We start from the raw sequence: 128,771 nt of genomic DNA, 5'->3' as shown, positions 1-128,771 counted from the left end.
GTCTTCAAACACGCATTCACGAGCAAATCAAGAATGCGTGCGGCGTGTCCTAAAACTTCGACTCGGAAGGGTCTCCTTTCCATTTTCCACTTTCTTCTGCTGCGAGCTTTATAAGGGGCTTTCGACATGCCAAACCCTCCGACATCGGTCGATTGTGATGTTGGCCCGTGCCCGCCGTCCATGTACGGTCGGCTGAACGACACCGAGCCTCCCCAGCAGGATAGCGTCAATCCTTGAAAGAGTTGTCATCGACCCCATTCGATTCAACCCTTATCAGTGGCAATAATCGAACGGATGAAAAGACACACACTCTGTGACCGCCGAGCCTTTCGCCATGCCATGGGTTGAACGGGGCTAAAAACGGGTCAGGACACGGCCAGGACATCTGGGTGGGAGTTTGTGGGGAGGGTGGGATGCAGAGAGGCTACAGAAAATGCTATCCCCGGAAAGGACGACTGTTGAGCGTCGGCCGGATGTGAACGCAAAATTCCCTTTCATTTGAATAATGGATGCTGGAATAAGGTCCGGACTGTGCATTCTATATTACATACCTTCCCCCAAAACGTTCCCATCAGAACTATAAAAGGGGAGCAGGGAACGTCGCTTCATGCAGGGCATCATGTGGCACGCATTATCGAACGATGTAGGCGTCATTACATTCATTTTATGTTTAACAATGCGATGGGACAAGGGCTGATTTGCGTTTGATCTCCCACCCAATATCTAATGTCGGGTCGTGACATTGGATGGATATTACCGCTGTGTATTAATTGCGCTCACTGACTTTTGTTTTATCAATTATCCTGTATTATTAAGAAAAGAAAAATGTGAACACGTTTTTTCCTGAGCATCAATTTGAAAAAAATTGTATAAATTCAAACTAACTTCAGTTGAATATATGGATCTACTAGAAAAACCCACAACAGCTTTGCTTCAAATGACCATCTTTACCAAAAATTGAAAGTTATAAGTAAAACATACACGGCTTATAACACTTGATACTGCCATACCTGCTGATTTCAATTTATACTACGTAATCCTTGAAATGAATGAAACGATTACAGCTTTCAGTTACCAGCAATTGTCAACTGCTCATTTCATTCATGTGAAACCCAACTAAGCATGTCTAAACACATAATTAAACAGAATCACATTCCAATGTCCTTTCAATATGTATTTTTACGATAACGTTACTTTTCCTTCAGCATAAGGTACGCCTTCGGCCCCACTTAGGGTTTAATAGTCTTTTTTCTATTGTGTACGTGAATATTTATAGTAGGCTCGTACCGGGCAAGGTTTAATGATTAATTAAACCTTATTTTAATAAAATGTAGAAACTATGAAATAATTCTACATTGTGAATAATAGTACTCTATCGGGGAAGATCAAATAAAACGCTTGTCTGAAACGGATGTGGGAAAAAGGATATGAGGTGGGGTATCAAACGACAACTTAATAATCACCCAGGAACTCAAAAACAAAACAATATTATATAGCTATGTAGTAAGCAGTTAATACTCAAACAATACAAAAAAGAGGTTTAAAATTTGATTTCATTTCAATTCACAGAAAAATTGACGATTCAAACCAAGTCTCAAACGAATCAAATCTTTATAATCCGTTAAATGGAATCAAAATCTTTAGAATCTGTCTAGGAATAGATTCTTCGAATCTTCGGAATCGAACGCGATACTAGCTAGTTACCCCAGAAATGTAACGTTAACGTAGCTAGTAGCTAGTTACTTTTTCAGATATCCACTAGTGATGGGGAAACTGAATCCCTACTGGGATTCGAATCTTTCGATTCACATCCATTCTGAGATCCGGATCTTCCAACCCGAATCCCAATCCGTCATATCATACATGCTCATCTAATGCTGATTTTTCATATGATGTGTTTAATTCAATGAATGATTTACAAAAGAATATCAATATAGTTGACATTATTCTTCTAATTGTATTCAAACAACACGAACAATCTAGTCCTTTTCGGGAATATGCAGACTAAGGCTGGTGTCAGTGCTTTACCGCGTCAGGTTTTGACAGGCGAAAATGTATGGGATTTGACAGCTGCAAGGTTCGCACGATGGACGCATCCGATTTTATCTGTCAACAAAGTTGGACTTTATAAACTCGGAGTTGTGGCTTTCATCTAAGAAAAATAATAAAATTCATTTAATCGTCGTAGAATTTAAAAAATTACAGAAAAATTGGCGGACCTGACCTTTTTGTCAATCGTGAAAATCAGTTGAAAGAATCAATAGTTATTAACAAATTGGCAATTTTTTGCGTTTCAGTAATCGAGGTTTATCAACCTTGTTCCCGGTAGAGTGCTGTCTCTTTTCCACACAATTAGTTTTCTCAAAAACTAGCAAATATGAACGGATCTATTGTAAGACAAAGTTGTGTGTCTTGAACAGACCTTTCATTTAAGGGGTCACTTGTACGAATCGGTTCAGCAATTGTAAAGTTATTAACAAATTAGTTATTTCAGCAGAAAATACCACCCAAGGTTCGCGAGTCGCGACGTGACTCGTTTTTCAGACACGAGACGTCAGTTCAGTCAGTAGCCGAGACTATCCACCAGTCAGCCCAAGATCGCCGACGTGTTTGGACGGATTTCGCGGGACGCGCTTGCGAAAAACGTTGCAGTTCGTTGTTCCGTGGTTAGAGGTGATTTGGTTATTTTTTTTTTCGTGTTTTCACCAGTGTTCCGTGGTGGCGCGTTCAAGAACCTGGGAAAAACTCCCTTACTACACATTTGACCGACAGGTCGTTTCGAGTACGTGGTACCCATCGGGTTGTTGTGTGCGACGCGGGCCCCTAGACGACCTAGGCGTGGTTCTATAATTGGGCGATATCTCGGATTTAAAAATAATCATTTTTAAAAGCCAACCGGCCAATTTCGACTCGATGTCCTCCCGGCTGGCATCTTAACAAATCGGGCTTCGTCGCAGAATGGCGTTCTCGGGGGGGTTTTCGGAAGCAGACAGAAGTGAAGTTGATATAAATACCCAAGTACGGACCTGTTCGCGGTCATGTTCAAATATGATTGACCGGCCACATACGTTCAACTGTTTGGTGAACTTTATTACTCTTTGCGAAAGGACAAAATCCTCTTCTCAACGCCCTTTAATTACATTTTTCTACTGAAGACAACACAGCGAACGCCTTGATCATCTTTTTCTTCACAAACGCGACGCGATCTGTCTCGCACGATCGTTCTCACCTCTTCACTCATTCTCATGTTCTCTTTCGCTGCTTACCTGATCTTCGCGTACCTGTTTGTGCCGAGTGGACCGGAACGATCGGTCCCCGGGATACTTCTTGTTTCCCTCCTGTTGTTGTCCCTCACATTAAACCGCCATCAAAATTGAATAAGTTGGCGTCGTCGCGAATAACAACTGTGTCTGCAGTCGCGTCGTCCCTTCGAACATTCAGGACCCTGACCGCACGGGGACGATCGAGGACACGCAAGTAGGGAATATGAGTAGGATGTAAATTTAAATTTTCACTCCGCAACTCAGCTCACACTCCTGTGCACCGTGTTGCTGAAGGTTCGGAATTAATCTAGGGACAACAAAGGGGTCGTGTCTCCCTAGGTGCGTGTGAGAAACGATAGAGAAAATGAAAAATATAATTTTGGATACGGAGGAGCGAGGGCGATCTTATTGGGTTGGTGAATAAAGTACGTTAGAAAAACAGCTGCGACTGGTGCGAGTGGATTAATGTTTCTACCGTTTTTTTGTTCTCTACAATAACGGCCTTCATCCTTGTCGAAGACGCACGAGATCCTAGTGAAGACGTTCGTTTGTGAATTTAGAAATAAAACACGTAGGACCGGTTTTTCAAGACCCTTATTCTCGGAGTGTAAAGTGACCTATCGTGTTATCCCCGTTCTAACGATAAATAAACATCACAAGCTCACGCAACGAGAAAACCCCTAACCACGGAACACGTTACTCGAATAAACTCCTGCCTGAAATATCCTTTATCCTCAAATTGGATAAAAATCAACAATATTCCCTGTTTTCTTTTACGTCCTCCCCAAAACATAGAAGTTCCCTTCTCCTAGCTGTTGGTCGAAGCTACCGTGTGTTGTGTGTCGTGTCGTGTGAATAGCGTGTGTGTCCCACCGATAATGTCCAAGCCCCGATCACCGGCCGGCCGTGGCGCGGGAGAGCCCGAGCACGAGGTCTTCGTACGCGAACGTCCGCCACCGATTCCGTTCAACCGCTTCCTGTACAACTCGGACGAGGGCACGGTCCTCGGACGGACCGCTTTGTCCTGGGGTAAGTTCCAGCTGAGGTGTGCGGTGCCCACCGAGTCTTGCAATATAAACGGGAGGGATTGGCCGTTTTAAAACCTTTTGCTTCCCCAGAGATGGCAACAATAAAAAAAACAAAAAATCTCCAAAGGATTAGGGGCATCGAAAAGTTTGGTCAACTTCTGCAATATATTTTACTAACGAAGAATGTTATTTAATAAAAAATTGCCCTTTTTAATTTTATTGTTATGGGAACATTTTTTTTTAAGTCAAAAGTATAATTTTTTATATCAGTTTTGAACTTTGTATTTCATTTCGAAAAAGCGTTCAATTGAATAAATGCCGCACGACCTTTAAAGGTCTATTCCCATTGGAATCACAACGTGAGAACTTTTTGACAGCATCGGTAAAATCAGCTAAATTGGATATCTTATTTCCCGATCGGACAAGAGACCCTTGTCCTTTTTTAAGCTGTCCTTACCGTCATGCTACAGCCTCGCCCGGGCTGGGAGTTAAATTTCCTAAAAGGTTCCCCAAACACTCGTACTAACAACCATCACCACAGCCAATTACCTCTCCCGAATTACCATTCCCACCGTCAAGGACGGAAAACCCATTTGTTGCGTGTGGTGGAGAAATTTCGCAACGGTTTTATAACAACCAGCGTCAATATAACGCACTACCGGTGGCAAGTGTCATCCAAAAACGCTTGTTGAGCGTCAATTTGCACTCCTGCGTCGCCTTGCTGGTGGTACTGGATTCGGAATCGGTAACCCGAGATCGATATTACCCTTTACAATCAGCACCTCTATAGGACGGGCTTCGCTTGGGGATTTGTTCGATTTCTTGGCCGCGACTGAAAGGCGCTGGTGTTTGCATATCCACTTCGATTGGGGCTGCTAGCTTCAATGGCACACTACAATGCGATTGTTCAGCCATTTCGCAATCGAACCGATGTTTGCCCTGAAGCGTTTTTACGCGTACGTGGTGTTTTGAATAATAAATCTACCGGTGGAGGGCGTCCACACGCGTTGGCAGTATTTATTCAATTGATCGAACCATTGAGACCAACCAAACGATGGTCAACATTAATTTGATCAAGCAAATGTAAGATCAAGATCCGGGATAAACTTTTCCTGCAACCCAAGTGCGGTACACTGTTCCAATCCAGCATTGCCTCTCCGGTCGATGGATCAAAGGCGTGTTATAAGGGAGAAAGTTTGATGCGTGCAAAAAACGATAACCTTTCCGCCAAGCATAAACCGGTTTGTCAACATTAAAAAACTGCGAATCATAAATTTGAAATTTCCATGGGCAAAACTCAAATCACCGGTAAGAAATAGAAGAACGTCTCTCTAAGAAGCAGGGACTGCCTTGCATAAGTGTTTTGGTTGGCCTAAGCTCCTGATTTCTAAATGTGCCGTCCGATTCGTCTCGTTGTTTCGGCGCCGCAGGAGGGACACTTCGATCCTCGACAAAAAAAAACCTGTTCTGCGAACGAAAACAACTTCAGCCGGGACAAACCAACCGACTCGTTGCGCCGCCACGCAATGGTCGATCCTTTGCAAACGATCCATTCGTCTTCAAGGGCACGGAAGAGTTCAGGACCCTTCGGATGGCGCGTGACGTCAAGGGTGAAACGAGTTCCACCGGTGATGGTGGTAGTGAAGCTGACGCGTAGAAAAGAAAGAACGTTTTTGAAAAATGTGGGGGGAATTTTTCTCCTCTCCCGAAATCACCACGCTCGATTTGTTTACATCAAACGTGGAGTTCCCGGCGCCGGGCCAAACTTATTCCATCCCACGTCCGGTGTACTTCATTTTAAAACGCATCAACAAATGGTTGATGGAGTTACATCAAGTTGAGTGAAAACATTCGCTCACCCGCCGGCAGCACACCATCCTTCAATCCTAAGCCGTTCGCGCCGATCGAACATCATCCACTCGAAGGTGTCTTTCGCCAGCTTTATCATCATCATCATGAACGTAATTACTGGCGTGGTCATACCATAGGGTATGGGTTGCCAAAAACATTCTAATCATCTTGTGGTAAAAAAAAAACACAGGTTGATGTGAACTGAGGCGCTCCATCTTCAACCGGGAGAAGTTCAATCATTGCGCTACCAATTTGGCGTAATAAATTATGTGCTAACAGCTCAACCCACTCGGTGAGATCGATGTTCGTCAGGCAAAACGTCTATTACTGCTCAGAGTAAACAGTCGTAAACGGTTCCAAGGTTTCAGCGATTTTATGTGCAAATGATTTCGAATGAAGAAAGTGGCTTACGGTAACAGTTAGAATAAATGCTTCAAGTGTTGGTGTTCCAGATTTTTTCTTGGCCGAGTTTTTAATTTCCTAGAAAGTTTGTTTTATTCTACGTTAACAGAAACTAACTGAAACTAATCCTCGCTATCATGAAATTATCTTTTACTATAGATTTAATTGTTATCGTCTAATTTCAAGAAAAGTTTAAGTTACGCAATCACAACTTAGGAGGACCTCACAAATGTGGGAAGTTTTCTTATCAAACAAACTGATTCCCGTTGTGTATTTGAATGTACACTAAAACAAAAGATAATAAGGTTGTTATATTAATTATATGCCATACGTTAGCAAATTTGTTTTAACTTATTACTTTTTTTTTTGATTGCGTAAATTTTTCTCTTCCTATATGCTCTCATACTCCTCTGTGAGTTGTCCTATGTGCAAACCGTAGAATGCAACGATTTAAATAGGCATTGCAGATAAAGAATTATACATATAAAAGCTCGCTTTGTGTAGGATTGTTTATAAATGCCTTTTAGTAATGCTTCAAGCATTGTTTGTTTTAAACCTTTTAAGAATGTACTTACTCGATGATGCCAGTATTATTTAGTGCCAGGGAAACTGTGTATTTTCCCATCAAACAGATTACAGACCATACGTAACATGTAACAAAGATTTTTTTAAATATCCAACCCTGCCATTAAAAATAAACAACTGTTGCCCATCACCGACAGGTTTGCTTTCCTGCTTTTTTAACATTAAAAATATACACACCGTACATTCCTCCTACCCCCGGCATTCGCTAGCAGAAGGAAACGAGCGCATTCCCCGTGGCTTTGGGGCAATTTACGATCGTAAGCGCCAGACGTAAACAATCTTCAGTCAGTATCCACAAACTGTGCAAGCTTATCAGAAACGCGAGTACCACCAGTTGCACGTCGCTGCAATTGGCAGGTCACGTGTACTTCTTCCGCAATGTCTGGTGGAGTTTTTTTTTTTTTGTTGCTGCCCTCCTCCCAACCTCCTGCTCGTCCTTCAGCGCTCCTTCAGTCCTGCGTTCGACCTGTGCCGAAACTGAAACCAACCATCCACCGCGGATTGTGTTGTGAAGTGAACCGTGACAGCCTTGAGCCTAAAGTGCTGGGTTTCAGTTTACAGCAATACGATCGCGTGAAGTCGGCAAACGATGCCCGGGTTGCGTTCGCGAAAACTGAAGGCTATCGAGTCGGGGGGCTTGAGGTGGCTTTTTGGAAGCCACCGTTCGGACACCACACTGCCGAAAGACGAAGGCTTGTCGACTTGAAGCCAGCATTTAAAATTCAAGGTAGAGCACAAAAAGCAGAAAAAAGTCACATTAAAAAATGACACACATTTTCAATGGCAAGGATGTGATATGAAGAAAATTGACACAGTGCTAAAAATCTTAAGATGTCACACATGGAATTTCCGAAAGTTGAATTAAGTAGCCGATTTTCCCAATAATCCTATGTTAATTGAGGCAGTAACTCCCAACTACATTACCATTGAGATAATCCTTGCAATAAATACCATTCCGCGGAAGCTCCATCCGCAAAAGTACAACAACAAAATATGGCCCACCATTTATCAGCAGAATATTGGTCCCCCCTATGACTCATCAGTATAATGGTGGCAATAAAAATGTCCCCGAAAGGCTGAAAAGCCCTATTAGCTCGGCTCGTGTTTCATTCGCCATGTCGCCACTGTTTTCCAGCCATCAGATGAATCTTGGCCAGTTTTCGCGGAAAGAATACTCCGTCGTAAATCATGCGAGACGATCCGGTGCCGTTGGCTCGTTCCGATTGCTTCCAATTTGACGAGGTCCAACCTTTGACCTAGACAACCAGCGGACTTACCATCGGAGGTCGTGAACTTGGCGACACACTCTCGCTTGACCCGGCCGCCGCCCTCCAGGAAGAAGTTAGTCACGATGCAATTATTATGAAATCCAATCTTGATTAATTAATTCGATTCATGGCCCATCTTTTTCTCGGTGTTTGCTGCATCGGGTTCTTCTCGGGTGCCTATCTGGAACTCGTCAAACAAGAGGCGGCATTCAAGGAGGGGTCCAAAGACGCAAACGTGAACCCTTGTGGAACAAAGGCTTTTCGTTGGCGACGTACACAACATAACCTCACAAATGGGGCGTTGTAATAGACGCGTTTCGCGACTTTCGGCCAGTTGGGTGCGGTACCGAAAACATCATTACACCCAACACTAACACATTGCGTTCAGGTGTACCACCACATGCAGGCCCCGCACCAGGGAAACCGCCACGCCGGAATGTGTCATTCACGACCGAACAATTCCGCCCCGTTCCCGCGATCCGTCGAATTCAAGTTTGGAACCACGCGTTCGCATGGAAACGATCGATGCTTCCACCACGCGCCCATGTGCGCGAGTGTGTGTGCGTGTGTTTATGTTGTGCTGGCTTGGTTACCGAGCGCTGGGGTTCGAAAATGTTTTTGTTTTCGGATCGTCCCCACCCACGAAACCGACGCACGGACGGAAGAAAAATGCAACGCCAGTCGGTGGTTTTGGGAAATGTGTGTCACGTTCGCTGGTGTAGTTGTTAAAAGCGCGATGCAGTTGCATTCGCTGCATGCACACCGCGACCATCGCGAGCATTCTGTCTGTAGTGGTGCGATGACTCACAAAAACCAAGAAATGCGCCGCGAGACGATCGTGTGTACGATCAAATACGATGCAACAGGTGGAAGTTCCAGGCAACGGCAAGAAAGGGGTGTCGGTCAATACACTGGAACAACGATGGGGTGCATCGAAAAGCTACCATTGCTCTTGACCTAGGTCGGATTTTGACTAAATGATTTGTTTATAATTTTTTAATGCAAGTAAAATCTTTTCTTGAAAGTTAAATACATGTGTAACTATTTAGATTTTTTTAAAATAAAAACATGGCAACGAAGCATTTTTAATTAAGATAATTGGTTTGCACTTAAACGATCAGTATACAAGAGGTTAAAATAACTAAGCCTTATGCGTAAATAATACCAAGCTTTTGGGTGATGTACTAAATCTAGTCAGAGAAAACTCTTAGCGAAAGTTTCTGATGTTATTTGTATTGAAAATTATTTTACAAAATTGAAATTTTTTGCTTAACTGAACAATTTCACCAGACTATTTTTTTATTTGCTTTAGTATGGTAAATTTGTTAAAGCCAATAATAATAAAAACTGAAGAAAGTTTTAAGGTTTAAGAAACCATGATTGGTTAAAACCATGAAATACAAAATATCTCGTTTGAAAAAAGTTATAGAGACTCAACATAATAACTTGAGAAACACCGTCGCTCGTATGTGGGTGACACGGCACTGAACGTGTTGATGAATTTATAAAATATGTACCTCATAAACCACAGGTCTGACTTGAAAGAAAACTTAAAAAAAGTCTTAAGATAGGAACGATTGAAAACATGCGTTGTGCCAGAAAAGAGAATACAAATAAACAGAAGTATCACAAAATATTTCTAATTGCTTAGACAAGAGATGTTCGCGAAAAACCATCGTATATCCGTATACTTTTCGTCACTTTCGACGGACAATTGACACCGGTCTGTCATCGGGGATTGGATGGATACGGTTGACTACAGGCCCACGTCGGTGTACCGTCCACTTTTAACGCATCACTGACATTTTCGGGTTTTTCCAATCGTCTCACCGTCGCCAACGAGGAAATATTTTCCACTTTTGGCTGCCAACCGGTTTCGGTTGGACAAGAAAAAACACCCAACCATACCGCAATTGACCAATCCGACGACGCTCTAAGTGCACTATTTTTAAATCGTTCGCGCATCAATGCACCTGTTGTGTCCAGGGGGGGAGGGGGGAGGGGGTGTGCATGTAGGGCATTTTGGGATATTTGCACTTCAGCATGCACATCTCGGCATTCTCTCCCGCGTGACACTCACGAGGCACATTTTTAGCTTCATCTTCAACACTCCGAATCCCCGCTGTGTGTGTGTGTTTCGAAGTAACGAGTCACGTTACTGAGGTGTTTTGGACCATTTTGGCTGCTGGCCGCTTTCCCGGTACGGTACGATCCGAGTCGGGCCACCATTTCGACGGCCTCGACGACGATGGCGTATCGAAACCGGCGATGGTTGAACAAATTGCATACCAGCATTTAAAAAAAAAAACACTCCACTCCGTGTGCATCACCTTGTACGTGAATGTGCTTCTTTCCCCTACTCCGCTAATTGCCGGCCTGCCCTCTGCCCGCAAGCTCCGCTCAAGGCACATCCTTGCGGCGAACGTCGAAGTGAACGTCTCGAGTCGGATCCGCCAAGGACCGACCTGTCAAAGGTGATCCAGTCGCTTAATGCAATGCATGCGCTTATAACCTCACGGGCGCAACAAATAAGGACTTTGCTACAACCAATTGTTTGTGAGCAGAATGTTTATGTTGTTATGAACGAACATTTGATTCAAAAGCGTATTGAAAATATTTTTTGTCAGTACTGTTCAACGCTAAAGAAACCGACTTAAATACGAGAGGGCATATGAATTTCTTGGTTGAGTAATTTTAGAATGGGCTACAGCTTTTTTAACAACTGTTGCCTCATGCTTTGCTTTTGCAATTATTATTTTTTCTATTAATGCGAAAGAAAATGGAAAACAACTAGCAAAGTGAAACAAAATTTAGAGGAAAATATTTTTTAAACACAACTTAACCTACTTTCGACTCGACTCGATAATGACATTGTAAAATGAATGTAATGAGCTAATTTAAATTATGTACTCCGAAACATGATTCAACCAAAATTTTAGAATGCATAATTGTGTTTAAAACCACGATCTTATTTGATTGAAAATGTAAAATTCAAGTTTTCTACGTTTTATAATAACTCAAAATAAAGAGCTTAAAACTAAATGAACCATTATTGAAAGATTTAATGCTTCATTTGTTTTCATTTTTACAAACATTTTTATTTACTGTCATTTGGTTTGGGTGAAATGTTTCGTACAATAACCATTGGAAATAAAAAATACTGAAAATTATAGTAGAAGTAAAATATAATGCAACTTACAAACATTTTCAGTGTCTAAAACCCGTGCATTTAAAGAGAAAGTCTTCTATAAAACACTTCTAATTAGGTAATGTTTTGTTGTTGTCATATCTTTTATTTACTACTTAAACTCAACAACGTTTCCACTTTTACCATTACTGTGCATCGGTTAGAAACAGCATTGGATCAGCATCCCACAATGTTCCTATCGAATAATATGAACATGAACATCAAAGCGTTCATTATCCGGCATCTGTTGAAAATAGTTTTTTCCCTATCTGAACCTCACGCCGGTTTCGCAAACATCTAATCATTACGACGCTTTCCCCTTATCGTTCTCCCCCACAGCGAAGATCGGCACGTTCTACATCATCTTCTACAGTGTCCTCGCGGCGCTGGTCGCCCTGTGCATGTGGGTCTTCTTCCAGACGCTCGACCCGCGCATCCCCAAATGGCAGATGGATCAGTCGCTGATCGGCACCAATCCAGGTGAGTAAACCTAGAACCGGATCATCGCGACCCGGTGCATATTATCGCGGGCGACACAACCAACACACGCGCGCGGGCCGGCATCTTCAAACTCTAACGCCCGACCCCCGCCTTGTGACTCAGTGCTCGAAACGGGGTGAGGATCGCGGTGGGCTATAATTAGATAAGCGTGTGGTATAATTTTAGCAACCATTTTCATCAACGACAAGCCGCGGGTCACCGATAGGCTGAAGGGCCCGCGTGCAATATCAACCGTCGGCGACGGCATGGTTTTGGACCACCATCGTATGCCCACCGTCTAGTCCCCAACCAGTGGCAGCATTCAGCAGCCTCCCCCCCTTCCCCGTATTGGCGATTGGTCACGGTCGAACGGTTTTCCATAGCAGCGCGACAACGAGAAAAGTGGAGGGAAAAAATAAAATACACCTCGCCGGGCGCATCGAGGTCACCGTTTGACATTGTGCTGACACACCGTCGGTTTCATTCTATTGCGTGGGGTGGTGGCGAAGGCGAGCGGGCGGAACCAGCAGCCGGGCCACAATGGGTCGGAAGAAAAACCCCTGAGCGAGTCCCGAGTGCGTTGTTCTTTTCTGATGCAAATCAATCATTGTGTGCCGCGTTTGGTGGATTGATTATTCAACCTGTCGAAAGCAGTCAAACGGTGCAGAATTGTGTTTGCCACCATCTTAAAAATGAAAAATGAAATATTTCAGCAAATCATACCCATCAGGATAAATAGCATAAGGACGTTGGAATATTGACAAATTGTTATTAACTTTGTCTCCACACTTTTAAGCACATAATTTGACATAGTGTTTGACACATTTTAAACGTGAGTCGTTGTTAGTTTAAGCACAAAAAAGCGCAGTAAAATAGACAGAAAACCTTACATGGTAGCTCTAGGGGAAACGATAATGTTTAATGACGTGCATACTTATGTTTTTCCTCCGTCAAAAGCACCCAAAAACATAGCTTATTTTTGTCTGCCAAGCTAACAAAAAGCGTTTTTCAATTAACTCGGGCTTTGCCCGGATGAAACCGAAAGGGTCCCATTGAATAGAATAAATGCCGCAAAATCATTCATTTGACCTTTATTTAGTGTTTTTATGTAAGGATGGCGTTGTCTACAAGCCTTGGCATATGCACAGTGGCATCATATGCTTCACGTTCCGACCGATCGTTTCATCTCGGCTCCGATCATGCTCTCAATGGTTTCAAAATAGACCTTTTACTCCGAAGCGTTCCAATTGAAATCCAATTCGAGTGCGGCCTAACGATGTGCTAAGAAAACCTGCGCATAGCGATAGAGATCAAGTATGACCACCAGCGGTATGTTAATCCAACATGTAGTAAAGCATCGGGGGAAAAAAGCGCATGATTTTTCTCATTTCCTATGTATCCTCCCGCCCGATCATTCGGGCCTTGAGCGCCCGGTTATCACATTCAATTGCCACGGCGCGTTGCGTAACGACAGGAAGCTGGCTATCAAATTATTTCACATCGTAATCATCATCTCGCGCGCGCCGGTTTGCGCGGTTTTGGCGCGACCGTGGCGCGATGTGATACCGATTGGAATTTGTGCGCGCCCCGTGGGGAGGAAATGGTTCACCCCGTGGTGTATTCGGTTTCCCAGAGGCGATAGCGAATGAAAAATTGATATGATTGGGCGGTGGGAGGACGTATCATCGCCAGTTTACACATTCGATCGGATGCATCGGAAATGCATATGAGCGTGGGAAGGAAAACACAATTGCAAATACACATTCAATTTTAAAGAACAATTGTTAACGGACCAAAGTAATATATCCGGTTAAAGTAATAATTAAATTTAAAATACAAAAAAACTGGCTTAACTTTACAGATGAACGCTGTTTGAAGTAAAACAAAAACAAGCGACACAAACCAGGTTCCAATTTTCCACCCCCATGGTGGCAATTTGGGCCAAGCGTTCCGCGGGGCTTATTATTCGCGTAATTTGTGAACCAACAAACGGTTAGCAGATAATTTATCACTGTTACAAACCCGCCGGGTGGAATGGTGGGATGAATATTGATGATGCCGGTTTTTGCACCGCGCGCTCTCAAGACTTTTCCAGTGTTGTGCTGGGTTGCGAAAAAACGAAGGCAGTTGAGAAAAACGGTATGTAAATATGATTGGCTTAATGTCCCCGAAAACTTTACGAAATATTTCACTGCAATTTAATTGAATTTGTTGATAATTCGATGGAGTTTTGAAGCAGTTAAGAATGATTTGCTTACGATTAGTTCAAACAGAAGTTTTTAAATGTAAAATTTGCCGTGCGAGAATAAATATTTCTTTTTTTATATATTTGGCATTTCCTTTAAGTTCGTTTTTTATCTTGTGTTTCATGTTGAGTCGATATCGCTTAAAATCATTATAAAAGTTTTCAATGATTCGCAAATATTGCCAGACGTAAATCAACATTTTTTGTTGTAAATTTTTAAATTTGTGACAGCTTCTTTTTTGGTTTCATTTCTATGTTTTTCTCGTTTCATTAAAACAAAATTCTGAGACGTTCATTCTCGATTGGTTGATGTTTTCTTATCATTCCCAACGCCAGGCACTTAAAGGGCATTAACCATTCAGGCTTAGTCATCCGCAAAGGCTCGAGGGAAGAAAATTGTTTTAATTTCACTTCTCCGTCTACTTCTGGCCTCCACAGCCGCAGTTATCGTTGACATCGGGAAGCTTTTTGGCTAACGAGAGTGGTAAGAAACGTACGGATAAAGCCCACCATCAAGCAAATTGATATTGAAACGCACGATTGAACTCGTTACAAGGCTACAATCTCGGGTTGGCATCAAAGCCAGAGATAGCTGCTAAAGGCGCAGCTCCTCATATGCATCCTTTCCGGATGCCGGAGCTTTTCCGGTGGTTGATGTTTCCTTCGGGCCTAGTTCTCCAACTCCGAAGTGAGACGGTGTGTTAGGGTGCTTTGTGCCGAGCCTCTAAATTCGGTGAAGAATCTGTGCCTTACCGCGTGACTTACTTCTTACCATCAATTGTATCTTCGTGGTCGATGGAATGTCGTGTGTGTTTGTGTGTGTCGCCTTCCTTCCAAAATCTACACTCCCGCGTACGCATCGCCGGGGTGTTGAACATCCTTCGGCCGGCCGGGTTTCGCTTTGTTATTTCTTTGCTTTTTTCCACCCTCGACGCCACTTCGTGGTACGTTCGGGCAAAATTGCGGCAAAAAAGTAGCAGCATCTTCACCAACGGCAAAGGAAAAATTAACCTACTTTTGCGAGCGTTGTTGTATCCCGCCCGATCACGTACACCGCCTCTGCTCGTGCGCAGAAACATCCTCTTCGCCGCAGAAATCCCCAAACAAAGCAGAACCACACGCACCAAATGCACAAACACACACACAGATTCAAGTGCGTAAAGTGATGGAACCAAATATTCTGCCCCGGGAACGCATTCGGGTCTATATCCTCGGAAGCCACGCGAAACAATGCGGAAGGGCACGATTCTTTGATGTAAAACTCTGCTTCGGAGCTCGGAGGCTGGAAGATTGGGGCTCGTTGTAACGGTTGGGAAAACGAAATACACCTAGCGGGAAAAGGATACGCAAGACAAGACATGGCTCTCCAACGGGGTGAGGGGAGGGCTACGCAACGATGGGTTTCTCCTAGCACCAGCTTCGCTTCAGTCAATTTCTTTATGCTGAATAAAACGTGGAACAGGGTAATTCCTTGACATGACTCGGGAGGCACGGCCTGAAGGACATTCCGTATGTTTATGATGGTCGGAATAGGATCATTCCACGTATTCTGGGTGGGAAAAAAGATGAAACGAAACGGAAACGTTACGATTTGATGTGGCATTCAGCTTCGTCTACTCAGGCTTGACGTGTCTTTAATGGTTTACTTGTTTTTATTTCCTTTTCGCTCCCCACCGACAGGATTGGGCTTCCGACCGCTACCGTCGGAGGATAACGTCGAGAGCACGCTGATCTACTACAAGGGCACGGAGCGGAAGAACTACGAGGAATGGACGGACGCGCTCGACAACTTCCTGGAGGGTAAGTGTGATGGACAGGAACACACAGATTCCTTGCGGTTCGCCAACCGCCGACCACCGAAAACATAACAAAAAACTTTACAAACCCTGTCCGGGGAAAGGTTTGGGAGCAACTCGCGGCCATGGTATTTCACTTCAACAACCGGCGCACTAATTAATAAAATAATGGCCGAATGGAGCCGTGCCAGAGTGTGTGCCGTCCGTCCCGGGGAGTGTACCACCACCGCAAGCGGCCACAGTCGGGACGCAGTGTTCTATTTTCGTATTGTTTATGACATTTACACCCGATCAAGTAGAGGGAAAAAAAACCAACGAACTAAACCACGAGTCTACCCGGCACACGGGGGAGAGCTGGCTCGCTCGGTGCCCCGGTAGGACGATTTTTTAAAGGAAAAATTGCAAAAGAAAATCCACCCGACAAACCGCGTCCCCGACTCACATGATCGCAATAGAGCGTTAGATATTATATGATCATCTTTGTTGTGCCGGTGGTACTTTTCTTCGACCACGTCAACACATTGTCCTCGTGATTGTGGTCGATGTGATGTGAAGGTTTTGATGTTATTCAACGTTCCGTTTTTTGTTGGAAAATGCGACAAAGAAACAGATATTCTGTTTTGTCTAACGTTTTTACTATAAATACACATTTGAAATCTAGATGCTTGATTATGAAAGTAGGATACCGAAGGATAGATTTAATTGGAGGAGGGTTAATGATCGATTGAGCTTAAAAAAATACAGTGGATGCAATTAAAATCAACTAAAACAGAATTTAAACCAAACAAAATAGGTAGAAGATATAAACCCGTTAAACTTGCATCTCTTACTAAATGCATCCTTAAGGAAAATCAGATTGTACGAAAACAAACATTCATCACACGACCCAGTGCATTACATTGTACTTTGCAAGGACAATTACAGCGTTTGACAAAAATAAAACCTTTCTCATACATCTCACGTGGACGCTCACACACATATGGATGTGAGTTGGAGGATCTATGGAATTTTAAAGCGATGTACAACATGTCCTCCTTTTGTTTAGTTTTGTTCTACAGATTCATGCACCTCGAGAGAGGCGCAAATTAATTTGAATTACTCTTGGATTAATGCATCTCGTTGACACATCTGTAGTAGTTTTCTGCACTTTGTTAGAATACAGGAATATCTTACTTCTTGAGAGACAATTTATTGACCCAAAAACATGCTTAAATATTAAAATAAAGTAGTCCACGTAACTCTAATCCAGGATAGAGCTGCATACCTGTTTAAATCACATAAATCACCTAGCAAAAATCAGTTCTAGTACCGTTTACCTTTTCCCGTCACCGACAGACTACCGAACTCCCGGTCAGGTTTCGGGTCGCGGTCAGAACATCTACAACTGCAACTACAAGCAGTTGCCACCGCACGGCATGGTGTGCGACGTGGACATCAAGCTGTACGGGCCGTGCACGAAGGAGAACAACTACAACTACCACAAGAGCGCCCCGTGCATATTTCTCAAGCTGAACAAGATCTATGGCTGGGTAGCGGAGTACTACAACACCACGGACAATCTGCCCTCAAACATGCCCAAAGAGCTGAAGCAGTACATTAATGACACGGCAAACTCCAAACCGGATGAGGTACGTTACTGCCACCGACGGTGAATGGTCATGCATTAATCCAGTCTTTCCTGGTTTCGGTTAGCTGAACACGGTGTGGGTGTCGTGCGAGGGTGAAACTGCGGCGGACATCGAGCACATTGGACCGATCAAGTACTATCCGCGGCCCGGATTCCCCGGTTACTACTACCCGTACCAGAACTCGGAGGGATACCTGAGCCCGCTAGTGGCCGTGAACTTCGAGCGACCAATCCGTAAGTAACGCGAACCCATCGTGGTTTTTGGAACGCCCATTAAATAAACGAAGCACATTAACTAGGATTCGTTAAAATTTAATAAAATACGATTTTTCTCTCTTTTAGATGGTGTGCTGATCAACATTGAGTGCAAGGCGTGGGCGCACAACATCAAGCACGACAGACACGAGCGGCTTGGCTCGGTCCACTTCGAGCTGATGCTGGACTAAGCGGGTTCAACACCGAGTTCAAACCAAAACAGAACAGTATCGCGCACAGCGGCTAGTAGTAGCGGCTCATCCCCGGTGTTCGGTAAACCCAAGGAGGTCCGCCAGCTCTGTCCGCCCGCAGGAGAGCAGTTAAAAATCAGTCACCCAATCAGCCCAACCACAACCTGGCAGCACACACTAACTAGCGGCAAGAGGGAAGTAAAAACCACCATATTCGAATCTCTATCGCATCCACCTCACCCTGGGATGCTTATGGAACGCGTTGGCCACAACAGCAATGCCACAAAACGCCCGGTTGCAACGTGGTGCAACCATCAGCTAATGCTAGCTAGACCTAAGGAAGAGGGTAGATCCGCGTGTCACGTGGCGTGCAACGCACTCCTAACGCCAACCCATGCGAAGCCGCGTACCTTTGCATATGCCAAACAAGCCATTACCGTGAAAATTTTATCCACTTTCTAAACGCAAGTTTTTATCATTCGTAAGTTCGTTTTTCCCCTTTTACACACATTAAATAAGCGGAAAGGTGTTTTACGTGTTTATCAAACCATACATATTCCTCGTCTTAAACCCTTTTCTCATTCGTGTCGAAAGTTCTCATATCAACTTGAATCTCTTCGATTAAACGCTTAGCGAACACACGCTTGTACGAAAAGTACACATTTTCCCGCCGTTACTCTGTGGACCTTTCCCACCCGTACTCTCTATACATTATCAACTATGTCGCTTCAGTAAACCGCTTGAGCATTGTTATCCACAATCCACACCAACCAGTTGATGATCTCAGCGATCCTAATGAAGTATAACAAACAAACGGTTACACAAAAAATTGTCAACCGATAGGTTTGATATAGGGGGGACTAAGCAGGGGGGGAATTTTGGAAGAACAACTCTTGTACAACTGTAAATATGTATTCTTCCGGCAAAATGTGTTGCCTATAAACGGGGGCTTAATCTTACACCATAGCGTGCGTGCGTTTTCTTTTCCGTTTGACCATGCAGAAAATCATTCATTCAATTCAGCTTCAGTGCACATTCTAATTTATTCGAAAGGTTTTACCACCGGCCAAAGCAATGTCCACCGTCACCGGGTTCTATTTTTCCTACGGTTTTGAATTTTCATCTTCATGCTAGACCGTTGCTCGCATATTTTTTTGGCACAGTTATCCTTTATTTTAGGTTTTGTGCAACTGCCAATTGAGTAATGGTTTGCCTAAAAATATCTTACCTGCAGAATTCTTCGCACCGTTCACGTTATGGCCGTGAAGCCGATGTTACCGCTGGCTTTTGACAGGTTCTTCCCACAGTAATCGTACCCGATTGGAAAACATCGATATCGCGATAAATAGTAGATTTTTAGATGTAAATTTCTATTTTTCGTTTGCAAAAAATCACACCGCGTGTACGTGGATCCGATCCAGTTTGTCTATTCTACTGTATGAACCCCACCAAACTATAGATAGTCAAAATAATTCATCAGTTGTTCAATTCTGTTAATTCATTTCTTATGTCTACAGCTGTCGGTGTGTGGCTCTTATTGCACACACCGATATGATGTCTGTGGACCAACACAAATGGGAACAACAAAATTTATTAAAGAAGCATAATAATGAGTAGCAAAAACTTACCTATAAAAATACTGGAGAAAGTGAAAGCGTACCGTGAAATGTGAAAGTATTCTAACGCACAACACAACGCACAGGACCACTAAGAAACATATGACACCGACAGTAGCATTGTTTTAGAACAGAGAAATCTTTTTCTAAATGCCTTTTGCTGGACAACTATTTATTGTAAAACAAGTGCCAATAGTTTTTTGTAGTGCCGTGTAGAAGAAAAATAATAAAACCGTGTTCGATCCGTCGCGTAGGAGACTTTCAAACTCGACCGTTACTAGCGTAACGTTAGATGCGAACGCTGCCAATCTGTGTTTAGCCAATACAAGCACCGTACACCTAATGTGACGTACGCAGCCAGTTGCTAGTAACGGTCTTCGTCACCAACGTTACGTATTTTTCTATCAGCGTTACTCGATTAAACGTTCTCGCAAAAGATACGAAACTAAATGTGGTGAGCATTTTTAAAGAAACAATTTAGAATCTTATACGCGTTTCACAACGTTTTCTCTATTAGATTACTTTTAATATTAGTTTCCTCGTTTGTCTCTTCTGCCCCGTTGCCGTGTCTATCACCTGTTTTGTGTGTAATCTTCGCACTCAAATATATCGATCGTTAAACGCATCATCTTTAAGAATCTTCATAGAAAACACTCTTTCGTCTAAATTCGTCCAAGGAATCTAAATTCCGCACTATTTTTATGTTATTTGTTTGTTGAAGAAAGGGTAAAAAAACTATTTCAAAGAAAAGAAAATCTATCATTGAATCGTAAGAAAATCTAAAGGGAAAAAACAAAGGGTTTTAAAAAGAGTTTTCGCTCTATAGCAAACAAAAAAGACAGTAGCTTGATAAAGTGTGCAAAAGGGAAGCAAAGTGAAGAAAATCTGTTTTTTGTTTTTCAATAGAGAAGATTAGCGTTACTGCAAGGAAGAGAAATAGATGATAATCAAACATTTGTGTGTTTTTATTTTGATGTCGTAAAATTGGTCATTCACGAGAGAAGCGTCAGCAATGCCGTCGCGCCGGATGGCGACTAGGAAAGTAGTTAACGGCCACGGCGTTGCGTCACGGTCACGGAAAAGGTTGCCGGTACATACTGCCTGCCGAAGGGTAGATCGCCCACGGCCAGTGGACGGCCCTTTCGGGCCGACGGCCATAATTTTACCCTTTACGCGATAGATAGTGCTATTAATTGCAAATTGTAAGAAGAACCTATGTATCTATACCACAAATCGATCCGAATAAAGATTACAAAAAGCTAAGTAAACGAACCGCGAGATTATGTGTGGACGGAGGGCTTTGCAAAAGAAAACCTTGATACGCTACAACACGCGAAGCCACGGGTTGGTGTCTCTAGATGGCGTCAATGATGAGATGTTGTCACACCGTACACGCCGCCGTGGCTCATTTACAGCAGGGCTTCTATAAAATAATTCTCGTTCAAACACTTGTGATAAATGGGTCTATCGCTCGGCAATTGGGCTTTATCACGATGACGATTATCATTGACCTGTCTGCTGGCTGTCAGCGAAATGGTGGATTTGAACGTGAATTGGTCCAATGCGTGCTAGGGACGTGAACATCCAACGTGCAGGCAGATAAGGTATTTGAAAAATTGCTTGTTAAGTTTAAAAAAGTCGCTTGAGGCATATGCTTTTTTCTAGTTAATTCCTACATTCAGTTAAATGCTTTATCCCACAGGTATTAAGTAGCAAAAAAAATTCAACAAACAAAAATGTTAAAGGTATGTTTAAAATTGTTTGTCTTTTTCATGTTTTCTTTGTTTCCAAATTAGAGATGTTTCAATTGCATCAAACGACTTCCAATCACCAGACACTTAAAACATATTAACCATTTCTTAATTTCTTCCACCACTCCAGATATCATTGCTTCAAGAACTCGGTGTGGAGCAATAGCCAACCGATGCCTACAGTAACTCGAACAGTAATTAACGACGGCACAGCTTGAAGTGTCACTTTACGATGGCTGATTGATCTTTCGCAACAGGGTAGGGAAAAGGGAAACATTTTTATCCTGCTACTAAGCGACTCAGCTGGAAGACGTTTTCCGGCGGACAGAACAAAAGGAATAAAGATAAAGGATATGTTTTCGATTTCGTTTTCAACCCTCGAGTGAGACGAGTCCTTGGTTCCTTATGATGCGCCATTGAATGAGCCAACAATAATAAATAAGCAATAAACATTAGCACTTGCAGTTCGCTGGCCCCAAATGACCTCTTTTCCTCGACAGTCGGGATGCAGTTGTTTTGCAGCTTTCTGCAACGCGACTTCCAACGAATGAAATTACCAAGCGCTTCCGTTTTGCAATGAAAAATAAAACAAATTATACGAAACCGTTCAAATGGAATGCATTTCCGAACCCGATAAAGCCATTGCGGGTGGCGCCTGCAAGGCCCGCGGGTTCTACGGCGGGTTGTAAATTATGATATCATCCTTACGCAATAGTCAAGTACGCGCCCCAAAGTCGTCCTTCACGAACGATGTAGAGGCGCTCCTCCCAACCACGGGCCAGTCGTAGTTACACCATTACGTTTATCGTGCTAATATGATGCGGCAGCTAAGCTCCATCGCTTCCCTTATCAAACGATGTACCTTTGGTCTGGCGTGCTTGGTGTCAAACCGTGGTGAGCTATCTCTATCCGGCCTTTTCGATATGGCTGACGTCAAAAAGCCATTTGTTTCGCTTGGTGTTAAGGTACAAGAAGATCCATTTCTTTAATGGTTTTCCATTGGAAGAAGGAACCCGCTGCAGTTTGACGTACCTCTTCTACGAGTGTACAAAGGAATTTGACAAAAGTTTGACATCTGAATGACGCTCCTTAGCAGGTAAATGTTATCAGTAAACTCTGCTCTCCCTCGGATTTAGCTTGTTTCATCGATCGATAAGCGTCCTAAAGAATCGCTGCCAAGGCAGTCCTGTTCACGGTCGCCACCGGGATTCACCCCGTAGAAAGAGATTCGGCGAATTCTCCTCAGCACCGCATTCGAATGGTATTGCTGATGACGCCTTCTTCGGCCACCCAAGTGATCCGTAATCATCGGCTATGATTGACACTGCGCCAAAAACACAGGGCAACCTTGCGGAACTGGGAATAGATTAGATAAATTGTTATCTACCTGTACACCGTCGGTTGGTTTGTTCGATTTCCAAAATCGTGCCTGCGACGGAAGCGTTCTGCACAGTTTTCGGATGAGTGACACAACCTGAGCAAGGTTTTAGCTGGTCTAGATCAAAGCTGGATTATGCTGCGCCATTGAGTCATGCCATTAGTGGTAAACAAAATAGTTAACAGGTTGTTTCGAAGAAAATTAACCTTGCTTAACCGGGCGCCATGCGGGTTTAATCAAAAATGGGCCATTCCGAAAAGAACATCGTGCATGTCGGATTCGGTGCCGGATTTTTCATTAGTAGCTTTCATTTGAATGTTGTTTGTTGTTAACATTACTCACCAATGGCCAAATCGGTATACAGTTTTCTGGAGGAAAAGGATATCTCTTTTCATTCAATACAACCTCTTGATAGCATCATATTTTGTAGCTGGAGCCGTGAATATCCAAACACCTTAATCATTATAACAATCATCGTAGTTATAAACTAAATTTTTACAATTTTAAATGTATATTCTTTAGCTTAAAATCTAATCTGATTGTGTTTGCTGTTGATAAGGTCCTTGATAAACAATATCGAAAATACTATAGCAGCTGTTCCATACGAGACATCTGGGCTTAATACAATACAACGATAACTTTCTGCCATGAAGCATGCATTAAACTCGTTATCAATTAGCATACTGTAGCCAGCTGGACAAGCATAAGAAGATGGAAGACAGCAGTTTTGTTTTCCGCGAAATTTCGCATCCTGCGCATCACTTGTCACGAGGTCTTCGAGGGTATGTATTAATTAGCTTATGATTGTTCGAGAAAAAGTCCCGCATCGTGTTCAATCATACTTCCAGAGCGTGGATTTCGGCGTTCATTCAAACTTTGGTGAGCTCATCTTCAGGTGAAACAGCGAGATAAATGCAGAGCTTTCTTTTGTTTTAATTTGGGGAAACTAGCATTGTGAAAGCGTGATCAGATTTGGGGAATATCGTTACCCTCCAGAAAATCAATAGTGGATTCCTTTTTCGAAGAATAATAGCGAGGCAACGAAAGCGAAACAACAGCATAAGGAAACGGCGCGTGGATATGCAAAGGTGTCAATGTTACTTCACATTCTCGACAGCAGGTCACTTCGAACCTGGCACAATCCGGTTATATCTCCATCGTGCTTGTTGTCCGCATGCGTGCTTCATTTACCGAATCGCGCTGGTTGCGTGCCAATGCGTGGCAGAAGGTAAGAAAAACAAATGAAACTCCTGCGAAAACTGCGACATCAGTGACCGGGGAAACTGATGCTAATTAACAAATGCGCTGTTCACTATAGCGAAGACAGATATGCCCACCTTAGCAACATGGTTCCGATATGAAATTTGAAAGCTGGTGCTAACGAAAATAAACAAAAGTTTCGTTCATTGATATTGCGTATCATGGCGTGTTGTGAAATGCTCATCCATGATCAATAGAACGAAATAAGAAACACTTTTACAATTGTTCATTGAAGAGTTGGAACGTAGCATGTGAGCAGCTGCAGAAGTATCTACTGTTCCACCGTTTAAACTGACAGCGAAGTGGATTGTGAATGAAGTAGTTTCTTCAAACTTTTACAGACCTGGATTGGCTAGATAGAATTTCATATTTGAACAAAGGCTATGAAGAAACAGAACTTTAAACATTTCTTTTCTTCCTGTACGCAAAATCAAATAGATTAACCAGTTGTATCGCTCTATAAAATCGAAGTTAGGACAAGGAAATTTATTCAACAGGAAGATTTACAAACATTTGTTCTTATAATAAATAACATGCAATATCACTATATGCACTACAATGTTTACGTCAGAAAATATGACACATGATTTTAGTATATTTAGTACTAAAATTTTCCTTGCATTCCAAAATAGGGAGTATATAAGAAACTAGCAAATGGTTATGGTATAGATGATTGTGTGAAATTAAAAATTACAGTTTCATGTCAATACGAATTATTATTTGAAAAAACACGGATTTTTTATTTCTTAGAAACTCTGTCGCAAGTTTGCAACACATTTTTCGCGATTTTCAGTTTGAATAACAGTATGAAACAAAATTTTTATATTTTATGTTCTTTCATTCATGCCGTTTTCCCACTGATTACCAAGCAAGAACAAAAACAATTATTCTTCGAAAAACAGACTTTCAAACTGAAAGAAATGATCCGAGCCAGTCGGATACTGCCGTAATGTAAAACATTTACGGAAGATGTTTTACGTTGCATGCAGAACAATTATGTTCTTCTTGCCGGTTGTCTTTCCCTTTTATCCAATAATAAAAGGCGCCATTAGCGTCAGGTTTCACGCCCACGAGGTCAAATTTGTCTCAAGGGCGGCCGCACGACGGAGTAAACGTTTGGTTCAAATAAAGACCAGTGAGGCATATCATGCCGAGGTTTCTTCGGTTTGAAAGGAATGGATGATCCCTGATTATCATCAGGAATAAGTAAACTTTAACTCTCAGGTTGAATATCGATTGCATACAAGAATGTGTTGTAGGTCCTTAAGGATGGATGTTTCGATCCAAAACAAATCATTGTTCACCTCAGAAATTCATCGACTTATCTCACAAGTGGCTAAATATAGATTCACAGGACGGTCAATTAGATACGTTACACTATCGCTCCAACCAATGAAGGCTTGCCCGTCGGGGCTTCTCGGACGATAGCGTGATCTGGCCGTGGGGCTGTTTGGAACCAGCCGGAATTGATCCAGAGCCAGCCAGTTCCCACCGATATTGGGTACAATACGTTCCCGGTGGCCCGCCGTAGCAGAGCATGACATCAGCGTTTAGCGGCGTTACATGCAGGTGAGGATCACTTCGCGCAAAAATTGTCGATAATTTCCTATCGCATCGGATCGACCGCATGCTCCTCCCCCGCCAGCCTCTAGCCTGTTGGTGCGTCCCATGTGCAAACCCGCGCGCTGTAACAAGCCTTCGATTGTGTTGATCGGTGCAGCTCAGGAGTTACCACCGGAACCGCTTGGATGCAACTGGCTGTAACTGACCCGAACTAGTTCCTTGCACCGTGCGTGGTCAACTCGGCGCATCACCTGAGCCGGGGCAGTGTTTGGTCCCTAAAGCGAACCCGCTCGACAAGCCTGAGCCGGGTGGGCGGCGGTCCAAGATATGCAGGTATATGACGCTGATGCACTCGCACAGCTGAGGCGAGCCGGGAGTTTGTCTTTCGCGTCATACGTGTGTGGATTCGAAAAAGGTGTTCGATTGGACTTTCATGATGCAACCCGAATCAAAACAACGGCGTACCTTCGGATCCGATGTACCCTTTAGAAAACTGGTTTTTGGGTCGAAATGTAGCGATCGTGACTTCTGTTTCCGAGAAACAATTTGGCCCTCGACAGCTTGGGGCGACGCAATATGTTATTATGTATCATTGGTTTTTTTTTCTTTTTTTGTCCCTTTTCACTGGACAGTTTCGGCTTTGGCGGTCACTCTGCAGGGCCGCTGCGTTGGATTCGTTTGTTTCAAGCCACGTGGAGGGGATCATGGCCCTGAAGCCCTTCAACGATGGATCATGTTTTGATTCGATGGATTCATAATTAAGGTAAGCAAAGTACAGTGCGTTACATAGAAAAACACACACTGCATGCCGTGGGGGTGTGTTTTATTTTAATTACTTTCAATGTTCAACGAGCATAGTTTCATTTCTTTTTATTTTTGGATTTTAAATTGAAAATGTTTGTTATTAGGAGGAAAATGAAGTAAATTAAATTACAGTCTATAAAAAGTCTGTAGATTTTATTTTAAAAATTTTTTAACGTAGTATTCAGTTGTTTGATCTACCTTGTTTTGTATTGGGTGATGTTCTTAAGTCTCGAGACTTGAATTTTCACTATCCACCGGTGTAGCTAAAGTTGTAAGAATGGATTTCAAATTCAAAAGAAAATGCACCATATGTTCTGTCTATTTCTTTCCATCAACCTACACAAATCATTTTCGCATCACTTGGCGATCGAATAATACCATAATCGTAAAACAAGGTATGCATGAGAAAGGGGTCTGGCAATGTCCTTTGAGCAACTATGTGTAAATAATTTTTAATATTTTTCACAAACGGATCAACTCGCACGCTATTTTTGGCAAATATACACTGCACTCCGTTATCATGTATGTTAAATGGAAATGATAATTTTTTTTCGTTTTGCCGCAACGTCCCTTGATAGGTGTACGGCCCTTTCTGTATTAAATTCCCTGCGTGTCAAACTTCATCAACCAACACCACTGCACCGCCCGCTGTTATCAACGGTGCACGAGGCCACACTATCAATATCGCTATCGAATAAGATCCCGGCCAATTCTGTAGCAACCCGTTCCCATCTTGCTGCGCTAAAAACCATTTCGAACACCTCTTTTCATGACGTCACCGTTCGGGAACCATTGGAAAGCCCGAGGGGAGCCCACGGACGATGGGGCACGTTTCGCTAACCTTCCCGGAGAACACGCGGCGGACCCGAGATCAGACCTCCATTCCGTACCGCACTGTAGAGCGAGAGTGTGGGTTTGTGTTATCGCGCGATTAAACCGCGGCCACAAATATTGACATCCGCGAGTCGTCCCGCGGTGTGTGCGATCGGGTCGCCCTAGAAGAGGAGCCAGGGGAGTACGGGGGATGCGCGCGTGCACACTCTCGAGTGTCGTCGCGTCGTCGTCGTCGTCGTCGTCGTCGATCTGGTCTGCATGTGGTGGGACGATTAATGCCTGCTGCTACAGTGACGTGCAAGATAGTAGCTTCGGTAGGAAAGGCTTCGGCGGCAACAGTTGTGTTACAGCAAAAACAAAAACAAGCAAAGTAGCCTTTGGCTTAGCATACATCTACTATCATTGCATATGTGTCTTTTATCTCGCTCGTTCAGCACCGTAACACCGGCCACGCGGTATTTGTGTGTGTTTCCTACGGAGCAGCACGGTCTCGCGGTCGGAACCGTCGTCGGAACCGGCGCGTTCGATGCGACCGTCAGTTGCCATTCGGTTGTCCACGTGTGCGTACGCTAGGAAAGCGCGGTCTTGCGAACGCTGCGTGTTCTCCACCACTTGTTCTCTGCTGGAGCCGTGTGCTTCACCGTCCAAGAGTCAGCTGTGTGTGCCCCGAAGATCGCAAGGTCGGTTCGGAAAGAAGAATAACACATTTCCCTTAAGGTTACCCATCATCGGTCCTAGTTGGCGGTGCGTTTTTCGGACGGAACACGCTTTTCTCATAGATTGACGTTTTCCGAGCGCTCCATCATCCGGTCGTTGTGTGTGGTGCATTTCTCCATTTCGATGTGTTTTTACCTTCTCCGTGCGGATTAAGAAAACGGATAATCCGTTCTTTTTTACCACCACCAGCACCACCGTCGGTGAAAGATTCTGTCAACAAGCGTTTGACGGTGAAAAGTAGAAAACAAACGAGCGTATCATTAGCAAAAAGTTAGCCGCGATCATCTTTCCGCTCCGTGCGCCAGTGTGAACTCATCGTAAATCAGCCATTCAGTTTGCCAGATGCCAGTGGAGATAAATTAAGACAGTACGAGAAAGCGGATAGAACATAAACGGGAGCAAAAAAAAGAAAGAAAGAAGGGGAAAAAACAACCCCGTACGAAAGTATTTATTTAATTTACACTCGCCTTTAACCTTCCCCAAACCGCAGCAGCCAGCCGGCGATCGTGTCTTTGGTTCTTTGATCATATGGTGCTAACAGTGCAGTGAAGCCGATCTCCGTGTAGTTACTTCTGTCCAGTGGCCACTGGAAGTGAAAAAGGAAGCAGCACAGTTCAAGCGAAATACCGAGCGAATACCGGAACACCAAACACCATGCCAGAAAAACGTGTCAGCCAGGCGCGGATCGTGCGGACGTACGAGTTCCCGACCAAGCCGGAAAAGCAAACCCTCGGACAGTATCTGTACAACTCGCAGGATGGCAAAATTTTGGGCAGGACAGCGAAAAACTGGGGTAAGTTATGGCAAAAACTGGTGAAACATAATGTTCCGTGTCGGACAATAATCAAGCAAAAGTGGAAATGAAATGGCATACGAAAAGGACGATTCATCTTCGTCTGGCCCCACGGTGGACATTGTCTTTGACAGGGCGGGAAGGGTGCCCAGCACTGCAGTAGCTCCCTTCCGTACCGAACACCTCTCGTTCGCGTCCGTTATCATCGCAGCCTTGGAGTGGCCAGTGTTGCTTAGCTTGTTTGCCTGCGGCCTCTTAACGCTGATAACGTTATCATGCAGAGTGGACGGGTGTGCAGGGTTTTAGGAACAGCCAGTGAGCCTCGTATACACACTGAACGAGCGACAGTTCGACGATAAGCGGAGAAAGAATTATTCCACACCTCACACAGCTTCCTCCCGGAGCGGTGTTGGCATCACGCAAAACCGAATTGGAATTGCTAGGAAGGGTTTCATGTGCACCTGAACCTCTCTCAAAGAGCTCGAGTACTTCCTTCAAGTACGCTCCTAAGCGGAACGAGTACAGGATTACACCAGAATTGCTATCCCGAAGAACCTGCTGGCATAAGACTTGCATATATAGTCGATGTACTTCATAGGAACTACAGTATCACGTAAGGTACTACTGATTCTTAAAATGAAATCCGATCTGAATGCAAATTGATTTACCCGTGTGCAATGGTAAATAGTTTGATACTTGTTAAACTTAGTTAACGGCCTTGTCTACATACGAAAGTGTTCTTTCTAGTATCAACACAAAATGCGAAATGGAAGGAAAAGACACTCTTTCTTCGTATGCGGCACAACATCCCAAAGTGGAACAAGGACTGTGACCGAGTATATAATAATAGATCGGTGGTCAGCCGTTCGTAATACTGGAGGATGCTACACTTGAGATTCGATCCGACACCTATGGTGTGGTGTTTCCTTGCGCTACCGCTGCGCCATGGGTACACTCTTTAGACTCATTTTAAAAACCGTCACCAGCACCGAAAAGCTCCTTTATGTAACCGACTTTTCGTCAACTAATCAGGAATCTATTACCTTATGTGTTTCCCTACCATCCGCGTACGCTTTATATAGAGGTACACCTTTAAACTAATAGACGAACCCCTCGATAGACATATCTATCAGAAGTCTATTTTCCCATATGCCCTCATTTCTACCAGCACGAGAATGCTTCCAGTCTATTGGTCATTTTGAAAGACAAAAACTAGCAACTTTACCACGTGCTTACCATTCCATACACGCTATCGCAATCTTTATGAGGCCAGGCTTACACGATAGAGCCGTCATCAAGTAAACCGCGATCATTATCAACTTCGATTCAAAAGAAATTACGCGAATGGATGATCACATTGGAAAATTGCCCGAGCAACACACACTTTCCCGATGGGGAATGTATTTGTCAACAATGCATTGCGATGTGATGTTGATGTTGATTTTGAAATAGGATGGGATTTTCTATTGAATTCATCCCCCATCAAGTAAATCAAATCTTAGAGGAAAGATTATCGGTATTATACTTTATGTTCCGAGAAGATCGTTGGATCGCTTTAAAATAACTTAGTCGGGTTCATTTCCGCTTCCTTTCATTAAACTCTACTCCATTGAGCCGCTTAGTCATCCTCCGCTCCAGGTGTCCTTTGACTACTGTAGGCCTCCATAAAAGTCCTCCATTTCGCCACCAGGGGGCAAATCTCGCTTGGCATGTGTCATTAGTACCACGGCGCTAATTAGGTGAATCTCGCAAATTAATTATCATCTCGCCTATAATTTCATCTGGACTGCAAAGGTCCACCGGGGCACGGTACGAACGGAACCGCGTATTATGTATGCAAACGCAGCTCGGTTCTGTTTCATAATAAAGGTTCGATCAATCTATTTACCACTTTTTAGCGCAGGTGTGGAGAGCACCGCGAAAGAGGGTTAAAAACAAGAAAAAGGAATACGGATGACGATGGGGAGCAACACGGGAACCACATTGGATAGCGAATATCACAAACAACTCTCTGAATGGGTTGACATTGGGCTTACGCACCGGTTTAAAATGGCGCGAACCGGATCTAGCTGGATCGTAGTCGGTTCGGGGGATAATTTTTCGCTCGCGTGTGATAATAGCCATGGCTGAAATCCGGTAGGGTGTGCCATACTTGGGTCGGGGTGGTTTGAACTGGGTCAGAACGTTTCCGATTTGCACCAGCGACCGTTGTGAGATTGCTGTAAAAATCCCACCATTGCTGAGGTTGTTGCCTCCTGTGCGGATTTCTTTTAAAATATACGGGTGATCTGACCTCAAGCCTTGAACCCACACGACCTGGCTCGGTCCGGGGTGGATAATTTCCTATTCGCCAGACAGATTTCATTATCGCTCGCGAGCAATCAGACGTGTGTACCGAGTCACTTCTTACGGATGTCTCAATTATTCCTGCAAAGATGTACACCCGTTTCTGTAGATATTACTACAGGTGCTAAAAATGCCTCTAAAATCCTGCGCAGAATGATTTATCGTATTTATTTACGTCTTACCACCTACAAAGTGGCAGATCACGTATTGGCATGCGTACCGTTTCGCTAGGGGGTGTCTTCTGATGTTGGCCCTCCGCCGTCTCAGACCTAGATGGCGGAGATGGCTGAAATTTTGGAACACTAAAAATAGAATCCCACAAAATAGAATGAGGGGGTGAGTGTTGGGACACGAACACTCCTACACTTATCGCTCCATTTCTCCGTGCGCTGATGCCATAATTTACCGCATCCAACAGGTGTGTTCGATTCGAGATTGTAACTCCTTTAAAATGGTCGAATGGGATGGCGCTCAGATGTAACGCTAGAGTTTTGGATTGCACCCTTTGGCTTTTCGGTACCAGCGTATGGTCGGCATCCTATTGACACAGCGGGAGAAAACCCCATGTAGCGGAAGGTCAGTAAACAGTGTTTAAATGGGTCGTTGAACGAACTCGGCGGAGGTGCATGACGCCTGTTGAATGTGTTCTTATGGAGATTAATTGTAGGTGGGACCTGAAGGAAGGTTTCATAAACTATGAAACTATGAAAAAGTAATCACGGGACATTTTCAAATTTTTATTAACATTATTTATCATTCCTTCCTCATCATAATCTCTCTCCCGAAGAGTTTTGTCTTCCAATGCCATCATCCCAACACCATTCGTATTTCCTTATCATCTGCTGGGATGAATCATCGTGCAATCTTAATCTCAACCTCGGCCGTTCTTTCTTTCTACCTAAACGGGAAGCCGGACGTTGCACATGGACAATCATTGGCGGCGTCTAACGTCTAACGAAACAAACAAAAAACAAAAAAGACCAAGCAACTCGCCGGAATTCGCACCGACGGGAAGACAATTGTGAATCTGCATGGCGGCGGAGCCTGGTGTTATCTCGATGCCACACTTAATTCGGCTCCACTGTTTGCCTACCGTTCGCCATTCGGTCCTCCGTCTCCGGAGGGCCATTTAATTAGCGGATGCGCCAGGTTCGAGCATAAGCCTGCTGTTTGCGTTGTGGCAATAAAGCGAGCGAGAAAAAATACCCACCATGTCCACCGGGGTCCATTCCGTGGACCGCTATCAAACATCTTCCAATCGCTAAAGTGGGACATTTTCAGGAGCAGCAGCAAAAGCGTCTGCTTCGACGCTCCATCTAGCGCTCCACTCGGGAAAAGCAAATCGACTGCACTATGGAAGCGTGCCCCAACCTTCAAACCGAATGGGGTGGTACAGGGGTGGGGGTTAGCAATAAAATGATGAGTTTTCCACCCGCTCGAATCGATCCTGCTAAGGAGGGGGGGCGGGGGGGTTTGTTTGCCCCACCCCACCGGTGCCAACGTCGGACGCAGATGCCGGGCCAGCGTCGATCGGTGAAAAGTAAATTCAACCATCGACAATAACCGTCGTGTCTATATGAAGAACAAATTAGTGGCCGAATGGTAGATTCGCTGGTGTGTATCGTGTGCTGCCTTGCTTGGCGGCCAATGCCAATGTTTATCGGAGATGCAGCGCGCTGGTGAATCGAAAGGGATGATGGACTCATGGAGGGATGGATTGGGCGACGAAAGGGTGCTTTGGCGGAGGTGTTAAAATCGGATAATTTATATTTGCCATTGTGGCCTTTGTATTATTTATCGCCACATAGCTGCTAAATAGTACTGAAGTTGGCATACTAAAACACCCTTGTTGGAGATGACCTTGTCCTCGATAAGGTTGCCAATAGATTGTAGAAAAGGGTTTAGTAGTGAAACGCTGAGGTTTATATTGTTTACAACAATAAAATACAATTATATTTACAGCAAAAGCTTTGTTAGTTATACCATTTTGTAACATCTGTTTTGGAAACAACACAATTACACTACAAAACCACTCAAAATAAAGCACTACTTGTTTTTGAACTTAATAATAATATTAAATAAAAAGAAAAGGTCTCGGCAATACAATAATCAAAGCTTCTAAGGAAACTTGAAAAAAAGAATAGCTAAATAAAGCTAATCTTACTTTCCTGGCGTAGCGATCGTCTTCGTTCATGCCTGCCCCATTTCTTATTGCCTCTTACTTTACTATACTTATTCCCTTTGCGTATGTGGATAGTCAGTCCTCTCCGTACACGAGAGGGTGGGTCAGGCGATACCGCTCGACTCGTGGACCTCCATAAAAGCTAGTAAAAGATGTAAATCATATGTAAACGATAACAAGCAATTAAAACCAATTCACGTTCTACGTTTAAAAATTCGAAGATCTAATCTCGATCGATCGAATTGTTTGAATTTAATATATTCATCAATAAATCTAGTTCACGTCAGCAATAATTTAGCATATTCAATCAGTTTTAAACGGCAATTTAGTCCGGTAAGTAGTTCAACCGAACCCACGCTTTTATGGACGTATAATTTCGAGGTGCTATAAATGCAGAGATTCTAATTGGTGTGCACGCTGATCGATGTATCTCCTCCGAGCCCGGAGGTGCACTATGGTGCACCCAGAACCTCCCCTTGCACCATATCTGCATTAAATCCAACGCATTTCGTCTACTGTGTCGCTGGTCGCAGAGGGCACAGAAAAGGCGATCTTCGATCAGCGCTCGGTATGAAGTATCGGGTCTGGCAGTTCACGCCAAGTGTAATTGTTGAGACGACCTCTAATGGTTACTTACTTGCGTCGGAATGTCGTTCATTAAGGTGAACAGTAGGTGTTGCGAAAGCGGAGGTAGTTTAATAGATACGAAACAACGGCAACAACCGTGACGGTGGTTGTGATACGAACGATCATCTCGTGTTCTTGGTCAACCTGTAGCGAGCAAGCTAGCCAAGTTGCAATATCTTAATAGAGCTGCTTACATTTCACCATTTCTTGATGCACAATTTAAATAAAATCTTACCACCGACGGTAGTCTCAGGGACGAACGAACAGCAATGTGAGAGAAAGTCAATTTCCTTCTTCCCGCGACGGATGCGAACCCGCACACAAACAAAAAAATTCAATGAAAACAACCTTCCTGCACGATGCACAAACATGTCACGCGGGGGGGCTAAATTTAATCGCCCGATTTGCCGACTGTCTTCAGCCTCGTCGTCAACCCGTAGGTCGGTGAATCGTCAGTGTGATACTTTTTGGCGGTTCCGTTCAACCTGCCGCACGAAGACGAAGCGTTTGCATCGAACCGGATAGGGCTGGTTTTCGGTTTCTAAATATACAAACGCCGGTTAATCGACGAAGTGTTTCGGTGGGTTGCTCCACAAGTTTCTCACCTACGAACGAAGGGATTGATTGACCCCACACGGGAGGAGAAGGGGTGGAAGCTGAACAACAACAGCAGAAAAAAGGAATGAATTCTCCATCGATTCATCGTGTTTACCTGTTTATCAAAAATTTGGAACCCAAATTAAATTGGTACCAACTGAATGTAGCACGATTCCATTCCACGGTTAAGGTGGTTCTTGAAAGGGTTTTATTATTTTATGCTTCATTTTGTGTTGCTTCTTCCGTTAACTCGGAAAAAAGAAAAAAAAATTAAAAACCAAAGGGAAAACTGAACAGGATCATTGATAAGTTTATATTATTTTGAGATTTAACATTTTCATTAGCTTGTTTGTTTGATTACGAATTCATATTTATTCTAGTTTGGTAAAACGAAAAAGGAATAGTTAGTAATATGCGTTCGGATTAAATTTCTATAACAAGAACAGATTCATTAATACTTCTGTTAAATCACGAATTATTTATAAAAAGTTTTGAATATAAGGTAATTAGAGAATTAAAAAAAAAAAGTTTATTATTTGTAACTCTACATTTTATAGTATAGATACCCTTTGGAAAGAGTTTAAAACAATATTGAATATTGAAAACAACTTTACATATTTACACAAGCTTTATTTATCGGATTTCCATAAAGGATGTTGAGCTTCACTTTTAAAAAATATGATGGCATCATAATTAGTGTAATATACTCTGATTAGAGACCTACAGCAAATGTTAAATGGAAAGAAGGTAAATATGAGCACTGTTCCCTATTTACTTCCGTTGGGGAATGGTCACGGAAAACAGCTTACCGTAGGACACAACAGGTCGGTCGAGTGGGAGTGAACGTGATCGGAGTAAACAGACCGCAGGGCCAAGCGAAAAAACAGGGTGTCACCTGAGGAGAAAACTATTACAACCGTACAACCACGGCGTTTCTCATGATGCACTTGCAAATTCCTATCTATTAGTAGGATATTAAAACACAATTATGCGCAAAGTGGCCGTGCGCGTTGATGTTGGTAATTTACGGCGACCCGTTATGAGTGCAATTTACCCTACCCTGGTGGAACCACCTCCGAGGTGTGATGAACATGACATGTTTGGATTAATTGTCCCCTCAGCCGACTTCAACGTGTGCCGTGAAAGTTGTTGTGGTGCTGTTGCTATGTGCACTTTGATTAGGACTGGGTTGCAACTTACTTATCGCTTTATTAGAGCGTTCCTATCGTGGAGCGTTCCTCCGGCGTACCGGAAGTTTTAAGTAGGGAGGTCTATCGAAACGGTGTCTAATTGGTAGGAAAGAAAAATGGTTCCACTAACGAAAGTTTGTTTTTTTCCCCCCATCTATTGACTGTTTGCAGCACAACTTATGATCTTCTATGCCGCCTTCTACACCGTGCTGGCGGCACTGTTCGCAATCTGCATGCAGGGTCTGCTGGTGACGCTGAACCATCAGTATCCCAAGTGGCAGCTGGACGAGTCCCGCATCGGTTCCAATCCCGGTCTCAGCTATCGTCCCCGGCTGGAAGATTCGGAGATCTCCTCCATCGAGTACACGGCGGCCAACAAAACATCCGTCGGCGAGTGGGTCGGTCAGATTAACGCGTTTCTGGAACGTAAGTGTCATCCGGTGTGAGGAGATGTTTGGATGGTTTGAGTTATGGTTGTTGTCCCTTCTTTTAGCCTACGTCGATAACACGAAGCTACCCGGAGGTGGTAAGAACCAGGCGATATGCGACTTCAACACACCACCAAAGCCTGGCCAAGTGTGCGCGTTCGATGTGAAAAATCTGGGTGAATGCTCGGCAGCCGAAGGCTATGGTTACAACAAGTCAGCACCGTGCATCTTCATCAAGCTAAATCGGGTATGCATTGAACATCCGCTTGAATCAGTCGTTCGTTCCGTCTAGGTTTTATGGTGTTGCTTACAAACTGTTTTAACTCCCACACCGCTGGCTTAGATCTACGGTTGGGTGCCGCAGTTCTACGAGGACGTGGACGATCTGCCCGCCGACATGCCCGAAGACCTTACCTCCCACATCCGATCGCTGAATCCGGCCGATCGTAAACAGGTGTGGATTTCGTGCAAGGAGCTTACCAACGCCGAGGATGATCTGCTAGGACCGGTCCAGTACTATCCGACCCGAGGTTTCCCCAGCTATTACTACCCGTACATGAACGTCGAAGGCTACCTGAGCCCCCTGGTGGCGGTACATCTGGCGAGACCTATACGTAAGTATACCGCATACCGTTACGAAACCCCTGGCCGGCTGATAACATCGAACCACGCGATCATAATGCGGCATCAACCAATCCATAATCCCTTTATCTTTCCATTCGGTCTCGCTCACGGTGTTCCGTTTCTACTTCTTTCTTGCAGCACGTCGGCCCATCAGCATCGAGTGCCGCGCCTGGGCAAAGAACATTATCTACCGCGGTGGCATGCGTGATCGGCTGGGGTCGCTTCACTTAACTCTGCACATCGAATAGATAGCATTGCGCCTCAGAAGCCATCCCCCCAAGTATGGGTGCACGGGAGTACCCGGGTATCGTCTCGTTCGCGATTTCCGTGGACGCCCACCGGTGGTCAGTGTACGGCCGGTACTTGCTGGACGAGAGAGGATTAATACGAGCGCATTGGACGCAAGGGGCTAGAGCGCGAGGACACCAACAAAGACAATTTTAAACAGCGGAAACAACGAAACAACAAAAAACCACCCCTTACGTCACGAGCTGCTATGAAGCTATGAAGAGTTTACTTAAAGAAGAATTGAGATTTACACAAACGTTTTTTTTAGGGAGAATTAATTGAAGAAAATAAACTATTTACGTTTAACTTATACGAACACGCCCGGTGTGTCGGTATTTTTCCGTTGCGAAAGTATTTCGTTTCCTCCCTTACGCCAATAATTGGAGACGATCCTTAATAATCTGTTGCGAGCCTCAGCCAGGTCGGTCTCTGTTTTAACTGCGATTTTTAATTTTGTAGACGATTAAGAACAATATCGCGAACAACGTACAGAGATGATTTTTAACGCACTTAGAGTTTAAACATTTAAAGTGTTGGAGAATTTTACATGAATAGCTTTAAAAAACGTACTTCCCGCAAGCGAACCGATCGTTTCCTCCAGAAACACAACTTGTAGATGCTACCCGAAGATGAATAGAAATCAAGTACGAGGACAAGCGAACGCGTAGAGCAAAGAACTATTTAATCGTCCCTAATGACTAAGGGTTCCCACCAGTCTCAGTTCACCGAAGTCAGTGGCGTTAAAGTATGCTAAAGTTTAGTGAAAGTATAATTACGTCGTTAGTTCAATTGTTTCAATTGGTTTGAGGGTTGTTTTATTCGGTTTAGTTTTTGATAGGCGAATTCTAGGAGATTGGAAATAGATATTGTGTCGACACCGTACATACACAATGCAGGTTTCTGTGTGTTTTGTCTTTTTGGTTTGTTTTGCTTTCCGCTTTTCGACAAATTCAAACATATCTCGACTGCACTTTGAAAACGTTTTATAAACTAGTTAACGGATTTGCTTGTTGTTTTTTGTTCTCTATCACCATGCATAAGGTCTTGCTATCTTTATCCACTGCATTATCCTCCGGCCGGTAGTTTTCTCGATTCTCGTTAGTTTTCTCTCTGTTTCCTTAAATCCTTTTATTGCTTAGCCGTAGTACGACAGTGTTTAACGATATCTTCTTTACTATAGCTTAGGTTCGTTCCATTCCGGTATCTTACGAATGTTGAGCTGTGTGCTACCACCCATTTTTTTTAATTAATTCTATTTAAAGCATTGCTCACATCGATTAGTTTAATGATCTTTCGATCCGTTGATCACGTCTTGGTTCACTTATTGTTGGAATGATATAGCGCACGGACGCCTGACCGCATCCGTTGGCTGCACTTTCGATGCACCAGCGTGTGTTTGACGGGCGCTTTACGTCATCTTTCCGTATGCTTTATTGTCGAATCGATTTAATCACCACTTTGTTTTGTTTAAATGCAATTTGGTTGCTTTAAATGGCTGCTGTTCGTAGCCGCGATTGCTTTAAGATTTGATAATACGTATTGGCCCGTTCGGTTTTTCTTCGTCGAATTTCGTTCCCGCGTCCATCAGTCATTTCCGGAGGCACACACTCTTGAACTGTATGCGTTGCTTTTCGTTCTAAACTGTCTATCATAAGAATCTGGTCTCTCCTGGCCGAGCCCTAGTTTCACTAATCATTTTCTCTGTTACTTCTCTGATCGAATCGAAACACAGTATCGTAGTTATTTTCAGAAAAATCCTGCAGGAACTACCGGTGTCTAGGCAAGTGTGCTACTCGCAATCGTACTCTGATAATAATAACTTCAACGTCATCTGACTGACGTCGGCCTGACATTACCTCATACCAACTCCATGCTCGTACAAACCATTTTAGTTGCAAACAACACGTTACTTCTATTCGTCGGAACGGATCTACTGGACATCACAAAAAGTTATCACAAAATACTATCCGGTTTTGCATGCGTTTGTAGGTTAGTTAGTTTACGCTCGGGGGCACGCCGACGCCTTGCCGTGCCCTAGTTCTCCCGCCAAGGATCCGTCTCACGGTACATGCGGTCGACATTTTCCTGCAGAAGTTTTTGTTGCTCTGTGGAGTAGGAAAGTGTGTATAACGGTTTCGGTAGAGTATTCAAATGTCTGGCAAAGGCCGGTTTTTGTTTGTGATTTAACGTATGAGTAGGGTTTTGATAAACGGTTAGATACTTCACATTTGATACATTACCTGGTGACAAATTGGCAATAACACCCTGCTTAAGTAGAAACTCATTGCACAGCTCCCGGGACAGGCCAAAGGCGTGCATGTTACAGGTGAAACTTCTGTAAAGGCGAAACCATAAGTTCGATGTCAGTTGTAGTACCGACCAGAAACATGACTAGCTTTCTTACCCGAGCTGGCCAAAGCTGAGATTTTGATGGTAGTGCTTGTCCTCCTGCAGCTCCGCCGGATCGGTCCGATCGCAGGCACTGGTGGACGAGGACCGTTCCATCTCCGGGACGGCCAGTGTAAGGGCGGCATTAAGATGTCCTTCGTCTCCTCCAGCACCGACTTCCGACAGCCCGTGGCAACCCTTCGATAGCGGCTTGGTGGCATTGGGCGAATGCTTAACCGTCGGTGGCACCGGCCGATGCTTCCGCTCCGTCTGCAACGCATCGAAGAAGGCCGCATTCCAGAAGCGCAACGTCTGCCAGATCGGTTGATCGCGCAAGTAGGTGTACAGGTACTCCCGGTACGGATCACAGCCCGGAACATCAACTAGGTAAGGATGCAAACACAGATATTAGATGTATGGCATTCTAGAAATGCAACCTTGGGTAACTTTACTTACTATCGTGGTAAAAGGTAAAGCACATGTTCATAAGAGTTTTGGCCGGAGAGTAGTCTTCGCTTTCGGCACACTCAAACAAGACGATCGCGAAGTACTGGATCAGCGAGTAGAACGTCGATTCGTCGACTCGCTTAGTTTTGGCCCGCTGCGCGTTCACCAAGCGGGAGAACCACAGTCGACCCGTTTCAGTCTGCGAACGAAGAGTAGAATATTTGTAGAGAAAGTATGATTTGTTCAAAATGCTGTAAACATTCGCAGGGTAGTAAATCAGTAAGTCGTGTTGTTATTATGATTAAGCGTACCGTGCACTGTATAAATTACAAAAGTAAGGTAGCTTATTTTAGGGGAACTATTGTAAAGTTTGTCATTAATAACTAAAGAAACATTATTAACAATACAATATTCGTATTAAAATAAACTTAAACATTCTGTAAAACATTTCGTTGCTATGTTTTTAAATTACCAGTATTACCAGTAATTACCAGTATAGTATTTCTGACGAATTTAAAATTTGTCATTCAACCAAGGACTGAATGATAAAACAATGACAACAAGCTGAATTGCTCTAAGCAAATTGATTTCATTCGTTCATTGAAAGATATGTTATCATCGCAAAAATATAATAAAACAATTGTCTCATGGAATTGGCCGATTGAATTTCAGCAATTTCCATTTCGACTGAATAAATATGTACCAAATAAATGAAAAACAGCATCATAAAGCCGAACAGCCTTTCAAAGGATCGCAATAAGTTTGGCGAAGGAAAATGGCTAAACGTTAACCATAGAAACAAATTAATTGTAGGCCAGAAAAAAGTTCAATTTTCCCTACTTATCCTATTCGAAAAAAAAGCATATAAAAGTATCTTAAGAAGACTGATATTATCTAAAGAATACTATTCTATGGTCATCAGGATTTAATCGTGCTCTACAAGACTAAAAAATTAACAAAATTCCCAAGAAGGTTATAAATCAATACTTTAAAACGTAATTCTTCGAGATTTTTTTTTTCAAACATCCTTCTCAAACAATTGGATGTGCTATAAGACTAAGATAGTCAAATTCTACGAGTCAGAAAATCAGAAAATGTTGATTTCTTTCTAACAAAGATCTTAAAATAGGCTAACTATTTGCAAATAAATTTCGAATGTTTTACTCCTCCTTCACACACAAATGGTTGAGCTTGAAAATGCGGTCGTTTTCCGTAAAAATATTTATGAAATTGGGGAAATTCGAAAAGTGTTATGCCAATCCAAAAGTACATTAAACATTTCGTGTCTTCACTGGTAAGATGAAACGGAATGATAGTGCTGAAGGTGTTGTAAAGTTCGAAAAAAAAATAAAACTAAATATTGAATAACGAAAGCGCATGCTTTCATGACCATTTCCGCTACAGAACGATAGCAAACTTGCATTCCTTGACAAACATCGTAAAGAATTCAATAGATAGCGATCAAGATAAATGTACTCCAGCGCCATCATCATCGCCATAATCGCGCTCCGTCGCCGTCGGTGGCATTTTATCGATGATCGATATTTTTTTCCCCTATCCCACCATCTCGTGCGTGGAACGCCGTGGAGATGACGATGCAAAGGGTGCGGGGTTGCGAATGCCATTCCCGGCGAGCTCGTTTCGTTCATTCCCGTGCAAACTCCCCCCCTCCGTTCCAACTCACCCGCGCGTACTGGCCAAAGTCCGATTTGAGCTGCAGCGTGATGCTGGCGCTGTCGTGGAAAAGGATCCGCACGAAGCGCTTCATGAAGTCCAGCACCGCCTCCTCCGACTGGCTGTCGAGGCTGATGGAGGAAGCCCACGAGGGCACCGAGTTCTCCGACTCGGACCGGATCCACATCTTCAGCTCGGACGACTCGAGCGTGCCGCTGAACGCGCACGACTCGTTGTCGCTCGTTGAGGCACTGCTCGGAATACCTGTAAGCGAATGGGATGGGTTAGGCGCGTATTATAGGGCATACTCAGAGGTGGTACTCTTTCCGAGGCATTGACTTAATATGGAAGGTGCGTCTTCATGGTTGATTAAGGAAAAAATACGGTGGCTTGTTTTTCCCCCAGCAGCTACCAAAACTCACCCAAACGTGGCTCCATCCGAGCCAGGTGAAAGTCCTTAGCCAGCGGGTGGATACCCTCTGGGGTGGCGACTGTATTAGCTACCGCTCTGGCCAACGGTTCCCCCTCGGGCGCACCCCCGGCCGACGCCTGGGGCGACTTCGAGTCCAGCGAGTACGAATTATTGCTGTAGTTGCTGTGGCTAAAGTCGGCACTGATACTGTGCGAAGGACCTCGCTCCGAGGATCTCTGGTCCACCGTGGTGGATCCGGCCGTTGCTGCCATCCCCGTCATCGCACTTGGCACCGGTTGTGGCGGCGTACTTTGCGGTAGAACTACGGTGGAAAATAAAAGTGAATCGTTTATCTGACAATCCTGCCGCGAGGCGAGAGAGCTCGTTGTTATGAACGAACAACATTTGCAAATACTTACGGTGCGAAAAGGGCGGATTACGGTAGCGTCCGGACAGTACCTCCTCGTGCGCCCTCCGCTCCTTGGCCCGCCGCAGCTCGTAGTCGATCTGATGTTCACCCCGGGTATCATCTAGTTTCCCGACGTGCGAGTCGGGAGAAGAAGAGTCGCAACGCAAAATGGCCATTTATTTATGTAAATTAATAAACTCCTCCACCAGGGTCTACGATGCAACGACCAAGCGGGGTGAAAACGACATGAAGAAAGAACACTACCGACCTGGATGCTTCATGTTGGACGATTCGTACTTTCTCCGCAGCATGTCGTCCACCTTCATCTGGTTCCGGTTCGCGGTCGTTTCCGTGTCGGAGGACGAGGTGAGGCTGAGGGCGGCATCGATCTAGCGCGAAAGGGAAGAATTAAATATGAGCAAGCAAAGCAACACTCGCAGGAGAGGAGGGAGGGAGAAATGGAATAGTTTATGGACGAAAGCAAAAAGTTTCGCCCAGCTTCAGTACGGTCGAGAGTTGGGGCATGATTTTAGAATACGAAATTCATAGCTTTGCTTATCTGCCGCTAGCGCTTTTACTAAAGTTTAGCGTGTAGTTTATTGCTTTCAGGGTTTTCTCCCCATGGTTTGCGTCGTGAATATCAATTATTTTTCTCCAGCTTAGTGTTCAGGTAAAAGCCAAAGGATTACCGGTGTAGTCTGCATGGGAAAAAGAACAGACGCTGGATTTCGACAAACCAGTATAATTTGACTACATAAAAAACAACAACATCTCCCAGACGTGTTCGAGCGTATGTAAATGGAGAGAAATTTATTTTAATGAAATAAAAATTTTGGAAAGAAGAGAACTGAACTGAGCATACGTATAAAATCACAATAAACTCCCGGTAAAATATATCCGAAAAAGTCACAAAAACAATAGGATTTAAATTGTTTGTTAGCTGAGCTGAGTTTAGTATTATTTGGTTGAATTGTTAAAACGAATGATGAATATAAATAAAAACCCAACCAAATTAATATTAGGGGAATTGACGAAATTATTCCGCGTAGGCCAGCCGGACTTGATTCAAAACAGTGATTCAATTCATCTTTAATAATTGGGGAACGATTTGAAATGTATTATGCGACAATGAAGATTCAAATGATCCGTGGTAGTTATTTGCACTTCCTCTATTCCCTTGTTTGCACAAAATGGAAAAGAAAAAAAACGAATAGATATGAAATATTATACATTCACAAGAAATAAAAGAAATGAAAGAATAGATTTGAAAGCGTTAAAAGAAGCAGAAAATAATGAAGTTATCGGATAAAATAATTACCAATAACATAAGATTATTAATAAATTTATAGAAATAATTGAAAATCGAATCTGACTCGCAATCCGAAATAAAACAAATCATAGCGGCTTCAAACTATATATAGGATTACAACCTGTTATAAAACAAACAAGTCCAACATAGGTCCTTGGTATGGAAATAATTGCTATATGGTATTGGTATTGAAATATAATATATCAAAACACAGTAATGAAAATGTCTGAAGGGCCCCGATTACTCCACCACTTAGGGCCCTGGAATAGATTGATCCGCCCCTGGTTATCGTAGCTTCTAGGATTTCAAGGAAGAACTTCACTGAAACTTGGCAAGACTTTATGAGAGATAGAATACGCTTTACCATCACCATCGAGGTCTTTCATTTGTTGCGTGAATAAAAGGCTTGGCTTTGATGGTGTCATCTTCTGTTGTCGCTTGTTTCTGGAAATCAGCCAGGAGTGAAAAAAAAGAAAATTCGAACTCCTAGCTACGTGTTTTGGTCAACCAATTCCGGCTCTTGTTTCTGTTCGATTGGTAAGAAGTATCTTCTCCAAGACAGATCCACCAGACGGTATTACAATCTCAACACTTTCTGTGTTGATCTGGTGATCAAATGTTTTGAAACGAAATGTGTTTATGTTTGTAAATGAAAGAAAATACAGTATTTCAATGGAGTAGTAATTAGTGAATCAATGTAAATTAAGCCCCATGTTTTTAATCAAAGCAAAAATGCATCCTAACAGCTTTCAGAATCAAAATCGCTAATTAACCAAATTATTAAATCTAAAAGCTTTTCGAAAAATTAGCAACAACTCTTCATCATCATTACCTATTCGTTCGATGTACCAAAGGAAAAACATTTACTGAAACCTTGGAATGAGATATCGCAATTTGCCCGAACCAAGACTCATTGTAAACGGTCTCCAACGAGAGGTGCTCACTAATGTAATGAATCCCTATCGCTCGCAGGATCTGAGAAAGCCCTTTCGATGGTCTTTCTTTGCCCTAAAATCACGCGCAGCCCGTGCGGCCAAGGACGACATCGGGCACGATTGAAAGAATGGCGACCTCGATCATCCCTTCCGCCACACGGCTCCCCGTGCCGGGACCCTTTCCCCGAGGAGGTTCGTTTCAATTTAAAACCAATCAGCACAGGGAACGGTTCCCAAACGGGCAGCTGACGTACGGAGCCAAAGTGGCCGTCCAATGTCGGCCGTTTCCGATTGTCTCCGTTCCATCGTGGCGGCGGCTGGCAGGCAGGCAAACGGGTGGGGTCGCACGGGAAAAAGGATTGCCCTTCGGTGTCCCTGGCTGGATCTTTTTTCTGCTCTCCGGTTCTCAAGTGTCCTTGTTTGATTTCACGTTGCCCAACGATGGGGGGGCATCGGGTTTCCCCGGGGCTGTTCTGCCCTTTTGAAAACATGAACATTTTAACCTCACATTTTTCCACGTCGTTGACCCACTTTTGGTGCAATTTAGAAACATAAAAAGCAAGACAATGCGCCATCGAATGAGGGACCCACTCGGCCGCTAGTCTGTTGAGCTATTGAGTTTAGCTGTGTTTCATTTCATTTTTAAAATGGATTCCATGTTAGTTAACGGACTCCAATCTAACGTTGGCGCAATGAAACCCTTTTGTTCTTCCTTTCATCGCCGGCGAACGGGAACATGTTATGGAGCGCAGTGGAGAGGAAGTAGGAAAGGATGGTCCACTTATGGTCAAGCGTCGGCAAGCCACGGGCATTTTTCCCCGGAAAGGTCCATCGTTGTATCTAGTCAAACATTTGCCCAACACTCCGGTCCGACACGTTGTTTGCATCTACTTTGCATATGGTAAATGGTGGACCAGAGTGACCGACACATTTTTCCCTGTGATCGTTTTGGTTGTTGCTCTTTTTGTGTTTCTCATGCTGCAGAAAATGTATCTTCTACTTGTCGTTTACTATTCACTTCCAACTAAGAACGTTTCTTTAATTCTCGACTTTAAAAGACGACCAATTAAATCGGATGTTCTCTGTCTGAACCTGATGTACCTAGATTGTTTATACTTATTCATGCAGCTAAGATGAATTATTCATTCAATAAAGGATTTGTACATTGTACTCCCTTGTACGAGAGGACTGACTGTCCACGTACACAAAGGGAAAAAGTCTTGTAAGCCCTTAAAGGGCAGGCATGACCAAAGATGGTCGTTACGCCAAAAAGAAGAAAGATTTTTTTTGTAAATGCAGTAATAGTAACTAGTTGGTAAAATTTAAGAAGTGTAACCCACCAAAGGTGTCGATTACACATGAAATCAACATGAAGGGCATGCAAACTATCATAAAGTTGAAGGTTATTCATTAACGCCAACTAACGTTAATTCGTTTACACCGATAACGTGGGTTGTCGAGCATTTTAATAAACATTTTACAGTGGGTCAAGAAATTCAGTGTTCACAATAGTATTTCGAAATCCAGGCATAAATAATTAGTTAGTTCAAAATGTTTATCAAAATATTTGGCTAACTAGATTATACAAAGGCCACTCTGAACTCTGCCAACTAAACATTGAACTAAAATAAAGTGTTTTTGGCTTCTTTAACTAAAACCTAATTAATCTGTATAAGGGAGGTTTTTATGTTAAAAAAACGATTTATTTAATAATATAACAACACAAGATTGTAATGCATGCCCTTCTCCGACGTATTTAATCGTATAAATTGATGATATGTAAAATAAAGTTAACGGATATGCTTTAAGAAACATCGATCGAGATGTTTGGAAACCAGTCAGCATCTGCAGGAGATAAAATACTGATATTTGTCAAGTCAAAATATTGTTTACGCCATAAATTGAAAATGATTTCACGAAACCTTTTAAAAATAAGAAGGCAGTAAGATGATAAAATTATCACAACGTAACAATAAACCGAAAATGTGAGCTTCCAAAGCATGTAAGTTTATTGGCACTACTATAAAATATTGCTATCACAGCTTAGCTGTAAAACTTAACAGTGTGTATTTTTATGCAAATCTGCTATGCGTAAAAGAACAGATGCTTTTCTTATCGCAACACACAGGTAAGAGTCGTTCCAACATTATCACACCCATTTGGTGATGCAACGAAGGCGGTCCGAAAAGGTGCAGAAAAGCTCCAAAGTGCCGCATATCCGTTTGCACGAAAGTTCCACATTTTCCCATCACAAAAACCGGCGAGTTAGCGGCCGGAAGTAGCGAAGAGTCGGCCGTCTGCACGGAGGGACTATCAGCGACTACCCATGACGTTGCCCGTTCTGCTTACCCTCTCCCCTTCCCTTTCCCTTCGCAGCCGTCGCGCCGGAAGGCTCCATAAACAGCGATCAATATCTCGGCCAAGTTGCTCGCAACCGGGACCGACCACCGAAGTGGGAAAATTCTTGCACGACTTTTCCGCACCATAAATTCCGAGATTCAGCCGCAACAACCAGGGAAAACGAAGAGACCAATGACACAGACACACACACACACATGCGCGCGTGTATGCACACATACCCCAAAAACGACTAAAACGCCAAAAGTCACACCGTACCGCCGGCAGCCATCGCCACCGTGGAATGTCCTCGAATGGCGTCCGCCGTTCTTTGCGTTTCCCATTTTCCTTTCCCTGCTTTGATGGTTTGCCTTTCCATAACAAAAAACAACAAGAAAAATATGAAAAGCGTACCACAACTCAACGAACGTTGGTTCGGTCGGGTCTGATTGCTCACTTCATCGAATCAACGGCTCAACTGCACACCGGGGAATCATTTCACACTCTTCCACCGCGTCATCCGCACACCTCTCCATGCCCTCGGCCATGTGGAGGCTACTCTTATCAATGTTTTTGTTAAAGCGACACACATAATTTATGCAATGTCCGCTACACCACGCTGGGCAGGATATCGGGACAGGTCGTGCGGTTTCTAGCCACGGAAAAGCCAGGCTACCCCGTTGTGAACGGGGAGAACACCGTTTTCCGTTCCACCTGTCCACGGTGCGCCATTTGACGCAACGATTTTTCCAACTTACCATCGGATCGTGTACGCGCAGTATGGCTGTTTGTTGTCTAATTAGCCGATAATGTCGCACAAATTGGTAGTCATGCATAAGAGATCGTTTTGTTTCCAAACCGATGGCCAAAGCATTCATCAGATTGGAATTGGTGTCATTTAAATTACCATGTTATGACCGCATGGTTAGCGATTTAGATTACATTGAGCGTTAGTAGGGAAGGTTTAGCAAAATTTGCTGTAATGGAAAATGTTAAATTCGGTACAATCATAAATACAATCATGGCAGATGCAATTTGAAATGGCAGATGCAATTGAAAAAACAACAGGTAAACATTCTACTTTATTCAGATGTTATTAATGTTATCCATAACATACATCCATGGTATAACTGCCAAAAAGGCATACTTAAAACATATTCAAGATCCGTATGCATACAATTTCCCACAGTGAAAATAAGACGTTTAACAATATGATCGTGTTTAAACGATAAACATTGTCCAAGAGCATTCATAATCAAGATAAAAGATACTAAGTAATAATTTCAGTAACAAACAATTAAAAAATAAAATAATTAAAGTCACAAATTTCGACAACTACTGGTAGGCAATTTGAATGTACCGAAGTATACGAAAAAAAAATCACGCAAAAAAGTTGTTAATCAAAAACGGCAAGCGCATTGGGGCGAGAAAAAAACTACTGATTGAGTTTTGGCTAATTTCAGCCACATTTTGCCGGTGAATAATTACCAACTTTGTAATTAACTTTCTCGCCCAACTGTCACTCGTCATCCGGGCCTTAATGAAGCGCTCTCCATTGCAGATGAGGCATAAATTTCAAACCAACCGATTGCTTATTATTTATCGCAGCTCTGTCTCATCCATATTAATGCCCCAGCAGCCCATTCGACCATGCTGTCGATAGTGCCCGTCCCGAGTTACATAATTTATGGCAGAGAAGTGTGAGCCGGAAAAACGCTCTGCTCGTGTAGTCGACCGTTCCCGTTTGTTGGAAAATGTCCACCACACATCCTTCCCGGCCCGAGATGGATGATCCTCGATAGCTCCCCTCCTCTTTCTTTCCCAGGCGTAAAGGGGGGATCGCATTATGAACGCATTGTGACCGAAAATAGCCCTTTCGGACGGCCGGATGATGCGAGTTGCCAGCGGTAACCTTTTCGCCTCCAGGCTCATCCCGAGCTTTCACCGCTCGTCGTTGTCAATATTAGCGAGCAGATAAGTTTTACGACCGAAAACGCTTAGCTGTGTCGGGTCCATTAAAAATCGGTCCCATAAATATTGGTCGCCCTTCCGTAGGCCGTAACTCGAATCGAGTCGTTAAAAAAAAGTAAAGAGATCTTCTATCTCGAAACTTCCGAAAAGGACACTCTTAACCACAAACAGCAGTAAAATTATCAACTTGCTAAAAATATATACAGTGCGAGAATGTAATAAATACTTGCGACAGCTGAGCTTCTCATAAAAACCCGATTTAACAGTTTTCCAACTCTTCTTACATTTGCAGATTGACTTTGCTACAACCTTTGCAATCTTTGCCCGACTGTAAACCAATCAATAAATTGCCTTCCACCGCGTGGCAGATGGATATGTCCTACCAACCTTTGCCCCGGGCCATGGTTTGCTTTTCCCCAGACCAGTTCAAAGGCATCAACATCGATCCCCGGTCCTACGTGCGCCTTCAAATGCGGCGTGCTTTCTTACCACTTTACATTACCCACTGAAAGGGAAACAAAAAAAAACGCTCTCACAAACGATAATCCGAACGATCGATTCCTGGCTCGTCCCTGCCCAAACGACAAGCGGCTCGAAACCGACGAGCACACGTCGCTCGCCTTCGAATCAGCAATCACCGTGGAGAGCGTGAAGCAAAGAGGGAAAAATGGATCCGTAAAACCCGCGTTTCATAACATCGGTGACGCTCCGTGTGCGCCATACGCACCCTTCGGCACGTGGGACCATTTGTTCTCGTTTCTCTTATCGAAAGGCATCCGACCCGGGACCGTTGCCTTGGGCACCTTCCCTCCCGACCGACCCTCGCTCGGTACCAAGAAAAGAAACCCAGGATGTAGAGTTTTCCATATTTTCACCGTGGCATTTGATTAGGAACTGATTCGTCTGCCGTTTCGAGCATCAAAGAAATCAAACCCTCATTTGACGGTTATTCGAGCGGAAAAGCCATCGGGTGGCAGCTTTTCCACCCTTTCGTCACTACTAATCCGCTTGTCCCAAGCCGGTACCGGTTGGTTTTTGTTTCCGCCAGGATTTATCGTGCGCCTTTTCTTTTCGTTTCCCAACAGGAAATCGAAAAAACAACCGACTCCGTTTGGGCGTCGGTGATAAATAATTCATAGCCTGCGGATGAGAGAAAATGGTGGGTGGATTAGGCTGTCTTGCTGCTATCAAAGCATGATCTTTCGTTGAATAATATTGTTGTTTTGTGCTGATGACAAATTTTACTCTTGTTTTTAAAACCGATAAGATCAAACTGAACATTATTTACCAAATAGCTAAAAAATAAGAAAAGATCGTCTTTCATTTGAAAGGCTTCGAGTCCCATAAATATGCTGCCAAGGTGTCTATAAAACCGCAACCAGATATTGTAAATTTATAACCCAAAGTCATAAAAATTCGTCCACGGCCGCGGTGAGGCTGTTGATTAGATACCCGCCAGTGAAGGTTTCCCACGTACCAACAAGTCGTTGGCGCCGAAGGTTGAAACACATCGATACCACGACCTGGTGACCTTTCCCGTTTTCTCCTTCAGGGGCCCTCTAGGCGTTGAGACGGCGGCCCGACAGGTTCACAATGAAACTCCATTCACCCACCGAACCGTGAAAGACAAAACGTCCGGACGCGCACACCAGCAAAGCAGTACAAATTTCTTTCCCACCCCACCCAGAGTGACTCGTCAATGACCTAAAAACATGCATCGAAGCCGATGGGGAGGCGTAGTGAAGAAAAGTTTTTCCCTTCGCTTTAGTGTTTCTGCTACAAAAACTAATCCGCTTCACTGGGTGGGTAGTGAAAAAGTGGCGCTGTTTTTTGAAGAACTAGTTTTTTTTTCTATTCCATCCACAGCGCCACTGTGTTGCTCGGTGGAGTTACAGGTTCTTCGAAAAAGAAGAATAGCTCAAACTACAAAGGGACATGCAAATTTTGTAAATCAATTTTTTGGTTCAACTGGTTGTATTTGGGTGGCGAAAGGGAAACCACCCTTTGTTTATGGAAAATCGTGAAGGGAAATTTGGTTTTCAACAAATCGAGTGGCGTGATTCAACGACTATATTCGCTTTGCAGTTTTGAAGCACGTGTGTACTTCATAGAGCTGTACAGTATATGAATCATTTCTCATACACTTTTGAAAATCAAAGCAAAATGGCAGCAAAAGGAGGATTCAAGAGCTGAACATAATGTTTTCTAAAGTTATAAATGAAAACTACATAGTGTATGAAATGGCTGACTAAAACTAAACTTTCCCCTTTTCCAAATTTGTTGTACGACGTTCAAAGGTACGGTATTACTCAAGCTTGAACAGCATGAAGTATATAATTAAAAATGTAAATAGTTCACCGATTGACAGAAATTACTTTTGGGCCATGGTCATATCATCGAAAGAATGAAAAACGAGATAAGACATCTTAAAATTTATTTTTTTTAGGATCCCGATTAAAACAGCATAAATATGAAATGAGCTTAGCTTGATTTTTGACTGATATAAATATATCCGAAAACGACAGACATTAGTAAACTTCTATGAACTGTAGGGAACGGTAAACTAGTTGTAGGGACGAATTAGTTATGGACAATTCCGAACAAATCTTTGTATACAAAAATCAAACGAAACATAATTTGATTTGCAGCACAAGAAGCTAAAGAAGTGTTTTAAAGAAGAGTTTCTAAAGAATGCTTCGCTTTTGCTAATATTAAACGTCTAATTCAAATTACTATTAGATTTCTCCGTTAAGTTAATGCTTGAAAAATCCAACAATGGTTTAAAAAGTGCGTTAAATTTACATAATTTTATTTTAATAAAAGAATGTGTCGGAGAAGTTGATATAAATCCTGATATTGGTATTATAAACAAACGCATCTGTTGGAAAGGGCCAATCTGCTTATGTAATTCTGCAGTAACACCATTTTACGTAGCTAAGGTGAGCTGTACGTATTCAGTCCTAATAAACGAATCAAATAAATTGGTCACGTTGGTTAGCAATCTCCGGGGCGTAAAACGTACGACCCGACGCAGGTAATGTATGCTCCAGCCGGTCTAGCAGTTCCCTCTGATTGAGCAACAACTGGCGGTACGGTGCCAATCAGCTGATTTAATTAGCGCACCCTCGTACGGCCTTCGCTAGGCGGGAGGCAGCATAATCAAGCCACGTGCCCTAATCCATCTCGCTGGCTACGCGGCCAGACGTGTCCACTCATGCTAATTAGTGACACCCTCTCAGTCGGTTCCAGTGTCCTACGTAACCGGGAACTTCCCGCACTTTCCGATCGAAGCCGTGGTCGCTTACCTTATTGGAAATTCCGTTGATAATCTCCGTGCTGTTGCCGAGCACCGACAGGAACTTGGACTTGATGGCGCTCGGTGTTTTGCCCATGAACGAGCGGATGCGGTTGGTGGCCGGTGGAGTATCCCGTGGTCCTCCCCCTTCGCCGAGCGGGGGACCTTCGCCCGCCGAACGCCGCTCCCGTCCGTTGGCACCGTTGGCCAGCGAAAACGCACCTTTCCCGGCCTGCCCGTCGGCGGTCGCTCCCGGATCGGTTGTGGCCATCGTGCCACTTCCGTTCTGCTGCTTCGGACTCATCCGGGAGCCTCTGGAGAAGGTGGAAAGAGCTGACCCTTCCATCGTGTTCCGTATTTCCAACCGAATTCCGTAACGCCTCGTAACAATGCTGAGTTTTACGCTGCACAACTGCTTGAAAATAACGACTATTTCAACGGTACGTAACAGGCACGTGGATCCGAACACTAACTAACAGACAAACTTAACAACTCCACATCGGTAACGGACTGCTTGCATCCCGCTTGCTTCGAAAACGTTGCAGCACGTTTGATACAAACTTCAACTCACATGATAACACTCCACCAGTACGCGCACTTTACAACAAAACAGGTCACCGTTTCAACAACGCGTGCATTTATCAAACACAACCACCCACTCCACCGTTGATCTACGCCAGTATGCAGCTGTGGAAACCCATTTGTGTAGGCAATTTCATTTCGATTAGATTCGGCCGTGTTTTTACTTTCCTGCTGTCGCTACGTTAGTTTGTTTGCCGCAACATGTAGCTCCAGGCGCATGTGGCCTCTTTCTGCCCAGCGAAACTGTTGGAAGTTCAAGTGGGCGCCACAAAAGTCGGAAAACAACGGCCGGAAGGGATAGTACAGGCAAAGGAAAACTTCCCCCTAGGGCCGCTAGGGAAGGGTTTCGAAAAACGGCACGGAAAAGACAAAACAATGCCCGATGTCGGTGGCTCAATTTATGACCCGTGCGAGCGGGGATTGACTTTTGTGTATGTGTGTGAGTTGGTTTCTACTTCCGACCGGGGCACTGGAAAAGCGATTTTCATTCCGCGCGGTTCGAAAAAGGGGGGCCAGCGCGTTCTCGGTAGAAGAGAACCACCGAAACCGAGGGAATCGGATCGGTACCGCATTATGTCACACCGCACAGCCACACACGTACACTCTTTACTTGACGCACACAAATACACACACACACACACACACACACATACACAAAAGGACATTCCAAACCGAAGGTGAAGTGACGAATGTGAGCAAAGCACGTGAAAAGGGAAAAGGGAAGGTAATTTGTAATTTCACTCGCGGAAATTGCTCGTCCTCACAGTAGAGAGGTAGGGGGGAGGGTCTAAAAGGTCGCAAATAGAAAGAAAAAAAGAAGCAAACTCACGCTGGCGCTCAGCAGATTTTCCACGGGAGATAGGAAGGTAATTAAAACGATGCCCCCAAGTGCACATAACACAAGGAAATAAAAGGAACAAAACAAAAAACAAAGAAAACACTTTTCCACACGCAGCACGGGTGTACGATTCGGAACAATTTTCCCTCCAGTCGCGTGGTACGGAAACTCTGGGCTTCCCTTTTCAGAGGTCCATAAGCGGTGAACCGGAAAAAAGCTTGCGAAAAAGAAGAGCACCACGAGTGGAAACTAGAACGCTTAGAAGTGAGTATACTAGCACCTACTGGTGGCAGCGACCTCCTTGCGATGCGGTCGACATCTAACCTACGGAAACGCTACGAAACAACTGGCACGATCGGTTTTCCCTTAACTGCGGTCGACCCCTCCGGTTGGTAGGTGTGCGCGTCTGGCGTTCGGGAAAACTTTGCAGTCCATTGCCCGGAAGCCGTCGTCGTGCTGGCGACAGCTGTCAACATTCGTGTTTACGACGGCCTGCTGCGTTTGGGTGTGTTGGTTTTGCTTAAGTTAACACAAACCCAAAACCCAAGGGTGCCCACCACGTTTTTCACACTCACTAATGACTCCTGCTGGAAGAAAAACCGCAACAGAGGTGAGTTTATGCTATGTTCATGGACACCGAATTGGAACCGAAGATACCGGTTAATTCAAAACCGGGCCAACGGACAGACGCGTGCGGCGCAAACTCCACTCATGCTTTCGCTCGACGATGCCGGTTGTTGGAAACGTCAAAAACGAGGGCCGAAAAACGTGTGCGTTTTCCGCCAGCTCGTGTAACGGTATCGGCCAATCCGACCCGATCCGTGTGTTTGTTTTCATCCGTCAATCAACAGAAAAACGATACTAAAAAAAACAGCTAGTATTACTCGACCCAGCTAGTGTTGGTGTAATTGAGAGCGCGCTCAGGAGCTGTCAAACATCCTCTCAACCATCGCTCGGGTGAATGTATTCGTGAAAACTTTCTCCCTTCCTTTCTCTTTTGGTTTTTTTCTCATCGCACTTCTATCCTTGTCTCCCGCGTGCCGCGAGCGGAAACCAATTGGCGTGGGTGGGAAAAACTCCTACCACGCTAGATTGTTGCTAGCCTTGTTGCGACGCCTAAGAACGAGGTCATAAAAACAAAAACGAAAAAGCTTACTCGCTGCCGCTCGGGAGGGAAAGCCATGGGCGAAGGGCAGTCCCACCGGGGACGAGGCGGAAAAATGGGCAAAGGTTACGTTGACGAATGAAATGGAACGCGAGGCTTAACCACTGTCAATGCCCCTACGCTAAGTTTGCGGTCTCGTTTGCATCGAGGTCGTTTATTTTCGAACCACGTGGGTAATTGCACTCGCATCATTCGCGACGGAAAAACGAATGGGAATGAAAATAACGAGGCATTACATACTTTCCACTCGATTGGATCCATGCTTTCCGGCACGTGGTCGAGGGCATTGGGAATAAATAATTAATGACAGATTCACCCCTGCAACTAGCTTTGGCACTGAAAAAGGTTGGAGTTTTTGTTACACACTATAATTAATATTAATTTTGCTTAAATATCCTTTTCATCACAAAGCACCAGGCGCCTCCATCGAATTTTGCATGTCGCAATGTAAGCGGATAGCGGTTTTCTTTTTCGCACCTCCCGGAACTCGTGCGACAATGAACCGAGTGACGTGGCGCTATGACGCAAAACGGTGGCAAGGTGCGGGCCGGTTTCGAAACATGCATCGGAGAGTGTCGCAAAAAACATGAACACTAACGCGCCTTCGACGATGCCGGCGTGTGAGGCAGGCCTGCTGCGATGCTGAGGATAGAAAAGGAGCCGGTGGTGGTGGTGCTGGTTGGAGGAGATGACATAGACTTGTCGCGAGCCGTGGGCTAAACGGGAAGGTTAAAATTAGATCCAAAAGAAGTGGCCGCCGGTGTATCAAGAGCGCTGATCAACTGCGCACAATCGCTCCGGAGCGGTTTTGGGTGGCTTAGCACAATGGGTAACGGTGCTGAGTGAAGGTGGTCAGGACCCTTGAAGGTGTTTTGGCCCTTATGAAGGTGGTTTAGCCCTGTCAACATACTCACAACTAACTGACTCGCCAGGGTTCCTAAACAATGATGACCAACTTCTCTCTTGAATTACCCCCAGTAAAGCTCTCGATTGCCATTCCAGGTAGCATGGCTATGCGATAAAGTGTGCATTGCTCATATAATTTTAGAAAAGTCCTGTAAACCAAGAATGCGTTTTGAAATTTGCAAACTTGGATTGTGGAAGTTGTTCGTTTATTTATTTCGTCAGTTGAACAAGTATAGACTCCTCTAATTGCTATGACTTGAATCAATTCTAGTTTTCGAAATGTTGGTATTTAAATCTTTGCTATGGGAAATAAAATTCCGAGCGTTTTTCGTACAGCACCAGGCATTCAAAGTTGGACACTTGAAAATCGAACAATCTTTTCACTTTGAGTCAAGTTATATTTTTCTTCGAAGCAGCTAGCGACACGAAACTTCACATGAGACTTCTCGAACCATTGTTCTTTACGAATATGCAAAAAAAGTCGTTTTTTCGTGCCAGGCACTCTAAGTCGAACACGTCATTTTATCATGAATTTCTCGACGATATGGAACAAAAATAGTCAAGTATCAATATGACAAGTCACTTAAGCCAGTAATTAGTAGGTGAGCTAGAGATGATTAAGTTAGTAGTTAGTAGTGTAAAGGATATTTAAATAATTGATAATGTCTAAACAGACAACTGTAGATGTTAGAAAAATCGTCATACACAACATGACTCAAGGCAAAAGGGCCCGAGAAATCATTGATTTCGAATGACTTAATGTTATGCTCCGAAAGGAATGTAGAGGCATCCTTGCGAATCATGAACCTTGAAGGTCTTGCCGGCAGCGAAGGGTCCGGTTGATAAGACCATTTATACAAGCAACTTTGGTTAATGTAATTGTTCCGGTGAGGATTTAGCATTGTTCGTTATAAAACTCCATGCAACCGTAGGGAATGTACATACCCTGGTTCGGGAAAATCACCTTGCCCGAGAGACGATCCCCAGCATGAGCCGTTAAGTGGACAAATTTGATTTGTAACAGCGTTTTTCCCAAAGTGCCAATGCGCCAGCAAACGGTGAGAGACGCCATCAGATCGTTCTCAATTTTTGCCCGAAACCACATTCGCCGGTTCGGTTCGGCTTAATCCGCCTCGGCTCGGGCCAACCGCCTCACAGTCAGTGATCGTTCGTCAACGCGTACGCTTTCCCGGTCTCAGCTTCTCGGCGGTTCTCTGCAGCCGGCGGTGGAGTTATATAAAAAGATTCCTTTTCTGGCAAACGTGGGTGGGAAAATTTTCTCCATCCTCAGTCGGCCGGTCGTTTCGCTTACCCGGGCACTTGTTGCAGCGGCAACTGGAAGTGATCGGGCGACTCGAATCTAGTTGCCCGTGTGAAAAGTGGAGATTTTGTCCAACGATTTCTTTATTGGATGTGCAAGAATTAAGTGAAAAATTCCAAAGTGAAGCGGCTCCAGCCGAATTTTCACCAGCTAGTGCTAACAATCCAGATTGTTTGAGAAAAGTACGGGTGATTCTAGGCCCTAACGAAGGAAAAAGGATACTAGTGCAACCAGTGGGCAGATAAATTCACTCCATTTTACTTTACCAGCAAGTCGGCGGTGGAAAATTCAGCGATTTTATTAATATAGTGCTCCCGGGCAACGTTTCGCAGCCGGACGTGCTATGCGATTGAGATGAGTGTAAGTGTCAAAAGGCCATGTGTGTGTGTGTGTGTGGTTGTGTGAAGTTATGGTGTCATGCCCTACCTGGCCCATCCGTGTGTGTGTGTGTGCAGATGTGTGTGATCTAACCGCACTGCTTGCACTAAGATTATATTAAAAATAGAAAATCGGTACCATTTTAGTGGGTCTCTCGGAGACAAAGTGGTGCATATCGCAATAAACACAGAGAAACAGAGAAAGAACGAAAGTGAGAGGAGCGCAAAAAAAGAACAAACCATGGGTGACGCGAAGACGGCGAGAAAAGCGCACATCTCGCGTTGTGTCGCGACGATCATCTAAAAACGATCCACAGCATTTATTGCCGGTTTCTGTCGAGTTTGTCGGAGAAAATTCGTCGGCAAATGAGCTGCGAGTGAAATGTGATTTTTCCGACGGTTTCCCCGCACGACCATCCATCCGCTCCGTCTGGAGGAAGTGTAGCTCGGCGCCAGCGAAGTTCATGCACATTAGGGCTTAACATTTGATGGCGGTGGTGATCGTGTCAGGCTTGCGTTTGCGAAGGAATGCGGAAGCGTGAGCAAGAACTCGCCATGCAAATTAACTTGAAGATGAAATAATATTTACTCGTTGTTAGTGAAACGTGGAACAAATCTTATATATTGTAATCAGGTTAAGAGTCTTCTATTAATCAACGAGAACGAAAACTTAGCATCAACGTTACTACACACTTTAGATGCAATTTATGTGAAAAGCACATGGAACAGATCTACTCATACAAGTAGTTGCGTTTAAAAAAAAATACTTGTTGTTTGCAACAAGAAAAAATCAGTTGATATTTTTATATTTGAAAAATGTTAAATTGCCAAAACCTGTTTCGCATCAGTTCTAGCCATAGATCAAATCAGAGAAAAAAGTTTACAACTGTCAAGCGCTGACGTCGTTCCGTGGTTTTTTAACGTTTCTTATGTCCCTGGGCAAACTATCGTCGAATCTTGTTTTTTATCTCACGTATTCGACGGTTTTCGTCAAGAAGCATTTCACTTGTGAACTTGTTCAAAGTGCAAGGTTTGACGGCTCTGTCAGTCAGTGAACGCGACTGAGACTGGCATGAGGCTTTAAATACATTCGATGACAAATCAGGGACGAGTGTTTGCATGCGTTACACTGCATGGTGTTATTTTCCTGTACTTTTAGCACTTGCCTGCTCTCCTCTATACTTATTTCAGTGCATACTCCATTGGTGTGTACCGCTTGAAATTGCAAATAGGTCTACGTTCCAAATCTGATTTAAATGTGAGCTCGGACAATAAACTAAACTTCCGACAGATGGTGTTCCACTTTTCCAGCAACCGGAACGTTGGAACGTTTTATTTTTGGATTTTCTAAAAGGGTTTTCGGGCCAACAGCGCGCGATCATCCCTGGTTGAATAGTTTCGGTTCTGCAAATGGATCGTTTATATTCTCTGCCATTTTGCGGAAGTTTATAATATCGTTAAAATAAACATTAACCTAACGTTGTGGTTATGTTCTCTGCTCAAATCTTCAACGAGGAGATGTAAATTGAGTTGTTCGTTTAAAGCATTCACATCTGGTATAAAATACCGATGCCACCTTTCTAAATATTTCCATTTTATACACACATCTAAAGGCGATTTGGCGATTTGAGGAAGATTTGGCTTAAAAAGTATTACAATTAACTTACCATGTATCAAACACCATGCGCCTCCATCGTTAAGCCGATGCCATGCATGAGCTGCATTCTTGTACCGGTTGCTAACGCTCGACACTGAAAGTGAACTAACCCAAATAAACAAACGTTGTTTATACTAGCAGAAGCGATTTTAAACGAGAGGAAGAAAAAAACAAGCCCTCGAATACACTTAACCCACTATCACAAAAAAAAAACCGCGGGGATATTACACAACTCGAACCTTACCTTCGCAACAACGCAACCGTTCGTGCCTCGCATGTGTGTAACGTAAATACGATTTAAAAATAAATCATGCATCTTTAACGCTATGTTAGCGTGCATTCGGGATTCACCGGTTTTGGATGTTCGTATTATGAAGACTTTAGCGGTGATATGTTGGACGTACTGTAAACAATATAGCAATAAGAAGTAGCCTGAAAGAGAAACAAATTAAACCAGATTAGATAATTCGTCTCTTCATTTGCAACCAAAATGAAAAATCACGTTGAGGTTAAATTTAACAATACACTTTGCCCACAATTAACTTATTTTGATAATGAACTGTATCGAACATTGTTCAATCCTTAAAATTACGGTGAAAAAGTTATAATCAACGCGATCGTCTAACGGCATCGTAGTGGAAAGACAAAAAGCTGTTTCAAAAGTGAAAACCAGCAGTGAATTTTTATCCTCTGTCGATATAAAATTAATATATTAAATCCTGTATTCATTTAACAAAAACTCAGACTGTGAAAATATGTTTAACAATCTCTCCACATAGCAATGCTTTTCAATTTAAAATATTTGTTCTTTTCTTAAACATTTAATTTGCTTAGGATTCATTCACCTGATTTTTCGGTGTTTCTTCCGCACAGAACTTCCGTCAATCAAATACGACACCGTCAAGCATGGACTCGGGTCCTACGGGTAGATTCCGGACAGCCCGCAACATGCCGTCATGGGTGGTAAGAAAACGTGACCAAACCAAACATTCGGCTTTATGTTGAGAAAATAAGCTTCCAAATCCAAATTCCCACAGACCGAAAGCAGCGACCGTGTAGGTCCACCACCTCCACCACCCCCCGTCATCGCCACCGATCCCGAGTATGAGGTCATCGATGTGGCGAACCAGCAGTATTCCAACGCCCCGCCGCCAGTACCGCTGAAATCACCAGGTAAGTCGGGCGAGTGTTCTCACCTGGAAAACTCCCTTGTAGTAGATTTGCATTTTTAATCTTCTTTGCTTTCCCGTTTCTTCATCGCAACCGGACAGACATCAAACGACTCACCGTGATGAAGTGCGATCTTTGTGGCTCCGTCTCGCCGATCGTTCGCTGTGAACAGTGCGACTCGAACCTCTTCTGCGCCTCCTGCGACGATCGCTACCATCGTCACCCGAAACGTCAAACGCACGCCAGAAAGGTAGGTGCCGGGTGTGTGTGTGTGTGTGATCATGTGCCCCATCCGTGCTCTAGTTGGTTGCAGTCAGCCATATTTTTCCATCCCATGTTGCATGCGTTCATAGTGGCGTTTCGTTCTTCGGCCTTCACCCGATTCCGTGCCATTTTCCATCCACCTTCTCCACTCATGGCTATGGGACGGCTGAGACTCGACCAGTGCCATTCCTTGGTAGTTTTTCTTCGTTGTTGTTATTACTAAAAAGACTCTCCATGAATAATGTAAGAGTCCTCTAGCACAAGCCGTCGGTGTCCGCAGCGATGTTAGAGTAGCATTAGAAGGCAGTTATTTTAATCCATTTAAATGTCAACGAACATCCATAGTACAAGGAAAAACAAAAACCCAGCAAAAGTGGGAATGCTGCACTAATCCATAAAAATAGATTCTTCCCCCGCACTGGACGACCGCATAGATCAGCTCCTCCCATTTCGCGTCCATATTGGCATCTCCACCAGCAGAAGGAAAAAACAAAATCCCACATTCATATACGCGTCACCCATCACCGGCTGCAGCTGCTTCGGAAAAACGCCATACAAAACGAAAACAAAACAACATGAAATCAAAAATAAAGTTAAATCAAAACAAATTTCCCATCCGCTCGGTCTCTTCGTTCTATTTCCTCTTCCGTAGCCCATTGATCCGCCACCGCCAACGCCACCGAGCACGGTGAAGCCTCCGCTGCCACCGAAAGGCGAGGCCGGAGTGGGCGGCCCGTTGCCGCCGCCGAGGAAAAACAAGCGCCCCGGAAGCTTCCACTTTCCTAGTCCTATGATGGGCCGCAAGCAGGACCAGGTACGCTGCTGCACGCTTTCTTGAGGACGTTGACGTGTTGGCCCCCTACAAAGCTACTGACTTCGCCGACCACATTGTCTTGTTTTGTTTTCCATTGGTTTTGGGGACGAGTACACAACAAACCCCCTGGTAGGGAAAAGGAAACACTTCTTCGACCACCCCCTGAAAAATTACTGTAACGCAAACGAGTCCAGCCCAGTTCGAATAGAAAACGAGCTCCAATGGACGTTTGGAGCAAATATATCTTTGATTAAAAAAATAATGAAACAAATGACCGAATACCAAATTAACTTCCTTCCCAGGTTTAAAGCTTTTCTTAACCGTCCTGCAAAACACTAAACGTTGCTGTCAAAAGCTTTTCTTACTTAAACAATAATTTAAAAAAAGAGCACGACTGTCCCATGGCCGAATAATACTTCGGAAAAAAACTAAAAAACCATAATTGGCTACTAGCAGAAAACAGAAAGATTTTATGTGAAATGGCAAATAAAATATAATGACCCGAACAAGTAATGAAAAGAAATTGTGCATGTGTTTTCATTTGGTTTTCGGTTTGACAGTGGGTTATCTTTAGTCGCTTTACCCAGTTTAATCAGAAGCTAACAACAGCGTTACGAAAACCCTGCAGATGTTTGCAATCTAGTCGAATTAACTAGTGTGTTGAAGACGAAAAGAGACAACACTTTGAATTGTTGAACTCCAAACGTGAATTGATAATATAGAAACGATAGAAGCAGCTAGGTTCATGATAAACTCGTTTACATTTCTAATACGAACACATGTTTGCGTTCCCAGACAATCCCCACAACAGTTCCGCAAGGGCAACCGGATCAGCAGCAGCAACAACAACAGCAACAGAAGCCACCCCCTCCGCCACCAAGTCCGGCACTTTCATTACGGGAAAAGATGAACTCCTTGAAGCGTTTCATTCATCCGTCTAACAGGCCTTTACCCGATCCACCGGAGAACAAAATTCATTGTGAGTTTGGTCAAACTGTCAAAAAGAAGGAAAACATCAACTGAAAGTGAAATATCGACATTCTCTCCCCACTTACCAGCTTCCAACTCATCGCTAGATACCGTATCGAAGCGATCGCCATCGGTCGGCATGAGCCGATCCGTGTCGACCACGATGGAAAAGATCCAGAACAACACGGCCGCCACGTTGGATCGGATGACGCTGCTGCAGCAACGCTACCGGCAGCACCAGGAGACGATGAAATCCGGCGACGGAGACCGCAGCCGCCGGGCCAGCTTAACGTCCAACACGGACCTGCAGGTATTTCAATACCGCTTTTCCATTCCTATTTTCCCGTTAAGTGGCCTCAAATATTGCTTTTTGCGTCAATGTGCAACTCATCTGTGAATGCAGGCCCTTTTTCCGAAAGGGAAAACAGGGTGTGTGTATGTGTCCCTTGTGATGTCGCTCCCATACAAATCACCTCTCCGGTTGGCAAACGACCTGGAACGTAACGTCGCCAAACCGTTCACTCACGCTGTGCTTTCTGTGTCCAACGTTTCAATCTACAGTCATCCGCTACCGAATCGTCAAACAGCTTCCGCAGCAGACCAACGTCGGCCACTTTTCAGCAACCGCATCCGCAGCACCAGTTTCTTCAGGTGTCGCCCCACGTCGGCGGACCGATGCATCAGCAGGCGCACCTGCAGCAACGTTGGCTTCATCCGCCGGCACCCAGAATACGATCTGGCAGTGTTGCGTCGGGCATCAATCTGCTTCCCGGCGCACCGACCGGACTAGCGCCGGCTCTGAATGCCAGTAATGCACCACCTGCATCTGTTTCTCCCACGCAGCGCTCGGAGTTTGGCGACTCGCCCCCGATGATGCCGAACGCACCGCGGAGTCTCAGCACGTCCGTCTTTAATCTGCACCAACCGCCACTGCAGCAGCCAAACATGTGGGGATTCAACCCGTTGCATCAGGTGAGTCAGCAAAGAAGTTCCCCGTTGTGGGTCCTTGCATCTGTCCATGGTAAAATTTCGATTAATCAGGCAAGCGTTCACTTAATCAAACAACCTGATGAGGTTACAACTTGAGTACATTAAGTATAATAAATTTACTCTTCCCATTTTCATGCCAGTTATTAGTGTAAAGTTATCAATCAAAGCGGCCATGTGAAGGTTAATTCTTAAATAAGGAGTTCTTTTTCGCGTTAAAAATATTTTTTTAAATATTGTTGACCCCTAAGATTAGGTAATCTTTTCTGTAATTCCAACTTTTAAGCTGCATTGATCTCACCAAATTGATTAGATTTAAAAATATCTCACCCTTTTGCAGTGTGTATTAAATTAGATCATTTTGAATAAACGATATCAGCTTTAATTACTTCAAATTTTTTGTCAACATTTATATTTTAGTTTTTTGCTAATCTTCTCAGTTGATTAGGTTCCCAATCGTGCCTTTTTGGTACTGAAAAAAGATTAATTAAAAATTCATAGGTTCAACATTCAAATCAATAGTTAATTAAAATTTAAATTGCAAAAAGAAACTCACAAACTTGAAAATAGAACATTTTGAGCTGATCGAAATACACGAGTTGAATCTCGTTGAATCAACAACTAACTGCAAACTTATTTCACTTGCGTAACATATTTTTCCAAAGATACTTTATCGGAAGGTGAAGCTTTCTGAAAGGACGCGTTATAGTGGACAAATATTTCCTGATTTAAATATCCACTGCGACATTATTAAAAATGTAATAATAACTGTTTCATAATATTTCCTTACCATAGGCCCAATCGATGGCGCACTTTAACCCGATGCAGTGGAACCAGATGAATGCCTGGATGGCCCGTGGTTCGCAGAATGGTTCCAACATGAGTCTTAACCTTCCGTCGCCTTCACCACACGGATTCCCACAGGACCCGTCCGGCTATCCGCCGGCATGGGCGAACGCTTGGGGAGGAATGTACCCATACCCGATGGGAATGATGCCAATGATGCCAGGTAGGAACACCCCATCAGACGTTGAGCTGCCATTCGGTGTACTGTAATCACTGATCGTTTTTCCACCCGCAGGTGTCGCAATGCCACCGCCACGTTCACGCGCAAACTCCCGCTCTCGGGCCGCATCGCCGGCGTTGAGTGTGAAGTCACGCAAGTCGACCATGTCCATGCGGAACCTCAACCGGAACAGCTTCGTCGACGATCTGACCGATGACGAGGACTCCGAGGACGAGTTCCGCCGCTCGCGAGGACGTGGTACCGATCGTCGGCGCCGCGAGCGTCTCAACTCGACCAGCAGCATCGACTTCGACGAGCCGGAACCGCCGAACCAGGCGTTTGTGCGTGCGTCCAGCGTGAAACATTCGCGCTTCAACCGTGATCGCCGTGGCGGAGGATCGTCGGCACGTTCGTTGATCGATTACCCCGTGTCGCGCAAACCGGCCGCTGCCAACCGGTACGAGCGGGAGGAGTTCGGTGCACGGGAGCGGTTCGACAAGATGGCCCTCGCGTCACCTTCACGTAAGCCACCGTCGGATTCGTACACCAACGAGTCGGATGCGGAACCGGAAGGAACCCGGCGAGTAGCCCCGTCAACGCCGGCGGGTCGAACACGCTCGAGCAACGATGGGTTTAGCTCACCTCGGAAGGTCACTTCCGATTCGCTGACGAACGACTCCGATGCGGACTTCGAGCGACGACGGCAGGCGAAGTTGCGTGCGGCACAGAACAATCTGTCCGCCTCGGCACGACGACCCACGTCCGACTCGCTGACGAACGACTCCGAACCGGATCACGATCGACGCAGGTTGGCTGGAAAGGCCAACAAGCAACCCGGTGCGGTTCCGGCCAAAAAGCAAAGCTCCGACTCCGATGGACGCGATCGGCAGCGCAAGATAAGCAGCGACTCTAAGGCGAGTGGCGGAGGAAAGGCGCCCGCCGCCGCGCCGGTGCCGAAGAAAATTCCTTCCGACTCGCACACTCCCGACACGGACGGAGAGCAAAAGCGACGGTTCGCCACGAAACAGCAACGGCAGCGGAAGCACTCCAGCACCGAGTTCATTGCAAACGATTCCGACGAGCAGGAGGAGCAAACCCGTGGCAAGGGTAAGGCGGGAAAAGCACGAACCCCGCCGGAAAAGCCCCCCCAGCAGCAGGTCGTCAACGGGCTGCTCGAGTTCCGGACCATCTCTCCGGCGAAATCGGACTCCGACGAGCAGCGGCACCTGAAGACGGTCGAGATCAAAAATATCATCAACGAGGACACGCGACCCGAGGTGGAGGACTTTGGGCGCTCGGTGCTGGAGGACTCCCCGCCGCCACCGGCCCCGGTAGCCCCCAACTGCGAGTGGCAGTGCGAGTTCTGCACATACGTCAACGAGCCCGGCGTGAAGATCTGCGCCATCTGCTGCAAAACGGCCACGATCGGCGTGGTGAGCGGTGCCGGGAGCAGCAACTTCGACGGCACGAACACCCAGTCACGGTCTCCGCCACCGGACGTCGTGCAGGAGGTCCCCCAGGTCACCGAAGTGAAGCTGCAGCTCGTCCCACCACAGAAACCCACCGTCAACGGTAAGCCAACAGCACCGACGGAAGCGAAGAAGAAAGGTAGGATCCGCAAAATATCCTTTTGGCCCGGCACCAAAGCTAAGTAGCGAAGTCGTGCTCCCGGTTCCCTGTGTGTCCCGGTTGTGTTAAGAAGTTTGCGTTGCACTTTTCGGCACCACTCTATCCTTCAGGTTCAAACAAATTTCCTTTTCCGTTTTAATCGCACGTAATGCAAGCAAGCAATCAAGCACGCACCCGATAATCTCTATCCGTTCCATTCGCACAACACCCTGTTTCTAGTTACGCCCACTTGTGCCGCGGTAACCGTGTGAGGGTTAGTTAGATTCCATCCCTACTCCTGAGCAGCACTATAGAGTTAATATTACACTCGACCTTGCGAAATCGTCCTGATTCATGTAATTCAACCACTAACATACTCTCTAAGATACAGCGGATCCATCCCCGATTGACGTTTGTTGTAGAAATAATACTAATTGCGCGTTTCTATTTTGTTTTGTTTTACACCGATTCTGTAAAGTTTATGATAGAAATAAAAGACGCGTGTAATAACATGTACGAGGTACAGGAAATGTGATGATCGGCACTGACTTGGTTGTAACTAGCACCACAGAAACATAAAACGCTATATAGAGTTGTTGCATAACCAAATAAAGATCGCATCCCTTTTCTTGTGTTTCGCGAGAAACTACAAGCTGGAAACAAAATCCAAACTTGAAAAAGAAAACAGATTGCGTTCCGTGTTTTAATCCGGTGCCGTCTTTTCTCGTGTTCTCTCGTTCTAGACGACGCCGGTCAATCTGACGTTGACGACGAGGAGGACGACGAGATGGACACCGGGATGACGGTGGAGGGCGGCGTTGGCAAGCCGGGTGGTGGTGGTGGTGGTAATGGTGTTGGCAATGGGTTTGACCAACAGGGTAGCACAGTGATGCCGCCGAAAGCGGCTGGCAAGGAGGAACAGGTTGAGAAAAAAGTCGTTAAGGAAAAAGTATCCACTGGTTGCGGGCCTTCTCCGCCGAGGGAAATCGTGGTGGAAGCGAAGCGAAACGCCCTGCCCGATGGGGAACGATCAGGCATGAAGGCTTCCACAGGAACGTCACCGCCACCGCAAGATATGTCCACACAGGTATGATAAATCCGTTGGATATTTGTTTATTTTAATTATCACGACAGCATCTCGACTAATCTCGTAGTCTACTTTGATAATCGAGTGTTAAAAACCGCGTCTCAAGTGACACGAATCAAAGCAGCCTACGTATTACTAATGGCATACGTCACTACAAGTTAATCTGTTTTCTAATGTCTACCATCAACACCATCCATCGATTCATTAGACCTACGACTCGTTCGAACAAGTACGTGAAGAAATCGCCGCCCTAGAGCAAACGGTGGATAAACCGATCAACAACAGGGTCGAGGAAAAATCATTGCATCAGCAACACCACAATCAGGACCACGGGTCATCGCTGTACAAGCGGTCGTACTCGCTCGCCACGCCACAGCTGCTGCAAGTGGATCGTCCTGCCAGCCGAAACAGCATCTCTAGCGACACACAGGTATGGCATAACGAGGGGGACGCGGTTAAGAGAAGGTGTCTGGTCCTTACTAACCCACGCCGATTTGCGGAAGGCATCAGCCAAGCGCTCGAGACATGCCACGCCATGTTATAACGCAGCGTGCTTCATTATTTGCATATGCTTCATTATTTGATCGTTGACAGACGCTTTGTCTGGCCGTCTAATTTAAGAGCCCGACATCGCGTACGCATCCAACCTCCGCTCACCTCAGGTGTTTCAGTCTTCCCTAAAAATAACGTCAAACTAACCAAACCTCAAGACGCTAGCTGCGATGCGTCGTCTCCGTCGCTTCCTTGTGGCTTCGTATTCGGTACGTCGTGTTCCAATTCGGTAACGATTATAAATAGCTCTCATAAGAAACCGCATATTCTCCCCCGATGGTTGCAGCATGGTTTTAGCATCCACGATATGCGGTAATATCAACAGTCTAGACCACACGATGTCTTCTGAAGTATTTCGGGACATGATGATAAGTGGGACGACGTAGCTCCGATCGTTTAGTTATCGAAATTAGGCCAATTTTAACGAATGTTCTGATCGGGTTCGTGGCAAAGATTTTAAAAGGGCTTGTCTAACCTCTCGAAGGTATCAGTTGTGATTGGCGTGTGGCAGGAGCTGGTAAGAGTGATTTGGTAAGGCTTTATGATTAAAGCAATAGATAACAACAATACGTACGAATAAGCATTCATAACTATTCATTACCCTTGTTTTCGATATTTTGGAGATTAGTTTTGTTTTTGTTTACTCTCAACAGATATTGGGATTATTTTTCATAATTGAAATCATAATTCTTCATGATTAATCACATACATAATCAGATCACATACAAAGCGAGCTCATATTCACATTCCACCAATTTTACAATACACTCTTGAAAATTCCGTAAATTTATGTTTGAAGATTGCTAATTTACTAAACAACTTATTCCCATATTGTTTGGCAATGGAAATATATAATAATAAGCTGTAAAAAAGCGAACAATTTACAAATAAGAAGCTAAGAATGAATACTAGAAATTCTTTTTTGCATTTGCTGCTTTTAAAGATGCGTTTAGACACTAAACTAAATTGTATGTTCTTCCAAAACTAACTGTAGTTAGTATTCGTAAGTTTTGGCAAATAGCTATGTTTGCACTAAGTTTTAAGTGGTTGCAAAATATAAATGATAATTGCTGAAAAATAAAACAAAAAAAAAGATCCCAATAATGATAGACCAAATGTCCACCTTTTAGAGTCTACCACCATCACCACACGAGCTGAGCCCTCAGCCGGGCCTGCAGAGCTCTACTCGTTTTCAAGCAAACACCGCACTGAATCAACCGACCCATCCGAACCCATCAACATCCACCACCGCATCGTCATCATCCGTACACTACGGCCAGCAGCAGGATGAAACCCTGTCCTACCTGGATCGTGCCATCCATCAGATCATACAGACGGCTGCGAACCAGTCGCGCGGTGCCTCAGGTGGGCGTCCGGCCACGGTCCACGATAGTAAATATCGAACTGTCGGTGATCTACGCCGAATCGAGGAGCCGCAGCCATCGGTGGCCAAGGTGGTCCCGGCAGCCCCGGTCACCGTGGCCCAGACGCAGCCAAAGAAAACAATGGTGACAAGAGAGAGAGCGAGGGTGTTTAGAATCGAAAGTGTCGGTGGAATTAGTTTGTAATTGTGTTTCAATCCGTTTCGTTTGTAGCTCGTAAATACTATGGATGATCAGATAGATCCGGAAGAGATCGTGCAGCAAGGACAGCCTGGATTGTTGGTACAGAATGGATCGGGCAAGGAGGAGCCGTCGGAGATGACACTTCTCTTGAGGGTAAATTGAAACTTGATCAAAACTATTAAAATCTCAACCATGATGGTCGAACTTTATATTTGATCACATGGATAACTTTTCATCTTCAGGAAGCAGAACGGTACCAGTTCAGCGCCGAAGAGTTACAGGCCGCTCTCAATCACTGCGGGGACAAGCACCCGGTTCAGTGGCTACGCGGAAACTGGAATAAACTGATCGAAACCGTACAAACGCTGGCTACGAAGTATGGGCACGAAAAGCGTGAAAACACCATCGGAACCATCTCGACCACCGAGGCACGGGAGGCCCTCCGACAGCATCGTGGTAACATCTGGCGAGCAATCACCGAGTGCATCGAACAGCGGCAACGCAAGTACCGCGAGATTGCCAAGCAGGGTAACTTTACGCGCGAAGACATTGTCACCAGCCTGACGGCGCATCATGGCAACCTCGAGCTGGCCATGGTCGAGCTGAGCAAGACGCAGCTCAAGCCGTTCCTGATGCGCATCTGGGGGCCCCCGAACGGGGCCGACAACGACAGCGGGAACTTACCGCTGCTCCAGCAGGCCCTCAGAGAGGATCGGAGTGGAATCAGTAAGAAACGATCGCAACACTAGACTACCGACAGAGGGCCGCGCCGCGAGAACTGTGGTATTAATACTAGTTTTTTCTTTCCTCCTTTACTCCCGCCCCACTCTACTTCTTTACCCTCGTCCCCGAAACCCCGACCCATGGCCGACGACGTGGAACTATGTGTTTTCTGTGGGGCGACACACATCAATGCGACCCTTCCCTGGTGGAAAAACTTCGTGTAATGGCTCCTTTGTGCGCTTCCTGCTCTAAAATTTACAAATGGCGAATGTCTGCGTAGATAGCGATATTCAACAGTTCATCAGTGCCCACGTGGAGAAGGAGTTGCTTGGAGAAGATGGGTGTTCTATAAAGCAAACAGTACTGGAGGAACCGTCCGTGATCGCAGACGGGATCGACGAGAAGTTGCAAGAGCCTGAAGAACAAACCGAACCAGAGATTGCCACACTGACTTCGACTCAGGATGCCGACCAGCGAGAAGAGGTATGTGAAGAGCTCACGTCGAACTCGTGCAACACCGAAATATTAAAGGACATCGAAGCGCTGATCCAACAAATGGAGCGTAACCAGGAGTCCATGAATGCGCCAGTGCTGCGCAATATCCAGCAGCTGCTGACGCAGCTGGTCCACACTGACCCAGAGCCGCAGAGTTCACGCTCACCGTCCGTCAACTCGGTACGTTCGCAGGCAAGTGATCAGCGTATCATGAGCAAAAGTCCCATTCCCGTGGTGCGCCCATCCACCAGCCAGCATCAGGCGCACCCGGGCGAGTTCGAACGCACCATCGAGGACGACGTACGCGACTTTGTGGAGCAGAACATACAGGAAATCCTTCCGAACCTGGTGCAGCAGGTTCGGCAGGAACTGGACGCCGTGCACGGGGACCAGTGGACGAAACCGACCGGTACACTCGAGGACGACATAAGGGAGACATTGATGAAGGCAGACTATACGGAAAGTGACTACAGCAACATCCATTTCTTTCCATTCGAGAAATCAAATGAACCGAGTGCTGTGTTTCCGGAACGCCAGGTGTCGGTGAACGAGGTTGTTTTGAAGAGTCCGGTGGTAGTTGCTGAGGACGAGCAGGAGTACGCTAACATTCAGCAGTTCCTACAGAGGGCAATCAAGAATGAGAGAACAACGACTGCGTTCGATCGGTATAAGCGTCGACATTATCAGATCGATAGCAGCTCCGACGAGGCACGACAAACGGCTGAATCAACCGACTATTACGATCTTATGTCGATCAACGAAAAACTTATGAGTCTCTTTAACAAGCCACCGGTGAAGGAGCAGCAGCTTGAACGGGAACCGTCGATATCGCGACCTGCAGATTTGCAAGCTGATGAGATGATCGTCGTACAGACAGTTCAGGGGCAAACTGTGATGACTAAAGTGGAAACAGCTGAACGTTCAACAGAGAAACCAGCACAAGTTCCAGTTATCCCAGTTGATAAAATCGAAACACCAGCATTAACTCCGGTAGAAATCACATCCGAGAAGAAGGGAATGAAAAAGCGACGAGGATCGCGAGTACCGGCCAACAAGAATAACTATCTCTCGCGGCGACCAGTAAGGAGTTCTTCGGAAAGCGACTTCGAGGGTTTGGCCCACACTGCAAAGGCGTCTGCCCTGTCGACTGCCGTTGCTGTTGAAGAATTGCGCCATGTAGTTGAGAAAGTCGATCTTATCGAGCGAACTGTCGAAGCGGAAGGCACGGTCAATCAGGAAGAGGTGGGAGCCATTCCGGACCAACAGATTGAAGAACCAATTTATATAAATCTACCGGTAAACCAGGAACCGGTTACAATCGAAGAACCTAGGGAAGTACAGCAAGAGCCAATCCCTGAACAAGTGTCTCCAATTGAAGAGGTGGTCTTGCCCCATGCTGTGCAAGAACCGGAACCAATACCTGTTAAATCTTCTCAACACGAAGAGCTGCTCTTGCCACAAACTTCACAACAACCAGAACCAATCCCTGCACAGTTGGCTCAACTTAAGAGTGTAGTACAGCAGGTTTCGGAAGAATCTGGGCAGGACGGAAAAGTTGCTTTGGATTCAACAGAATCTGCTTCACAGGTGGAAGAACCTAAGATAGAAGGAACAGAGGCTGAACCAGAAACCGTTCCTTCATCAAATCAAAAGGAAGCTGATGCTGAAAACCATATCGTTCCGACAGCAAATCAAACAAATCCAAAAGAAACTGCTCAAGCATCGACAACCACTTCCACCGAAAATGCAATTGAACAAATCACGCCGATAGAATCCATAGATGCGGAAAATGGAGAGCCTTCTCCGAAAGAACAGGCCAACGTCTTAGGTAACGGCGAAGTGCCGCAAGATGAAGTTCTCGTTCATAGCGCAAAGCTGTCGAACAATCTTTCCGAACTAGTGCTGGACACTAAACGGTTGATTCAACAGATGAAAGATGAAATCAATTCCGACATTGCCACGTTCAACGAGGACGATGCCGCCTACGAGGATGACTACTACGAAGACGAGTATGAGGATGAATGGGAAGGTGAAGAAGAAGAGGAAGAGGAGTGGGATTCCAACGAAGAGTACGATGTCGATGAGAACGGGGATTTTCTAGAATACGAGGATGATGACGACGATGGGTCAGTGATGTTTTCCGAGATGACGATCATCGATTCCACCAACGGGAAATCGAGAAGCGTCGAGCAGTCGCAGCACATTGAAGAGCTGGAGCCTGTCCAGGAACCATTGCAGGAGATAATTCTACCGAAGATCAACCTGGCAGTCGTGAGAGAAAACGAGCGGAACAGTGCGTCCGAGGTGAGCGATCTTCCGCTGGACAGTGACTTCAATGATGCGCTAAGCGTGATCGAACACTCCGTCAGTGAGATGCGCAACATGCTCCAGCTGACGGAGGAAGCTCTCGGTCCGCTGCCAGATCTGGGTGGCCCGCTGCACCATGCCTCGAGCGTGGAAACACTTCAGAACAGCCCGGAGCAGAGTGAGATAAGCGAGATCACGCTCGTGCCGGAACAGGAAATACTACCGTCGGCGGCAGCGGAGGAATCGAGTGAACAGACACTAGTTGCTGAGGAGAACCTACCGATGACAATGAAAGAGGTACAGACACTGATGAATGCCAAGGCGGTTATTGGAGGATTCCTGAAGAATGTCCTCAACGAAAAAATTGAGCAAACCATTTTAGCCGCACCCGAACCGGTAGAGTTACCAGAAGCTGAAGCTCCAGCTGTGATATACGATTCGGTTAGGACAACCTCTACCGAGACGACCGAGAATAAACCAGCTTCCGTCATAGAACGAAACTCAATGGTAAACACTGACCCAGCTGAAACTCCGGAACAAATAATATCCCCGAACGAGGTAAACGGCGGAACTTTACCACAAGAGAACAATGTTCAGATAGAACCTCAGCCAAAAGAATCAGTTCAACATGATACTGGAAATACGGTTTTACAAAACACTGAAGAGCTTACGCCAGTTCCCGCTGTCGAGCCATCTCAAGTGGAACTGGCTGAAAATATCGTCCAGCGTCCCTTACTTTCAGCATCTGAAGATCTACTATCGAACTCCACCATTCAAGAACCAGTTGTGAATGGTTTGCCCGAACAGATGGATGCATCTCAAGAGGAGAATGCTTTGCACGAAACAACTACTGCCCCAACCTCAACGCTTGGCACAGACATTTTGGTGGTAGAGGAAAAGATAGTTCTAGCACTCGCACTTGACATAGGGCAGCAAGACAGCACACAGGAATCAGGAACTCACAACCAAGTCTCGGAACTTTCGCCAGAAATGGAGCAGGTGGAAATTGTTACTCCGGAATATGTTAATGTGGCCGCTTTTCAACCAATGGATACTCTAGAGGCTGCTAGCACTGTTCCAGATTATGCAACGGTGATTAAGACAGGATCAAAGTTGAACGTCATAGAAAACGTACTAAACGGTATGGATAGTCAACTCAGTGAGCACTACGATGTAGCAACTACGTCAGACGATTTGGTCCCGACTACATCCAACGATAGTCAGTTGATTAAAAATCCTTTGTCGATCCCAGTAAGCAAGGAAGACGAAAACAACCCAACATTGGACACCGTTGGAGATGGTATAAACAACTCTACGATGAATCGTGGCACTCCGTCACGGAGTGGTGCAGCTCCAGATCAACAAATACAGGCTGCAGAAAAAGTTGATGTAACCGTGAATGAAGGACAAACACCTAATATAACCGATGACGCAAGTACCGCGAACAAAGCCTCCTCGCTACCTAGTTATGTGGAACCTGCACCTTTAACCAATGCAGAATTTACTGCGAATGTTAAAGAAGACAGCATTATTGAACAGCAGCAACCAGCGAATGACGTTCATGCTACGGATCATGCATCAAAACCGCCTACATCGATCATTCAAAATGGCAATACAAGTGCAGCGCTTACGCAAACCCCGGATAGCACATACGATCGCCCTCCATCACCTGCATCCTCCGAAGAACCTTCATCCAGTTTCATCGAGGTACAGCCATCCCAAGTCATTGTTCATTCTCCTCATCCTGCCTCCCCACCAGAAGCACCCCCACGTACCACTAACATTTATCAAAACGTTGACATTCAGCCACCCGTGTCCGCCACTAACGGTCCAACCGTCCGTAAAAAAGCTTCCTCCAAACTAACCGTTAAATTAACTAACGCTACCACTTTGCAGTCGGATGACGGGACCTCACCGACAACACCACCAACTCCCACCGCTTCCAAAGCTAACGCAAAGGCTTCCAAAACTACTAAATCGGATGCGAAAAAGAAATCCACCACCACCACCACTACCACCACACCCACTACCGCCGATCCCTCTGGGCGCAAGCAGTCGATTGTGCGCAAGAAATCCACCGGTAGCCCATTCGGGACGGTGCAAACGAACACGGTCAAGGCGATGCAGAAAGAGTTCCTCAGCAAAGCGAAGGACTCGCCCAAACCAAGCACCTCCAAGGTGACGCCCAAACCGTCCAAGCTGGTGCAGCCGAAAGTCTTCACCAATGTTCGCGCATCGCCCCCGTCGTCGTCGTCGTCCTCTATTCCAGCAGCACCCGGTACGAGCAAAGCTTCCACACCGGCCTCGGATGGTGCCTCATCGTCTAGGTCCACTCCTGTGCTGACGGGTGCACCGGATGAGCCCGGTCCCAGCACAAGCAGCTCGTACACGTGCGAGAAGATGCTCAAGAAAAAGTATCGCGAAACTTGCTTTAGTGACGACTACCAGACAACGGACGATGAGGACGAGAGCCGCATGACGATCACCGAAAGCGAGAGGACGATTATCAAGAGTCTGGTCAAACCGTACGAACCGGACAGTGATCCGCCAGAAGTAAGTTACGTGTGTGCGTGAAAGTGTGGCAAAACAACATTGTTTGACCTGTTCGACCGTTCCCTTTCCCAGAGCATACGTAGTGTCCTTAAGCTGTGTTCATGCTGTATGATCTTCGGTGATCAAAGATCTTCAGTACTGTTCAAACTAAACATCATAGAACTCTTCCTATACCACACACACACGCGCAATATTGATAATTTGATTTTGAAATTTTAGCTATCGTTCTCGATTAACGAACGGTGTCTTGGATTGCTGATTTCACTTTACTTTTATCCATCTGACTCTTGCAGATCCAAGCGAAAAAGATTTTGGATGATGGTCTGGTTCAAACCCTTACCCAAGCGGAGCTCGCCGTTCAATTGATCGAGCTGCGGTACGCGAGGGATAGCGCGATCTGGGCCGCCACGCAGTGTCACACAATCGATGAAGCAAAGGATCTTCTGCAGAAGGAGTGCGAACTATGCCTGGGTGTATTTCCAATGAACGAAATCGTCTCCATGCTGAAATGTACCCACACGTGTTGTCTCGAGTGCGCCAAGGAGTACTTCACACAGGAGATCACTAACCGATCGATTACGAACTGCAACTGCCCGTACTGCAAGGAGCCAAACTTGAACGGATCAGATGTTACGGAGGATGACGTGCTGGAGTACTTCTCCAACCTGGACATTCTTCTGAAGAGCATTGTCGACGAGGAAGTGCACGATCTGTTCCAGCGAAAGATTCGCGATCGTACGCTGACGCAGGATCCGAACTTTAAGTGGTGCGTCCACTGTTCGAGCGGTTTCTTTGCGCGACCAAAGCAACGTCGGCTGACCTGCCCCGACTGTGGCTCAATTACTTGTGCGTCGTGCCGTAAACCGGTAAGTAGGAGCGCGAGAGTGTGTTTGTAGTGAAATGCTAGTTCAAAAACTCAATTTGTCGTTACAGTGGGAATCGCAGCATGAAGGACTCACCTGCGAAAAGTATGCCGAGTGGAAGGAAGCGAACGATCCGGAGCTCCAGGCAGAAGGCGTCCAGCGGCACCTACAGACGCATGGTATCAGCTGCCCAAACTGCAAGTTCCGCTACTCGCTGGCCCGTGGTGGTTGCATGCACTTCACCTGCACGCAATGCAAGTTTGAATTTTGCTATGGCTGCAATAAGCCATTCATGATGGGAGCGAAGTGCAGTGTGTCACCATACTGCGCCAAGTTGGGACTACACGCGCACCATCCGAGGAACTGTCTGTTCTACCTTCGCGACAAAGAACCACGAGACCTACAGAATCTACTGCTGGTATGATGACGATGATACGGAGGAATGTGTGTCAACACACAGTATATACATTTTCCTCTTTCCAGATGAATAATGTGTCTTTCGATACGGAGCCGTCGGAAATGATGAAACAGGAACATATGAACGGACAGAGTACCATTCCGAAGTGTCCCATTCCGCTTCAGAAGGAAACACCGGCTGGCCTCATGGATATGATCTGTAGTGCCGAGGTGCCAGAGAAACATGCGGGACTATGCAGGTAGGCCATGGAGGTTCCAGTTGCTGTAATGGTATAAACTAAATTATTTCAGATACATTAGTTTTGTTTGATGAAGGTTATTTTAGACACCTTCCTACCTGACTGCCGTGCCTACCGATATTGGCCATTTGATGTTCCTGTTGAGCTCTTACTTTGGTTTACTTTGATATCGCTGAATTAGAATTGTTGAATTATATTTGATACTGCTGAATTAGAAAATAGCCGAAATCAGTTGTCTTGGCAACCATCATTTAATGGCAAAAATTAAAAGCCAACTATTTTTTACTGAACAAACGAACTTCATAAGCCATGCCCGACTCGAGACACCGTACAGATTGTACCGATCACGTACTGAAAAACGTATCGCTCCCATCGTTCACTTCTAGACCGCACTACATAGAGTACCTTAGCTTCCTGGTGACCCAAAATAGCATTGACCCAATCGACATCCTGAACGCGGACGATCTCGAGTCGATCGTGCGACGCGCTAACAAGCGTATGCCCCCGCGCCCCTATGGCACGTTGGATGGCATTTATCGCGAATACCTGTTCCAGGTGAGAGGTGGCCCCCGAGCATGATGTTAACTAAGCGTTGCGTTTTTTTTTTTTTTCTTTTTTTCTTTCTCTATCTGCTTCTTCCAGAACCCATTACGTTGAATATTTGGTCAGTACAGTATCGAAAGCGCAGATCGATCCGCTACCGATACTGGATCTTACCGATTGTGTCCAGGAGTTGCGCAGACGCGGCATACCACTCCCGGAACGGGGTCCCTGGGACACCGATGTTATTTATCGGGAGATGTGCCAGAAGGTGAGACGACTAGCGTTCCAATACCACCACCGGGCACCGTGTTGCGTTTGGCCACTCGGTCAACAACACTTCCCCTGCCTTTCGCTGCCTTTCTCGTGCTATTGTGCTCCATCTCTGCCTTTGTCGAACTCTATTTCTCTATCATGTTTTAATTTTGTAAACGAGGACACATTACGGTAGCGGATTCCGACTGCACTGACTGCCATGTAAATGGACGATACTGTTACCAACTCTTAGGGAACAAGAACTGCTATATTTTTTTCAATCTTTCGTTCAATGTTTTTGCTTTTTGATTGTGTTTCTAACGTTTATAACAAGGAATTGTTTCTTTAAATTGCTCTCATCACTAACGATGCGGCTCATAAACTTCAAAACTAACGAACCAATAAACTTTCACTTTCATTAGAGGATGCTATATGCTAGATCGGCTAGCATGCGACAAGTAAGTCTGTTAAGTGGCACAGTTTTGATGTTTGAATTTGGTATTGGTTGCTATGTTTTTCCATGCGATAAAGAAATATATTTAAAATTGAATTCATATAATTCAGTTCATATATTGTCTACCGTTCTTAACCCGTAGATCGTCAAGGAGCAAATACCGCTTAACAACTGATGCACATCTTCGTCTCCTGGGTGTCCAATATTCCTGACCGTTTGTCACGACGTGTGACAGTATTGCCGCTAGAGCTACAAAAGGCCGCCTATCGACTTAAACAATACTATCTTAGTTCTCTTTTACAACCATTATTAATAAAATGAAGAACGAAAGCGAAACTACACTCTATACACGATCATCATTTGGATGTCTTTTCGTCGAAAATCTCGTAACTGTGTTGAATAATGAACGATAGAAAATAATCGGAGAAAAATAATATAAAAATAACAGTCCTCCCTCCACAGGGGTTTGCTTCCTCTTTTCGTTAAGTATACTTTAAACGCATCCCTACTATAAGCTGAAGAGGTCTGTTAGCGCCAAAACATGGTTAGTTAGCGGCGTTGGTACACCACTTTCTGTTCATCAGATGCCTTGCCGTCGAATATCTCGTTACTGTGGTGAAAAATTAAGGAAAGAAAGGTAACCGAAGAAAGACAACATAAAAATAAAGCAAGTTCTCCTTCCTTTGGGTTTGCTCTTTTAGTTAAGTATACTTCATACTCATCCATACTTCCAGCTGAAGAGGTTTACTGATTCCGCAACAAGTCCTTTAGGTAGCATTGGTACAGCATCTTCCGCTGCTGGAGTTGTTGCTTCTGCCGCTGAAGTTGGTGTTCGATCGTTGTCAGTTGATTGCAGTGTACGGTTGCTAAGTGCAAAATTTGTTTCTGCGTGCATCTTGTTTTGTCCCGCAATTCCGGTATCTGCAACTTTAAGTTCATAAACGAGCCAAGGAGTATTTGACGTCGACCGTACTCTATGGTCGAACGTGACTTGTGGTGCCTGGGATAGGGGGCACTCGAGTTGGTTTGGAGATTCTCCTTTTTGACCGACACAACATTGATTGTTTCATGTGAATCATTCGATGATTCTACTTTAAAATACATGGGACTTTCAGTAGAGCTGGACGACGAAGAAGGCGGAGGACCGTTTGCTTTGATGATAACACTCTGCTCCATTTCTCCTCCGTAAAAAAGTTCCGGCCTACGTTTTGTTTTGTGGGCGCAACACAGGCCCGACCACATGCAGTCATGCCTTCTATCTTGAAACGTAGCTTCCATCGTAATTCTTTAGGACTGAAATTCCTGGAATGTTGCTAGCAAGTTAAATACAATAACCTATATTGTAAACCTATATTGTATTCACCTGGAGCTGTAAGTACCGTGGTGGGTTTGTTATGGCCTTTTTACACGGGTTCTAAACTGCAGCGTCGCGTAACGCGACGTCTCGTGACAGGCCCTGAACCCCATACAAAAAAATGTAACACAAATCGCGCCAGGGCCTACCAGACTTTGACCCTCTGTGTACGTGGATAGTCCGTCCTCTCGTACAGGGGAGGGTCCGGTCTCGGTTAGGATTCCACCCCACGCCGTCTAGGTGGTAAGTCTTGGCGCTCCATGAGCCGATTTTTTAACCGGCGCTACCGCGCGACTGTCGCGGACCCCCTACGCAAATGTTAAGATGCTGAGATAAAACTGTGTTTCATCTTAGTGGCCGTTGAAATCGAAAGATATTTTTGTAACAATTTTACATCTGTGAAGTTCTACATTCTTTTGGAGTGTTTACAGACTTTTGTGTCGTGTATTGTGTTTTACAATTGGAAAAGGTTCGTTATTACTTAAAACAATTACAATGTTTCGATATTGTTTTTTATTACAGTTTTGTTTAACCCTTTTGAAGATGTGAAGATTTTTCATTGCGAGTATTTTAAGAGATTCGGAGATACACCGAAAAAATTCCATGCGGGCAATTGAACCCTTGCAAAAAATTCAACCAGTGCACCACTTTACCAGTTCAGTTCGAAGTCCCAAGGCATGGGACATTACCTAAAGCAACTTGCTATAAGGTTTGAACCAGATAAAGCGGTATGTTACTCTTCTGTTTATTACTCTTGCAACTCTCATGATGCAAATGAAATTCTAAAAATATATCCCACTAGTCTGAGCTTGTTGCATTTTAAGTTTGTAAATTTAAATTTAAACGTGTGGGCAGCGGGTAAAGTTATCTTGGTCGCTATCGTCATTTTTGACAGTTCGGCGGTTAATCGATTGATGCCAACCGATCGGTTAACAATTTCAACTTATCGTTCGTTATTTTACAACGTATCGTGTCGCGCAGTTAGTCAAAAACTCTGCACAATCCAAGACGCTGAAGTTAATTTCGTAAGATGGATTCTATAAATGAGATTGTGGAAGAATCAGCAATTATTGATAACATAAATGAGCAATTTGTCCAGAGTTTTGAACCGGAATCGGTCACCATCACGGATACCTCTCCAGGTATTACAGGGGATTGCATCGTTGAACCGAACGAAGCAGTCCTCGCTACTACGGATTCAGAGTCTCAGTTATCAACCATTCAAAATGGGATTGCAAAATTAAACCTTATTGCACAAGACACGCAAAATAATACCGACGATGAGTCTGCATCTTTGGAGGAAGCAACGCGCAGCCCCATGCAGGTACAGATATGTATATTTAGTTATCCTTACCTGGACGATGAAAGAGGCGTAAGAACATTATGACGTAAATATGCAATCGATCCAGAAAGAAATCGCTCAGATAGTGACAACGTAGTCATAGAAGCCACCACTTACTAAAAGGTTTTAACCAAACCGACTCCTAATTTGTGATATACTACACTATATTGAACCTACACATTTCGTATGAAACCGCTATCGCACAGTTTGTATAAAAAGAATAAAAATGTTTATCAATCTGGCTCTTGCAGATCCAAGCAAAACAGATGTTGGATAATGGCCTGGTTCAAAGCCTTAGCCAAGCGGAACTGGCCGTGGAACTGATCGAGCTTCGGTACGCGAAAGATAACGCGATCTGGGCCGCCACGCAGTGTCACACAATCGATGAAGCTAAGGATCTTCTGCAGAAGAAGTGCGAACTGTGTCTGGTAGTATTCCCGATGAACGAAATCGTGACCATGCTGAAATGCACTCACACGTGTTGTGTGGAGTGCGCCGAAGGGTATTTTTCAGACGAGATCTCTAACCGATCGATTACAAACTGCGTGTGCCCGTACTGCAAAGAACCGAACCTGAAGGGATCGGATATAACTGAGGATGCCAAATTGGAGTACTTCTCCAAGTTGGACATTCTTCTGAAGAGCATTGTCGACGAGAAAGTGTACGATCTATTCCAGCGCAAGATTCGCGAGCGTACGCTGACGCAGGATCCGAACTACAGAAGGTGCACCATCTGTGCCAGTGGATTTATCGCGTTGCCCAAGGGAAGGAAGATAACCTGCCCCGACTGTGGATCAACTACTTGTGCATCTTGTCAAAAACCGGTAAGAGAAAGGGAAAGAATGTATTTGAACCAAACTTAAAATCTCCATTTTCCATCGTGTTTTTATATAGTGGGAATCGCAACACAGTGGACTAAGCTGCGAAAAATACGCCGAATGGAAGAAGGCAAACGATCCGAAGTCCCAAGCCGAAGGGATTGAGCGGTACCTTCAAATGCATGGGATTAATTGTCCTAAGTGCAAATGCCGTTATTCATTGGATCGTGGAGGCTGCTTGCACTTCACCTGCCCGCAGTGCAATTTTCAGTTTTGCTATGGCTGCAATAAGCCGTTTACAGCAAATTGTAGTGGATCATCGTACTGCGCCAGCCAGGGCAAACTACACGCGCATCATCCACGAAATTGTGTTTATTACTTACGGGATAAAGAGCCAGAAGAATTACAACAATTACTACGGGTACGATGACTTTAACAAACTTACAGCTCCACACTGTAAATTTCATTTCATTTTTTCACTTTTTTAGACGAACAACATATCTTATGATACGGAACCATCGGAAGAATTGAAACAAATGAATGGGTCTAGTCGGATTCTAAGTTGTCCCATTCGAATTCCGAATGAGTTAATGGGCGGTTCCCCGGATACGACGTGCAGTGTAGAGGTTCCGCAGAATTACGGAGGAATGTGCAGGTACGATAATTCAATGATTTAATTTTACAACATTCCACCAAGTTTCCACCAGACTCGCATTAATAATATCCGTGCCTGTAGTAGTCGGATGATCAACATTTCAATATATTTTATCAACTATCAGACCATAGATGATCATAGTTATACGGTCGAATTACGAAAACTATTCATGGTTATTCGTTAGATAATTACCAAATATGGTACTTTGGAGTCTCTTGAACAACTGGATACTTTAATGAAGAATGTTGATTCTGTTCTTTACATGACTGCTCACACGCCGTACCGATTCTACTTCCCTTGGCCATGTGATATGGGATGTTGGACGGTGCCTTTTGTCGCCGGACACCAGGTGAGTGAAGGCAACCACTTTTACCTCCTTTTATTTCTTTATTTGCTTCTTCTAGAACCCATTACATTGAGTATTTGGTCGGTGAAGTATGGAAAGCACAAATCGATCCGGTACCGATAATGGATCTTACCGATTGTATGCAGGAATTGCGCAGGCGTGGCATACCACTCCCGGATCGGGGTGCCTATGACACCGATCCAATCTATCGAGAAATGTGTCAAAAGGTAAGACAACTACTACCAGACATAAAATTATAGGAATTTACTATTTCACTTATGCCTTTGGTAATCTATCATTTAAATCGTGTAAATTCTAAACAAAATATGCCAATACGCCGGGGAAAAACAACACTGTCGCATGAGGGCTTTCTTTCATTGAGAAAAAGAAAATTTCTTTAAACTGGACCCGCTTGAACGTTATTAGTTACCGCGTGACTACATAAGGCGTACCATACCAAAAACTTGGTACGGTCGAGCTCCAGCGTACCATACCAAATGCAACCCAGCACTTCTGGGTTGGCTGGTTTGACACTTGGAGCGTACTAGTTTTTTGGTATGGTACGCCTAATGTAGTCACGCGGTTACAGTTGAAAGGGGGTTGGAGCTGGAGTTACTTTTTTGCTGGAGAAACTTTTATATTTGGTACATTTGCGAAAGAAAATAACATGTTTCACCATTCTTACCTCGCAGGCCATTAAACAGTGGATACCGCTCATGAAGTAATGAAGAACGACTGTCCAATCCAGCCGAATACTCGTTATTTAGTTTTCATTCCATCTGCTGCCCGTCAACTGCTTCACACTATGATGCACAAATCCTGATCAATATACGATTTGTTTTTAAAATTCTTTACTATAGCAGTTAATAAATCTAAAAATTCTTTGAGGTACCGTAAGATCGTTGTTTTTATTCCCCAAAAATCTATGAAGTATGAACGGCGGTACACAGCAGCATCATTAACAAATGCTAAAGCGCAAACTTTAATTGGTGAACAATTTGTGTTCGACCAAACAGGTCAGTTTTACATTTTGCCTTTCTTTTTCTTGCCTTTTCCGTTCTGGGCTCCCCGTTGAATTTCCTTCGAGGACATTTTATCAGTGAGCATTTGTTGAATGGTGCGAAAATCTTTCGGCTCGAATCGTTTCGGTGGTCGCGTTAGGTGAAGAGAATTTGGAGCTTGCGGTTTCCCATTTTCTGAAGTTTCCCCGTTTTCCATATTGTTGGCTGGTATGTTTTCGTTACCGTTTACGCTCATGTGGTCCGTTTTACTCCTTTTCTTTCCTTTCTTTTTTTCCGTTGCTAACGGAACAGCTATGGTGGGTTGGGGTTGCTTAACTTTTTTCTGTGCAACTTTGGTCTTGAATGAGCATACCAAGCAGGTGTATTTCTAGAAGAAAGCAAACGCAATGATAAGCAAGAAGCCTCAAAGTAATAATCATTCATTTTCATACCGCTACCAAACTAGTCCGCTTCGTGAGGTATTGCACCAATGACATCTGCTGTTTCTGTTTTTTCTGTTGTTTTCTATGTTTACGGCTTAGATTATACTTTGCTATCTGCTTCCAATTCTTTCGTTGGGGAGGTAATATATCGACCGAAAAGTGACCGTCGGAGAATGGTGTAAAGCATTTCCGACATGTCGTTCTATCTGCCGTCAATGGATCGTCGCTGTGCCTCAACGCTGCAGTTCTGAAACACCGAAACGCGGTTGAGATTGCAGAAGGGATTGAATCGAGAAAATGCTTACCTCAACCCTAATTTAAGCACGGCTTGAAATTTATTCGCGGATGGTAATAGATCGCTACATTTGTGAAGATGTATGGCCTTAATTTGCGACTGCATTTTCTAACGGTATATAAACGACACTCTACACAACGATCGGGGTATTTTGTCGGATTCAAATTGGAACGTGGAAATTTATTTACGTTTCACGTGCGTTTATTGACATAAACAAACTAACTTTGACAGTCGAAGGTTCACCACGATGGTGAACCATTTATTCACCTCCGAGGTTAGTAAAGCGAAGCAATATTTCCTCCTAAAGGTTGGATTAACATAGCGTGTGACGTATCTTTTTCTGGATGTTGAGGAGTCCAAAAATCAACCGAATTTTCGAACGGTCGGTTTTGTCTTATCTGAAAAGTAACCTATGTTGCACATCGAAAAGTTTAGAGTAAACATTCGTGTAAAATTGATTTACCGACATGAATTTGTACAACAAAAGATTCGTTACATATATTACTGATTGATATGCATTTTGATTCGTGTGGTAGCAGCTAAGCAATCTGAATTGTATGATCTAATTGATCATCTAGATTTTATGTTTTATAAAATGGGATCAAAGCTTCGTTCACGAATGATTAATTATTTTATCACGAATTCCATGATGGCGCTTCACATGACTTAACCTTTTGGGGATTTTTATAGAAACGTCAAAACGTTCGTGAAAGACGTACCCATATTATTAGGCACCTTGGTATCTGATCTAGTCGGTCGTTTCGTTTATTCTGCGTGCTTCTGTGGACGATACGGAAGGCAGAAAATCGAAAATTATTCTCATCACGGCCAGGGCTCCATCGTAGGCCAACACCTGTTTCGCAGACGCGTCGTGCACAGTACTACGTGCAAGCAGAATGTCGTTCATCGCACGCAATGTGGCCAGAACGCTGGTGCAGGTAAGCGCACCATCAGGATTGTTTTTCGCAAATGTTTATGTAACACCCGTTAGAGCACCGTTCCGATTTTGTGGGACGACAATGTGAGAAAGTGTAGCGAGCTAAATGTTACCGGAAATTGGTTTCCCTTGCAGGCCTCATGCCGTGGAATTCACTCCACGACCGTCGCCCAGAACCCGGTAAGTGTATTGTGGTGCCTCTTTCGACGGATTTGTTTGATAACATCCTTCTTCCCGGTGTCCTTCCCAGCGGTCGAGCGCGAAAGAAGGTCGCATCACGTGTACCCTGATTCCCGGCGACGGTGTCGGTCCGGAGCTGGTGTACTCGGTGCAGGAGGTGTTCAAGGCCGCCGACGTGCCGGTCGACTTTGAGGCGTTCTTCCTGTCGGAGGTGAACCCGACGCTCAGTGCCCCGCTCGACGATGTCGTTCGATCGATCCGCAAGAACAAGGTGTGCCTGAAGGGTATTTTGGCGACGCCGGACTTCAGCCGCACCGGCGAGCTGGAAACGCTCAACATGAAGCTGCGCAACGAACTCGACCTGTACGCGAACGTGGTGCACGTTGTCAGCCTGGAGGGAGTGAACACGCGCCACAAGGGCATCGATGCGGTCGTCGTCCGCGAGCAGACGGAGGGCGAATACTCGGCCCTTGAGCACGAGACCATTCCCGGGGTGATCGAGTGCCTGAAGGTCATTACCGGCCAGAAGTCGGCTCGCATTGCTAAGTTTGCGTTCGACTATGCCACCAAGCACAACCGCAAGAAGGTCACGTGCGTCCACAAGGCCAACATCATGAAGCTTGGAGACGGATTGTTCATGAGGAAGTGCGAAGAGGTAAGTGGTAACAAATGGTCGACCAAATGGATGAATAAATTATATTTCCGTTGTATTTTTTCTTCTAGATCGCCAAGCTCTACCCAAGAATTCAGTTCGAGAAGATGATCGTGGACAACACAACCATGCAGCTGGTCAGCAATCCGAACCAGTTCGATGTAATGGTGGCCCCGAATCTGTACGGTAACATTATCGATAACATCGCGTCTGGTTTGGTCGGTGGTGCCGGTGTCGTGGCTGGCTCGTCGTTCTCTGCCGAGCATGCCGTGTTTGAGCCGGTAAGTTCACAATGGTTTAGTCCTATTGAAAAGAATCAGTTAAAAGTTTCGATGCAGTTGTCGCAGTTTCTGAACTGTAATGTGAATTTAACCTCTCTGTTTTGAAGGTCTCACTTTCTCGTTAAATTGGCTTTATCTAGTTGAAAAATAGATTTAAGCATAAACATGCATAGCAGAATTTTTGAAAATTTTTAATAATGGAGCACTGATTAGCTTACGATCCGGAACAAACTAATATTCTTAGCTTTCCAAATGGCAAAAATATGGGCCAGTAAAATGTTTCGAAAATATTGAACGATTCTTTAAAATCGACTCTTATTCTTATACATACATCCAACAAGCAAATAGCGCATTTTCCCTACAATCATACTTTTATATTGTAAAATTATTATTTATCCATCGAATCTTTCGTAATATTCTGACATAAATCCATACTTGAATAATTTAATAATAATTCGATAAATGGCGGCGATTACAGTCACTTTTTGTAAAAACTGGTATATAAACCGAAAACCTTAAACTAAGCTTAACATACATCAACCGTAAAACCTTAGATTGAATTCATCATACTTCACTTGTTACTAAGCAATATTTTGTTCACTTTTAATGCATCTTTTCTATGGCAATAATAAAACCGTTGTTTGTTTCTCTTTCTACGTTCAGGGTGCACGACACACGTTCGCCGAGGGCGTGGGCAAGAACATCGCCAACCCGACGGCAATGCTGCTCTGCTCGTCCAAGATGCTGCGTCACGTGAACTTGATGCCGTACAGCAAGATGATCTTCGAGGCCGTACAGAACGTGCTGCGCGCTGGCAAGGTTCGCACCAAGGATCTCGGTGGTCAGAACACGACTAACGAGTTCACTCACGCCGTCATCCACAACCTGCGATAAATGTTTCGCACGATAATGCCCGACCGTCGTTCCGAAATGTTCTCTACGCAAAGGGAACCTACGGTGGTTTGATTTTGCTGGTGATGATGATGATGATGATGATGATGAAGTACGTGAGGCGAACGGGGCACAGAACGAATTGATAATACCCTGATAGCAGTTATTTCCTTTTTTGCACTCTCCTCAATCACCTTTTTTCTCAAATCTCCTCCTGCGGGATCACAATAGTACTTTTTCGTTAGATTTTATTATCTACTCGAGTCTTTCTTTTAGTCTAACTTATTTTCTTACCATTACCTAATGAACTTTCTCCGGCAAAGCTTGGTCTACTTGCGAGGCGCCCACCTCCACCCCTTCCCCCCCACAGAACGAATGCAAAAGATATCGTCGATAGATTTTAATTAGTGCAAATGTTTGTAAAACAAAAGCCAACTTACCTATTTATTCAATTTACCAAAGGAAAGGAAAAGCACGCGAAAACGGCGTAAGGATATGTAAGACGAAGCGTGTGTGCGAGTGTGGCCGCTTCGGTATGATGCCATCGAGGATGTGATTAGGAGTTGCTTAGGAAGAAGACAAGAGTATTAAGAGCAAAATCTTGCAATAAGCGGCACCGGATGCACCGAAAAGTGCAGCACACTCTACTACTACCTGTTGTACGTTGCTAGTGAATGACGAGTCTTCGAATAATAATAAATTTTAGCGCGATAACGTTCGGCTCCTGAACGCTTCACTCTGTAGCTTGCTTTATTGTAGATCGTACGCAACATTGAGGATTTGGTAAACTAACAGACAATTTTGGCTGGCTTACTTCTTAACTTTCTTCGGTTTTGCCAGCTCCAGAATGCGTTCGCTCGCCTTCGCTCGTAACGCGTTCGGTTCCACGGTGAACGGATTGTCACGGTATTCGTTGTTCACGTTGGTATACCGCTTCGCTACGGCCAGCTCGGCGACCCGACTGGATGCCTGCGCTTTAAGTGCACGCTCCGGCACGCCTGTTTCCTCCACGATCGGTCCCTTCGCTCGCCGGCGACGTGCAATCGGTTCGGCCAGCTTCACCACGTGATCGGTCGGGGTTGCTTTCATCGCAGCAGGCGAAGCCGCCGGCACTTTCTGTTCCTTTCCGAGTCCGAACTTCGACCGCGTGGATCTCGGTGCGGCAAGGCTTTCGATGCGGTTCAACAGAGCCGCCAGGGGTTTGCGGTCACGCTTTGGCTGCTCCGTTGCCGGCGGTTGTTTCGGCTGCGCATTCCGGGTGAGCCAATCGCGATGTTTCTGCCACTCGGCCGGTGACATACCCTTCAGGTCGCTCGCGTCGGGTAGCTGCACGTTCGCCAACCGGCTGTACACGGTGAAGATACTTTTTTTGATGCGCTTCTCGAGTTGCTCCTGGCGGTTGCGTGCGATGAACCGTCGGTACTCTTCCTGCGCGGCCACCAACTTGCGTACGTGCGGCTCGGCCAGCTGCTGGAGGCGCTTGGACGCGAACGGTTCGTTGTACGGGCGGCATACTTCCGTGCCCGTGGCAAATCGCTGCACCGGCTGGGGTTGGTATTTGCGGTTTAGTTTGCGTGGTTTGGCCAGGTACTGAATTCTTCGAGACGTTCTATAGCGCTTCAGCTTACGCTTTTGCTTTCCAGCAGCGTCCATTTCCCCTTCCAGCTGTTTACCGACCACGCAGTGGCATGGTGTGTATAGCACCGTATTTCTGTAAGGAATAATTGCCATTGTGTAATGGAATTCTTTAATTTTTGTGCGCTACTTTCAAGGGCCGCTAGCTTCGTTCGCTCGAGTCTTGATTCATCAAACTGAAATTTAATGGCAAAGCGCACAATGTTTACTATGATCAAAGGAATTTCATAATCAGACTGTTGATACAACAAAACAGTCCACTATGCTTAGCAACGGTTTGTGTACTTACAAAACGATAAAAATGACCGAATTCTTTTTGACCGAGTTTTGAGCACTTTGGGATCAAAACAAACGAATTTATTTTTACTATACATTAGTTAACAGACAAAGGATACGGTAAAATATCGTGGAATAGCTATGCGATTTTCCCACGTGTCGCAGAAACTGATTTTATCTTATCGTCAACGATTTCCAATGAATGCGACCCCACTAGCTACCCCTAGGGTAAGATATTTGTCACTCTCTTTGTTTAAAAGTTCCGTTTTATTGTTAACGGCTATAAGATCAACGATATATATTCTTTATTCCATAAAATCATAAAACAAAAGTTCGTTCATGTGAGGTAAATAATAAAATTTATTTAAAAATGCGAACAGAAAGATAACAGAAATGAAAACTAACAAAAACTGTGCTACAAAATATCATTTGTTTAACACTAAACAGGAGACCGACGACATGGAATCGGAGTCGAGCACCGGACGCTAAATATTAACACGATTAGTGATCCAGAAAATTGGAACACACAAGAGTTACGGTAAAACCAACGCTTTCTTTTCTTACGTACTTAAGGCTAAAGGTCCATTCGGTGAAGGAGTTGTTGTTTGTGGTGACTTTTGATGCTGCGGATGATACACGAAACAGCTCGCCGAAACTGATTGTCTTTACTTGCTCGGGTAGAACTTCTTGGTCGAATCCTTGCCCATGTCGACCAACGTTTGTGCCGGCACGAACGGCGCACCGTACAGGTCGGCGTACGAGCGCATCTTGTCGACGAGCTTGCCGGCTCCGTACTGGTCCACCCAGCGGAACGGTCCGCCGGTGAATGGTGGGAAGCCGAGGCCGAATACTGCACCAACGTCGCCCTCTAGCGGGCTGTCGAGGATTTTCTCCTCCAGGCAGAGCACGGCCTCATTGACGAATCGCGAGACCATGCGCAGCTGCATGTCCTCCACGCTGTTGGCGCCGCGCGACTGTAGGGCGTACTTTTGCTTCAGGATGGCCAGCGCATCCTGGTTCACTTCACGGTTCTTGCTGCGACCGCCAGAGTACACGAACACACCCTTGCCCGACTTGCGGCCCATAAAGCCGGCCTTCACGAGATCCTCCATGACGCCCAGGTTGCCACCGGAGAACCGGTCGCCGAACGCCTTGGCCAGATCGACGGCAATGTGAGCACCGACATCGATACCGACCTCATCGGCGAGCGTTGCCGCACCGACCGGGAATCCGAACGATTTGGTCATCTTGTCCAGGTCCTTCGGGTCAACGCCTTCCTGCAACAGTCTTTAGTAACGTAATAAAAAAAGGTGAATGAGTTTGGTTTACTCGTTTGAACCATTGAATGTGTCTCGTACGCTTTACCTGATTGCTTCCGACAGCATCGTCGACAGGATGCGGGTCGTGTAGAAGCCGGGCCCATCGCCAACGGTGATCACAACCTTGCCCTGACGCAAGCCAACCTCAACGGCGGCCGCGGCCGTCTCCTTGGAAGTGCCCGGATGCGTGATAATCTCCAGCAGCTGCATCTTGTCGACGGGCGAAAAGTAATGCATACCGACCACATTCTCTGGCCGCGAGCTGCCGGCAGCAATCTTCGTGATCGGAATGGCGGACGTGTTGGTGGCGATAATGCAGTGCTTCGGTACAACCTGCTCCAGCTCCTTGATGACACGGTGCTTGATGTCAATGTTCTCGAACACGGCTTCGATCACGATGTCCGCCTGGCGGAATGGCTCGTAGCTGAGCGTGGAAGTGAGGTTGGACAGAATCTGATCACGCTCGATGCCGCTGATACGCTTGCGCTTGATCGCGTTCTGCAGACCACCCTGCACCTGCCCGATACCCCGGCCGAGACCGGCCTCGGTCGTATCTTTCATCACCACCTGGTATCCCTTATCGATGCTGACCTGAACGATGCCGGCACCCATGAGGCCCGCTCCTAGGACACCGATCTAAACGCAACGAACGAAGAAAGAAGCGTGAACCAAGTGAACCTGATGAAATCAATCGGCCAAATTAACCGTGCCGGAGCTAGTACACTTACTGTCTTCGGTGGATTAGCTGGCTTTCCGAAACGGTTCTTTTTGCACTCGGTCTGCCCACGGAACAGACCAATCAGACCCTTCGATTGAGGTGTTTGGGACAGCTCGCCGAAACCCTTGCGTTCGGCCTCGTATCCGGCCTCCTGCCCTTTGTCTACACCGACTCGGATCACTTCCAGGATCTAGAGAGAAGATGAGAACATTTTAAAAATAATATTGAGTACCATTATTCAACACACCAGCGATTGTAAATTTGTGTTAAAAAGCATACAAAATATTGTAGCATGTTATAATAATCATGATTGCGTTATTAAATCAACTGGTACTGTTGCAATATCATGTACTGCAGTTGGAATAAATACTGCTACTGTCATGATATCATCTGAAAATTCCTGTATCAGTAAATTGCAGGTTTAACACAAGTGTTTAATTTAGCAATATTGTGGCAAAGGTGAAATCATCAATGTAAACAAAAACTCGCATCGATGGTAGTAGAATGCCAGATTAATTTACGCATGTTATTCAAATTGTAACGACATAGAAAGTTGTCCAAACAATTGGTTTGTAGTTATGCGCTTGTTTAAATTATCAGTAAACACAAGTGTTTAATTTAGCAATATTGTGGCAAAGGTGAAATCATCAATGTAAACAAAAACTCACATCGATGGTAGTTGAATGCCAGATTAATTTACGCATGTTATTCAAATTGCAACGACATAGAAAGTTGTCCAAACAATTGGTTTGTAGTTATGCGCTTGTTTAAATTATCAGTAAACACAAGTGTTTAATTTAGCAATATTGTGGCAAAGGTGAAATCATCAATGTAAACAAAAACTCGCATCGATGGTAGTAGAATGCCAGATTAATTTACGCATGTTATTCAAATTGCAACGACATAGAAAGTTGTCCAAACAATTGGTTTGTAGTTATGCGCTTGTTTAAATTATCAGTAAATTACAGGTTTAACACAAGTGTTTAATTTAGTAATATTGTGGCATAGGTGAAAACATCAATCCAAACAAAAACTTGCATTGATGGTAGAATAATGCCAGATTAATTTACGCATGTTATTCAAACTGCAACGACATAGAAAGTTGTCCAAACAATTGGTTTGTAGTTATGCGCTTGTTTAAATTATCAGTAAACACAAGTGTTTAATTTAGTAATATTGTGGCATAGGTGAAAACATCAATCCAAACAAAAACTTGCATCGATGGTAGAATAATGCCAAATTGATTTACGCATTTTATTCAAATTGTAACGACATAGAAAGTTGTCCAAACAATTGGTTTGTAGTTATGCGCTTGTTTAAATTATCAGTAAATTTCACGTTGAACACAAGTGTTTAATTGAGTAATATTGTGGCATAGGTGAAAACATCAATCCAAACAAAACTTGCATTGATGGTAGAATAATGCCAGATTAATTTACGCATGTTATTCAAATTGTAACGACATAGAAAGTTGTCCAAACAATTGGTTTGTAGTTATGCGCTTGTTTAAATTATCACTAAACACAAGTGTTTCATTTAGTAATATTGTGGCATAGGTGAAAACATCAATCCAAACAAAAACTTGCATCGATGGTAGAATAATGCCAGATTTATTTACGCATGTTATTCAAATTGTAACGACATAGAAAGTTGTCCAAACAATTGGTTTGTAGTTATGCGCTTGTTTAAATTATCAGTAAACACAAGTGTTTAATTTAGTAATATTGTGGCATAGGTGAAAACATCAATCCAAACAAAAACTTGCATCGATGGTAGAATAATGCCAAATTGATTTACGCATTTTATTCAAATTGTAACGACATGGAAAGTTGTCCAAACAATTGGTTTGTAGTTATGCGCTTGTTTAAATTATCAGTAAACACAAGTGTTTAATTTAGCAATATTGTGGCAAAGGTGAAATCATCAATGTAAACAAAAACTCACATCGATGGTAGTTGAATGCCAGATTAATTTACGCATGTTATTCAAATTGCAACGACATAGAAAGTTGTCCAAACAATTGGTTTGTAGTTATGCGCTTGTTTAAATTATCAGTAAACACAAGTGTTTAATTTAGCAATATTGTGGCAAAGGTGAAATCATCAATGTAAACAAAAACTCGCATCGATGGTAGTAGAATGCCAGATTAATTTACGCATGTTATTCAAATTGCAACGACATAGAAAGTTGTCCAAACAATTGGTTTGTAGTTATGCGCTTGTTTAAATTATCAGTCAAATGCAGGTTTAATACAAGTGTTTAATTGAGTAATATTGTGGCATAGGTGAAAACATCAATCCAAACAAAAACTTGCATTGATGGTAGAATAATGCCAGATTAATTTACGCATGTTATTCAAATTGTAACGACATAGAAAGTTGTAGAAACAATTGGTTTGTAGTTATGCGCTTGTTTAAATTATCAGTAAACACAAGTGTTTAATTTAGCAATATTGTGGCAAAGGTGAAATCATCAATGTAAACAAAAACTCGCATCGATGGTAGTAGAATGCCAGATTAATTTACGCATGTTATTCAAATTGCAACGACATAGAAAGTTGTCCAAACAATTGGTTTGTAGTTATGCGCTTGTTTAAATTATCAGTAAACACAAGTGTTTAATTTAGCAATATTGTGGCAAAGGTGAAATCATCAATGTAAACAAAAACTCACATCGATGGTAGTAGAATGCCAGATTAATTTACGCATGTTATTCAAATTGCAACGACATAGAAAGTTGTCCAAACAATTGGTTTGTAGTTATGCGCTTGTTTAAATTATCAGTAAATTACAGGTTTAACACAAGTGTTTAATTGAGTAATATTGTGGCATAGGTGAAAACATCAATCCAAACAAAACTTGCATTGATGGTAGAATAATGCCAGATTAATTTACGCATGTTATTCAAATTGCAACGACATTGAAAGTTGTCCAAACAATTGGTTTGTAGTTATGCGCTTGTTTAAATTATCAGTCAAATGCAGGTTTAATACAAGTGTTTAATTTAGTAATATTGTGGCATAGGTGAAAACATCAATCCAAACAAAAACTTGCATTGATGGTAGAATAATGCCAGATTAATTTACGCATGTTATTCAAATTGCAACGACATAGAAAGTTGTCCAAACAATTGGTTTGTAGTTATGCGCTTGTTTAAACGATCAGTAAAATGCAGCATTAATATAAGTGTTTAATTTAGTAATATTGTGGCATAGGTGAAAACATCAATCCAAACAAAAACTTGCATCGATGGTAGAATAATGCCAGATTAATTTACGCATGTTATTCAAATTGCAACGACATAGAAAGTTGTCCAAACAATTGGTTTGTAGTTATGCGCTTGTTTAAACGATCAGTAAAATGCAGCATTAATATAAGTGTTTAATTGAGTAATATTGTGGCATAGGTGAAAACATCAATCCAAACAAAACTTGCATTGATGGTAGAATAATGCCAGATTAATTTACGCATGTTATTCAAATTGCAACGACATTGAAAGTTGTCCAAACAATTGGTTTGTAGTTATGCGCTTGTTTAAATTATCAGTCAAATGCAGGTTTAATACAAGTGTTTAATTTAGTAATATTGTGGCATAGGTGAAAACATCAATCCAAACAAAAACTTGCATTGATGGTAGAATAATGCCAGATTAATTTACGCATGTTATTCAAATTGCAACGACATAGAAAGTTGTCCAAACAATTGGTTTGTAGTTATGCGCTTGTTTAAACGATCAGTAAAATGCAGCATTAATATAAGTGTTTAATTTAGTAATATTGTGGCATAGGTGAAAACATCAATCCAAACAAAAATTTGCATCGATGGTAGAATAATGCCAGATTAATTTACGCATGTTATTCAAATTGCAACGACATAGAAAGTTGTCCAAACAATTGGTTTGTAGTTATGCGCTTGTTTAAATTATCAGTAAATTACAGGTTTAACACAAGTGTTTAATTTAGCAATATTGTGGCATGGGTGAAAACATCAATCCAAACAAAAACTTGGATCGATAGTATAATAATGCCAGATTAATTTAATATTAAAAATCGAACGGTATAAAATGACTTATCAACTCACCTTCAGCGGTGCAGGGTAGAGGCCACCGGATAGCTTCATTACCTGCTCCCGGGCCTTCTCGAACACCTTGTTCTTCACCCACTCGATGCCGAACGCAAAATCGGTCACCTTAGCCACGATGCCAGTCTTCTGTCGGTTCACCTTCAGCTTTTCCGAGGCCAAATCCTTCGCCACTTGAATCGCAACATTCTCCAGATACTCGAGCGTGTTCTGCTCGGCAGGCTTCAAACCGGGCCCGAGCGGATTCACCAGCAGATCGACGATACCCAGTTTCTTTGCCTTATCTGCCTTCACCGACTTGCCAGTGAGAGCAAGATCGAGCGCCGTCGGGATTGAGGTGAGTTTCGGGAGTCGCTGGGTACCACCGGCACCTGGGAGGAGCCCAAGCATTACCTCCGGCAATCCGAGGACCGTTTTCTTATCCTTCAGAGCTACTCGATAGTGGCAGGCGAGGGCCAGCTCGAGTCCTCCGCCGAGGCAAACACCGTTGATGGCGGCCACCACCGGTTTGCGTGATTTTTCCAGCTTGCTGAACTGTATCTGCCCTTCGTGAGACACCTTCGTGGCTGCCTCTACCGTTTTGCATTGCTCGAGCATGGTAATGTCGGCACCGGCAACGAAGCAGCCTGGTTTACCGGAGATCAATACGGCCGAGTTGACGGACGGATTCGTTTCGACCTCCCGCAGCACGGCATCGAACTCGGACTGTACCTCGGCGTTCAGGGAGTTTACTTTTACGCCGGGCGAATCCAGTGTGATTACCATGACATTGTCGACGATGCGTGTTTTCACGTGCTTGCCAGCCGGGGCAGCTGTGGCTAGGTATCGGGTTTGCATCTGCGATTGAAGTGCTGTAAAGAGAAGATAACATGTTGTTCCGTGTTATTATTGATTACACGATTAATCGATCCACAGGCTGCCGGAAGATCCTACTTCTAAGGTGGGTTCCCGGCCATCGGTATCAGCAGGAAGAAAATGATAGTATGTAGGATTATTATGAATTGAAGCTGATTTCATAACGATGTCTGTTCATCGAGTCAAAACTTATCAGCTGAAAAGAAGAGTTCGCTCGTGGTACACCGGGTGGACGTAACGAAAATTCCATCCCAACGTCAGCAACCGGTGTCCGTGAGCTGGTATGTGTGCGCGGGCGAACTAGCGAGTCATGTTTATATGCTTCTTGCACCCGGCAATCACCTCCTTCCGCTCCGCGTAACATCTTCTACAGCACCATCGTCGCCAGTACAAAGTCCAACCTGACAATCCGTCGCGATTAGCGTGAATCTCGTGTCGAGATAAAATGGACCGACGCGGATTCAGTCTGTGCAACATTTCGGTTTTAGTCGGATGAGAAATAAAGTAATCCTTACCCTTCAGCCGCAACGCCCGTCCAAAGGTCACATTTCGTTGCACTGCCGCACCGATCAGTCGTACACTGGCCATCTTTCTTTTCTTTTACCTTGCTTTCTCCGATTTCGTTTCAATCGCCTTTTGCACCAAGATGAAAGTTAAATGACGATTAGTTAGAAATCAGTGGAGCATGCAGCAAAACGATGATTCTTCGATGAAGAAATCCGACACTCACTTGAAAAAGAAATGCAATAAGTAACTTAAATAAGAAAGACACACGGGATCCGGTACTTTCGCAGCTACCTGCGGCAAGTTAACTTCACGACTGCCTGTTGGACGACTGAGAATGGCTTCAACCAAGGTTACCAGAACGACGAACATATGCCTCTGACAGCTGTCAACATATTGCTTCGTACCAGTAACCTTGACCCAGTTCAATTTTGGTGAACCAAGTTTACCAAAAATAAAAAGATGATTTTTGTTCTAATAACGATTTTTTTAGTTTCATTTAGTTTTGTAATGTTAGATCTTTTTGATAAACTTATGTAGAATGACAGTGTAGTGAATGCGTTGAAAGTGTAATCAGAAATTTAGGGTTATCATAAAACTTTTGTGGTAAGAAATTACAATTTTGTGTTGCTCGTCCACAAATGGTTGTCCTTCAAAGTAGTAAACAAAATGATGGTACATTAACTAGAACAAAATAAGATTTGAAACTAGACAAATCTAGTTTGCAGTTCTTTTGCTCATTAGTAAAGAAGACTTCATTTATCTTCGATGTTGTTTTCCAGCTGCACTTCGCCCACAAAGTTTCTAAATTTTATCTTTGGAAGCCTCTGCTCTGTGCCTCCAAGTAATAGGAATGGTTAGAGAATGCATGAGGTAAGACATAGCTTATTTTCTAGCGATCGTTTGCATTACAAATGTATCACTATTACCAGTAGTTTCCAAATGCCCAATGAGGCTGATAATGAAGGAAGATGAGGAAAACCTGTCTGCAGGAATAAAGCTGGCGAAGAATCGAAAGAGTTACGACTGGTGCAGAAGGAAAGAGGCGAAGATAACCAAGTTTTTTGGGTAAGAACGTGTTTTTATTAGTGTTGTGCTTAATGAATCTTTTGGCGAGATTCATTCATATGAATCTTTTACCTAAGATTCATTCAGATGGATTCATGAATCTTTGCGGATTCGAATATTCAAAGCTTAATGAATTTTTCGAAACCTTAATGAATCTTCATGAATCTTTCATGGTTCTGTCATGAATCTCCCCGATTCTGTCATAGGCGTGGACAATGAGACCAAAAAAAAAAAAAAAAAAAAAAGGTGGTCCCTCAACCGACTTTTGGTTGGTGACTTTACATCATTTGGTGTGTCTTTGGGATTCATGAATCTCGCGGCGAAAGATTCATGAATCCCTTATAAGGCAGAGATTCATTCAGATTCATGAATCTGAATCCGATTTACACAACTCTAGTTTTTATTAAAAAATAACGTAATTGAGTTGAGTAGTAAACCATTTTAATGAGATCAAATACTTCAAAAGTATTCCGGTCTCCGTAATAAGCACGAATTCAAAATATTGTCGAGTAAATCAAAACTCGTTTGTCACTCGATTACAATGACGATTAACAACACAATTAAACCATAATTAGATCAAAGGTTATTTTCGCTTGTGTGTTTGAGAAACGAACCAAAACCGCCCTCCGCTAAAGCTTCTTGTCGGAATTCGTCATAACGGTGACGTCCGGCAGAAAGCAGGATTACACAGATCGACCTGAAAGTAGCGCAAAGTAAATACAAATATTTGCGCAACAAATTCAAATCGATGCACAGTGAGCAGGCTGAACAAACAGTACGAAACTCCCACCCCGCTGCGTTTTTCGAATGTTCTCGGCATCGCTTTTTAGGCGGAGGTCCTTTCGCGTAATGGGAAAATTGTAGTGCCATCGTTTCCTGCGGCGGCCCGCCGACACGCTCCCGGAAACGCTGGGAATCTAAAACAATCGTGCCGAGCAAAGGGGACGGATTCTGGCTTCGGATCATCGGGCATCAATCGAGAAATACGACACCTAATCAAGTGATGCCGAGCAATGGGGAGGACGAGATAACTCGAAGCTACGAGTATATTTTTATGTTGCGGTAGGAGTGCGTTGGCGGAAGTGCCAATGATTACTGCTTCCTCTGTCGTTGCACACCTCAACACCCTCAAGTACCGACCGGAGGTCTCATTTGTTTCCCTTTTCCGCCCGGGAAAGAAGTGGCGATCCGATTTCATTATATCTGAATTAATATTGATCTAATAGATTATCGGTGGTACGTTGAATACCCACCGGCGAAGGGGAAACACCATCTTTGGCACTTGGACGGTGTGGCATCCGATACTTGTGTAACCGAATGTACGCAAACAAACCGGGAACCTTGCCGATACGCGGGACACTGTTGAAGGGATGCGCCTGATCTGTTCCCGTTTCCCTAGTAGCATTCGGGTTCGTCCTTTGCAGTTGCCGGATCTTCGAACACAAAGACATAGGCATCAGAGCCGGTTGATTCCTTCCTTTTCCGGGTGGCGTTTGATGTTACCATTATGCGCTGTCTCGTGTCCCTTGGTAACGACCCGTTGCTCGGAAAGGGAGTGAACCCATCATCATCATCGCACGACGATCCGTTGTTTGCTATTATTTGTACCTACCTTATTTTTGACTGTTGTCTGTTGTCGTCCTCGTATACACAAACACACCTTTTCTTGCACGGTTCCTGACCACATTCGTTCGATGTGCCTACCGGGAAAGGGGATTTGATTGAGCGATGTCGGTAGTGGGACACGATCGGAAACACAAGACAAGGATGCGCTTGAACGAACAAACGGATCCGTTCAGCTGTCGCGACAACGGAGGGACAGAACGAACGGGTGCGAAATGGTGTCCGGAGGCAAGGATAAGGATGAGGAAAATCCTGACTGTTTAAGCACCGGTAAATGGAAGGATAATTACATTATGTTGTGGTAAAGGCATTGCCCTTATCCTTTTGTTTTACCATACGGAGGTTAAGAATGTTATATTGTAATGTTCTGAATGTAATGTTGTATCGTGTTAAGGTTGTATTCGGCATTAAAAACATGCGTAAATTTGTGAATGAATGCCTTAAAACTACTTATAATGAGGCTATATATTTTTTCCTTTATAAAGTTATCCAACATATTGGTTTGAATGTAAATTTTTCGATTTTAACTTTTCTTAATTTCGATTAAATTCGATTTTTCGATTTTAAATTTAATTTATTTATCATTAAATTTATGGAAACACTCATGACTAATGATGATTGTTATTATTTAAATGAAACTATGCAGGTTTTGTTCTTGTTTGTGATTAGTGAATCTAACATCAAGGGTTACTTCCTGTGGATTACTTGAAAGAATTGTCATAAACGTTGTTATCTGAAAAAAAATCGAGACGCAAGCAGTAATTACTTTTTTCATTTTTTTTTTTAAATTTTGATACCTTAGAAAAGTTTAAGTTTACCCACCGACTTTACTGTTAATTTTCGGTCAAAAAATATATTCGCCAAAATAAATGCAGAAAAAAAATCTTTGTGTGTCGCACGTGCAGAAAAACCAATCGATAAACATGAATTGAGTGCATATCCGTCCACGTGGCCGTTAAGTCTTTTATCCTATCGAATCTTTGTAAACTATTAATTCAAACCATACATTGGTCTGTTTTAAAATCCTCTTTTTACTTTGCCCAGTACAGTCTCTAAATGTAGGGTATGTGCCTCATCGCCTTATCGGCTTGTCGAAGTGTCAATTTTCTGACGAAAAACACACGCCAGTGGCTTAATTTTCATAATGCTGACCGTGACACGAACGCACCCTACAAGCACTTGAGGTTTTGCGCTTAATCTCGTTACGGGTCGCGCCCAAAGGTCGTCCAGATTTTCGGTGCTGTCGTAGGAAATATCAATTTAACGGTTTGTCACGAATGGCAGGAGCGCATCGCGAATTTGCGACACAATCGATGCCTCTTGTTTGGTGCCCTGGTACGGATTTGTATTGCGCTTCGTTTTTCCCATAACCCTTTGCCCGGACGATTTCGTCCCTTCGGATTTTTCAGGCGGGCCCTTTCGGTGCCCGGCAGGGGTTGATTGAATTAACACCTCGTCAAACGCGCAAGTCCACGACCAAGAAGGGTGCTGATTTTTCCAAGCCGCCGAAAAGCCTGCGCCGGGTGTTCCGCTAGGAAGGAAGGTTTCTTCTGTGTACTGTCGTTCACAATATTGTTACCCTGTTTTGTTCAATGGGTGCCGGGACGAAGAAAAACTGAGTGGAGAACGGAGGCCTGAATGAAAAAGTGGGCCAAACTACCTCTTCCTGATCAACAATTTGCAACAACTCCCCGTTGTAAAACGAATGAAGCCGATGAAGAATCGCGATAATGACGGGTTCATTTACTGCATTTAAGTTTTCCTGCACCTTAAACTAGATCTATCTCATCGCGGGACTTAGTTGGAAATGTTGTCAAGAAGAAGAAGTAAAGTACAGGTAGTGACAATTTTATCCCTTTTACTACAGCTTTTGATTAATTGAATGTAAATTTGGTATAGGATAATTAAAAAAAATTCAAGAAAAGAAAATTGAGTTAAACGTAAAATGTAGCTATAAATAATACATTCTTAAACTACATCTCTTATTTTTGAATTTGTAACGATAATCTTCAGAAACCGACTGTATTACGGACGCCGGAAGATGAACACTCAAGATATCCTTTAAGTTTACTTGTTTTTTTTCTTCTGCCAATACCCTTTCCTTTCATCGCTCCGTTGAAGGCACTTTCGCACCCGAAAAACAAGCGATATGCACGGACGAAAATTACACGGTAGCGACTTTTATAGCGTTTTATCTTGATTGATTTCAATCCGCAATCAGCGGCCGATAGGGAAGCGGGGAAAGAATCCGATCGTAATTGTACGGCCAGGAGCGATACCGGGGACACCGTGAGGCGCTTTTGACAGTTCTCACACCAAGGTCCCCTTGTGTATCTTTGACGTTCTTTTTATTATAGTTTTTTTGTAAAGTGAAGAAGTTTTTTCCCGTTTTGATTCTTTTAGCAAACTTACTTTTCCCGATGACGGCGTCGACGGCGTTTACATGTTTTCTATTGTGTTTGAAAATGCTCCCTGAAGCAATGAACTGTACAAAGGGGCGCACGTAAACGTACTCCTGCTGTCGTCTTAGCAAACATCTTTTCAACGATCGTGCTGTAAGCGATTAACGAAAGATAACACTAACCCAGCTGGGCGATCTTGAGGCATACGTACGTAAAAGATTTGGAATAAATATATAGGCACGGTTGTGTGCATTTTTCAATGGTAAATTGATTAGAAAAGCACTGATTGAAGGAAAGATATGCCATGTAAAAATGTTTGAAAGTAGCTGATCAAAATTTTCAATTTAATTTCTGCCTTTTCCTGATTATGTTATTACATTTTCGGCTCAACAACATTATGTACATAAACAGGAGAATTGGTTAAGGCTAACGTACGTCATCTTTTTTTCATGTCGTTCGTCAAACAGTTTCTTTTTCGAAAATTATCAACCGAAATGACTGTTTCCTGATTAACGGCCGTTCCTTTCGTCGGTTCACGGCAGGGCCGGTCGGAAGGGTTCGCTTTGATCGGTAATCACACGCACGGATGGGAAGAAAAGTGCTACCGACTTGTTTCATCATCCCTTCGACACTCCCTCGGCAGTCGGTGGCCTTCTTGCACGAGGACATTCGATGAAATGAGCTGATGAAATGAGTCCTTTCAACAGGCACTCGTTAACACTCCACAACAAGACGTTTTGCGGGTTTCGTCTCTACTTTTCTCACATGAAGGTGAAACGTGAACAGAATTTAGTAGAGTTCACAGTTCACTGACGGGTGTGTATAAATGTGTGCTTAATTCGTTTGAAAAAAAATTATGAACTGAAAAAAATGCGAGAAGTTAGTTGAAACCATTCGTTGCACTTGTTGATACTGTTAAAATGATACATTTCATCTTTACTTAAACCTTTTCAGCAAGCCAACCTTGCGGATCATTCGATCTACTACCATTACATGCATCGAGATTCAATCCTGTTGGATATACTCCAGTGGAACCGCTTAAAAATCCAATCAATCATAATTTCCTTAAATTAACCAAAGTAAATACGGAAAAAAGACTCCCACAGATTACACAACGCCGGTCGTGCCGTCCCCATCGATCGGTAGCCCAAAAGGCCAACTGGTAGCCTCCGATGGGTTTCGAGTAGAGATTGCGTTTCTTCTGGGCGCTCCCAGAAGGCCGAAAGGGGAAGTCCGCGGTCACCGTAAAACATGACGTAAATTGAGCATAATTGCACACCATTCGGCGGTGCACTTTCATTAACGATATTGATAATTATCGTACACCGGACTTCGGTGTTCGGCGGCCAATGAGACATTCAGCATCCCTTCCCTCTCCGCAAGATGGGGACGCTGGAAAAAAAAACCCGGCCACCGGCTAGAATCCGTGTGTCGCCTGATCGTCACCGCCGCATGTCGCATCGTTACTGTTGGCGCTCGTTTGGCCTAACAATTGGAGGGCCAATTGCGTGCGTTTTGGTCGATCCTTGCTGCAGGATATATGCGCAAGCAGGAGCACACTAGCGGTGGAAAAGTGGCAGCAAAACGTAAAAACCGACCAGTTCTCGCAGTTTGGAGCACGACCAGTCACGACATGATTGGCAGAAGAGTTTGCTGGCGAACGGCGTTGGAAACGGTGCAAAAACAAACACTCAATTTTCGCCGCACAATTATCCCCTTGTAGCGTGGTCTCGTTTAGGCCTTTCTTTTTTTGGAACTCAAGCATTTTGGATGTTGTTATTTTTGGATAGTATACACTGTAGGAGAATTGACTACAGTGACCGATCGTGAGTTTGCGGAAAATACAAGTTTATCATATAGTTTTTTTAGTATCTAAAATCTAAGACTATTCATCCTGTCTTTCAGATAAAGTAAATTTTTTATCGCTTTGAATCCTGTTTTTATAGCTACTGTATGTCTGTATTACAGCATTGTATTTTTGTTTCGTTATTATTCAAACCTCATCGACAAACGATGGTTACATCTCTTCGATGTATAAATACATTTGTCAGAAATGTTTGCTTTGAATTGTGAGAATTTATTGAACGATGGTACAGGAGGATTTGTAACTGAAGTAATATTCAACTGTTTTTAATATTCAATTGTTTCTTTACAATTAGAATTTCTTAAAAATATATTGCATTCTACTAACACATTAAATCAGGGTTAAGATGAACCATTCATGTCAAGTCGATTAAAATATTTAAAAAAGTTGTAAAATATTATGTTTTATTTTGTACCAAAGTGTATTCCACAAAAAAAAAAGATTAATATCAAAATGCAACCAGTTAGTGGCACTGATTAGTGTCGAACACGTCCCCCCACCCCCAATTGGCACGCCAAGCCGTATACCTTCGCCATTTAGCCGAAGGTAACTTTTCACCGGTATCATGCAAACGAGCCATTTCGAGCCGATTTAAATGCGAGCAATAAGCTTTCCCTTTTTCCCTGGCCCTGCCGGGACCTTTTACTTCGCGGCACGCAACTCCACCATCGCAGCCCGGCCCGATGGCTTCAATCATCTCAAATTATCCCTGAACGGAATGCAGAATGAAGTTATTAAACTGTTGAGGTGCTTTTTTTTTGGCTTCCCCGTTCTCCCTTGGGAGGTTCAGGGAGTTGGTGATTTTTTGTTCGCTAAGAGTTCTTCCGTTGGCTTTATTTATGCAACTCGTTTTATGAACGGTTGATTTTTTTAAAGGAAGTCTGACATAGTCCCCGCTTTTCGATTTCAGGGCAACGTCCGCTTGAGGGAACACGATGATCATAGGGCTGGAATGTGTGTCATTGTGACAACGACCGCCATGGTAGTGTGCAAAAGACCGAAGGCGAGTACTTTTGCAAAGAACAAGGCCGGGTGTGAACTCGATTGGTCCTTGGCATTTGACAGGGATTTGTTTTCCGGTTTACCCCGAGTCGTTGACATCGTACCACATTTGCGAACTCCATGGATGGGAAATAGCTAATAAGCCACATTTCGTCGTTACATTCCCTTAACACTCGATACATTTCGAGAAGTCCTTTCTTGTACGACCATCCGCGTGTCGCACAACCAACACCGGCCGAACGCTGATCCTGATAGTTTGCCCTGCAGCTTAAGGTTGTCGAACAACAGTCATCCATCAAATTCCGGTGACAGTACAATGATTTCTAATTGAACACTTCACCCGCTCTTCAGGCCAGGGTGTAGGTCCGCCTGCAGTGGACTTTCTTTTACAATCGGAAGCTTCTACCCAGGCATGAGCTGAAGAGGATCAGTCGGCGTTTAGCGAGATTCGGTTAGGAAAAAACAGACACGAGCATTGGGCGATTGATGTACGGGCGTGTGCCAACTATGTTTCGGCCACCAACAAAGTTTTGGTAGGCCCTTCAAAAATCACCCATAGTGACGAGGATTCAGGAAGATAAAACGTCCAAAGCAAGAGACAGGAGCAACGGCTAGAAGAAAAAGCATGAATGCAGTACGATGCAGCTTTCTGGTTTAACTGTTGTCTATTCGTTGGTCCTTGGAGAAAGGATCATAACATATGGAAATAGAATTTTTCAAAAGAATCGCAAATAAACGAAAGATTTGATGGAATGTATTATTTTTAATACATACTACATACTAATACAATATTTTTCCTATAACTTGATATCAACAACCGATTAACTTACACGTTCATTAGGCAAAATAGCAGAAAGTTAGAGTGAAGACACTTAGAGACCATAAAGATGATAAAAATAAATACATTCTAATTTCCATATTTAAAGGAACTAAAATCCAATAAAAGGAGAAAAAAAATTACAAACATTTGGTAATGTCTTTGTGTGTGTTGACGATGGGAAACATTCTTTCCATTATGGCAACAAACACTGCTGGTATCACAAAAAAGGAAAAAAAAGGATTTTTCGCCGGACTTCAACAGTTCTCACAGGACGAAATTCTGTTGATGCTGCGGCCAACATTTGGCCCCGTGAAGTTGCCATAGTAGCAACCGGTAAAGCATAACCGTTTTATGATCGCCGGTCGACTAAATGCGGCCCATTGAGGGCCATTGCACCGGAAAGGAAGCTGAAAGCGCTTGGAACGCACAGACGGAGTCAACCGGAACACAATGTTTCACAAACACTCTTCCTTTCGGAGGGTAAAGGAATGGCCTAGGTCACAGAAGGAGCTAGGTTTTTTTTTTTGTTTTTCTCGGGAAGTGGCACATTTTAAGGGTACAAATTATTATCTACCATAAAAATCTCTACCCGCTATTGCGACGTTCTGCACCGTGAGATGTCCTCACCAGCCATTTAATCCCGCCCGAATCGGATGCTGGTGACTTTAGCTTTCCCGAGCCTTTCACAAACATTCGCTGCACTCACGAGCGCGTAAATAATCCGTCCCGGTGTACGTGGCCAATTTCCTTTATTTCTTCCGCGACGGCAGTGTCATGTTCGGTAACCAACGCGACCACAATTCCGGGTTTCTCCGAGTCTCCTGGATCGCCTTGCAAGAACAATAACCTCTCGAAAGTCACCCGCCCTTGGGCACCTGGCATCGCGCACCGGAGGGTCGACCGACGCACACCAGAAAAGAATACAGTAGCAAAACTTGAAGTTTATATGAGCGCCCTTTCTTGGCTGGCGGTTTAGTTTTCCTTAAGGACCCTAGGTTTCTTGTTCGCGTCAGTTCCACCCAATAAAAGAGCAAAACACCCCGAATTATTCTTTCCCATTCTCGAGTTCCTAGCGGGGTTGAAAGCTAGAAGAACGAACGTTCACGAGTGAGACGATCACGGGGGTCCTGAATATATTTCCTCGTTCCTTTTCCCTTCCAATAAGATGGGCTACGGAAACTATAAAGTGAACCGTTTTGCTTAAGACGCTGTTAGCACAAGCGGGTCATTGTTGCGCGAAGGGCTCTTGGAGTTTTATTGCGATCGTATCGTACACATTACACGGTGCGTTGGAACGATGTGTGTGCCAAATCGGTGCGGCCTCAACAAAACCCCGGACCCGGGTGGCAAATCAAACCGGGCGTCCAGTGGAAGGAAATAATTGAAAGTTTTTGATCGGGGATTTTCTTTTTTCCACGCAAACGCTTGAAATCGATAGCGCCGCTCGATTCGGCTTCGGGTTTACATTTCGGACTTCTTTTCACCATGGCTGAAGCGAAGGGAGACGACGGCAGCGTCTCAAGAAGGTGCTGTAGAGTGTTTCAATGCTTTTCACAACCGTGTAATGCGGATGAATGCATCAATAACGGAAGAAGACATATTTTCCACTCATGCCTCCTTAGGTTGATGATGCTAGCGAACGATAAAAGGATTATTGTAAATTTTGGAGTGTTTTATAATTTTGAATGAGCTTTATAACATGTGATTATGAATTGCTTGTTACCGGAATTAGCATTATGATCGTGTCATTCAAATTCCATGTCATATTTGCCTCTTTTTTATGAAATTTTGAGTAGTTTTACTAAATGATGAATGTCCCTCGATGACGTGGGTTCGAATCAGTTCGAATCCTTCTCTGTACGAGGATGAACTCAGAGGAAAACGTTACGTAAACCCTTTATGAGTATGGTAGTGAGCCAAAAAAGTATAATAAAACGGGAAAGATTACTTTAAAATATTGAAATAAAAGAACTATCACAAAAACCAACTTTTAAAAGTTTAAAAGATAAAAAAAGTCATCAAACATTTAAAAAAAACTTAGAGAAATGTCTTTTAACCCTATTTATCTCATACATGAAACATTTTTATATTAAAAAATTTATGTCGAATTGTTTTTTACATACGAGTTAAGAGTTTTCTTGGTGTGGTTTTTATTTTTCATTGGTGAATTGAAATATTTTGATATGAATTTGATGCTTGTGCTTGCCTTTTCAGAACATTTGGCAAATTTATATAACCTTGCTACAATGCTTCCTTATTGTTTAATATAATCTTAAAATGTTTTTAAGCTATCCACAATTATCAAAAAATTTGAAAATATCATATTTTAATACCGTTTGTTAAACTATTGCATAAAAGGAAAAAGCAAGGAAAATGTGTTGTCGTGTGTGATGCACCCCTAGGAAAACTCTCCACACCCAAAGCCGATATGCCAACTGTCCAACATCGCAAAGCGTCTTTCAGGCCGGCGCAACATTTTTAGCGATTCATTAGCGACCGTTTTGCAATTGAGCAATTATTTCCCATTTCTGTCAGAAAAATGAATTGTTGCTGTTTTCTCTTATTTCTTTTTATCATGTGTGCCTTTGTGTGTGTACGATTTTCGTTCCCTTGATTGGCGGATTTGCACATTCCCTTCGGTACCCTGGACAATGGGAAGGCTGGCCAACAGGCTGTATCTGTAGAAGGGAGCGCTTTCCCGAAGGTCCTTTTTACGCACTTCCAGTAGGGCTCGGCGAGTTTTTGCTAATTTGCATAACACATGTAAACCTCGCATTGACACGGGGATGATATATTTGCTCTTTTAATTATGCACGCACTCCAAACACTTTCCGAGCTGGGCGATTTTTCATCTTTCCTCCCGGGCTAAACCGTTATTAGGCAGCTTTTCTTTTTCGGAAGGCACGCGTTCGATTGTCCGTTCGGTAATCGAATCTCACCCCGGTTCACGAGCGGAGCCACTCGAAGGACACGTTCTGCTCTACTTCATCGGGTTGAAAAGTGCGGAAAATATTCAATACACTCGCAGTGCACACGCTAATGTATGCAAATCACGGTGATTAATGCGACTTTTAAACGTCGCTAAAAGGCGCTCGCAAACACGGCACGTTTCCATCGGATGGTTTCGAGTTCAAATTGGTTGTACAAAAAATAGATTTGTATTCAAATTAGTTTTTTTTTCGTCCTCATCCCTTTTCCGATTTATACACAGACGGGCTCAACACAACATCCAACATAACGGGGATGTTCGATGGGTTTCTGATTTGTGCCAAAAATAGTAAATGAATTGAAACGGTACCCGGAACACGCGCGCTCCGGTTTCGATTACTGTCTACGAGAGCCGGTTTCCGGCCGTATCGGGCCCTCGGAGGGTTTGCTTTTCCACCCTGCGGTCGGTGGCTTTCTCGAGTGTGTCATAATAGAAATATAAATATTGTTTTGATAAATGACATATTTCCAGCCCTTTTGCTTCCATCCGTCACTGGCACTACCCTCATTTTCCATGGATTGCCGCAACCGGGGCCTTGTTGGCGTTCGATTTCAAACGTTTCATTTCCACTCCATGCGCTGGTGACGGGAAAAGTTGGTCGTCAAATGTCCACGAACGAAAAGGAAGCTCAACAGAAGGCTGCCAAAAGGCGTACACAGTGGGCCTAAGGGGGTTTTCATGTGTCTGTTTTTGCACAATTTCGCCCACAGACTTCTCACACCACCACCCCTTCGGCGTGTCTCTCATCGGTCATCACAGACATCACCAACCAGCGACCTTCGGCGTGACCCCTCTCGGGCAAACATCCCACGATTATCAACAGTCCCGGTACAGCAACCGTATCCGTGGTTGCTCAATTTTCCCGGCCCACCCTTTTTTTCTCGTTCGGGTCGGGAAATTCTCCCGCGTGAAAAGCCGGGCACTTCATTTAACGTATGTTAACTGTTCACCGGCAGTACCGGCGAGGTTTCTGGTAGTTGCACTTAATTGCAGGGGCGTACGGATCAAATTAATCAAACTCTTCCAAACCCCTAGCGCCGGAGGGGGACGAAGGACCACAGCCGCGGTGTGAAAGCCGTGGGATTATGGTGAAAGTTGGTGGAAGGTTGGGTAAAGGTTTCCCTCTCTTTTTACCAGATTCCAGTTTGTTGTTTCCTCGCGTCCATTCTGACTGTTCGTTTGTCGGTTGTTTTGGGCTCAAGTTTGTCCTTTTTTTATGTTTGTTGTTTTTTTTTTTCGTCAACATCTCTGGCATCAGTTTTTTTTTTCATTCGTTTGCCACTTTTCACCAGGGGTTCTTTCTTTTACGCTTCCGATCCTGGCGAAAGTGGCGTTAAAATTGCCGTTACGACACGCTCTTTTCGAGTATTGCATAGATTTCCGACGCGCGTGCGTATGTTTTTATGTACTTTTATTGTAGGACGGTGTTACCGTTTTAAATTGGGCCAATAAAAGCTCATTACGAATCATTCATTTTAAAATGTTGCCATTTTACTACTGGTTCCGCTTCTGCAATACGAGGAGGGAACGCTGCAAAAAGGAAAGGTACATCAGCGAGTGGTGGAAGGAGAAAGTGGTGTGGAAAGTTTTGTACCAGTAAAAATCTAATAAAAATAAAAATAAAAAAGATACAGTTTGAATAGGTGGGAAACATGATATTTTGTCAATGTTACGTATGGATTTCAAAATCCAAATGGTGCATCACAATAAGACTACTTTATAATTGAACAACTTTGTATCGATATCGAGTGAAAACACGGTGTTTTAAGTTTCAAATGGTAATAAATAGGTGCAACAGCAGTTTTCGGACAGGAAACGATCTAAAAGTGGGTTTAAAACTGACCCCGTACGAAAAAAAAATTACATACGTAATGACCTTCAGGTAATGTTTGTCTTAGTTTTCAGCTTTATTTACCTTTTCACAAATATAATCGAATCCCAGTGACTAGAACTGTTTTAACAAAACAAACTTTACACAGTAATTAGGCAGTTCGGAAAGCTTACCCTATCTCATCCTACTTCATTTATCTAGTCTCACTCTATGACTCGAGCCTTCTGGTTGCCTTAGAATAAGTAAGAACTAAACAATATCTGCCTATCGCCGTTAGTTGGTGGTGAACAGTATTTATAGGTTAAAAAAATATTTATGTTTACGCAAAACAAAAAAAAAAACTACAATTATCCTACCACAACTACCTTGGTACTTTGATTTGTGTGTTTCTCTCAGTTCCGCGACGCTTAACTCTAGTGTGCTTAACATCTAGCGCAAAATGAATAGATCGGTACATCCTCGAACGGCTTTTTGGGTGGTGTATTGGCCTACCCTGCACTGGTGGTTGTTTTAAAGATCAACAGAGTCTTGAAGATAACGGAAACGAATAACGCATTCAACAGGACCGCGTCCGGCGACGTCGGTCGGCGCTCTAGCTGAGATATTCACACTGCTCGAGTCCATAGTACTGCTGCTGCTGCTGCTGCTGATGATGATGATGAGGGTGATGATTGTGCGTGCCGTCGGGCAAAACAGTTTCGTCGTAGGCCTGCGTCCAGCTACCGACCGCGGGCGCAATTTCGGTCGATTGGAAGAAGCTATTATTCCACCAGTCACCGCCGCTCGTTGACGCACCCTGGATAGGCTGTTGTAGGTCGACGGAGGAAGAAACGGTAGCGCCGCCCGACATGTGGGGAGATGTTGGTACCATTCCGTCGGGGGATGGTACCAGAGATCCGAGCGATTGTGGTAACGCGGAGTTTTCGTAGGTCGCTCCACTGGCGGTGTAGAGGTGCGAGGAGTTTGGCGAGGAGGACGCACTATAGTTTTCGTAGCCCATGCACACCCCGGCCGGAGGGGAACCACCGTACGCATCCAATTGAGCCGGCCCGGGAACGGTGGACCCTGCCGGTGGGGTTGGGGCGACTGTCTTACGCTCATTAGTCGTCGGTGACACGCAACTCGATTGACTAATAAAGAACGAATTAATACCATCGCACGCACGCAGACCGAGCTTGTTCATGTCGAGCTGCGCCAGGGTGTTATTGTTGGAGCCGCTCTGATAATCGACCTGCGGCCCGCCAGCACCGTAGTACGCAATGTCATCGAGCACACTCGAGCAGCCGCTGCTGGTGAGGCTGGCCGTGTCAGTGTCGGTGCTGCTCTCATACTTTACGCAGTCGAAGTACCGTCCCGCGCTAACATCGGCTCCGTAGTAGAGCGTCCCGTTCTGGTGTGGCTGATGGTCTCCTCCGTCCATGTCGAAAATGGAGGTCACCGGAGGACTTCCCAGCGAGTGGTGGTTGTGTTGCTGTTGGTGAGGCTGATACTTGCCACCAACTCCAGCCACCGGTCGCAACGGTTGATCCAGTTGGAAGATCTCTTCCGGGTGGATAAAGTTCGAGTTGTCGTAGAAACAGTTCTGGCTATAGTCCACGTTCTGGGGATACTGGTGGGTTTGGGATTGCTGATGCAACGGTTGCGTGGTCGAGGTTGGTGCTGCTGCATGCTGACCCGAGTTGTACGAACACCCTCCTGGTACGCTGGATCCATTAAGATACTCCATCTGGTAGCCGCCTTCGTCGAAGGAGGAATCTGGCGATTTGCCAATTTCGTTCGATGAGATCGAACTGTAGCTCGTGGTCTTTGTGATGGTGTACATCTGTTTGGTTGACTTCTTTGACTGTTTGATGCCGTTTATCTTTTGAAATAGAAGGAGATATCGAAAAGATTAGCCTAATTTCTTTGAGGTATCATATGGGCCATTTGTTGTTTTAACCTACCTTGTTCATCTTGGACTGTACCGTCCGCAGCACTCGCTCCCGACGTCCAAGTCCCAGTACGCGCCGTGTCTCTCCGGAGGACTTGGCCTCTGGACGCGGATGATCATGTACTCCTTTCGCTTGGAAGAATATCGCGTGTGGTGTGTGTCGCCAGAAGTGTGTAACCGGGTATCCACAGTGTCCCCGGCACGGGAGAATCTCCAGAATTCCTCCAATGCATGTTCTACCGAGTGAGGAAACAAATGCGATTTAGTCCACATGTCTTACGAGTTATTTCGCGGAAACCCTATACTGTTTCTCTCGATTCTTCGATAGAAAAAAAAAACTGTCGTAACCATTATCTTACCTATTGGGGCATGCTTTTCCTTGCTGCTTGCGTCGGGCCTTGTCACAGATCGCCGGCCGTAGGTGAATCTGTCCACCGTTCGGGAGCTTACAGCGTGCGGAACACACCAGAACGCCTAGGCAGCTTTTCTTCAGGATGTTCACGTTGTGATTGTTGGTGTTGCGCATTGCCCAACCGGACGAGTGTCGCTTTGCTTCCTCGCTGGTCGGCCGGTAGATCGCCCGGCAGTGGCCATCACTCCACTCGTTGAACGGCTCATAGTCCGCCTCGGTCACAATCGGTACGCTCGGATCGTTGATGTCCCAGTCGATGTTCGGCAGCTGAGCTCCTCCGACGCCGTTCGAACTGATCACATTCGATTGCCTGTGCGATAAACGAACGATACAGCCACAATCAATCATTAATCAACTTGTGCCTAAAGGCAGGAAATCCTCCTTCGATCACACTTGCACGCTTGAGACACTTATTGCATCCCGAGCAAGAGAAAAACCGAAAACAAACAACAAACAACTTACACAATCACCATTTTGATGACCTCGGCGCTCCAATGATGTCTCTATGTGAAACCCGCTGTTGTCCGTTTCGCAACACTTGGCTCCTGTAGGGGGTTTTCTTTTTTCTAGAAACCGTCGATCTCCGTGGTTTGCGAGCCAAGGGATCAATTGAATTTCGGGCCAATAATTTAATTTCGTTCCATTCGACCGTTCCCGTACATTTGCCGCTGATGGTCACATTGATTAAACGATTCGTTTGCGGACCAAAACACAACACTCAACACAGCGCGCTGTTTATCAATTAAGTTGTTTCCCTTGTTCAGGGCTGCGTCTCGACTAGTAGAAGATCTTTACGATTTTCGTCTTTTTCTGTTTCGATAAGCGCAGGGGCACATTCACGTCATGGTGTTTTTCTATTTGTTCGAAGTTGTCTTCTCATAGTCGTACTAACTGATCTGGTTCGTGGTCTTCAACACTGTTTGATCAATTAATCCGAATTAATCGTAAAACACATATTTGTTTTTCACTTTCAGTTCGATTGCGACGCACAAAGTTCACTGTTTGTATACTTCGGCTGCTGTTGTTCCCTTCCAATGACGAGCTCCCGATGTCCTTCCGGGTCGAGTGCGTAACGTGAACTGATCAGAAAACTCGTCCTCAGCCAGCCACTATGACCCAGTGCTTGTGTCCTGCTACATGTTTCGATACGATCGGTGCTCTTTCCTGCTCATAATTCTCTTGCGTTCTCTCTGCATAAATTCCCTTTCACCAAGGGAGGAAAAAGGTCCTCTCTGCAGCATATCGACAAAACAAAAACCTATTGAAATCGCTCAGCATAAAAATGCACCCCTGAGGGAATATTCTCACCGTCTTTGTTTTCTCCCAAAAGAAACAAGCTGAATAGAGCTCTCTCTTTTGAGCGGCTTTTATGTTCACGTAGCTCCGCCCCCGGACGCATTTCGACGAATGATGATGCTATGCTATGCTTCGGCTGCCAGATCCAATGATTGGATGGTGGGGTTTCCCGGGTGGAAAGCGTCTCGAAGGCGACGGTTGTTGTCGATAAAGACTGGACGGAAAATTATCCGAACCAGCACGATATGTTACGATGGTGTTGCGCACTCTGCCGTATTAATCTTCAGCTCAATGGAGGCAACGTTCCGGTCGGCAAAGAAGCTGCATTATGTGTTAATTATTGATCGACAATTGGGATGTTAGTGGTGGAATGACAAAAGTATCGTAGAAAGCAAGAGGTCATCAACAAAAAGAAAAAAAAAACACCCTTAAGAAAACCCAGCTCAAATCTTCCGCTAGAATAAGTGCGGGTGACCTTTGCAGACGGACGTCGGAGGACCTTTCCCAATCGCCCTCTACAAGACGGAGGTCATGAGGAGACCCTTCCTGCCCTGGGTGACAATTTATGCTACAATCACGGCACTCCACCACAACTATTCCTCGATTGCAACGTTCTTGCATTCGTTGGACAACCAGCAGATTTCACCCGAAGAGCAGAATACATCGCCACATCTATCGTCTAGTGATGGCCAGTCTCCTAAGGCGGCGGTATCGGGGAAATCGGGGTGTTGGGTACCAAATCATATTAAAGCCAATCCATTGCTGTCGGTTGACCAAGAGGCAGATTTCTTTCTAGCCGATCCCTTATGACCGCGACATCTTTTCCTTCCGCTTTTCTTTACGAGATTCGTTCGATCGTTCCGATGATTGAGGGCAAGGTCGGGTCCAAATTGTCGGATAAGCTCTGTGACGTTGATCAATTGCTCTATTACAGTAATTTCCACCATGGCAATCATTGTTTGTTTAGGCGTGAGGATCAATTATTTTATAAATGACTGCTTTTTTATCTAAGATTATCGATTGAACGTTATTTGCTACTAGCTTGATCCAAGCCGCGAGCCAAGATTTTAATATTTATCCTATTGTCATTAGATTTGAGGGCTCATTATTTTACTGTAGATTATTTCAGATTCTATTTAAACACTCAATTTTTATCTCAACGTACTCTGAATTCTTCAAACTTTTTCAACAATAAAGTTACATTTCCAGTGTACACCGTTGGTGTAGCGTTTTTCCCTTTTTAATATAAGATGTATCTTTAAATTTTTCTAAAATTATTTTTACGTTATATAAAGTTTTATCATACAAATAAGTATCGAACACTTTTCCTAGATACTACGTATATAATTGACTGGTTTTATAAAAAAAGACAATCACATTTTTTATTGTTTCTTGTGCAATTTTTCCCAAAGCTTGCCCATAAAACATTGTTATCACACTTCCATTGTTAAAGGGAAACACATTCCCGGATTGGTTTTCCGAAAAAGAAAACCAGTACCGATTGTACGAAAAATACCAGGTGAACCATTCTTCAAGCGATCGATACGGGGAATCCGTATCAAGAACTTCCGATAAAATGTTTGTTTGAATCACCCCAACAAAATTCGCATCCATGCCGGGATGGATGTTCCGATCAATTTCTAAATCCAGCTAATTGCTATCATCTCGGAGCAATCTGCCTTTTCGAAGGCTTCCTGGACCGCACCGTACGCTTCCTTCCAAAATTTTCCGGCCTACAGGAAGCGTCAATAGACTCAACTCCACGGAAAAGTGGCGCAAAAATGTTACCACAAATTCCCAGCCCTTAAATTAAATGTCCATGTTCCCGGCTGCCTTCCAATTGATGCAGGAGGAAAACTGTTTGTTGGTGGGACCTTATCAGCGAGTCGAAATCTGATTTAATGAACAACAATTGCGCGTTCGCTTTTGCTAGCACACAAGCTGACGTTTGCCGGCTTCAAGTGATGCTGATGAACTCTAATGTTTGAAGGGGGAAAATCTCGTTGGAAAGCTGATTTGAGGATTTTATTTTCACATTTCCTGTCCTGTTTCGGAATTCTTTAAAGCAAGTAAAGCTGCCTCTACCTATACATCCGGACATCCTCCGTTCTTTCGGTATTATCCGGAAAGTGTTGAACTTCGACGTCCCACTGTTTGGTAGGCTGCGCTTATCAGTTCCGTTTATCGATGGATGGAAAATATGATTTTTCCGGCGAACCACGGGGAAGCGGTCCTCGTTCTCTCAGTTATTTCGTTTTCCGTTCGAAAAAGCAAAGGGAAAAGTCATTCACACAGTCCGGGGCTAGAGGAAGAATGCATTTGATCGATGCAGTTTTCGGGGTTTCCGATACAAGTTGCCCGTACGCACGGCGGGAATCGATGGGAACAGGACGAAACACAGAGGCTCATCCCTCAAACACGCACGTTTGCCCAGTACCAGGCCTCAATTGGTTGTTTCCTCACTTTTCCGACAGGATTTCCTTGCCCCTCCCGTGCGCCTTCAATGGATGGATAATTTTTATCCGATTAGGAAATCTACTCCATAAAATACAATTAAGTGTGAAGGGCTTTGGTGGCGGGAACGACAATGACGACGCCGATGACGATGACGACGACATGATTTAGAAGTTCTTCAAAATTTATCTAGACACCACAGCTCATCGGTTTTCGGGAACTGTCCTTCCGGCGGAAGGAGCCAGGCTCATTCTGAGGGTTCTGTTTCCTTTTCGGTCAGAAGATAAAAGCTTAATTCCTTCACCCGAGCGCCCCTATCTCGGGGAAAGAGCGAAAGCTTGTTTTTCTTTTGTGCATCCACTTTTCCATCCAAGTCGCGTCGAATGCAGATTAGGAAGGATCCCTTTTGTATCCTTTGAACACTTGTTACCGTGCGTTTGGATGTGTGTTTTTCAATCCACAGGTGTTCGGGGGGTTCCGTGTGAGAATTTTCCGTATTTCCTTACCGTGGACAAAGTGGTTTCAATTTTGACGTGGAAACTAAATCCTTCACAGGGGTCGTTTGTTGTGTCGCGCTGAAAAGGTCTCTGTAATGTAAGAAGAAGCCAAACGAAATAAAACAAATTCGTCCTCTCCCGCCGAAGACCTCCATGCAACATCCGCGCTCGAGTATGCCAATAAAATAATGTTTATGATTGAGTACTGCAGTAATAAACGACCTTCTTTGACGCGCGCGTACTTCGTGCGAGCGGAGGATATTTTAATAACCATTAATTAATGCATCGATGCGGGTACTCTAAAGGAGTTTCCTTCGGCCCACGGTGCGCCCGGGATGGGTGGCTTCCCGTCTGCAGCGCAGGGACGTTGGCAGCGTATCAGGGTGGGCGCCGGTTGGTTGCTGTTTGGTTGCTCGACAATGTCAGGCACTTCCAATTTGTTTACTCACCCTTCTCACTTATCCATTAGCATTTCGGTGCATGAGCTGTGTGCTGAGAATAAGAAACAACTTCTCAAGAAGATTTGAAATACATCTACCAACGTTGTATACTGTTACAGCTTGTGAAGCGCCCTTTTAAGTGAAAATTAAAATGAGATCTTTTCTTAAAGAATTCTTTGTTTTCGTTCTTTTTTTAAAAGAAATCTGATGAAACCTGTTGGTGTTAATTGTTGCATTAGAAATTCTGACTAGTCGTCTAAATACTGATCCCGGGTTTTGCTTTTAAATTTTGTTTTATTCTAGAAGCGTTCGCTACCGATGGAAACATGTTTATTCTTCTACATTGCATCGCATAAAAAATGTGTATTCTTCTCCATTGCAACTTATAGCTGGTCCATTTTCCTTTTAAACAAATCACTAAAATTACTTGGTGTCTTTTCCACCACAACTTGTTTTAAACAGCTGACAAGATATTCTCATACAATATGAGGTGTTATTTCAAGAATGTAATTGCTTATGTCATTTTTACCTATTCCTGCCTACTCTGAGATCAGTTTCGAACTACGCTTCATACTATTTGGAGTTTTCAGCTTTATATTATACAACTGGTTAACCAGTTCAAGGTTTAAAAGAATCTTTATGCTATTGTATGAATTTTGTTATGCTCTTTAATACCTTTAGATTTTCAGGTCCTTAAATCTACTAAAATAAGTTTTGAATGATTAACCGTTTAAATTATTTTGTTATTGTGCAATTTGTGTATTTTCTTATGTTTCTTGAGGATAAGTTGTGTGCCTTTTCATACAAATTTTTTATGATTTTTTGAATAGTTTCGAATAATTTTCGCATTTTGTTCAAGATTGATGATTACTTTTTTACCTGCTTTAGTATATTTTATCTATTTACCGTTAGAAATTGTACGAGTACAAAGCGATCTTTTTTTAATTATCTTACTCTATCGTTGTCACCATATTTTGTATTCATGGCCATGTAGTCTTACCCCATGAGAGAAGCTTAATTCAACGGCCATTTGTGTCACCCGACGAATCAAACATGCTGAAACATTGCATTGTCAGGCAAGTTCACATCGTGCCGGAAACGCATTAACCCGCTCGGGCAGTCGCATTTTCTTCCATCGCGTCCGTGGGAGAACAATTTCCTTTGTGCTGCCTTGAAAACGCAACAAACTGCCAACCGCCGCCAACGGCACACAGGTGTGAGTGTGGGCTCTGTCCGGATGTGTTTCGTCCGCGAGGATCGGTTGGGGCCATTTCCCATCCGTTCGCGGACCGGGTGCGCTCAAACCCGACCCCATTTCCAGGTGTCCAGCCATAAATTGATTGCCTACAGTGAGTGGCTCGCTGGGACACGATTGCGACATAACTGCCGGTTTTCCGCGCCGGTGCGACGTCTTTCTTACTGTGCGCTCGCCAACCAGCATCTTTCGATGGCCGAACCGATAAGATGGGGACGCCTTGGTGGCTCAAGAACGGTTACCTTGTAGTCGGCCGTCCGTTGGAAAGCACCCGTGTCCATTCCGCTCCAAATGTAGTGCCTGCTTCTTTGCGACACTTTTTCTCATTGTGGCTGGGTTCCACGAGAGCCAGGGAAAAGATGGCCGCTCGGTGGTTCGTCTGCCTGCCTGCGGAAGCGTAACGTTCAACGACGTTGGTGTCGGCTCGTCCTGCTCCTAAAGTATGATTAATACTCGCACGTGAACCGTGTCAGTCGGTGTTCACCATGAAGACCAAGAATCTCGAAGCACCAAACCGGCGTAAAAGATCCGCTCCGAAGCCGTGGCGACGAGGCGTGTTAATTCATGATGGCCGCACTCGGGGCCTCCTTTTTTTCCCGACGCCGAACGTCAGCCGTTTGGATGGTAATTTTTCCTCCACTAGCCTGCATAACGCACGACCTCGTGAACGTCCCTTCGCCACAAACTGCCTCCAACTCGGTTTCCCGGCACACTCCGGCTAAATGATTTGATTGTTGGGCGAGTACAGGCGGGCTTCGAGCGTTCGAAACCCCCAAAAGGGATGCCGTTTAGGACGGCATTCTTCTTCAATTAATTTTCATTAAGTACGGACCCTATTTTCATAAACCAAACACGGTACCATGGAACGGAGGGAAAAAGAAACTCTTGCACTCCAACATCCACCGGAGGCTCTCTCAAAGTAGCCTCCTAAATAGGCTAAATTTTCCCGGGGACTTTCCGTCCACGCCGTGGTTTAAATAAACCAATATGTGTGCAAGGAAATTACTTGCCATGCACTCGAGTTTGATTCGCAGCGAACCGATGGGAGTTCGGTTTTCGTGGAGAGGTTGCTTAATTGAACGTAACGTTCCCGGGGAGATTCCGCCGCTTACCATACGCTTTCGATAGGGAAATCGAAACAAAATGGAGACCCAAACTCCGGGGTCAGCGCAGTGGTGAGGGATTTAAATTACAATTGTTGACGTTCAATCAGCACCATCATCAGCGTACTGGGAGCGGGAAGGAGTGAGGAGTTGTGTCGCCTGAATTCAAGTTCAAATCCATGCCAATAGGGCGATGCCTTTGTTAGTCAATTTAATCCGGTAAGGATATGATACCATCATAATTCGGTAGTAAATCACGGCGGTCGGTGAATAATTCATTTCTTCGTACTATATGTTAAATATACAAATGAAAATAAATGAATTTTGTACCGTCGTTTGGTTCAATTCATCGAAAGATGGATGGTGTTTTCACTGATCAAGTTTGTTAAATTATTAATTATTGACAAGTTGCTTCCTTCGCCATTTTGTTTGATGTATTACTAAAACCAAAATAGATTTTAATCCATTTTTATTTTTTCGGAACTGCAAAATGATTGAAAAGAAAAAGAATTGAAAATTAGTGAGACTTAGATTTTGTATTTGGTTTATTTGACTACCCATATTTAAATTATAATTAAATCAGATTTTTTTTGTTTCTAAACTGGTCGTGTTTCTTGATTTCTCCATTTCTCCAAATTATCTCCAAGAATTTAGATCACAGAAATTGGCCTTATGTTAAATTTACAATAAAGTCCTAACTGTCAAAGATTGTAGTTTCAATAGATAAATATTTAAATAGTGTTATTTTTATGAGCGAGATTTATTTAGTTTTCTACTATCGTATAATTTGAGTTGAATTTTATTGACAGCCATTTAAAATTATTTTCGTTCCAAAAAACTCAAAAGGAAAAACTATCATCGCAAAACATCAAAGCATAAAGTTGGTCACAAATTGAAACCAGAAAAATAATCGTTTGAACTAAACGGTACAATTACGAGACGGCAGAAAAAAGAGCATGATCCCATGAACCACTCTGGTGGGCATTTGTTTGCGATAACGTAATCATCGTTTATTTGTACATCTAAATTAATCTCTAATCTTTCGCCGCTCGTCTGCTCGTCGGAACCGTGTGCATGACCCGAGCGCCCGGAAAACCGGCGTTCAGCGATCTGTAACATCCGAACCGACGCTCTGGTGATGTCCCGTATGGTGGAGCGGTCGGTGCGATACTGATTCTGTTCCATATACATTTTGTATCGAGCATTAGATTAGCTAACCATGTGTCTCTTCCCCGCGACGAACCCACCGCCCCGGGAGCCTGACCTTCGTTACTCCGCTTGTCCTGAACACAGACTTAGGATTTGTTGGAGCCGTCGATGCGGTTGTGGTTCTGGCGGATAAAAAGTGTTGGGAGCTTGGGGGGGAGGTCCTTTAGGGTGGGAAAGTACTGATTGCGGTATCAGCGCCCGGGATTGTTAATGGTGTACCACGCTGTGTGTGCGGAACAAATGAATCACGACCATAACCTCACTTTATCGCACCGTCTCTCATCCTGTGTGCCCACCGAGCTGGGGTGGAATCCTGGGTGGAAATGGGAGCACTTTCTTTTATGTTGCCCTCCTACCCCCCGGCTCTAATTAGATATTTTATCAGATAAAACAATTTATCCGAGCGCCATACACTCATCGGAGCCGCTTTCAGCCGTGATCGTATGTGCTTGTGGGTGTGCCACAGTGCGTATTTGCACCGGACGTCCGTGTGCCTCCAGACGGTGTATGTGTCCATATGGTAATGTGTGGTTTCAGACTTCATCCCCGGTGCGACGATATGGTCCTTTGTGATACGCCCGTTCCGTTTGAACTTCGTCCGTGTTCCGTGTCACAAAACCCGTCCAGCGAAGAAGCGACGCCTCGGATCGTTTTGTCTCAACCAGAAATCGTTCATCCCGACCCTTCCTTTTGTGCGAAAGGCACATCGCATTCGTATCTCATTTGTTTGTCTAATTGTGTTTGAATTTAAGACCGAATCGAGATTTACAACATCCATCCAAACGTTCCGTTTCCATGCTGGGAAGAAAACATTCCCCGTTCGCAAGTTCTTCATCGGCGTCCTTGCAGATAAGAAATGGTTCTGCTCCGTACTCGTACGGTTCACCGTGCGCACACGTTCATCGTTCGATTCGGAAGGGTTTCCGGCAGGAGATGAAACGATTTTGCAAACCGTTGCTGTAAATAAAATCACTGAACTGGCAAACGTGTTCTGACGACCGATAGTTCTGTCGTATTGGTTTTGTTTGAAGATCTGATGATGGATGTTTACTCATTATTGGCATCTAGGAAGGAATTCCTGTGTAAGAACGTTGGTTGTCAAACTTTGTCGTTCAATTTGGCTTTATGTATACAGGATGTGTGTTTAATTACATCGATTTTAAATTCCGACTAACACAAGTCAGCATCTATCAACTTGATTAATATCTTTGAAATATACATATATTATTTGTTCATGTTTGATTTTTCTTTTTCTGTTTCAAATCAAATTGACTTATAATAGTTAGACCCCCGTTATCTGAGAAATTAACATAATTTAAATATTATGGCACGATCGATGTAAATATTTGCGACTTTTGTGTTAAACATAAAAAGCCGTTTTTGTATCATATCGCATCAAATGGTCTGAAGATAACGTTTTTAGATAGAAAACATTCAAAGAAAGAGCAGTAAATTGGATAGTAATCAAAATACCCAACAATAACCGGATGGAAAACCGTTAGATCATAAGAATGAAATTCCAATTTGAATCGCTGGGATCAAATGGCACTTTTCGAAGCACCTTTTGAGTAACCCTCTCTCCAACACAAAACATGACTTCATCATCAGCTCGGTGACTTCATCAAAAATAATCCTCCGCAAATTAAATCCTTTTTATCCTTTGCACACCGTTGAAACGTCGTTTGGAAAAAGGGATTTTTCTTGTTGTTACCCGATCGTGTGTCGTCACCCTTTGGGCCGGAAAGCCAAACGTAACACACCGGTCGGTTTGCCTGCTGCTGCTGTTGATGAGGTTTCACCTGCGTCCATTCCATAGGCCACGCCGTGGTGCATAGTAATAAAGCTCTCCTTTGAATGAACGCAACCCAAGCTCGACTGTTTGGGAAGGAGTGACGACGAAGGACCGTCGGAGAGGTCAACAAACATATCCTTTGGACGCATTGTGGCCGAGGGTTGATCCTGAATCAACCGCATCGGGTCGGGAGTCATCAGCAGCACTGGAACGAACGGGGAGAAAATAAAAGGATTACGATGACTCGTGGATCGTCCTTAACCGTCCGTGCACGTTACCGATCACGATGGGCAGATAAACGGCGGCCAAGCCATAGGGATCCGTTGGTTTGCGCCAACCCTTCGCCAGAGACATAATAGAAACATAAAAGGCAGATGTAAATCCTGGTGAATTAATACGTACTTAACCGCACACGCACATCGAAGGAAGATGAGCGGACAAATAGAGAAATGTATGTTATTGTCTTTGCCTTTGACTCGAGAGTCCTCCAAATCGCCCTATCGTTTCGTTGTTCCGACGTTCCGATGGTGCGGTACCGTGTGAGGTGCCGGGTTCTTGAAGGGTGCAGAGAAACGACAGGTAAAAGAAAGGCCCATGGTTAAGTCAAGAATGTTTTCTAGGATACCGTGTGTGCTTCGGCAAACTCCGAAGAAACCAAGCCAGGAAGAAGCTGACCATCTGCGCAACCGATTGCAGCGTAGCTTTTGCATAAGCCGGGACCTCGGCTGGGGTGTTTCATAAAGACTTGTTGCCGCCTGGAAGAAGGTACAGAAAAAAAAGACCGACCAACACACAGCGACGAGTTTCTTTAACACGATCCCTACCGTGTTCGCCGGCATGATTGAGCCGTCTGGATTTTAGTATTCTTGGGCAACACGGTGTAAGACGAAGACAGCTAGATAGCGTGTTAAATCTTCCCACCCGGCCAGAGGGCGCAGATGGACCAAGCAGCACGTGCCCGTGTCCGGCTGGTTGCTTAAGTGTACTGGACGATTAAAACGCTATGAGGTGCGTCATTTATTCACCCGCCTCGTTCGAGTCGAGTCTACGAATAGTTCCCTCCACGGCGTTCGTGATCGTAGCTAAATGATGGCTTCGCGGTTCATTAAGAACGACGCAGGCAGCAGATTGCAGTTTTGGTTGCGCACAGTGTCACCCCGTGTTCGTCCGTCTGTCTCGTGTCCATTGCATGCTTGTCGTGTGCGCGGTTTGGCAAGTTGGTTAAAGGTGTCACTAAACCACAGATGGCGGCGGGCGCTCTAAAGGTCGTTTGCACATTAACACCTTGCGCAGGTTTTGTACAACTCTGCACTTCACAGAAGGCGATTGAATGAGGAGAACGGCTTTGCTGAATGTATTTTTCTTCGAGAATGTCCTTAAGTGTATTTTTTGAACTGTAATTGTAATCCAGGTTTTTTTAATTGATTTTCAATAAGGCCTGTAGAAATTGAAAAGATTATTATACTTTTTAAACATTACATTTATTTCTCGATGAATGCCTTTGTATTTTTTTTTAAGTTGGTAGCATTCTATATATCGATTCGCTGTACATGTCGTGTGATCTGAACATAGTTATTTTGCGACATATATTTTTCCTTATCTCATCAATACCGACATGAACATTAAGTCTCATTATAGCAGACCACAATTTTCTTTTACTAAATTTTACTATATTTCTTTCAATCGATAGGTTGTTTTTCTTTGCATTCTTTGTTGTCGATAGTTTATAAACTTCTTACTTTTACTTGAATCATTTTTTTTTGTAGACGCAGTTAAACTTTGGATGAGAAACCATTATAAAAAACCATAAAATTAAGCGGCATGGAACCTCGGAATCCACTTTCCGAAAAATATACTTTTTATAAAACTAGAATCAAGATATAAAGTAGCATGCAGAACATTAAAACGAAAAAAATTTTGAGACGTTTAGACGTTCGAATTTTATTTTAAAAACTATCGGATGAAACTATCTAAAATGAAATGTTAGTTTCTATGAAAAAAAAGGTTCTACTGTATTTCTAAGCAGTAATCAACAGTAACGAAGATGTAAAACAATAAAAAAAATTATCACATACGAGAAAGGGCGTACAAGGCTGGATGCGTTTAAAGAAGCTATCGATCGCACGAAGATAAATTGGATGAAGTTGACGAATACATAAAAATCGGTACGTAAAACATTTTTTTGCAAGGCATCGATTTAATCAAATTTCAACTATCGTTTTCTGCATATCAAAGAACCGACGATTCATAAATATCGGTTGTTGATTTTACGTGCAATAAAACGCACTCCGTCGCTTTACTCGATGTGACGATTTTCCCATAAAAACGCCTCTCCGGTAAACCCTTCGCCCTCCCTCCGCTGGCGCTGCGTGGTATTATTTTCGGGGCATAATGCATCAATATTGAAACCGCGTGCAAAAACGGGTCCTCCGAAACGCACATCATGCGGGATGCAGTTTCCATTCGGGACATCGCACTGCAAACGGCCGGTTTTCCTGTCAAAGGCTCATGCCATCAAAACGCATCCTCCTGGTCGGAGTAGGACTCGTGTTTCGGTGTCAATCATTTATCCGGCGTTGGCAGCATTCGACGGGGATGATGAACTTGACATTTACGAGTGTGCAATTTGCAGCTAGAAGTACCGTAGCCACCACCACCACCACCATCACCACTCCGGTTCCGTCCGAAATGGGGTATTAATTTACGCAAATTCCATCCTTCAAAACGTTGCGAACCGAATACTTCCCGGAGGAGATCGTTTCGGGCGAACAAAATTTACGATTATTGCCCAAAAACGGGTGCGCCCGGAATTTGTGTGTGCATGCAAAAATCCCTCCCGGGGTTGTCCGTTGGCCAAAAAGGATTTAACCGGTGCAACAAAGTGGTCCCCGTCGATATGCCGTCGAGCGATCGTAAATATTCCCACACGGCACGACACGGACCGATAAACCGCAATGGGACAGTTTTGTAATTACTGCCGCCAGTCGATAAAGGCACTGTTTGGAGGCATTCGGCATCATCGTCACATAGGTTTATGGAAATTTACCGCACTCGACGGGTGACGATTTGACATGCTCTCGTCACCCAACTCCTCGGGGCTCGGGAAAACCGCAGTTTGCGCTACGTTTGTCACCGTCGTTAACTTTTACCACAATTTTATTTAATTTTCACTCCATCTTTCCTTAGAGCCCCGACGATGCCACAGTTTTCACTGTGCCGTTCTCTCTCTAATCAACCTCAAATCCACTCGAAGGGACCGGCTGCAAACTCGGTCGAGAGGAAAATCCAACCGACTCCTCTATTTTTCCCTCTCTTATTCTATGGTGATGGGCAACCGTTTGCGATATTAATGGTTTGTTTTTATCGTCGTTTTCCACCAGAACCCTCTTGTGGTATGCGAATGGTTTTGATGGAACACGATGATGATGATGATGATGATGATCGTCACTGTTACTGGTTGCGTTTGCTCCCTTTGGAAATTGGTGCGAACAGTGGGACGGAAAGCGCTGGAAACTTATTGCAACAAATTCGTTTCCAATGAAACGATGTGCACACATTAATGCCGATAGGAAGGGGTTAAGGGTTGAGTTGTAGGGAGGGACTTTCTGCGCATCTTGTTGATATTCTGAGGTATCTGAAATAAATGACAAACGAAAATGGTTGGTTGAAAAATTTATGAAAAGATCTATGATTTGTTTTTGTAAATGTTTAATGTGGTTTTAAATTTACTTTATCTAAGAGACCTGACATTTTTTGAACAAATTATCGCAATCAGAACTTCGCCACTTGCTATTTTAAATAATCATAACGAAACATTCTTAGTGAATAAAGAATTATTAAATGGTTGCTTTTAGATTCAACATTTGAAAAAAAAAAAATGGCCTAGATTGGTTCAAATAAAAGAAAAGTGGTATTATATTTATAGGGCTCCATTTAAACTAGTTCCCCCAATAGCCCTTCTAGCCTTTGACCTGCCTGCCAATTCTCAACCTCAATCACCTTCGGGCTTCATCACTCAAACCTAGCACCACTTCTATGTTTCCCTTCAGCCCGCAACCTTCCTATTTCACGCGTCTTCGAGACGCTCACGCCATTTCTTGCCCAACCGATGAAAAGCAAACCAACGATTCCGCCGCCGCCGACGCTTAAGTTCGTGATGTCTCAACTACGAGCCGCTAATTGAAACATCACCTTGTCTGATTGTTAAACCGTGGTTTTCTGTTGTGGTTAGTTTTGCTGCTTGACTTCCCTTAACGCTGCAGCCCTTGCCGGTAATTTATTCTCGTTCCCGTTCGGTGTCATGCTTTCGTGCCTGCTCGAAAATTCCACCCCAAAGTGGTCAGATTGATGGATTTGTTTTGACGAGTTGACTGACTTTTCTGTTCGCTTTTCTATTGCTTTCGGCGCATGTTTCGCGTTTTTTTTTTGCGCCCGAGCGTGGGAGCGTTTCGTATTGTACCGTGAAGGTAAATTGTTTTGGATGCTAAAAAATGTCATATTCTGGATAGAGTACTTGATTAAAAATTCAAAAGAACAGATGTTGATATTAAAAAAATGAATTTATATAGTTTTTAATGAAATGTCTATCATTTAAAATAAATTAAGTTAGGAACTCATCGCCTAAATTCATTTGAATGGTTGTCCTATGCTTTTGTTTGCATCCGACTGTCCTTGAAATGCAATACAATAGGAATGTCAAATGTAATTTTATGCAAACGCAACATTCAAATAGCATACGTTTCGCATCCTAATACCGTGGGAAAGCAAAACATTATCCCTCCGTATCTACTGAAACCACCCTTCCAATGAGAGTGGGCTGGAAAACATCGCAAAAAAAAAACCAAACAAGTTGAACTCGCTCTTCTCCCGAACCACGCAAAGGGCGCGACCCGACCGGAGTGTGCGGGGCAATCCTCAAGTGGCCACTTGGACGATTGTTCATCGTGCAACATATTGTGCTATCCTACGGTGGGCCTTTGAAATCACGTGTGTGTGTGTGTGTCGGAACGACCGGGTGGAAAAATTCCCTTCCATTGGGGTGTTTGCGTTATGAAAATTGGAAACTCTCAAGATTTTGTAATTTTCCATTCTGGAGCCCTTCCGTGCAGGGCAATCCAAATTCTCGTTTCCGAGCTTCCGGTTAAAGTGTCCTTTTTTTTAAATTCATTTGCACGGATGAATCTTTGCGACCGCTGTGACATTTTACCATACAAATGTAAAATTAATGTCGCCTCGAGGGGACAATCGTTCAGAAGAGAACGTCGCCGTCCGCGTGCGTTCCAACAATGCGGTCTCGAGTCCCATTGAGCGTCGGTGTCCTGGCGAGCTGATGATGAGCCAGTTTTATTTAAAAAAAAGGAGACACTGTTCTGGGAGACACTTTTGATACTTTGATACACTAGAACCCTTCTTGCATGAAGCATATTGCTTTACAATTGTGATTTAGGTGAAGAGGAAGGATGTGAATGTTATAAATTATGCACTAATGAAATGCATACCAATTATCAAATACATAACAAGACATAAAATACTAGTTATATGAAAACAAGTCATATTCATTTTGGGTATTTATTAATTTATTTGTTGAATATTTAAATTAACTACTTCTTATCATTAACAATGAATTTATCGAAAATTTCACAAAATAATTAATTAAAAGGAGAAAATTAAAGTAACATTGTTTTGACAAGGATAAATTTATTTTGTGAAATTAATTGCTTTGGACGCAATAGTAACATGAAATCAGTTTTGTGTCAGTGAAAGAAAAATTGAATCATGCTTCGGTTCTGTCTATTACTACCTTTTATGCTGCAAAAACGGTAACTTTTAAAGAAGAGAAACATTGTTTCCAACCAGCTACTTTGGCAAGTGCCGAGTGTACTTCTGCACAGCAGGAGAACATTGTTCAGATAGCGCGTGTGCGCCAAATCCTTCACTTCAGTTACGCCTCTTTACATTTGGATGACAAATAGGAAAAGGACGAGTGTTGGTTTTTTTTTTCTTCTTTTCAATATCAACTCTTATTCTCTTATCCCAGGGACATGCAACCTCTATCAATGCGGATGGCCACCGCGTGTGCGCTGGAAAATGGGTTTCGGTTCCGTATTTTGTTTCACCATCATGCTTGTGTGACGCC

General features: G+C 44.1%; 9 protein-coding genes across 12 annotated transcripts; 4 read left to right on the top strand and 5 right to left on the bottom strand.

The window, feature by feature from the left end:
• The first annotated feature begins 2,592 nt into the window (after nucleotides 1-2,592).
• Nucleotides 2,593-18,730, top strand: LOC131263399 (sodium/potassium-transporting ATPase subunit beta-2-like). 3 transcript variants are annotated; one of them, XM_058265592.1, is made up of 7 exons: nucleotides 2,593-2,673; nucleotides 4,062-4,292; nucleotides 11,924-12,064; nucleotides 15,990-16,109; nucleotides 17,441-17,733; nucleotides 17,798-17,966; nucleotides 18,075-18,730. In XM_058265592.1, exons 2-7 carry the CDS (start codon nucleotides 4,142-4,144, stop codon nucleotides 18,176-18,178), a joined length of 978 nt encoding a protein of 325 aa, XP_058121575.1. In that variant the 5' UTR covers nucleotides 2,593-2,673; nucleotides 4,062-4,141; the 3' UTR covers nucleotides 18,179-18,730. The 3 variants fall into 3 exon arrangements, with proteins under 3 accessions (XP_058121575.1, XP_058121574.1, XP_058121576.1); XM_058265591.1 differs by having other exon boundaries at nucleotides 2,595-2,673; nucleotides 4,059-4,292; XM_058265593.1 differs by having other exon boundaries at nucleotides 2,609-2,666; nucleotides 4,059-4,292.
• A 9,234-nt stretch (nucleotides 18,731-27,964) lies between these two features.
• Nucleotides 27,965-38,058, top strand: LOC131263400 (sodium/potassium-transporting ATPase subunit beta-2-like). 2 transcript variants are annotated; one of them, XM_058265596.1, is made up of 6 exons: nucleotides 27,965-28,064; nucleotides 28,595-28,894; nucleotides 36,008-36,262; nucleotides 36,330-36,511; nucleotides 36,608-36,878; nucleotides 37,027-38,058. In XM_058265596.1, the coding sequence occupies exons 2-6, from the start codon at nucleotides 28,756-28,758 to the stop codon at nucleotides 37,134-37,136; spliced, it is 957 nt and encodes a 318-aa protein (XP_058121579.1). In that variant the 5' UTR covers nucleotides 27,965-28,064; nucleotides 28,595-28,755; the 3' UTR covers nucleotides 37,137-38,058. The 2 variants fall into 2 exon arrangements, with proteins under 2 accessions (XP_058121579.1, XP_058121577.1); XM_058265594.1 differs by having other exon boundaries at nucleotides 28,047-28,064; nucleotides 28,592-28,894.
• A 137-nt stretch (nucleotides 38,059-38,195) lies between these two features.
• Nucleotides 38,196-52,699, bottom strand: LOC131263385 (uncharacterized protein KIAA0513). The gene is made up of 9 exons (XM_058265577.1): nucleotides 52,364-52,699; nucleotides 42,775-42,895; nucleotides 42,517-42,627; nucleotides 42,108-42,419; nucleotides 41,696-41,949; nucleotides 40,021-40,210; nucleotides 39,581-39,947; nucleotides 39,417-39,511; nucleotides 38,196-39,281 (listed from the first exon to the last, which is right to left on the bottom strand). Exons 1-9 carry the CDS (start codon nucleotides 52,697-52,699, stop codon nucleotides 39,211-39,213), a joined length of 1,857 nt encoding a protein of 618 aa, XP_058121560.1. The 3' UTR covers nucleotides 38,196-39,210.
• A 7,385-nt stretch (nucleotides 52,700-60,084) lies between these two features.
• Nucleotides 60,085-78,448, top strand: LOC131263375 (E3 ubiquitin-protein ligase lubel). The gene is made up of 22 exons (XM_058265564.1): nucleotides 60,085-60,162; nucleotides 60,237-60,372; nucleotides 60,471-60,619; nucleotides 61,286-61,447; nucleotides 62,243-62,426; nucleotides 62,506-62,726; nucleotides 62,978-63,388; nucleotides 64,199-64,412; nucleotides 64,485-66,017; nucleotides 66,761-67,104; nucleotides 67,313-67,534; nucleotides 68,787-69,164; nucleotides 69,252-69,374; nucleotides 69,464-69,947; nucleotides 70,225-70,631; nucleotides 74,643-75,001; nucleotides 75,032-75,299; nucleotides 75,593-76,165; nucleotides 76,233-76,580; nucleotides 76,646-76,818; nucleotides 77,461-77,629; nucleotides 78,210-78,448. Exons 1-22 carry the CDS (start codon nucleotides 60,106-60,108, stop codon nucleotides 78,240-78,242), a joined length of 6,948 nt encoding a protein of 2,315 aa, XP_058121547.1. The 5' UTR covers nucleotides 60,085-60,105; the 3' UTR covers nucleotides 78,243-78,448.
• A 5,022-nt stretch (nucleotides 78,449-83,470) lies between these two features.
• Nucleotides 83,471-84,517, bottom strand: LOC131263403 (uncharacterized). Its single transcript, XM_058265599.1, has 3 exons — nucleotides 84,332-84,517; nucleotides 84,036-84,273; nucleotides 83,471-83,971 (listed from the first exon to the last, which is right to left on the bottom strand). The coding sequence occupies exons 1-3, from the start codon at nucleotides 84,424-84,426 to the stop codon at nucleotides 83,606-83,608; spliced, it is 699 nt and encodes a 232-aa protein (XP_058121582.1). The 5' UTR covers nucleotides 84,427-84,517; the 3' UTR covers nucleotides 83,471-83,605.
• A 563-nt stretch (nucleotides 84,518-85,080) lies between these two features.
• LOC131263396 (isocitrate dehydrogenase [NAD] subunit beta, mitochondrial) lies at nucleotides 85,081-88,025 on the top strand. Its single transcript, XM_058265589.1, has 5 exons — nucleotides 85,081-85,259; nucleotides 85,394-85,438; nucleotides 85,509-86,093; nucleotides 86,162-86,371; nucleotides 87,035-88,025. Exons 1-5 carry the CDS (start codon nucleotides 85,218-85,220, stop codon nucleotides 87,263-87,265), a joined length of 1,113 nt encoding a protein of 370 aa, XP_058121572.1. The 5' UTR covers nucleotides 85,081-85,217; the 3' UTR covers nucleotides 87,266-88,025.
• On the bottom strand, nucleotides 87,972-88,915 carry LOC131264100 (uncharacterized). The gene has a single exon (XM_058266389.1). It carries the CDS (start codon nucleotides 88,913-88,915, stop codon nucleotides 88,073-88,075), a length of 843 nt encoding a protein of 280 aa, XP_058122372.1. The 3' UTR covers nucleotides 87,972-88,072.
• Nucleotides 88,916-89,509: 594 nt separating this feature from the next.
• Nucleotides 89,510-96,967, bottom strand: LOC131263382 (trifunctional enzyme subunit alpha, mitochondrial). The gene is made up of 6 exons (XM_058265573.1): nucleotides 96,875-96,967; nucleotides 96,660-96,777; nucleotides 95,290-96,140; nucleotides 91,221-91,400; nucleotides 90,539-91,128; nucleotides 89,510-90,460 (listed from the first exon to the last, which is right to left on the bottom strand). Exons 2-6 carry the CDS (start codon nucleotides 96,730-96,732, stop codon nucleotides 89,839-89,841), a joined length of 2,316 nt encoding a protein of 771 aa, XP_058121556.1. The 5' UTR covers nucleotides 96,733-96,777; nucleotides 96,875-96,967; the 3' UTR covers nucleotides 89,510-89,838.
• Nucleotides 96,968-110,839: 13,872 nt separating this feature from the next.
• On the bottom strand, nucleotides 110,840-113,062 carry LOC131264099 (transcription factor glial cells missing-like). Its single transcript, XM_058266387.1, has 4 exons — nucleotides 113,052-113,062; nucleotides 112,537-112,899; nucleotides 112,191-112,413; nucleotides 110,840-112,108 (listed from the first exon to the last, which is right to left on the bottom strand). The coding sequence occupies exons 1-4, from the start codon at nucleotides 113,060-113,062 to the stop codon at nucleotides 110,840-110,842; spliced, it is 1,866 nt and encodes a 621-aa protein (XP_058122370.1).
• Between the last annotated feature and the right edge of the window lie 15,709 nt (nucleotides 113,063-128,771).

Source organism: Anopheles coustani, chromosome 2 (genome assembly GCF_943734705.1).
Source record: "Anopheles coustani chromosome 2, idAnoCousDA_361_x.2, whole genome shotgun sequence".
NCBI lineage: Eukaryota > Metazoa > Arthropoda > Insecta > Diptera > Culicidae > Anopheles > Anopheles coustani.
The sequence above is the reverse complement of the archived record's forward strand: the minus strand, read 5'-3'. Positions and strand labels throughout refer to the sequence as shown.

What these genes read in the sequence shown, in the direction of transcription:
- LOC131263399 (XM_058265592.1), top strand. Translation starts at nt 4,142, where the DNA reads ATGTCCAAGCCCCGATCACCGGCCGGCCGTGGCGCGGGAGAGCCCGAG. An exon ending in GCTGATCGGCACCAATCCAG is followed by an intron (nt 12,065 to 15,989) that starts GTGAGTAAACCT and finishes CCCCACCGACAG; the next exon opens with GATTGGGCTTCCGACCGCTA. An exon ending in GCTCGACAACTTCCTGGAGG is followed by an intron (nt 16,110 to 17,440) that starts GTAAGTGTGATG and finishes CGTCACCGACAG; the next exon opens with ACTACCGAACTCCCGGTCAG.
- LOC131263400 (XM_058265596.1), top strand. Translation starts at nt 28,756, where the DNA reads ATGCCAGAAAAACGTGTCAGCCAGGCGCGGATCGTGCGGACGTACGAG. An exon ending in CAGGACAGCGAAAAACTGGG is followed by an intron (nt 28,895 to 36,007) that starts GTAAGTTATGGC and finishes GACTGTTTGCAG; the next exon opens with CACAACTTATGATCTTCTAT. An exon ending in ACATCTGGCGAGACCTATAC is followed by an intron (nt 36,879 to 37,026) that starts GTAAGTATACCG and finishes TCTTTCTTGCAG; the next exon opens with CACGTCGGCCCATCAGCATC.
- LOC131263385 (XM_058265577.1), bottom strand. Translation starts at nt 52,699, where the DNA reads ATGGAAGGGTCAGCTCTTTCCACCTTCTCCAGAGGCTCCCGGATGAGT. An exon ending in ACTTTGGCCAGTACGCGCGG is followed by an intron (nt 40,211 to 41,695) that starts GTGAGTTGGAAC and finishes CTTCGTTCGCAG; the next exon opens with ACTGAAACGGGTCGACTGTG. An exon ending in TATTGCCAATTTGTCACCAG is followed by an intron (nt 39,282 to 39,416) that starts GTAATGTATCAA and finishes CCTACTCCACAG; the next exon opens with AGCAACAAAAACTTCTGCAG.
- LOC131263375 (XM_058265564.1), top strand. Translation starts at nt 60,106, where the DNA reads ATGGACTCGGGTCCTACGGGTAGATTCCGGACAGCCCGCAACATGCCG. An exon ending in CGTCCAACACGGACCTGCAG is followed by an intron (nt 62,727 to 62,977) that starts GTATTTCAATAC and finishes TTCAATCTACAG; the next exon opens with TCATCCGCTACCGAATCGTC. An exon ending in AATGATGCCAATGATGCCAG is followed by an intron (nt 64,413 to 64,484) that starts GTAGGAACACCC and finishes TTCCACCCGCAG; the next exon opens with GTGTCGCAATGCCACCGCCA.
- LOC131263403 (XM_058265599.1), bottom strand. Translation starts at nt 84,426, where the DNA reads ATGCAGTCGCAAATTAAGGCCATACATCTTCACAAATGTAGCGATCTA. An exon ending in GTGCTTAAATTAGGGTTGAG is followed by an intron (nt 84,274 to 84,331) that starts GTAAGCATTTTC and finishes TCGGTGTTTCAG; the next exon opens with AACTGCAGCGTTGAGGCACA. An exon ending in AGCGGACTAGTTTGGTAGCG is followed by an intron (nt 83,972 to 84,035) that starts GTATGAAAATGA and finishes GCTTTCTTCTAG; the next exon opens with AAATACACCTGCTTGGTATG.
- LOC131263396 (XM_058265589.1), top strand. Translation starts at nt 85,218, where the DNA reads ATGTCGTTCATCGCACGCAATGTGGCCAGAACGCTGGTGCAG. An exon ending in TGGCCAGAACGCTGGTGCAG is followed by an intron (nt 85,260 to 85,393) that starts GTAAGCGCACCA and finishes TTTCCCTTGCAG; the next exon opens with GCCTCATGCCGTGGAATTCA. An exon ending in CGACCGTCGCCCAGAACCCG is followed by an intron (nt 85,439 to 85,508) that starts GTAAGTGTATTG and finishes TGTCCTTCCCAG; the next exon opens with CGGTCGAGCGCGAAAGAAGG.
- LOC131264100 (XM_058266389.1), bottom strand. Translation starts at nt 88,915, where the DNA reads ATGGACGCTGCTGGAAAGCAAAAGCGTAAGCTGAAGCGCTATAGAACG.
- LOC131263382 (XM_058265573.1), bottom strand. Translation starts at nt 96,732, where the DNA reads ATGGCCAGTGTACGACTGATCGGTGCGGCAGTGCAACGAAATGTGACC. An exon ending in ACGGGCGTTGCGGCTGAAGG is followed by an intron (nt 96,141 to 96,659) that starts GTAAGGATTACT and finishes TTCTCTTTACAG; the next exon opens with CACTTCAATCGCAGATGCAA. An exon ending in CAGCTAATCCACCGAAGACA is followed by an intron (nt 91,129 to 91,220) that starts GTAAGTGTACTA and finishes CGTTGCGTTTAG; the next exon opens with ATCGGTGTCCTAGGAGCGGG.
- LOC131264099 (XM_058266387.1), bottom strand. An exon ending in GGAAAAGCATGCCCCAATAG is followed by an intron (nt 112,414 to 112,536) that starts GTAAGATAATGG and finishes CTCACTCGGTAG; the next exon opens with AACATGCATTGGAGGAATTC. An exon ending in TACAGTCCAAGATGAACAAG is followed by an intron (nt 112,109 to 112,190) that starts GTAGGTTAAAAC and finishes CTATTTCAAAAG; the next exon opens with ATAAACGGCATCAAACAGTC.